The following is a 143,633-nucleotide window of genomic DNA, read 5'->3' as shown; positions in this document are numbered from 1 at the left end:
ATATATAAGGACCATTCCTTTTAGAGCGCATATTTGCTATAGGCATGTAGGGATTTGTATCGTTATTGAGACTTGACGTTTGATTTCTTACTTATTTTAGATTGCATTTTTGCTATCAGGCACATAGGGATTTGTCTCTGTATTGAGACATAAGGTTTGATTCTTACTTGCTATTGTATGAGTTTGATTAGGGTAATGGGCAAGTTATTGATTTTTGTACAAGATCACTAAGCTACTCTTTTGATGATTGTTCATCTTCTTGATTTTTATATGGGGTGAGGTCCATTTCATTAGCCATGCACAAATTTGAGTAAAAGTGTCTTGAAACCTTGGATTGTTAACAATGTTGGGATTCTTTTTGCTCTCTGTTTTTTTAATCCCTGCATCTTTAAGTATTCTTGCCATATTTTTCTTTCACATTAAACCCTGCCGTTGTCTTCTGATTTCATTCAACTTCAAAATTTATTTGATCTTTCTGGCATTCTTTTTCTTTTGTGATCATTTTTTAAAAGTGGACATAAATTTGTGAATTATAAGAATCCTTGAAAAACAATTAGAAGCTGTCTATTATTTGTAAAAGCTGGCTCTTCTTTCGGCAAATGAATAAAGAAATTTTCCTTGCTTGGAGCGCTTTCTTTTCTTATCAACCGTAAACTGTAATTTTAATTATTGTTACTGGTTCATTCTTTTATATCTCTTTGCTTAAGACTTTGTTTCATTTTTTTTCTGAGTCTAATAAATTTTTATTGGCCCTATTGAAAAGCAATATAGACAAGAGTAATGTTTAGGAACTAAAGCAACTTGACTATGTCCAACCACACAAGATATAGTGATAGTGTTGTGCCATTTATTATGAAGCTTGTTGGAATGTAAACTTGTGAACTCAGCAATACCTAATTGGAGTTCTTATGCATCTTATTGCAGGCATTGTTCAAGGCAAGGTTTGAGCAGGCTCTTGAATCGCAGAAGTTAAACATCAAGAAAATAGAACAGCAGCTACGTCGCAAGGGTGTCAACCCTGAGGACCCAGTTGCTATGGCCAGCATCCAGAGAGTGGCTTCCACCTTCTTCCGAGCTATTGATGAGAAGCAAGGAACTCCCTATGTCTTTCATGGGGACAGGCAGCCAACTTCCGAGACTATTGACATGCCAGAGGATGCTCCTGACCTACCTTCTGAAGACAGTGACCAAGAGGAGCTTGACCGCTTCATTGCAGAAATAGAGGATGCGGCAGACCAGGAGTGGGCGGCAGAGGAAGCAGCAGAAAAAGAAGAGTCAACACGAATAAGGTACTGGGGGACAGATGATACGGGGATGCAAGGTAGGAGTCCAAAATGGAGAGGTGATTCAGAAGATGTGGATGGGGACCATGGAAGACGTTGGAATAGTGTTAGTAGCAGGCAAAGAAACACAGCTGTAAGAAAATGGGATAGTGGTGACGAGATCTCTGATGCATCAGAAGGTGAGGATTGGGACTCGGATGATGAAGTGGGTGAGGGGGTAGCTAATATTGATAGTGACACAGATAGGGAAGATTATACACACAGAAGTCTGGCCAGCAAAAGAGAGAAGAGCAGCAGTCTTGGGCGGGAAGAAGCTCTTCTTACAAGGACAGGTAGCAGAAGTTTGAGAGAAAGAGCTAATGAAGTGGATGCAGAGTCAGATGGTGATATGCTTGGGGATGCAGATGATGGGTTGTGGGAAACAGATGATGAGGAGAAACATGGTTCACCAGCTTTTAGAGGCAATATATATGATTACCACAGTGGCAGTGATGAAGAAGACGGTAACAGCTATGGTAGAGAAAATGCTGGGATAGGTGAATCGAAAAAAAGAATTGATGATAGTTGGGACAGTGACTAAATCATGAAAATGAGGAATTTAAAGAATTTAAGGCCATGAGACAGGCTGGATGCTGAATGCTGTATGGCTGCAAAATACCAATGTCGCAAGTCACATATGAAGGTATTTCTTGGTCACTCTAGCCTTAAAATGGATGGATGAGAAGTTTTCTGATATTTTGATTCGGGGATAACGTATGATTCACTTTATGATGATTAATACTGGAACATTGAAGTTCTTTGGTGTCCCAATTAATTTAAGGGTAAAAAGATTATTGACTGCATGATGACTGGTATTGGAGGTAAGAAGGTTTAGAAAAATGAAGATTAGGGGGCACTGGTTTTGTTCACATTTGAATGGATGCTTGTTTGGCCAGCCTCTATATTGGCAATTGTTGTTTCAGGCATTAACTAATGCTGTCCCTTGCTTCAACGAGTTTAACATTGTGAGGCAAAGCATGATATTGTCCAAATTTTAAATTCATGTGCCATTTGGTACATTAATAATAAAAAATATAATATAAAACGATAAAAGTTGAGGATTTGGTGAGATAAAAGTATAACAATCTGTTCTTGCTGGGAAATTTTTTTTACTGATAATGAAAAAAATTCTTGGAGAGAATAAATTTCTTTCATTTTCATGGTTATCAAATAGAACACAGCATCTTTTTCTGGAATGTTTGTTGTCCTATAGCCAATTTGATGCCTTTTTTTTTCCGAAAAAGTTAGATGCATCGGTTGAGGTATAATAGAATCAGTAATTTTATATGAACAATTGTTGTTGTTATTTGAAAATACAATATTCAGAACAAGCTAAGCAGCTATGGATACATTAAATAATGTAGCAAGCTTATGTTAGAGAAGGATACAAAAAGTGCATTATTTAGAGACTCTTTGGTATTGGTTTTGTTTTTTGTTTTTGTATTCAAAATCCCAAGAAGAAAAACGAAGTGGATTGTTCTCGTATGATAAAAACTCTTTATGTTTGTTTAAATTGCGTTTTCAGTCTTTAGATCTTTTGGAAACAAAGCTTAATTGCTTAGGAAAAAGTGAAAATAGAAGCAAGGAATGACAGAAGTTTTCTGCAAATTCTATCTGCAACATCAATCTCGATGCGGTATTTCACAAATTTGGAGACAAATAAAAGCACAAAAGCAACAATATTTCCAAAGAGGGCCTTAGTTTGCTGTTTGATATGATCACCTACAAGCATAGAAAAGCAAAAAAAAAAATCTGCTTATTATGGATGAAACCTTTATGGTGTTTTCAGCTAAACATGTTAATAATAATTAGACCTTCAAAATGAAATGTGTGGTTTGGCTATTAAAATATAAAATATATTATCAATAGATATGATCATCTCTCACAATAATGAAACTTTCAGGAGACAGTAATGAATCCTGCCATGGCAAAGCATAGTAGGTGCATACGTCAAAAAAAAATAAAAAAAGACTAAAATACTACCTTTTAGTAACACATTAAACTTTAGGCTGATTGTATGTAAGGAAAAATAATAATAATGGACAATAAATTGAAAGAGATAGAACTTGATATAACTTATATTTTATGCTATTGAAATAGTTTACTCGCGTAATCTTATGTTTTTCAAACTTTGCATGTAAAAATTTTATATCAAAATTGATGCTTCAATCTGAGAAGTATTACTTTATTAAAAGCAATAAGCACTATTTTTACAGCCATACTCATTTCGAGGCGGCCGTGTCATCTGAACATCTTCGCAAGGAAAACTAGTTTCCAACTGAGTTTTCCTTAATATTAAACTATAGCGCTGCGGAATCATGTTTATACTTTTTGATCATAGAGAGTACCAAAACTTCAAGACTATTGCATGCATGCAGAAGAGTAGATCACAAATTACAGATAATTTTATTCAGAGTAACAGTATTAGTTTGAATGTTTTTGTATAACTACTGATCTCATACAATACTGAGCATGAATATGTTTTTTTCCCCTCCTTTCCAAGTCATTCATTTTCTTTTCATGTAGAAGAAAATTGTACTTGCATGGCTTCAATTGTTGTCTGAAAATTCATTTTCAGATTGCTTTGTGAGTAAATGAAGGGTTCCTTCAATTGTCAAAGTGGAGCTCAACTTTAGTTTGCATTGCTTTAGAACTTTTGCCCTCTGTCTCTCATGAAGAACTAAAGAAGCTGTATTCGGAGTGATCAGCATGTTCACTTGGTTTGGCAGTGAAGCAACCTTGTAGAGCTGAAGCATTGTATAGTATGCATCTCCACCGCAGAGACCAGCTTGGAATCTCAGGCTTCTCCACTTTCACTCCCAATTGGATTCTGAACAATAACCGGCTAGTGTTTCCTGTTTCTTTTTTTCTTATATAACTGATTGCAAGTACTTCTCCTGCACTTCTATTCAGAGCTGCAAGTTTCTCTGCACCTGAGAGGACCAATTTAATTTCTTCCATCAGAGAAGCTTTAGTTTAAATAGGGGATCCATGTATCATGTGGTGTCACCTTCCTCAATTTGTTCCTGTAATTTCCTCCGGACCTCAATTTGCATGCGCAAAATAGTACTGGGAAATGAGTTATCGTTTAATGTGGAACTAGTATTATGAGCAAACATTAAAGAAAGAACCCAGTTGCGATCTTATTCATCATACTCCTTGAACTGAGATTGTGTTTTCTCCTCACCAATATATGCAGCTTTGTTCTCCATGGTCATATTATTAGCTGCCTTGCAATCTGCTGTCGAAGAATATTATAGTCCATGCAAGAAAATTTGTAAATACTGAAAGTATCTCACCTTGATTTCTACTCTCAACCAGTTTGCTTGTATCTGCACTCCTTGTGAGCCTATATAAATTTTCCTTTTAAGATGTAATGAGAGAGAGAGAGAGAGAGAGTTTGGAGGACTCTTTAGAATGGAGCTTGCCATACTAATCGGTACCGTACCTTATCAAACATATTGTACCATATCGATATGTCATTTAATATTGCATGACACTTAGTGTATTTTGCTGTCTTATATCGTATTGCATGTTGATACTGTAATAGAATAGTATGCATGTTGATACTGTAATAAAATAGTATCAAGATGTAAGGAATTTGGTATGGAGACAACGAATCTTTTTTCAAATTTTATGGAGATAAGTCTAGAGCGCTTGTTACATTAGTGCTTTATAGCTTTGGTGGTTGAATAACAGGAGCAGGAACTTCAGGAGGAGTAAATTAACAAATTCAATGTGAGGAGGAGCTATTGGCTCCACCAAGCACAAGAACTTCAAGGTACGGAGTAAATTATTAATTTCAATGCAACAAGAAATATATGTAGTTTACCGAGTTGATTGACAGAGAGTTGAGACTTTGAGGGGATATTTAAGTAAGGCTTTAGAGAATGTGGAGGGTGAATTTTTGTTTGGCCTAGGCTTTGGTTTATCATGGATGAACTTCTAATTTTGTAAGATTGACAAACATGATAATTTATCATAATTAATGTAGTGGAAATCATAATTTAAGATCAGGTGGGGCAATTGCCCTCCATTGCCCCTAGCTCCCTCACGATGAAATATTTCTTTGCTTTTATTTTGGTAAAATATTTCTTTGTTTCAATGAAATCATGTTCTTAGTAAAAAAGAATATTTCAAAGACTAAGCTCTCTCTCTCTTTTTTTTTTCCTTTTTTTGATTAAACGGTTTGGGACCTAAGTATTTACATCTTAAAGAAGAATAGTCTATAGTGTACCCAATGAGTCGGTAAAACTCAATCCAATAAGCATATAAAACAAGCTCAATTGTACATGCTACCCCACTAACTTTTTTTTAGCAATATTCTGATTTTAAACCCTAGTCTCTTTCAAGGTCAAGCCTTTAAGGAAGAAGTGCCAACTGAATTAACAGTTGTCGGTAGATCTTGATTCCAACATGTATGTGCGCATATAAATATACATACATGTGTGTGTCTCTCTCTATATAAATGTAATCCATGTATCCTTTCCCCCCCTTTTGCCTTTTTTTTTTTTTGACTTGGTTACTACTAAAATTCCTTAATTTTAATTAAACTCAAACTTCAAAAGAATCCTCTCCCGTTTCTCATCTAAAAAAACATAAAAAATTCGACATTGCCTATAATTTACAAGAGGATTCCAATGGTTATTAGAACTAAAAATTAATGCATTCCCTTTAGTTACTTCTCTTCCTTAAATAGAAAGATAATAATTAAATCTTTACTCAAAAATCAATTGTTCGAAAATAAAGGAAACTAGCAATAAAAGAAAAGAGAGAAGATGGAAGAATATAAAAAAGATCGAAAAAAGGGAAGAGTAAAAAAAAGTATAATAGACTCTAATAGACTCCTCTTAGAACCATGATAAGAAAACAAAGCATAAAAAAGTCCAATGATCCTCTTAGAACTAAATTTATTAAAAAGAAGGCCAATCTAAAAATAGGTTGTTCATGGTTACATTGCCTTATAAAAAAGCCTCATGTGTGTGTAAATATAGAAGAAAAATAAAATAAAAGAGAACCTTTCTCTCCCCATCTATCATTTATCTAGGTCTTTGGCATCCCAACCAACAACAGAAGCATATGTTTTGTTGTCACCTCCATAAAAACCTCTTCCTATATCTCCTCCAATTCTTCTTTAGTCTTTTATAGTCTTTTTCCAAGCTAAAAAAAGGACATGATGAGATTTTGGTCTCCTACCTTGTTGTTATTCTATGTACCAAGCAAGGAGAAAAGAACATTACAATCAAGTTTTCTAGTACTTATTATTGTGCAATTTCTTTTATGTCCTTTATAAAATGAATCTCCTCCACCTGTAGAGTTTACCTTCTTTATCGTTTTGGTGGTAGATGAACAATTTTATTCTATTACTATTGTTATTCATTTTAGTGTAAAAGTTGAGGATGCAAATTTGATATAATAGTATGCATCATTGGAATTGGTTATTATGGAGAGCATATGCATTGAAAATATCATAACATATAGAATAAGGGTTGGGGTGAAATTCATTGTGTAAAACTTGGATCCATAATATACTTCTCATTTCTTTTTTTATACTTTTGTTGAGAACTATAAGTCTATTTCAGTAGTTCTTTAATAAGAAAAAAATTATTATTTTAATTTACATAATACCAGGATTTTATACATGCATAACACATGTTATGAAGATGCAAAAAAGATTGGAGACTCATGCACTACTAGATAGAAGAATAGATATTCTTATTTCTTTTTGCATGATAAATTATTTTTCTATTATTTGTTTAGTATTCAATTTTATAATATACTATTATTTCATCTATAGTCTGCTATGTATCCACATAAATACAATATTATGAACATCAATTAATGCTTGTGGTTGGTTTTGACTTTGGGTTGAGTATGATCTATGCTTCGTCAGCTAAATCCAAACTTGAAATAATCTTTTGTTTGCTTCACTTTAAGTTAAAGCTAAATTTATTAATATGCATGTGGTGCTTTGGTTAGTTTTTATTAGATATAATCAAATTTGATTTAGTTTATTTGGGTTGTCTTTGCTTGTTATCAATACTTGATCGAGAATCTAACTCAAACCAAAAGTCTGAGCTTCGAGTATCGGCCAAATATAGCTTCAATCCATAAGAAACTCTAACTTTTGACCTATTAGTTAATAAGTTTAGTCATCTCAACTCTACTTTAAAGTTTGATTAGACCACAACCAAGGTAGGTTAACATTTCTTAACAAATTTTTATTGTACCAAATTATGCTATTGAGAACCAATTAGGTTAATTCTTATTTGATGAGATACTTAACTTATATTGATGAGGTTGAGTCTTAATTGAGACCTATGCTTTATCCATAAGTTTATCTTAAATGGTGATATAAGTCTAATAAAGTTAGGACTAGACTTGGAGTTATTTTTATATTTTATATTTTTAAATGTTATAAATTTTATTTTATAATTTAATATTAAAGTTTTCTTTATGCTCATCCTAGGATATTTTATTGGTATTAAGTAGATTTTCACTATAGCCAATATCCATTAACCATTTGTAAATCTCCTTCTAACTATCCATAACTAGTTTTACATTTGCTATTTTCGGTCCTTCTCATGTTGCCACCAATTTAATGAAGTACTGAATGAGAAGATTGAGATTAGGTTCATGCATAACCACCAAAATTGATACTTCGGCCACTATATTTTTTTTTTATAACAAAAAAGGAGGAGTTGTCTTCCATTCGCATGTATGTATGTGAGCCTCAAATAAAGATTGTTGGCACCAAGAGCTTAAGAACTAAATATTTCCAAGTACAACAGCAAGTAGAGGCCAGCATTTGCCTAAAGATCTATTTTTTTTTTTAATAAGGAAAAATATTTTAATTAAAAATATGGGGGTGGGGCTGAACCGAGTAAAAACTTGATCGAACCGGCCTGACCCGTCCGGCCATTTCCAAACCAAAGCGGATTTCATGATGAGACCCGGCCGAACCATTTTGAACACCTCCCCCACGTGTAACCTCCAACCAAAGGCCAGAAATCACCTCTTCTCGAGAGATGACGAAATCTAGCCGTCGATTTCTGGGAGCACCGGCGGTTGTTGGGGCGGTATATATATCCAAGGATTCTTACCGAATCGATCGGGAATGAAAAGAACCTCCATTTTTCTCTGCCCCAGAATTCGCCAAGGACGAGCGCTCGAGAGATCTTTGAGGTCCGATCAAAGGATTTCTAGGGTTTCTTCCGTGATTCTTAGGGTTTCCATCGTTTGGAAATCGGACCCAGGCTTCGGATTTCGAGGTATTTCTCCCAGCGTGTTCCTTCCCTTTGTTGGATTTCTATTTTATTACGTAGCTTTGGATCTATGAATCAGACTAGGGTAGGTTTCCGATAGGAGAGTTTAGTTTTCCTTGACATTACGATTTCTAGGGTTAGGGTTTCCTTGTTTTGTTGACTTCTTCGGAGGCTAGGGTTAGGATTTCCGTTTGTTTTTGGCGGTTCGCTGGGGGAATTAGGGTTTCGAGGCCTGCAGTGTACCGATGTTGATTCGGAGCTCCTAAGGGATTCCAAATTTGGGATTTTATTGAAAAGATTTGGTGGGCTTGAGATTGTCGGGCTCTTCGATTGAAATTTTACGGTTTCTAAGTTCACGAATTAGGTTTTTTTCTGGGGCTCGGTTTAGCTTCTTTTGTTTTAGAAGAAGAAGTTAAAACTTCTTGATATATTGCTTTAAATTATATTTGAAGAAGGGAGCAAGGTGTTATTTTTGGCTTTTCATAACTCCAAACACAATATTTAGGTTGCAAATTACTGAATCTGTAATAAAAAAGGTATCTTTTAGGGATTTTGCGCTACAATTTGCTGTAAAGGGAGACTGCTCTAGAGGCTACTCGGTCCCGGGTTTCTGTCTTTTATGGCCCTGGAATGCCAGGAGGTTGGAGAGGCATCACCAAAGAATTCTTTCAGTAATCCGTGGGGCAAAGAAATCACTCGACCCAGCACCAGAGACTATTTTCCTTCCGCCAGTTCAAACCCCAATTCCAATAAGAAATCCCCGAACAAATCTGTCATACCAAAACTTGTTTGTGGTTTACCTTCGAAGAAAGCTGAAACGAAGTCTGGAAGCAAAGGAACTGATCATGCGAGTCCTAATGGAGACCATCGGTCTTTCACCGATCTTCCTTCTGCTTTGGTGTCCGAGATCCTCCGGCGTCTTGATGCCAAAGAGCTTGGAATTGTCTCCTGTGTCTCTCCCCTTCTCCACAGCTTAGCATCGGATCATCAGGGCTGGAGGGATTTCTATTGCAACAGGTGGGGCCCACCTCTGGATTTGAATGCTCCTCCAGTGTCAGGCTCTCCGAACCAGAAATCTTGGAAAGAGCTCTTTGTAGAGAGGGAGTTCAGGAGCAAGTCGTTCATGGGGCGTTTCAGCATTGATGCGCTCCATGGTCACACAGAGGCTGTTCGTGCTGTATTTCTTCTGCGGTCGGCAAAGCTCATATTCACTGGAGGGTATGACTCTGTGATTCGTATGTGGGACATGGAAGAAGGCTTCTCCATTGCAGTGTCTCGTCCCCTTGGTTGTACCATCCGAGCTATTGCAGCTGATTCTGGGCTTTTGGTAGCTGGGGGAACAGATGCTTTTCTCCAGTGCTGGAGGGCAATTGAAGGGAATCCCCATCTGTTTAACATCACAGGTTCCACCATGAACCAGAATTATGACTTCCGTCTTTGGGGGCATGAAGGTCCTGTAACTTGCCTCGCGTTGGATTCTGCCAGAATTTACAGTGGCTCATGGGATATGAGTGTTCGTGTATGGGACCGGGCTCGATTGAAATGCTTGAGGACATTGAGGCATGGAGACTGGGTGTGGGCTCTTGCTCCTCGTGGAGGCACTATTGCTAGCACAGCTGGTAAAGATGTCTATGTTTGGGACATTGAGCATGGAGACCCGATAACTGTAATCAGTAATGCTCATGTGGGCAATGCACATTGTTTAGCCCGGAGCCACTTGGGGGATCTTTTGTTCACAGGAGGGGAAGATGGTGTCGTTCACATGTTTGAGATCACCGAAAACTGTGATGATGAAGACATCGGGCCAGCTGCTACTTGGATTCCCCATACTGGTCCTGTACATTCTCTTGCTTTCGAGTTTCCTTGGCTCGTGTCCTCTTCAAGTGATGGTAGACTTGCACTGATTGATGTGAGGAAACTGTTGAAGTCAAGCCAGTGTTCCTTATCAAGGCAATGCGTCAGGGTCAAGCAGTCTGCTCCAGATGTGGTGGAACCTCCCCAGAGAATGCTGCACGGATTTGGGTGCAATCTTTTCTCCGTGGATATTGGTGCTGATAGGATCGTATGTGGTGGTGAGGAAGGTGTGGTTAGGGTCTGGAACTTCTCGCAGGCACTGGAGATTGAGAGAAGGGTTCAAGCTCTGCGAAGCATCAGGCAGGAGAACCGGATGAGGCGGCGCAAGGCTCAGATTGAAATGAATGGCAACACTGGGCGAACTGATCAGTGTTCGGTTGCAGCTAAGAGGAATCAGTTGAACGGGGACCGGAACGGTATTTGGCATAGTAAGCGTGGCGTGAGCGGGAAACTCAAGGCCTAGAGATAGGGATTTCAACCTCTCACTTCAATTTCAAAAAACACTCATTTCACTGAAAGTTGTAGAATGATACTTAAGTCTTTTAGTTTCAGCTTAGCATGTAGTGCTTTCTTTAACTTGAATCTCTTCTTTCTAGTTTGCTGCTGTAATTTGATGTTGCCTTTACTTAATACAGATCGTCAATAGCCCTTTCTTTTTGTTACAAGCTTTTCTTACTGTTTTCTCCTGGCAGTCTGAGAAATCCTCGTAATGGTCTAAATGTAGTGCAAAGTAGTTGGTGAACTGAGTCATTAGTTTGTCTGGGATTACCTTCTGTTTCTGAGATTTGGTTTTTGGCACACTTTCATCAGTTTCGGGGAATGGTTCGAAGGTTGTGGTGTCGGACGTCTGTTTTTGGTTTATGACTGCTACCACAAACCTGCAGCAAGGTCATTTGGGCTTCTGGACTGGTGGGTTTGGGTTGCAGCACGAATCCTCTGCCCGAATCTTGCGCATTTCCACCGTAGAGTTCTGGCCACCGAGAACCTGCAGTTCATTGGTGATATTGGTGTCTTTGCTGGGTGGATTCATTGTTTTTGTTGTGACGGACTGGTTTTTGGAGCCAGTTTTGATGGTTCTGCTGCAAGGTACGCAGCCTTCAGAGGGTTCAAGAAGGTGAACTCTGGTCGGCTATCCTCAATTTCCTTGGCTAGATTAGGAATGAATTCTGCATTCCTAGTAATCTTGGCTGGTGTTTTGTAAGCACCTAATTGAGCCTCATTATTGTTAGATTTTCTCCCACTTACTGCTATGCATCCGAGTCTTTTGATTCGATACTTCCAGGGCTTCGGATGCTGTCTTTAATGGTGTTCCAAGAAGTTGGCATATAATTCATGGATAAGATTTTGGCCTTGGATAGCCGGGGATTGTTGACAGAATGCGTAATATCCAAGGTCACCAATGGGTTATAATCCGACTGGTTTGAGCTCTAAAAAGCAGAAGATTAGATTCTTTTAGATATCAAAAAAAACACAATGATGTGGCATTTGAGATTTGTGAAATCTGAGATCTAATGATTGTAATGGTGGCATTTAAGAATGGTCGGGAAGCAATGATTTCCTCTTTCTTCTGGTGGCAGCTTGCAGCTTAATGTCCCAACAATACAAGGACTCAACCCCAACCTCTAGGGTATGGCAGCCTTCATGCAGAGAGAACCAGTTCCAAGCAAGAACATGTAGAGATCCATACAAATAAAATGCTAATCCGAGACATGAAAATTTTTTCTGTATATCTCGCAGTTGGGCAGAGTTTCTCACGATTAATCACTTGGGCATGCTCCGATGCATATATATTAATTTGAAGCTGGCCAAGGCACTGGCAAAAGATGCATCAGAGAAGAGGAGTGGCAGCTGAACCAGTTTATTAGTTTGTCAGATGGCCGCTGATCACTTGTTTGTCAAAATGTATATGACTCCTACTGTAGGCTCGAATCTTTATCGCCCCTTAGTCAGATTTCGCCCTCGATCAAAGTGATGACTCGATTTCCGTTGCACAAATTGGAATAATTTGGCCTCGGAAATGAAGAATAAGTAATAAAAAAATATTGGCCACCACGATCTTAGCCAGACCGATTTTCTTGATCTCAAACATAAACCAAGAAGAATAATTTCGATCCCGACCAAAAAGACGATCGGTTGAGGAGCACCCAGCCGAAGAGCCGACCAGTAAGAGCCACCAGTTGAGAAGTCAATTAGTCGAGGAGAACATTCAGCATATATCGACGAGGACCGAAAATTCTAACAATTGAGAACTTCGACAATCTATAGTCGTGGTAGCACCACAGTCTGTGTCTGACCATTATTACACATAATATGGTCAATGCAGGCCAACTTAACAATAATTTTCAGCCCGGGGTAGTTGTTGCTTGAGCACCTTGTGAGACACTTTCCGCAAGCAGTAAATTTATTTAAAAAGAATTTTCCATCCCAAATTATGGAAGTTGCACTATCTTGTAGATTTTTATTTTTAACAAGGATATTTCCCAGTTTTTTATGTTACACCCAGGACCATGGTGCTGTAGACACAGCCTGTAGACACAGGCATCTGCCACTCTAGTCACATCATACTTTTCTGTATTTTTTTATTTCGCTTTCAGTGTCTTTCACATACGATTTGATAACTTTAAGGAGTAAAATATTCTTGGGAAAAATATTAAATGTTGCTGCTGGGTTCACTTCATTGCTATCGGACGTTGACATGGTTGGACACATGAATTGCTGCCACCTGATGTTACCTACCGCTCAGTTTGCAGGAAGAAATTCAAGTTTCATTTCTAAAGCAAAAGTTTTGGTCGTATTTTATATGTTAAAATTATTTAATTATAATTAATATTAATAAAATAATAAAAATAATTACTATCAAAAAAAATATAATCAGCCAAAGAACACCATATATTGATGAACCACTATAAGACCTTTTATTATAGTCGGTATGGGCATATTTTTTCTTCCTTAACTCATTATTTCATAAATTTCAAAAAACTAAGTCCATCAAAATAAAAAAATTAATAAAATAACTATTAAAAAAATCTCCAAAGATAGGGCAAATTATACCCTGTACTGCACCATAACATTGGTAGATCAAGCCCATCAAATTTCTATTTTTGTGAGCTTAATTCATCGTTCGGCTCTTCTCATTTTGTCATCTCACTAAGCTTATTTTGGATTGCTCCTATGGATATAGAGTATAATTTCTTCCAAAGGAGGGTTTAACAGAGCAGACCATGGTGAGTCCAAGTCCTCTCAAGTTTATAAATGAATTTGACAGCCCAGATCTGCAAATCTTGATCGTCCATGTACTATAGAATGGCCTGTGATGCACTGGAGTCCATGCTATATATTTTATAGGCCCCTACAATATATAGGGCTGGATGTATCATAAGCTATCCTGCAATATATATTGCCGACTTTGACTGCAACTCAAGATCCAAAATTAAGTGGATCCAAATTCAATTGCAGCAATAATCTTTCAAACCGATAGAATATAGTTCCATCCAAACTTTTAATCATATGTTTTCTGCAACTAGACACTTCACATGCTCATCTGCACATTATACCAATAAAAATGCAAGCTATAAAGATTCTGTCTCATGAGTTAGTGCATGATTAGTCATCTCGTTGTCATGTGCAAACATAAAAAATCAAGTGGCATTACCAAAAACAGAGTATTGTAATCTTAAATCTACTCTTCCAACAATCCATATAGCAATTGTCTCCTCACCATACTACAAACCATTGTCCCCTTTCTATTATTAGCAATTTACATGTTGAGTGTAAGTATTAGCAACCACCATTTTTATTTTATTTTGGCAAAAGGGAACTACATTGGCTTCCCCTCTGTTGCCTACCTTGCAAGTTTGTAGTGTCCTGGACTCCAAAATGACATCAAATTATTTCAAAATATACAAAGTTTGATTCTTCCAAATGAATCCTTTAAAATGATGCGCCGCAAAAAAGGTCACTCAGTCAGCCGCACTGTTCGTCTCTCGATAAATATGAATTGTCTGGAAGGAGCCACATCCTCTCGCAAGTCTTCGGATGTCGTGGAGTAATGCTGCCCACCCGTCACGCTATGTCGTTTTCAAACTCATTCGATCACCATAGCCGAGTTTCTTTTAAGATGGATGCAGGCTGCACCCAGAGTGTGCCTCGTATAGGAGATGTCCTCTCACGCTGTTCTCAGCGCAGTTCCAATAATAGAAGTATCAAAGATCCGCTAGCCCAAAATATACTAGGTTCAATAGTATAACGTTGTTGGACTTTTTTTTTTTTGGTTCACTTTTAACTCATTTTGGATATGCATTTTGTTCACTTTTAACTCATCAATCAAAAGACAAGGGCCCAGCCCATTCCTACCTCATGCTACTAACATTAAATCAACGTACCCAAGCATGCACATGCTACAACCACACGTCAGCTATCACTTTTGGCCCCTTCAAGCCATCCGCGTCTAATAATTTTTCTAAGTAAACCGGAAAGCATCACAATATCTTCTATTTTATTTACAAGAATTCCAATTCCCATATATTAAATGGTCTTTGGTGCGGCTAAAAATATGCATAAATATATTACAATTATTACTCTTTCATGGTGGGAAGAAAGGGAATAATTAATTACATCATGGGCATTGGTTGGTACTTTGTTGAAGGTTGGAGCAGTGGTGCTTGGTGAAGGGGAAAGGTATTTCACCAAAAAAAAAGAGAAAAGGAAAAGGTAGGGGTAGGTAGTTTTCACTTTCTCCCATGAGGTAAAATCCTGCAAAAATATACACAAAGGAGATAAGTCTTGTGATCTAATCTGAGTATCTAACCCATAGACAACAGCATGTGCCTACCATCCATGTATTGGATTCTCCATCATTCACAAATGTCGACCACCACACTCTCCATTCAGAAATAATAGTATATTAAAAACAGAGAGAGACCATAAACAAAAAGTACAGACAAAGTGATTGCCAAGCTCCTTTTTTTTTTTTGTTTGGTGCTCTTGAGGCCAAATGCTCCACTCGAGAACTCAACTCCATTGTTTCTGGCCAAGCTCCTTGTCTCTCCTGTCCTAGAAAGACCTACCCTTCTGCTAAAGCTCCAAGCAGTGCTCTATATTTGAAGGGCATTTCTTCATCGCCAAGTAAGTTGAGATGGAGGGGGAAAAATTCGTTCTTTTCAGCAAAGATCTATTCTTTTTGCAGTTTTTGCTGTGATTTTACTTGTTTTTCGGAACATTGTCACCTGCTAGATCTGTAAGTTTTGCTTGGGATTCCGAAATGAACTGCTTTCTAGAGCTTTGGAATGTGCTTTTGTGATTGTTGGGCTTTTCTTTGTGTTGCTCTTGTGCCTTGTTCAGTGGCCATAAGAGAGAAGGGGAATCCGTAAGGATATACGTCCCTAAAAGGTGGAATTTTGTTCAAGGTTGTGGTGGAAAGGGTTTTCATCTTCTTAGATCTTGTTTACATTCCAGACCTCGATCTCTTTTGTTGTTTAAAAATTCCTCATTTTTTTTTTTGCATGGGTGTTGCTGTTTGGGTTGGCTTTGTTTTGAACAACAGCAGAACTGATGAACTACTGGGAGGTAATTCAGGGGTTTTCCTTTCCTTTCTATTGCTGCATTGTTCAGCTCTGAAAGCTTTGTGGAAAAGTTGAAGTTCGGAAGAGTAGGGTCCTTGTTTTTCTGGTTTAATGGTGCTTCTTTGAAGAATTCTGGAGACATTTTAAAGGGCCTTAGAAGCTTGCTTGCTAATTATAGTGGGAAATTCCTGTGGATGCCGAGTGACAGCTAAAATTGTATTCCTTGAAGATGAAGTTTCTCAGGCTGCTTCTTATGGGACTTGCATCTACTTTGCTACAAATCGCACAAGCTCAGGCGAAGCCGTTTCTGATTAACTGCGGTTATAATTCTAGCACAGATGTCGACAATAGGAATTGGGTTGGAGACTTGACCTTTGGTAATAATTTCACGCTGAGTTTTCCTGGAATTATTGCATCAACTACCACAGTCAATGAGGAATCTGGCTACCAATCTTTGTATAGAACTGCCAGGATATTTAACATGACATCGTACTACAACTTCAGTGTATTTTCAGGGAATTATTGCATAAGGCTTCATTTCTATCCCTTCTCATTTGAAAATTTTAATGTCAATGAGTCAGTATTTGATGTAACAGCTAATGAGCTGAAGTTGGTTTCCAAGTTCAATGTCCCTGGAGAGATCTCTTGGAAGAACATGAAGAGCAATTTGGTGGTCGCTTCTCTAGTTAAAGAGTATTTTCTTAATGTCAGTTCGAATGAGCTGAATATTGAGTTTGTTCCCAACTCTGGATCGTTTGCCTTTGTGAATGCAATCGAGGTCATCCCGGTTGGTGGTAACTTGTTTGTTGACTTGGTGAACAAAGTAGGAAGCAATGGTTTAAAGACCTCTCTGAGTATGAACGACCGAGGAATTGAGACTATGTATAGGTTGAATGTGGGGGGACATGGACTTAATTCAAGCGAAGACCAAGGCTTGTGGAGAAAGTGGGAGTCTGATGAGAAATTTGTGTTTTCTTTGAACGCGGCAACCACAATCAGTAATGCTTCAAATATAAGCTATGTCTCGAGCAATGATTCTCTCATTGCACCCCTCATGGTTTATGAAACAGCAAGGATGATGACCAATAGTGAAGTTGTTGAGAAAAGATTCAATGTATCATGGAGATTCGATGTGGACCCCAACTTTGACTACCTTGTCCGGCTACACTTCTGCGAGCTGTTATATGATAGAGCAAATGAGAGAGTTTTTAGAATCTACATTAATAACAAGACAGCAGCTGAGAACTATGATGTCTTTCTGAGGGCAGGGGGGACGAACAAAGCTTACCATGAAGACTATGCTGATCTGGTTCCACAACAGGTAGACACTCTTTGGCTTCAGCTTGGTCCTGATTTGTCGACTACTGCTTCAGGTACTGATGCACTTTTGAATGGAGTGGAGATCTTCAAGCTGAGCAGGAATTGGAATTTGGCTCATGCTTCAGAAAGGATCACCGGTGAGGAAGGTTTGTCTGATAAGCAGCCAGAGAAAGGTCTTTGGGAAGCCATCGGTGTCGGTGGCGTCTCTGTTGTTACCATCTCTATAGTGTGTACACTTTTCTTTTTCTGCATTCAGAAGAAGAAAGCAACTTCTGTTAAGGAGAATCCTCCCGGGTGGCACCCACTTTTCCTTCATGAGACTATGGGAAGCACCACTGATGCCCGGGTATCTAAATTGCCTGTAACCAATATTGTTCCATCAGCTTCTAATAGAATTGGAAGAAGATTTGCATTGTCAGAGATTAGAGCAGCGACGAGGAACTTTGATGAGTCCTTGGTCATTGGAACTGGAGGTTTTGGCAAGGTCTACAAGGGTGAGATTGAGGAGGGGAATATGGTAGCAATCAAGCGGGCCCATCCACAATCTGAGCAGGGCCTAGCAGAATTTGAAACAGAAATTGAAATGCTTTCAAAGCTCCGGCACCGACATCTTGTCTCAATGATTGGATATTGTGAAGAGCAACAAGAGATGATCTTGGTTTATGAGTATATGGCAAACGGCACACTAAGAAGCCATCTCTACGGAAGTGCTCTCTCAGCACTTACCTGGAAGCAGCGGGTAGAAGCATGCATTGGTGCTGCTCGTGGACTTCACTATCTTCACACTGGGGCAGAGAGAGGTATTATACACAGGGATGTTAAGACAACTAACATTTTATTGGATGAGAACTTTGTTGCAAAGATGGCAGACTTTGGGTTGTCTAAAGATGGTCCGGCATTTGACCATACCCATGTCAGTACTGCTGTGAAAGGAAGCTTTGGATACCTGGATCCTGAGTACTTTCGAAGGCAGCAGCTAACTCAAAAATCAGATGTCTATTCTTTTGGGGTGGTGTTATTTGAAGTTGTATGTGCAAGGCCTGTAATAAACCCAAGCTTGCCCAAGGATCAAATAAACTTAGCTGAATGGTCACTCCGATGGCAACGTCAGCGGTCGCTTGAGACGATTGTGGACCCCCGGTTGGAAGGAGCTTACTCATTGGAATCCCTGAAGAAGTTTGGGGAGATTGCGGAGAAATGCCTTGCTGATGAGGGGAAGAACCGGCCTACAATGGGCGAGGTATTGTGGCATCTAGAATATGTCTTGCAACTAAATGAAGCATACAAGCGAAGTGGAGATCAGGAGTCTTTTGGAAGCAGTGAGCTGGGATTTGCTGATTTGTCTTTCGGTCTCCCACATATTATAGAGCAAGTAGATGATGCTTGTTCAAAACCATTGAACATCAAAGAAAATGCTGTAGAGTCAATAGGAGAGGATCATTGTTTGGAAGACACCATTAGAGTTGTTGATTGCTCCCAGCTGGTTAACCCTCAGGGAAGGTGAGTGCTACAATATTCCTAATACTAGAAACGATCTGTGCCTGATATCCCATACTTGTAATTTCTTGTTACAAAGGTTTCATGTTCCATTGTGTTCGAGCAAAGTTACATTTTCGAAATCTCTTCTGCTTGATATAATCAACTGTGGGGATCTTTACATCTTTGAAATCTCTTCTGCTTGATATAATCAACTGTGGAATCATAAAGTTTATTTTCATTTTGGTGAATGTAATTATATTATGTGATTCATTCGTTTAGTGGTTTGAAAGGTATTGTATGTTTATTGGAGTCACGTGCAAAGGATGCTAATAACATACATTATTTATTTCTCTTGAACTAGTATTTCGTGTACTCAACAAATGCATGCTAACTTCTGACCCAGATAATGGTCTCTAAATAGAATTCAGCTGTTTTCAATAGTTTTTCTTCTCCTTTCTGAATTTGGTCCGCTGAGTTATTTATGCTCCTGCTTATTGCTAGAATTGCCATGATAACTCTAGAAAGTAAACAATTTTAGTACCAGATGTTTATTTTCAGATTGTTTAGACAGAATATTCTTCCGATCATTGGAATGGGATTTTTGCCTTTAGAAAGAATGGATTGGATGTTCAATTAATAAGACCAAGGTCCATAATCTGGAAAAACACTCAGAAGACCTCCAATTCCAACTAAAGCTTAATCCCATGGAACCACCATCCTTTTGATGAAAACCAAAACCACATTCTCAGTATTCTTCCTTTTCAGAGATGCAATGTTTCTTTCCTCAAGAAGGGAAGAATATTATTTCTTTATCTGATCATGTTCCCAAGCACAAAGGGGGCAAACTTTGTTTCAACTGCTGAATCAGAGTCATGATTTATAAGGCCAGCCAACCAGTCTTGCTGTGGCATCATCCTTAGAAACTAATTATTACTTTCGGAAGTAAGCAGGTTAAAAAGCGAGATGGAAGAATGATTACAATGTTTCCTGAAAGAATGATGACTAACGAATGCCCCTTGCTTGATGATTGACTGAAAAAGTGCCAAAATTCTTTGATTATCATGCAAGACACTTTTTGGTTATAATTTCTACAATGCATATCATTTTGCTTCCTACCCTCGGTAAAATTCGACTTATTTATCAACATGTTTTGGTCTGTGGTTTTACATTGTTGTAAACTCATTACAGGTTAAAAAGCTATAATTTTATATGCATTTACATACTTGGGTTCAGTTGCATCCCAATGTTTACAAGAGTCTTCATGGCTTAACTCTATAAATATATGTTTCTGCATTTGTCCATCTTTTTTTTTTTTTTAATTCGAGAAATTTTTATCTAACCTTTTATAATCACGGAATGTTAAACAGTTATCTACAGCAATATTTTTTTCATCCTTTGCTTCTAGTTTTGTGCAGTTTATTCAATTAATCGGACTACGTACACCTGTGTTTGCGATGTAAAGGATATGCTTTTGGTGACAAGAAAATGTAAAATTACCATGATAGAGACAGAGCAAAAAGAGCACCTAATCATCATCCCTCTCCAGATAGGATAATACAATGTGGTCTCGGCTCATTGTGAATTATTTTGAATTTCAAACCAACGCAAATTTGGAAAGCGGTCATCCTTACCACTTCATAATTTATCTGGCAATAGGAAGACTTGTCTGCTTGCATGAGCACATAAATTTTATTAGTGGCATTGCTGATGCCAACTTCAGTGATGATTTCCACTTATTTTTCATGTCTATACATATCAAAGCACTCTAAGACTACTATTTGATGGAGTTGATGTCATGGAAATAAGTAAAAATTTCACAGTACAATTGCTGAACTTCATCGATTTCTGAGCTTTATATAAAATTTTATAGTGACAAACTCTCCATAACTAAGTTGTGCTTAGATGGTGGCTTTCAATTACTCTTATTTTCTTGCTTGAGAGGGAGGGGACATGAGAATTATTTAGTATAAAGGTACTATGTATAATGTGGAACAATTAGAATTTTGAGTTCATTCAAATGCTTGTTGATGCATGTGATTAGGGTTTGGATAGGGTGGGTTTGGATAAATCCCACCCCATCTATGCCCCATGCCATCTTCTCATTAGTCCTACTGTGGTCAGAATTGAAACCTTAACTGCTTAGAAAGAATTTTCTGAATCTAATGAACTGGACACATGGCGATTATGAAGGCGCATTCATAGAAATATGGCAGAGATGGAAACTGACACAAAGATACAGTTAATTCCTCGATGTCTATTTAATTAAAACTAAGATAAAAGCATATAATGAGAAGGATGGATATACCAGTTCCACCACTGGGAACAGCATTTCAACAGTATGTCAGCTTCGTGTTTTTGTGACTTTACTATTTTTGATTAAAATCATCCAAAGTTTCTCTCTCATGATTTGGATTTAGTATTTATCCCTATTCTTTGTACCAGTTATCATTCTGTGTCTTCTATAAATAACATATACTATATTTTTATCCATGGCATGCTCAAGGAGATAATCTTACGAAGCTCATGACTCGTTCTTGCTCTTTTTACATATTCCTAATCATCAAAAAATAATTTTTCAGTGCACCTTTCTTCTCTAACAAACCAAATTCTCTCTATGCTTCCATATTGTATCATTTCATCATCAATAATAGCCATGTATGATTTTATTTTGGGATTTTGACATATTTTGCCTTGAATACCAAGATATTCCCTCTTTTCAGAATTAATACAACTAAATCCTATAATCTGGTTTAATTGGACCCTTAGGTTATGATTCCATCAAGCATAAAATAGTAAATACCTCATGTACAAGTTGAGGCTTTCAAGGAGCAAGTTGCAACTTCATGTATTCTTCCTCCTCACCTCTCTGTTGACCTGATCCGGCACTGCTCGTTCCCCCCTACCCCTAATTGTGCTGCTGGGTAAGAAAGCAATGCGAACCTTCACTAGCCCTCTTCAAAAAGAGATATGGTTGGAATTAGACCTTGCTCCTCAAGGTTCTGCTGTTGCATACTTAACAGAAGAATAGATCAGCAGATGCGAGAAGAAATAGCTGGTTGTTTAAGAAAATCTTTGGAATAGATGAGTTGAGAATAATCAATTATTCTTGACGAACAAATTGATGTCATTTTGTTAAGCTTTCCCATCCATGTATTCCAACCTTGGGATATGTGAATTATACCTCTGTTATACTTTCATTTACTTTGTTTGGGGCCACTTTTTTTTTTTTGTCTCCTCGTGTTCTGGTGCTTCTTTGGGATATCCTAATTAACTGGTAATACCATATGGGAAACAAGAATTAGCAACATTGCACTATTAGCATATTATGCACTGGTGCTATTTAACTAACATAATAGATTGCATGTTTTGTCGAGTGCTCGGTGCTAACTAAACCAAATTACATTAGATATGTTAATCAAAATCTATTATGAATACTGGTATGTACTTTGACAGCAAGCACAACCGGCATGCAATGATATAGTGTGTGTTTTTTTTCCTTTTCTTTTTAATTCATTAGAGAAGGGGGGAGAACCCCAATTCCAAATATATGAAAGCCTGCCTGGAGGCAAGCAGAAACAAACAACATGAGATGGGGAAAATCAAGTTCCACTATGTAGGAGCAGCAGCAAGGGAGGTGGTATATTTTGCAAGGAAGTCAGCTGGTTGATTTACTTTGCCATGGATGTGCATGACCTTGAAGGCAGCAAAAGATGTGCAGAAGTTATTTGAAAGGTGCAGTGCTTCTGTTGAAGGAAATTATACTGCTTCTGTTTCAGTTCCAAATACCACAGTAGAATCAGAGCTACTTTTCTTTTCCAATAAAACAGTGGATATATTAATATTATTTCATGAAGAATATGTACCATGGCCAAAATGGCCCTACAAGATGTCAACGAAAAAGTTCAAGATAGCTTTTGAGCATCAAAATGTGACAATGGGATCATTTATTGATATTGAAGAGTATAGGAACAATGACAGTTTATCAGAGTTGCTTTGTTGTGTCTGATTTAGGAGACAATCAATTTAATGTGACATATTTGGTAGTTCTCCTTGATCTTTCAAGGCATTCAGCATCTACAGTTCCTCCTTTGCCTTCTGAATGACTTCTTTCTGAGTAATGGCTCTGTTACCATCAGCATATGCCATATCTACGTCGGGCTCATGGTAGAACAAGGTGTCACTGAGTACATCCATAAAAGAATCATTGAACCATTTAGCTGTTGCAGCCTTTTGTCCGAGCTCCGTAAAACTGCTAACCATGCACTGCACTAATATATAGTTACTAAGCAAGCATAAATCCTTCAAAGTTGGACAAATCACTCGTCAAAATTTGAACAAAAAAAAAAGAATAAAATTCATGAGTCATGATGGAATGAAGAGGTTAAGTTTACCACCTTAATTCTGGAAAGATGGATACTGCCATGATTCTTAATTTATTGCTAACGGTTTGCAGATTGGTTAAAATCAAAAGAAAAGATTCAGGACCAGAAATAAAATTCCAGAGAGAAGAAAATATTGCAACAGGCTGCCATGCGAGGACTAAATGGAAGAAAAGAACAGAGACCACATGGAAGAAAATATCAGGAAGCCAAATGAAACTGATGAAGGTGCATTTGAGTGAGAAGGAGGGAGGGAATGAGAAGAAGAGAGACCTCTTTTCCTTTTGCAATTTTGCTACTCAGTGAAGCTTTATGCTGCTTTAACACCCAGCAAGTGGTGGCCGAGGGAGGCAATGCTGGATGGGTCGAGGGTGAGTTGGGAAGAGAAAAAGAAAAAAAAAGTTCCACAGCAATAGCATCTTGTTCCTTACAAACTAAGGGCTCATTTGGTTCGCGGGAAAAGAAAGGGGGAAAGTATGGTCAACGGGAAAGTAATGAGATGACTCTTGTTTGTTTGGAGTTTTCAAAGGAGAGAGACAGAAAAGTTGTAGTCTCATGGAAATATGATTCTCACATTTCATGGAAAAGTCTTTCCCATGAGGCGGAAATCACTCCATTTTTACTTTTTTTCCAAAAGACCCTTCAACATTAAAGAAGCATTAAAGAGACATTAAAGACCTAATTTTTATTAAGAGCATAATAGGAATTATACATAACTTTTCTAGGAAAGTGGATGGTTAACCAAACATAAGCACTTTGAAAATTTGTCACTTTTCCATGGTCAATCAAATATGCCAAAAGTACTTTTCTAGGTATCCTCTTCCTAGGAATTTGTTTCTCAGGAATCATATTCCTAGAAGGAAAAATGCTTCCCGCGAACCAAACGAGCCCTAAGGGATATGTTGGGTATTCACTATTTTTTGACATAGTTGGAAGGCAGACATTTGGGACTTGTCTGTCCACTAAGCTAAATTGTAGGACTTTTTTTGTATTCATTACAAAAAGAAGGACCATTATGTCAAAACCTCTACTCTTTTCACAACAAGCTTCTGATAGTTTCTTTATGGAAGAATGGTGGATAGCCATTTTTGTTTGTAAAAATTCTTGTTACTTTTTATATTCTTCTCCACCACTTTTTTGTAGCTTGGTTGCGTGGCTCATATTCTTGTTAATTGCTGCAATTCTACATATAACTTTTGCTCGTATAAGTGGTAAAAAAGCTCTTATCATTTGACATAATAATTTAGCTAAGTCAAAATATAAGGCCTTTCACCTTCCTCTCATTTTGCTAATTTAGTGATCATTTGAAAGTACAACACCACATGCTTTACTACGGCCGATTAAAGTATACAAATACAATGGAAACACCAAAGTCGCAACTAATGCAATCAAATGCTCCAGTTTATTTTACCACACTTTTGATTTGCTAATTACATTGAGGTCTGTGGTTTGATCATACATTTGCAGGATTTTGCATAATGCCAGTTAATCAAAGTGTATGGGCATTTATGCACTGACTGATACTCTTAAATCTATGTGAAAGAAGGGCTGTGAATGACAACCTCCATTCATATCAGATCTTCTTTAGTGTCTCCATTGCCATAAAATGCTTCAAGCTTGGCTTTTGTTAAAGCTCTTTTAGGAGACAGGGACCTGCTGCTATACAGATACAGAGTCTTTCGATGAACACATAAGCTGTGATCTCTATTATAATGTGTATGTATTAGGTTTCTATGGAAGCTCCCAGTTTGGGACTTAATTAATTCCATCCATTTCAATAGGTGGAAGTAACTGGAGGACGGGTCATTATATGAGGGAGATTAAACACTAATGCAATTAACTACAGAAGTCAGTACACTTTAAAATTTATCTATTTCACACATAGTTTATGGTTCTGAATCAACTTGATCTTGGAAGAATGTTTATCATATACAATTTCACCCTCGATTATATTCAATTGAAGAATGCCAAATGAAACAAAGGCAATATTCTTATGTGCCAGGGTCTTTATGTTTAGTATTGGAGCAAAGTTGCATGGGATGGTAAGTGAGGGCTTCATCAGCAAAGGAAAAAGAAAACAGGAAAAGTGGGTGTCAGTGAAGAGGTTTACAAGAGAGTTGACAAGAGAAAATCTTTGTTCACTTGTGCAAATGGATGATGCAGTGTACTTACTGAGAACGAAGGGAATGATAAGTCCTAGCCTTACTTAAGTAGGACTTTCTTGATGGAGTTGAATATTTTTAAATTAATTAATTTTTTGACAGACGACTAAATATTCTTTTTGAGTGTGGATACCAAATTCAAGTTTAGTAAAATTAAAAAGACGAGCCGAATCAATCTTATATTTGACCTTGTCTCAAGTTACACTCTAATTGCTCACCTATCATCAATCATAAATTTAAAATTAATAATGTGATATTAGATGCGTTGTAATCTATATCCTAATTAATTCATTGATACAGTGTAAGATGTCGGTGCACGGGATGTAAATGGGATAGATCAAGCTTTTAATTTTCTGGTCCACAATTACTTTGGTCCGAAGTTAAAATTAGATTTCTCAAGGATCATGTCAAAGCAATAATATTTATGAGTAACCCAAGCCACTTTTGCTTATAAATAAAATTAACATAATATTTAAGTAGGTTTGGTTTAGGTTGGATGCCTAAAAAACCAGGACAACTGGCTAGCTCAAAATGAACCGTACTTGTTCCAAATTTGACAAATCATTGATCGAGTTGGATTTGTGGTAAGATTCACTCAAATTAATTTTGAATACATAAACTATTTGTGAATTCGACCTTGTGTCTTATTCCAAGAAAAATTTAGGTTTAGTTTCTTGCAAGCTAGTGGAGCATAGAGATCTGTCCTGATCTCAAGAAAAAATCTAATTAAAACCATTAAGTAAGGTTGGACCATGCTCTTCACTCTCTCTTGGCAATTTGATACTTAATCTATCTAAATAGTAAATGCAATTAAAAATAAAGGGACATAATCTCTATTGGAGTCTGTTATCATATACAAAGAGGGGACAAGATAAATATATTTATCTAATATTTTAGCTTCCCTTTGACTTATAATCTTTTAACTACTTTAAAACCCATTCATAATTCATCTCTTTCATGAAAGAGGTAAATACTAAATAGCCTCTAAATCTTGATAAATCCATTATAAGCTACAGGAAGATGCATGCATTTTAGGCAGGAATTAGGAGGAGGTTTAGACCAATGTATTTCAAACATAATGACTTAATCGTTTTAGGATGGGTTATGTTCCACATGCACATCAAAGCCACCTACATTTTATCTCCCTGGCTCCTCGATCGTATTCATTGAAGATATTCACTTTTTTAGGTTTGATACATGGCAAAATTCTTATTAGAACTTCATCGTTGATCATATCATATTATAGTGTACTATATTATATTATATAGTATTATATTGTATTGTATTTTATCAAGTTGTACTCTATATGTATGCCCTATCAATGATGTACAAAAATTGTAATGTTTGCAATTGACGCTTTACATCAACTCTAGTAGAATCACTATTACATTTTAATATTCACAAAAAAGAGTTTTTGGTATTAATATTGCTTACTTAATAAATTATTGATCAATTAAATGATATTATACATAGATCGTATATGTAGTTCATTTTACTTTTGTGTTGGAATTTTTAAGGTTTAATATAATTCGAGCCAACAAAGCTTCATTTTCTTTTCTTTGGTAGTTGATGACTATATCTTGATCAAAATAAGCATGCCTAAGTAGAAATTTTAACAAGATTTCAGTTGATATAATCAATTTAAAGTGGCATCTAATCGAAGATTGAAAAATAAATAATAGGGAATCATGTTATTTAAGTTTTGTAGGTATAGTGATCACTACACGATGGCTAAATATCTTCTAAGGGCAAGAAAAATTTATTTCATTAACTAGGTCTCAAGAGAGCTAAGCATGTCATAAATTGAAGTCCGGTGAGATACAAGATTTGCTCCAGTCATATTTAGCCATTTTAACTCCATAATTTTTTACAAAATTTTATACTATGCAGTATATTTTTGACAATTTTTATTTTTTTATATATTATATTTTCTCATGTATCGTACTTGCATATACTAGTAATACCATAGATGAATGTAAAGAGTAAGGGAAAAAAAAAGAAAGCAAATGATGAGTTGAATTGAGAAGGATGATTAAATGACATGATGAGAAATGAATGCTTTGAAGCACTTATTCACTGAGAAAAATTGGAATAGGGATTGTTACGGGGGAACTAAGCCGCCATGCCCCACGTGACCGGCACGCGCGCCCAGGAAGACTACGGCTGCCCTTTGATCCAGCGCTCCGACCCCGAGTCGGACATCCTCGGCTCCGCAGCCCGACCCCGAGTCGGCTGCCCTTTGATCCAGCGCTCCGACCCCGAGTCGGACATCCTCGGCTCCGCAGCCCGACCCCGAGTCGGCTGCCCCTTGATCCAGCGCTCCGACCCCGAGTCGGAGATCTCTTGATAACGACAGGCTATTCCCCAGAGGCACGCCGCGGCCTCCTGCTCCACTACTCCCTGCAACGGCTGTATCCGATGCTGCTCCACGATCTCCTGCATCAGCCGTACAAAGCGGAGCCCCACTATGCCCTGACGTGGCCGTACCCGGCGCTGCTCCACGACGCCCTGTAACGGCCGTGTCAGTGGCCACACCATCGTGCCCCACGATAACGAACCCCCCTGAGAGACCCCCCAGCCAGGTATATATGCGGCTGGGGGGAGAAAGGGGGGAGGTGAGCAATATCTCCCAGAGCACTCTCTAACTTGCGATTATTACCTCTCCTCCTCCTCCAATCTCCTCTGACTTGACCGTCGGAGGGCCATCACCACCCTGGTGGTGGTGCAAGGCTTGTTTGCAGGTTTCTTGGCGGAAGGTGGAGCGCAACCAACACCAACCAAGACAACTCAGACGGAACTCCGTTCACACCGCAGTGCCAATCGTTCTCGGTTTGGACCACCAGCAACAGTTGGCGCTAGAGGAAGGGCCGAATCTTAGAACGATCGTAATGGCACGGCGAGGTGGTCGTGGAGCTTCCAATGCTTCCGGTCGCGGAGCCTCTCGCGCCTCCGGCCGGGAGGCTGCTGCGTCCCCAACGCACTCTCAGCAGCACTCCACCGCCCCTTCTCCCATTCAGACGGTCGAAGCTGCTCAGTTCGACCAGCTAGCCCAGCAGGTTCGCACCCTCGCGGAGGCAGTGCAGAATCTGCAGGGCGTGATCTCTCGGGTGCCGCAACGGGCTCAGGAGCCGCTGCCCCCCGAGCACTCGCCTCTTCCTCACAACCCGCGCTCCTTCCTCTCCCATGGAGAGGAGCGCCGGCGCGAGGAGGATTCTCGAGTGCGGTCCATTCTGCCAGGACCTTCTCATCGGAGCTGTGCGGGGTACGAGAGGCGGACCCGGGCGCGTTCTCAGACACCCCAGTCCTCGAGGGGCCCGCACTCCAGTCGGTCCCCCTCGCGCCGCTCCTTGTCCCCCACCCACCGGTCGCGCTCCCTGGACCGGCGGGTGGACGATCTCCACAGACAACTCCAGGTCCTGAAGGGCCACTCCAAAGATCCCTTCGCTGACTTGGAGATCTCCTCCCAGCCGGCGCTTGCCTCGAGGATCCTGCGGACCCCGAACCCGCCGGGGTTCAAAATGCCAGCGATCGAACCCTACGACGGGGCGGCGGACCCGCGGGACCACGTGGAGAGTTTCAGGACTCTTATGCTCCTCCATGGAGCATCGGATCCGCTCCTCTGCAAGGCCTTCCCGGCGACCCTCCGTGGCCCGGCAAGGGCATGGTTCGCCGGCCTGGAGGCTAACTCCATCCAGTCCTTCGACTAGTTCACCCGCTTCTTCATCAGCCATTTCGCCGTCAGTAGCAGGCGGCGACTGGTCTCCGACTCCCTCTTTGATGTCCGGCAAAACGAGGGAGAAAGCCTGCGGGATTATCTCACCCGCTTCAACAAGGCTACACTGGAGGTCCGGAACCTGAGCCAGGAAGTGGCTCTCTCAGCCCTGAAGCGTGGCTTCCGGAAGGGCAGACTCACCTTCTCCCTGGACAAACGCCTGCCGCGGAGCTTCCCGGAGCTGTTATCTCGGGCAAACCAGTATGCAGACGCCGAGGAGGCAGCATCCCACCGGAACAAGGAGGCCGCCGAGGCCCCTCTAAAGCCCGGGAAGAAAAGGCGAAAAGAGGCACCCCAGAGGAGGAGCCCGACGCCTCAACGCCGGCGCAGAAGCCCGTCACCAGCAAGGAACCACGGCGCCACACGCCCTCGTTCTCCGCACCGACGCTTCAACCGGTACACCCCACTCCTGGCCCCCCGGGCCCAGATCCTCATGGAGGTCAAGGGGCGGGAGGACCTCCCGGTCCCGAGGCAGATGAAGAAGATCCCTGGGAGGAGGCCTTCTCGGGCGTACTGTGAGTACCACCGAGACCACGGCCACGATACCGAAGACTGCTTCCAGCTTCGGGACGAGATCGAGGCTCTCATTCGCCGAGGGCGTCTCGGTCGATATGTAAACGACCGACGTCCCCCGGCAGACCCGCGTCCGGCCGACCCGGCCCCTCAGGAGCCTCGGGAATAGAATCGACCCGTTGCGGGAGTGATCCACACCATCACTGGGGGCTGCTCTCGGCCCGTGAGGAACGCAGGGGGCTCGGCGGGAGCATCAGGAGTGGCCGTCGCGAAGAGGCAGCGGGTCGGAAATGTAATCACTTTTTGTGATGAAGATGTAAAGGGGGTTCAGACTCCCCACGATGACGCCATGGTGATCTCTCTCACTATGGCGAACTATGATGTAAGGCGTGTTCTTGTGGATAGTGGAAGCTCAGCTGATATTTTGTATTACGAGGCCTTCCAAAAGATGAGCTTGTCCCGACAATTGTTGCACAAAACATCCACCCCCCTCATAGGATTCACTGGAGACGCTATCTCGGCCGAAGGTGTCATTGAGCTGCCTGTGACTGCGGGCGTTGCACCCGCAGAAGCCACGGTGCGACTCGGGTTCTTGGTCGTCCGTGTCCCCTCGGCCTACAACGCTATCCTCGGACGACCCGGACTGAACGCCCTTCGCGCGGTGGTTTCTACCTACCATTTGCTCATGCGGTTCCCCACGGCGGCCGGGATTGGAGAGGTCCGAGGTGACCAATCAACCGCACGGCAGTGTTTCCTAGCAACTCTCAAAGGGAAGAAGCCCATGGAGGCCCTAAGCGTCGAGTCCCTTGACGCCAGAGACGAAGTGGCCTTGCGGCACGGGGAGCCGGCCGAGGGCGTAATCGAGGTTCCCCTCGAAGAAGGCCGCCCGGACCGCACGGTCCGGGTCGGTGCCAACCTCGACTTGGAAGCTCGGCTCCGGTTAGTGGAATTCCTCCGAGCCAATACTGATGTGTTTGCCTGGTCGGCGGCCGATGTACCTGGGATCGACCCGGAGGTCATTTCTCACGCCCTCAGCGTCGACCCGACCCACCGACCAGTAAAGCAAAAGAAGAGACACTGTGCCCCGGATCGGATCCGGGTGGTCGACCAGGAGGTAGACAAACTCTTGGAGGCAGGTTTCATAAGGGAAGTGAGCTACCCCGAGTGGCTGGCAAACGTCGTACTTGTCCGGAAGGCGAGCGGGAAGTGGAGGATGTGCGTCGACTACACCGACCTGAACAAGGCGTGCCCCAAGGATAGCTTTCCGCTTCCGCGAATAGACCAACTGGTCGACGCGACTTCCGGATATCAGCTGCTGTCTTTCATGGACGCCTTCTCCGGCTACAACCAAATAATGATGGCTCCACAGGACGAGGAGAAAACGGCCTTCATAACAGACAGGGGGCTGTACTGTTACAAGGTAATGCCCTTCGGTCTGAAGAACGCTGGCGCTACTTACCAGCGCCTCGTCAATAAAATCTTCAAGGAGCAGATCGGCCGGAACATGGAGGTGTACGTGGACGATATGCTGGTAAAGAGCCGCCATGCGGATCAGCACATTGCGGATCTGGAGGAGACCTTCGCCACCTTGCGGAAGTTTCGTATGAAGCTAAACCCAGCGAAGTGCGCCTTTGGTGCTTCGGCCGGGAGGTTCCTCGGCTTCATTGTCAACCAGCGGGGGATCGAGGCCAACCCGGACAAAATCAAGGCCATCCAAGATATGTCCCCTCCGACCAAAGTGAAGGAGGCTCAGGAGCTCGCTGGAAGGGTCGCCGCGCTCGGACGATTTGTGGCAAAATCGGCCGAACGCTGCCAACCGTTCTTCAAGGTGTTGAAGCGCCCGAAAGACTTCCTCTGGACGGCTGAATGTCAAGTGGCGTTCGACCAGCTCAAGGAGTACATGGCGTCTCCTCCCCTGCTGTCCAAGCCGCAAGAGGGGGAGATGCTCTACCTTTACCTGGCGGTCTCCCCAACCGCAGTCAGCGCAGTACTGGTTCGGGAAGAGGCAAAACTTCAGAAGCCCGTGTACTACACCAGCCGAGTCCTCCGGGATGCCGAGACGCGGTACACGAAGGCTGAAAAGATCGCCTTCGCGCTGCTGACTGCGACCAGGAGGCTTCGCCCCTATTTCCAGGCTCATTCTGTCACCCTTTTGACCGATCAACCACTGCGGCAGATCCTCAGCAATCCTGAGAATGCGGGACGGCTGGTGAAGTGGGCAGTAGAACTTGGTGAGTTCGACATCCGCTACCAGCCCCGGCCCGCCATCAAGGCCCAGGTGCTCGCGGACTTTCTCGCTGAGTGCACTGTGCAGGAGGCGGAACCTAGGCCGCCGGAAACACCCAGCCTCGATCTCCCGATCTGGACGCTCCACATTGACGGGTCGTCGAACCCTGAAGGTGGAGGGGCTGGGCTGGTCCTTACCAATCCCGATGGAGTGATAGCCGAGTATGCCTTGAGGTTCGGATTTCCAGTGACCAACAATGAGGCGGAGTACGAGGCCCTAGTCACGGGACTCAAACTCGCCAAGGAGCTCGGCATCCGGCGTCTGAAGGTCTTCACCGACTCCCAGCTGGTGGTCGGGCAGGTTCGAGGGGAGTTCAAGGCACGGAGCCCGACCATGCAGAGCTACGTCCGGAAGGTGCAAGCACTCATTCCCGACCTCGGCAGTATTGACATTCAGCAGGTCCCAAGGAGCGAAAATGCTAGGGCCGACAGGTTGTCCCGCTTGGTGGGCGCTGAGGCACACAACTTGTCAAGGGCGATATACCTGGAGACCCTAGATGCCCCGAGCATCGGCGAGGCTGAAGCGGTAATGGCAATTGATCCGGAACCATCTTGGATGGACCCGCTTGTAGCTTACCTCGCCGAAGGGATCCTCCCCGAAGATGAAGATCAAGCTCGGCGACTTGTTATGAAGTCCGCCCACTACGTACTCTACGAAGGGAGGCTGTATCGGACCTCGTTCACCGCCCCCCTCTTAAGGTGCCTCCGCCCTTCGGAAGCGGCTTACGCCCTCAGCGAAGTCCACGAAGGCATCTGCGGATCGCACCTGGGGGCTAGGTCCCTGGCACATAAGATCATGAGGCAAGGCTACTATTGGCCGACCTTATTGGAAGACTCAAAGGATCACGTACGGAAATGCGACGCCTGCCAGCGCCACGCCAACATCCAGAGAGTCCCCTCTGTTCCCTTGGCGCCAATCACCGCCCCCTGGCCCTTTGCACAGTGGGGAATGGATATCCTCGGACCATTCCCCATCGCTTCGGCCCAGCGGAAATTTTTGATTGTCGCCATCGACTACTTCACCAAGTGGGTGGAGGCAGAGCCACTGGCCACCATCACGGAGGCGCAAGTCCGGAAGTTCGTAAAGAAGAACATCATTGTCCGATTTGGGGTACCTCGGGTCCTCATCTCGGATAACGGTCGACAGTTTGATAACAAGCATTTCCGAGACTTCTGCGAGGAGTTCGGGATCGAACATCGGTTCACGTCCGTGTCGCATCCCCAAACCAACGGCGAGGCCGAGGTCACAAATCGGACAATCCTCCAAGGTATCAAAGCGCGGATCGGACGGACGGGGCAAGCTTGGGTCGAGGAACTCGAGAATGTCCTTTGGGCATATCGGACCACGCATCGGACTCCTACCGGGGAGACGCCTTTCAGCCTAACCTATGGCACGGAAGCCGTTGTCCCCGTAGAGCTCGGACTTCCCTCACCTCGGGTAGCCGCACACCGACCCGAGGCCAACTCGGAGCAACTCCGAGGGAACCTGGATCTTTTGGAAGAAGCAAGGGAAATGGCGCAGGTTCGGATGGCAATGTATCAGCGGAGGGTGGCCCGATATTACAACTCCAAAGTCCGACCGAAGCTTTTCAGAATTGGAGATCTGGTGCTGAGGCGAGCTAAGGCATCTCAACCTACGGAAGGTGGGAAGCTAGCGCCGAATTGGGAAGGCCCGTATAAAGTTCGTTGGGTAAACCGACCTGGCTCCTACCAGTTGGAAGCCCTAGATGGCCGAGAAATTCCAAGGGGCTGGAATTCCGCTAACCTGCGGATGTATTACCAGTAGAACAACAAGGCCAGAAAGACAATTTGAAAAGGTGCAACACTTTTCATTTCAATAATTTCTGGTTACAATGGCGTGCTCGTGTGATTACAAGGAATTCCCAGAGGGGAATTAGGGAGTAAAGAAAGCAAAGAAGAGGTGGAGAATCCGTGGAGCTGAGGACCGAGGATCCCAAACCCTCAATCCAAAGCAGCTGCAATCCCACCGGAAGTGGGTGCTTCTAACCGGAGGCGCCATCCAGCACCTCACCAAAAAGACGAGGAGCCGCCGCAGAAGAAGCTCCCGCTGCCCCCAGGGGAACGCCGCCTCCAAAGGATATTCCCATCCTCCCTAGTGATAGGAAAGAGAAGGAATTCGAGGGGGAAGAGCATATGGAGGCGCGGCCCCGGACTGAGCGTCTGGTGCAGAGCTCAATCGGGAGGCTGAACTTCAAGGAGGGGAGATGTGATCCCGGATGAAACGCCTAGAGCGGAGTTCCGCCGGGAAGACCCTCCTTGTTGATCCCAGATGAAACGGCTAGTTGGCTGAAGTCGCAAGGGGAGCGCCTCCCCTTTCCTTCAACAGGAGTCTCTCAGTCATATGCCAAGGAGGAGGTCCGCGGTCCATGGCAACCTGAACAGCTCCGGCTTGGCAAACTCCATCGTACCTGCACCTGTATTTATAGCCAAACTGCGGCCCCCTGGTCGTTTCGATGCGGGTGGCTCCAATAAATGCAGGCGCATTGAAACCGGAGCCGTTCCGGCTCCCGAGGCGTGTCTCCCCGCGATTTCCTAAGCGTCATTCTCCTTAAACCGCATTCTTTGTGCAGGACAATCCGGGTGTCATGTACCCCTAGGTCCACATATCTCCGCTCGCGCCCAGGCCGTATCCTCCTCGAAGAACCCGCGTATCGCGGCCGCTCAACTAACACTCCTCGCAAGCAGCAGCTGGCGATCCGATTTCCCAGGTAACGCATTAACTAGCGTTTAATGCCCTTCTCGTGTTCCCCCAGGCAACGCTTAGAGAAAAGGAGAAACATGATCGCGGCTGGCCACGGAGAAACCCCGTCGGGCAGCGAGCGACAAGCGCACGACCAGCGAGCGGAATTTCCCGAGGCTCGGCCCTCGGATGCCTGGCTAGCCCGATGATCATCCCGGGAGCAGACTAGCCGGAAGCCCCGACCGGTCGCCTCGGCTTGCGCCAGCCTTGGCCGACCAACGAGCGGAATGTCCCAAGGCTCGGCCCCCGGATGCCAGGCTAACCCGATGATCATCCCGGGAGCAGACTAGCCTGAAGCCCCGACCGGTCGCCTCGGCTCGCGCCAGCCTTGGCCGACCAACGAGTGGAATTTCCTGAGGCTTGACAACCCTCGGATGCCAGGCTAACCCGACGATCATCCCGGGAGCAGACTAGCCTGAAGCCCCGACCGGTCGCCTCGGCTTGCGCCAGCCTTGGCCGACCAACGAGCGGAATTTCCTGAGGCTTGACGGCCCTCGGATGCCAGGCTAACCCGATGACCATCCCGGGAGTAGACTAGCCTGAAGCCCCGACCGGTCGCCTCGGCTTGCGCCAGCCTTGGCCGACCAACGAGTGGAAGGTCCCGAGGCTCGGCCCTTGGATGCCAGGCTAACCCGACGATCATCCCGGGAGCAGACTAGCCTGAAGCCCCGACCGGTCGCCTCGGCTCGCGCCAGCCTTGGCCGACCAACGAGTTGAATTTCCTGAGGCTTGACAACCCTCGGATGCCAGGCTAACCCGACGATCATCCCGGGAGCAGACTAGCCTGAAGCCCCGACCGGTCGCCTCGGCTTGCGCCAGCCTTGGCCGACCAACGAGCGGAATTTTCTGAGGCTTGACGGCCCTCGGATGCCAGGCTAACCCGACGATCATCCCGGGAGCAGACTAGCCTGAAGCCCCGACCGGTCGCCTCGGCTTGCGCCAGCCTTGGCCGACCAACGAGCGGAATTTTCCGAGGCTCGGCCCTCGGATGCCTGGCTAGCCCGATGATCATCCCGGGAGCAGACTAGCCGGAAGCCCCGACCGGTCGCCTCGGCTTGCGCCAGCCTTGGACGACCAGCGAGCGGAATTTCCCGAGGCTCGGCCCTCGGATGCCTGGCTAGCCCGATGATCATCCCGGGAGCAGACTAGCCGGAAGCCCCGACCGGTCGCCTCGGCTTGCGCCAGCCTTGGACGACCAGCGAGCGGAATTTCCCGAGGCTCGGCCCTCGGATGCCTGGCTAGCCCGATGACCATCCCGGGAGCAGACTAGCCTGAAGCCCCGACCAGTTGCCTCGGCATGCGCCAGCCTTGGTCGACCAACGAGTGGAATTTCCTGAGGCCTAACCCTCGGATGCCTGGCTTAGCGCCGGAAGAGTTTCCTGGGGCCTAACCCTCGGATGCCTGGCTTAGCGCCGGAAGAATTTCCTGAGGCCTAACCCTCGGATGCCAGGCTTGGCGCCGGAAGAATTTCCTGAGGCCTAACCCTCGGATGCCTGGCTTGGCGCCGGAAGAATTTCCTGAGGCCTAACCCTCGGATGCCTGGCTTAGCGCCGGAAGAATTTCCCGAGGCCTAACCCTCGGATGCCTGGCCTAGCGCCGGAAGAATTTCGGGAGCCAGGAGTCAGCAAGACGCTACCGAGAGTTAAAAGAAAAAGAAGGACGAAGGCGAGATGAAGAAACATTCAACTTGCATTAATTTTCATTGTTTCAGGGCCGAGGCCCATACAATTTGGCAAAACCCCGGTATACAAAAAAAAAAAAAGAGAAGACAACGAAAGGTACAAGAGGTCAGCTTGGAGGAACTCCCGGGTCGGGAACGTCGGGCTCGTCCGCAGGAGGTAGGGAAGCAGCAGGAGAACCAGCAGGCAATGGCGCCGGAGAGGAGTCGAGAAGGGAAATCTCGCTCAGGTCAACTTCGGGGTACTTAGCCGACACCCTTGCCAGGCCCTCCTCGAAGCCTAAGATAAAGGCTTCGGCCCCCGCGTCCGACGCGTCACGGACAAACTCGTCGGACTGACGATAGGTCTGTACTGCCTCCGACATATCATGAGCGAACTCGGCGGACTGGCGATAAGCCTCTACCGCCTGACGCCCGATTTCCGCACTCCTCTCGGCCAGCGCCGCCTCTGCCCGCTCCATAATCTGGGCTTTCACCTCCAAGACCTTCGCCACAATCCGGCCTTCCGCCTCGGTGGAGACCCTCAGCAGCTCAGCCCGAGCCTCCTTGTGCTTCGCTTCGGCAGCAATGCGAGCAGCCTCAGCCTCCGTCAGGCGCGAATGAAGCTCCTGATCGCTCGCACGGGACTTCTCCAAGGCCGACTCCAATTCGCCCAGCTTAGCTTCAAGAGACCGGATTCGGTTGCGGGCGTTGTCGGCTGACCGCTGGGCCTTCTCCCACCTCTCCCGGTAGTCGGCAGCCTTCCGGGACTGCTTCTCGGCCCGCTCATCCGCCTTCTTGACCTCGCCCTCGAGACCCGAGGCAACCTTGAGCTGCTCCTGAGCCTCCAACAGTTGCTTCTCGAGGGCAGCAAAGCCGAGTGCCCGCTCTTCGGCCTCCCGGAGCCTCGCCTCGAAGTCCCCGGTCGTCCTGCCTGCCACAGCCTGGCCTCCCTTTTCCACTGCTTTCAGCCGGTCCTCGGCCTTCGCCAGAAGCCCCGCCTGTTCCTTGTAGCACTCCTCCAGACGGATCATATACTGGGCGAGCTAAGAAATAGGAAAAATAAGGGAGTCAGGCGGAGAACAACAGAGCCAACAAATGGTGAAAAGCGGCCAGAAGAACACTCACCGACATGAGACAGACACAGCTGGCAGCCCCAACGTCAGAGACCTTCAACTCCCGGACCCGCCGACGGTCCTTCTCCAGCAGCACTGTTTCGATGAGATTTCGGGCGCCATCGGTAGTGAAGGCAGACCCCGATTTCTCCCCAGAGCCGGACGGTGGTTCTGCAGCCTTACCCCTATCCATCGCCTGGGGAAGAGTCCGGCCGATCGCGCTCGGGGCGGGGGTCACCCCAGGAATTGATAGGGTCCCGCTCGGTCGGGGCCTCGGCGCGTCCCTCCTCGAGTCATCAGGAGCCGACCGAGTCGAAGGCCGGGTCGGGGACCGATCACGTCCGACCCGTCCGTCTCGGGCAGGCTCGGATGATACCTCCGGAGTAGCGGCAATCTTACCACCGGAGGGCTGATACAGCGTCAGCTGCCGGTCCGTGCCCACGACGTCTCCCTGATCGGTGGGCCCGGACTCGTCGGTCGGCGTCGGAGGCACCTCCTTACGGGACTTCTTCGCCGGTGGGGCCCCGCTCGGAAGAGCTCGTTTCCTCCTCTGGGCTGCTTCCAGCAGGGACGCCCTACCAACAGCCTTTGTCTTCACCGACCGCATGACGTCGTCGATCTCTGCAAAAAGGACGGGATAGTCGGAGACGGAGAAACCAAAGGAAAGAACGGGACGAAAGAAGGGAAAAAGTCAAGAAAGAATCGGTGGCGGACTCACGGTCGGTGGGGACCGAGCTCAGACCGACATTCACCAAAGTATCCTCGGAAATAAGGCGGGCCACGGGGGGAGCTGGCCCTCGGCAACCAACCCCTTCAAGGCGGCCAAGCCATCGGACTCCTCCCTTGACAGTCTCGATAGGCCGATTGGAGACTTCATCGGGGTCTCCCAGGTCGCCCTGATTTCCCAAGAGGGATCTGCATCAACAAAAAAGAAGCGCTCCTTCCATTTGTGAATGGAGGTAGGAGCCTCCTTGACAAGGCCGCATCCTCGCCGCGCTGCGAAGCACCACCACCCTTTGTCCTGGGGGTGGCCGCTCAGGCTGTAGAACTCCCAAAAAACATTCAGGGTGGCGGGGATCTCGTGCATACGGCAGAGAACCTGGAAGACTGTCAGGGCCCGCCACGAGTTCGGCACCAGTTGCGTCGGTGCCACTCTTAAACCCCGTAGCACCTGCATGACCAAGTCCGAAGGGGGAAAGCGGAACCCGGCCTGGAGAATGCCCTCATTGATGGCGATCTTCCCTGGAGGAGGATGGGACATCCTCTCCTCAGGCCCCGGGAGCGTGGCGTTGCAGGCCTCGGGAAGGTGGTACCGAGCCACGAGTCTGTCTAAGTCTGTGGCGACCAGCTCCGACTTAATTTGGTCTGCCCTCACTTCGCCCATTCCTAATGGCCAATAAACCTACGGTCAGGACGGGGACAGGAAGGGGGGAAAGACCGGAGCGACTGGAGTACACTAGTATAAGAGGGGAAAGTATGGAGAGCCCTAAGTAGAAGAATGGGGAAAACTCACCGGAAAAGAGGTAAGAACGGCTCCGAGAGCGCCAAAGGAGAAACAAGTGAACAGTCCGACGGCAGCAACAGCAGCGCAAAGGGGAAACTTGAAAATATCTGTAAAGAAGAAGACGGACGGGGAAAGGCCCCCGATTAAATAGGCGGAAAGGCAAGTGACGCCTCGATGACGCCAGAGGACGCCTGGCTGCCGAAGGGTCGCTCGCGCCCCAAAGGCGAATCGACACCATTAGGGAAGGATGTCCGCCGAAATCCTCAGACTGCCAGGTTAGCAATAACCGCCATACGCCATAAAAAGGGCGGGGAGCTCGAAGCGCGCGCGCCTCTCCGAGGAACGGCGGCAATCCCGAAACATCACTCCCTTCACCTGTTCCCCTTCTGGTTCCAGGCTCGGAAGTGGGGGGCTACTGTTACGGGGGAACTAAGCCGCCATGCCCCACGTGACCGGCACGCGCGCCCAGGAAGACTACGGCTGCCCTTTGATCCAGCGCTCCGACCCCGAGTCGGACATCCTCGGCTCCGCAGCCCGACCCCGAGTCGGCTGCCCTTTGATCCAGCGCTCCGACCCCGAGTCGGACATCCTCGGCTCCGCAGCCCGACCCCGAGTCGGCTGCCCTTTGATCCAGCGCTCCGACCCCGAGTCGGACATCCTCGGCTCCGCAGCCCGACCCCGAGTCGGCTGCCCTTTGATCCAGCAATCCGACCCCGAGTCGGATATCCTCGGCTCCGCAGCCCGACCCCGAGTCGGCTGCCCCTTGATCCACTACTCCCTGCAACGGCTGTATCCGATGCTGCTCCACGATCTCCTGCATCAGCCGTACAAAGCGGAGCCCCACTATGCCCTGACGTGGCCGTACCCGGCGCTGCTCCACGACGCCCTGTAACGGCCGTGTCAGTGGCCACACCATCGTGCCCCACGATAACGAACCCCCCTGAGAGACCCCCCAGCCAGGTATATATGCGGCTGGGGGGAGAAAGGGGGGGAGGTGAGCAATATCTCCCAGAGCACTCTCTAACTTGCGATTATTACCTCTCCTCCTCCTCCAATCTCCTCTGACTTGACCGTCGGAGGGCCATCACCACCCTGGTGGTGGTGCAAGGCTTGTTTGCAGGTTTCTTGGCGGAAGGTGGAGCGCAACCAACACCAACCAAGACAACTCAGACGGAACCCCGTTCACACCGCAGTGCCAATCGTTCTCGGTTTGGACCACCAGCAACAGGGATAAACACACTTCTAGTCATAGATACTAAGATTATTATTTTTGTAACCTTATGGATGCTATATTTTTATATTCTTACCTTGCTTGCAGGACTTTATGGAGGTGCTTTTCCCCCCCTTAAATTTATCTATATAAATGCAAAACTTGATGGCATATCATAACAAACATGCGAATCATGGATTAGCCTCATCTACCAAGACTTGTATTTCAACATCTTCAGCATCACTAGTAGGTAATTTGATTTTTTGGTTATCAATTTGGTTGTCTAAGCTTAAGATCGTGGGATCTCCTCATATTACCTAATTGGAGACCCAGATAGGAAGGTGGGAAGAAAAGAGGGGAGAAAGAAGATACCGGACAGAAACAAAGTGGAGCTAAGTTTTTTCCATACCTCTTTTGTCTCTCCATATCTTGTTCAATTTCTCACCATCTAATTTTAATGGGGGATGAGATGCACCCTTGATGGTTGGAGACATTCATAAGATTGATTATATATATATATATATATAGATATATATATATATATTATTTTCAATCCCCAAACACAAGAGGTTCCATCAAATAGAGGCACAACCATCCATCTTCTTTAAGGTCCATAAAAATTGGTCAATTTTTCCATTGATCAACTTACCCATATTCTTATGCTTATGTAAATAGGTAAGTTATTTTTTCATAGATAGTATTTACCTATACAATGGAAGTTTTAGTCACCTAGAAAATGGATGAGTCATTTTAAAAAAAATATTTTTTATTATATTTATAAAATACCATTAACTCTATAATAATAATATAATAATATAATATTTTATTATATTATAGAATAATATATAATATAATATAATATACAATATATTATAATATAATAATATAATAATGATATTATTACAATATATAATAATATATCGTAAGATATATTATGTTATATATTATATTATTTATTATTATATATTATATTGTATATAATATAATATTATTATATATAATGGTATTCATATAATAAAGAATACTATTGGAAATTAGGATACATCTTGGCAATTTACCGGAAAAATAATGCAGACGAATATAGATAATAGGTTTCCGAACTATTTTCAATACATAAAAATATATAAATAAATCATTTTTTATTTAAATATTAACTAAAAAAATATACTTTTTTGGATAATCTTTTTACCCTCCAATGACCGGACCTTCAATGAATCAGGGCATAGGAAACACAAGAGCCGCCGCATTCTTGCAATCGTAAGACGGCAGTGAGAGTGAACAGTACGCCAATTCCAATTCTAGGGTTAGCTATAAATAAAAGTTTCCCTTTCTTTGTCCTCTCTGGCTCTCCCTTACCAAGGCGCAATCTTGGGACGAAATAGAACCGTTACAACCCTAGACAGAGGAGAGAGCCTCCGAGTTCCAAAACCCTAGAAAAATCTCGGAGGAGCTCCTCGCAAGAATTCCAGGGATGCCTCCAAAGGCTGCCAAATCGAAGGACGCCGCCCCCGAGCGGCCGATTCTGGGTCGGTTCTCGTCCCATTTGAAGATTGGAATCGTAAGCTTCGAATCCACATCTCTCACTCGAAATTTCCGGCTAAGATTTGCCTGTCGAGTTGGTTTCCATCATCTGTGGTCGCAAAGCAGCCCATAGTAGTGTGGATTCTGTTTTAATTTGGCACCTTGCGCTGGTTTTCTTCTCCTGATGAGCACATGGCATGCTATATTGGTAATTCCAGTTGATTTTACAAAGAAAATTACGATTTTGGGAGGTATCGTATGCTTCATTTTTAAGTTTTCACTATTCGGTTTTGATTTAAGCTGCACAAAATATCTGCTTACGTAACGTATTACTGGTAAACAATTAAAAATTTAAAACATTTTCAGATTCCATTTTGTGTTTGCGTTCTGTTGCCGTATGATTTAGTTGCACAGCTGTTGCTTGTTTGATTCCTTTTTACTGTTTGGTTTTGCTCAAAATCAGGTCAAGTTAGATCCATCGAATATTTTATAAAATTTGTTAGCAGCATGTAGTTGTTTATTATGTTGTTGTTGGATGACTAGGAATCTATATTTTCGCACTTTGTAATATTTAATTCCACAACTTTTTCACTAAGTGAAATGCTACAGGCCATAAGAATGAATCTGAAATATTCAATCTGTAACTCCATGGGCAAGTTTATCCCCTTCATTGTTCAATTGAAAAATCTTAACGTGTTCTGCTTTTTCATATCTTGATACCTTCTGAAGTACAGAGTTTTTGTACGGTTACTTCTTTTTGGCTTCTCTAATTTTATTTTTATTATAATTAATAATGTGAAGATTGATTCAGAAATTATCATGCTTAACCAGTCACTGACATAGGTCATTATTTTGAGTCACAGGTTGGGTTACCAAATGTTGGGAAGTCAACCCTTTTCAACACGCTTACAAAGTTGTCAATCCCAGCAGAGAATTTCCCTTTCTGTACCATAGAACCCAATGAGGCACGGACTAATGTCCCTGATGAGCGGTTTGATTGGCTTTGTCAATTATACAAGCCAAAGAGCGAGGTTCATAACAAGACTCTCCAAGCTTAATTTTTCTTGTCATTCCTATAAACAGTTTCCTTATATCTTGATATATTTCCGCTTATGCTTCTCAAAAAATAAAGACTCCATAGTTGGAGTTTATTCTTTTTCTCTCTTTTGAATCTACTATCTGGAGATGGTGGTATTAGGAAGTGCAGTTGGACATTTCTTGAGATTGATACATTTATGAATTTTAGCTTTGTGCAACGTTATACTGCATGGTTTGTAACTTAAGGAAAGATAGCAAGTCCTTTATGTATAAGCAATATAAACTCACATTAGATGTTTGATCATTGTCTTCTCCTTGCATTATGTATAATTGAAGAAAGTTGCAGGATTTAGTTCCTTGTAAATTCTAATACCAGATGAAGTGAATGCCTGATTTCTAAAACTAGATCAGTTAGCCTATTTATGTTCAGTGTCTTTTGATTCAAAGGTGCTTCCTTACAGGTTGAACAAAAACATGGTCTAGTATGTACATTTTTTACTTGAGTATGGATTGCTGCTATTGTACTTTTGGCATTTAGAAATATTTCTAGATTTAATATTTGTGCTTTTGTCAATGGAACAGTTCGAGCATCAGATATTCACTACTTTTTCACATATGAATATGGCACGAAAAAGTTACCATGGTGTAAACATGATAATGCAAAGAATCTAATCAATGACCTGCTCTACTTTTGCAGCTAAATATAGAATGCTTAAACCTTAACTCTGGAGATTTTTTTCTGGGGAGAATGCAAACGTGGATATATAACAAAGAATGGCAATGGATATAACTTTCTTATACCACGTAATGGTTTGTTGGTTCTAGCATTAATAAGAAGAAGTGGGAGAACCATAAAGGGTGAATAAGAAAAATTTTTTTTTTGGGGGGGGGGAGAGTAGTGGGTATAATATGTTCCATATGAGTAGACCATTCCTAGTGGCACCTTTAATGGCAGATGTCCGAAACAAAGGGACTGACTCCTATAGTATAGGACTACAATATAAGTGTAGTAAAGTTTTTTTTTTGGGGGGGGAGAGTAGTGGGTATAATATGTTCCATATGAGTAGACCATTCCTAGTGGCACCTTTAATGGCAGTTGTCCGAAACAAAGGGACTGACTCCTATAGTATAGGACTACAATAACGAGTAACTACCCTTATATTGTAGTTCTCGTCCATGGTTATCTAATGATAGTGCTATATTACTGAAGCTACAATGATCTTGCATGCTTGTTTAATAGTTTTTCCTTGTTACTATTAGTGTAACCTTCGTGGAGTCTTTGACCATTGGTAAGAATTTCAATCTAGGAGACACATTTATGAGAGTATATTTTTGCAGAACAACGTGCAAGTTATAAAAACCCATGTCATTTTTTAATGTTGCACTGTCTGTGGATTATTTCTAATACATGTTTATTCTATAGATATTTTTATTCAATCCATATATTCTAAGTAAGAGCCATACTGAATGGTGTTCCATGCAGGTATCAGCTTTTTTAGAAATTCATGACATAGCTGGACTTGTAAGAGGGGCTCATGAGGGACAGGGTCTGGGAAACAACTTTCTATCCCACATACGTGCAGTTGATGGCATCTTTCATGTATTGAGTAAGCTTCTTTTGTCTTTCTGCTAGTAGGACAAGAGACGTCCATGTTTATTGTGTTTATTATGTTTATATATATGTGTGTGCGTGTATATATATAATATCAAACCTTACATGGTTACCATTTTAAGTTTTTTGAAGGTTGCCAGGTCACATTCTTTCATTCACCTTGACATTTGTGCGATATATCTATGTATTCTTGGCTTTTCATTAGCTTCATAGGTTTATCATTCAACAATTGTAGTAAAAACATGCAACAAATTTATGCCATTATGTTATTGTTGCTTATTTTCATTTATTATGTACAGTAAGAAGAGTTTATTAGGTTTCAGTCCCTTTTTTTCTCTTTTTGATATTGTCATTTATAGATAGTAGCTAAGACACCTATGTTATGTTCTTTTGTAGGAGCATTTGAAGATCCAGAAATAATTCATGTCGATGACTCTGTGGATCCTGTTAGGGACTTGGAGACCATAAGCGAGGAACTACGACTTAAGGTATTGCTGACTTTTATCCTTAAGAAATATGTTGCTTGCTTTAGGTTTGGTAGATATAGATTATTTCCAGATTATTAGATACATTCAAAGTGCTTTCATTGTCTTGACCTGTCAGGTAACTTCAGTTTCACCTCCTCTTGACTCTACCAAACTATTGTTTAACTGCACATGCAATCAATACATGTCATCTATAATTATTAATTTTGTGTGGCTTATATCTGTAGTGGAGCATTTATTTTCTCAAATAAAATCATAAGAATGCTTGGACATTGCACTGTATGGACTATGGACTAGTACTATGTTCTGAGAAATTATTGAGATGGAGTTTAAAGCATAAATATCATATGTATTCATATTATGTCTCGAATAGAATCTCTCTGATTGTCCAAAGTTGTCTATGGGTTTCATTCTGCAGGATTTAATCATGGTTTATAATAACTTGGGTTTAATGGTGGAACAGCTTAAACACCATGTAATTGCATGGATGGATGATGCAGTATCATATCCTTTATGCTAGATGCTTTATTTTTTCAAATTTCATATGTTATTCTCATAAGAAGCATTTGGTGGCCCCGCAAGAAAATAATATGTTATTTTGCTAGTCTTCATTAATTCTTTATCTGCAGGTCGAGCTAAATGTCTATTGGGAGAATATTTTGGGTTGAAGCCTTTTCTCGTTGTTTTCTTCTTACGGATCTAGAGTTTAAAATCATCTTAAATTGAAAGATTAGTTTACTTTCAACTTAAAATTTGTTTTGATGCGAAAATATTTTGTTATCCATGTTTCCTAACAGACCAAGGTTCTTGTTTTAGATTCTCTGGATCCCTCAGCCATTTTGAGCTTTTATAAATATGGAAAAACTGGCTGTTTTATATGGCTACTGTTTTTGTTTTCTATTTTTTTTGTAGTGATCTCATCAGCTTATTTATCGCCTTGATAATGAAATAGGTAATCTATTTGCTTTCTACCTATTTGCTATGAGGTTAATTTCGAAATATAGCAAGACAATGTGACAAATACGGGACATATATTTAGAGCCCCGTGTTTCTCTTACCCTTTTTTGTTGTTGCTGTTATTTTTAATTTCACGTTTGGGTTTTACTTTCAATTTCCACAGTTATGCACTCTAATTTATCTTTTATTACCAATTTCCTAGGTTGTGTATTTATTATAATTTATTTTGTTATTGATACTGCCTCAGAATACTTAAGATTTTGTTTTATAGAACTAGAAGCATAAGTGTATTTAACCTCTTATCTATTGCATCTGTTCTTCATAGGATGTAGAATTTCTTGAGAGAAGGTTGGAGGATCTTCAAAAGAGCATGAAAAGGAGCAATGACAAGCAGCTCAAAATAGAACATGAATTATGTGAGAAGGTTGGCACAATATATTTCTGAAAATTAATCAATCAGATGCATAAATTTCTTTATACTACATTACTATGTTCTTTTTGCATGATGCCAATTACAATTAGTTCATATATTTGATTTTCTTGTTTAAGATATTTCATGTTGCTTTTTACTCATGAATTTTGTAGATTGATATCTGTATATTGTAAAAGGTGGTTAATAGACATGCACTTTTATTAGGTCAGGGTTTAGATCTAGTTTATCTATGGAGTTCAGTGAAGGAGGGAGAACTAGATGTTGTAATAATGCTTTTAGGATAAACTAAGTGGTGTTTATACTGCTATTTGTTTGTAGACTTTTATGCATGGAAAATTTTTGTAACTGAGTTTATTATTGCTCACCTATTTATCAGTGGAAATGACCAAATCAGTTTGATGTGTAGCTCATCACTTTATCATGCATTCGATGTCACCAATATAAGGCATCCAACTTCTCCCTTATGTTCCACATAGAAGTATAACTATTCATTGGAAATAACTAAATCAATTTGTTAAGTAGCTCTTCATTTTATTATGTACTTGATGCCACTAATATGGGGAATCCAGGTTTCTTTTACATGCTATATAGAAGCTTTGAATTCTATGACATCATATTTTTGAACTATAAGATAACATCGGCTGTAGTATAATTGGAAAGAGGTGTTGGAGAATGGAGAACAGAGAGATCGCATTGGTTGGAGATTTTGTGATGTCTGTATACATTATGTAAACTTAGAAATTTCATGCGATATCCTGTATATGGAAGTGGTTCAAGATTCTACTTCAATTAGTTGACTTATAATGTTCTAGCAGCTAGTTGGAGCATGCTGTCTTTACAGGAGCATGATGGGTTGTTTATATTCCTCTATCTTTGACAAAAAAGGAAGAACATCGATTTTCATTTTATCCATCTTTCTTAATCTAAGCAAAATGAAACTAGGCAATATTCTTCTCAGTTAGTGGGATTCGAAAAACCTGAAAGCTTTATGCAGATTTTCTGTATTAGTTAATTCGTTATATTTTTTCGGTACAGTGTCTGGCTTATTTGTCCTCATAATTTTTTGTTTATCCTATCTTACTTGGATCAAGGTAGGCTGAATTGGATCGAATCGTCCGGTTTGGCCTGCACCGAGCCGACTCGGTGGAAAATCGGATCGATTTGCCTATTAGAATCGGTTCCAGCCCTGAACCGGCCGAAATGGGTTCCGAATCGATTGGAATCGGCTAAAAAAAGCCCGAATAGGATCAAACAGGCCAGAACTAGCCGGTTCCGTTCGAATTCGGTGCGAACCATCTGATTCGCACCGAGAACGGTGGATGGTTCGCATCGAGGACGGTTCACACCGAGTCGACCTGGTTCGGAATCGGGCCCCCTCCCCCTCTTCTTATTTTGTTAAAAAGAAGTGTTGGGAAGGCCGAAGGACATCTACAATGAGCTTTTTGATAATAATAAGGAGCTAGAGAAATAGATTGCCTCATATAAGAGCAAATAGCCCATATATGAACTGACGGTGATGTGTGATGGTTGGACCGGTCCAACTAGGCGGAACATTATCAACTTCTTGACATATTGTGATACGAAGATTTTGTTCCACAAGTCGGTTGATGCTTTTGATTAGGTGCATGATGCCACGTACATCCTCAAATTGATGGCAAAAGAAAGGAAAGGAGAATGTCGTGTAGGTCATCACTGATAATGGGCCACAATATAAGGCCACCGGAGGGATCTTGATGGAGCGACGACCACATTTTCTGGACCCCATATGCTACACATCGTATCAACTTTATGTTGATGGACATTGTGAAGATGCGTAGGGTGCAGCAGATAGTGGAGACAGCCCAAACCATTGCCAGATATATTTATAACCATGTATGGGTCCTTTCATTCCTGAGGAGGTATGCAGAGGGAGAGATCTTGAGATCAGGAGTCACAAGGTTTGCTACCAACTATGTTGTATGTGATAGCATTCTTAAGAAGAAAGCAGTCCTACGTCAGATGTTTCTCAGTCTCGAGTAGTGGAAAAGTAGATATGCGATGGCCGACATTGAAGGGAGCATTGTCTGAGACTTGGTGACAAGGCAGACATTCTGGTAGTGGATCAATACGATAGTGAAGGCTATCAGACCATTGTATGAAGTGCTTCAAGCCGTAGACAGGAAGAGGTACCCCTAAATGGGCTTCTTGTATTATATGATGGAGAAGGCAAAGATTCAGATCAAAGAGGTAGATCCGACGTATGCCTAGGAGTACATCGTCATCATTGAGCGGCGGTGGGACTATCAGATGGGTAGGGACTTGCATCTAGCAAGCAAGATCATTGAAAATTAGATTACTCTGCACTTGTACAATTTTACTAACACAATAACAAACTCTATCTGCAGCATACTATCTAAAACCTTGGTTTTAATACTCCATAGCTAGAATCGATATGGATGACGAATTGCTGGCCGCTCTGCATAATGTAATTTAAAAGATGGAGCCTGATTCAGAAGTCGCGGCCCTATGTTTAGAAGAGATAAGTTAACTTAAGTGACATGTGTAAGTTAATTGGTATTTTCAATTAACACGATTTTTTTTCATAGACTAAAATATTTAGCGAGGGCACTAATAGCTTTGGAGTTTCGACAGCTATTATAAGTAAGAAAAGTATGAATCCAAATATATTACACATCAGGAGGATATTTATCTGGTGTTAGATGGTTACTAATATGATAGTATCTTATATATAATTTTCTTCAATATTTTTGTAGGTGAATGGTGGATTCATTTTGGTTTGTCCGCAAAAAATCTTAAGCGGCTAGCTATCCAGATCTTTTTTCAGACGGTCTCATCGAGTATCTGTGAGCGTAACTGGTCCACCTTCGCCCTCATCCACAGCAAGTAGAGGAATTGTCTGACATAGAAACGCCTCAACGAGTTTTTATATGTTCACTACAATTTGAGGTTGAGGCTAAAGTGTATCAAGAGAAAGTGGAACTAAAGTACACAGATCCGATTTATAGTGCTTTCGTTAATGATGAGGATGATCTTATGATCGGATGGCTTGTAGGCCAGCAGCAGAAGCCAGAGCCTGATGAACGAGGATCGCCTTCATGACCGACCAATTTCGTAGCTAACGAGGCTAGGGTAGATACAAGGTCATAGCCAGATCCGATCTATAGTGCTTTCATTAATGATGAGGATGATCTTATGATCGGATGGCTTATGGGCCAGCAGTAGGAGGTGGAGCTTGATGAGCGAGGATCGCCTCCATGACCGATGAATTTTGTAGCCAGCAAGGCTAGGATCGATGCAGGGCAATGAGCAGAGAGCGATATCCACACATTCTTTCAGTTGATCAACTACAGCCACAGAAGATCGGTCACCATATGATCTCTTGTTCGAGACATCCTCTAAAAGATATGATCGAGAGATATTTAGACGAGGCCACTATACTCTCCGATTGACTCGGTCAGGAGGGTGACATACATCATCCCAACATAGCCAGACAGAGAGGGGCACGAAGCGTAAGCAGACAAAAAGTGGCATAAAAGATAAGCAGGCAAAAAGTAGCACGAAGGGTAAGCAGGTAGCGAGTGACACGAAGGATAAGAAGATAGCTGTTCAGCACGCCAAAAAAGAAAAACAAAAGGCACCTGCAACTCCAATGGAGAGTGTAGAGGATGAGCCAGTTCACTCAGATTCGGAGACCAAGAACAATAGTTCTGGTGGTCATGGATCAGCTGGCTAGAAAGGGAGTGAAGGACATGAGATTATTGTTTATGAGACACAACCGCAAGATGATCTTCGATTCACCGGTGAGTCTCAGTTTATGCATACTACACATGATAGGAACCATGATGTATAATTTGGTGAAACTCGCGAGGATTCGATTGCATATAGGAGACATGCTTCTCGAGGTCATTTAGAAGGATATGATGCAGCTGCTGATGACCTCGCATGGAGAGAGGATCCATAGATATATCAGATTTCGAGTTGTATACTAGATCCTATTACCTCCAGCCACAGGTAGTCTATGATCCATATGGATATGGTGCATCCGAGGCATCTTTCGGTGGCTACTATCCAACGTAGTCTGGAGCATCATACGAGTTGGATTTTACTGCCGATTTAATTGGATGGGTTCCTTTACAGTCGTTTTATCAGCCACTTTATCAACCAGAGGACACCTCTCGGAGCCAGAGTTTCAGCGAGAGATCCGAGAGTGCTTATAATCCGAAGTGCGTTTCTTATGTGATGAACATACAAGACTACGTCGCTTGGTTAGAGAGATGGGCTGATGTGTCTTCTGACTATGCTAATAATTTGGATATCTACGGGAGGCATCACCACTCGACGAGAATTTAGATATCGGTATGTATGTTGTACTTTAAATATATGTAATTGATTGTATTATTTTATATTTTTTACCTCACTACTTGATTTGAGGATATTTCATGTTGCTTCTTGTAGCATGTAACATTTCACTAATCATTTCATATTTTATATCATTTTAAAACAACAAGATGCATATTTAGGTTAAACTGGGATCATAGAAGCATCAAAAAAACATCAAATTAGATTTAAAATCATTGAAAAAGTTTAAAAAGATTGATTACCAATTAAATCAACTTGAAAAACTCCAAAACAAATTAGGTGTGCCAGTATGAAATATGGAACCGGCACGCCCAAGTGTACCATATGTCGGCATGATACTGAACTGGTACCGTTCCGACCCATTTGCCGACCGCTATAGGTCTCGGTACCAATTCGGCAAACCTTGACCTGGATCCTTTAATTTGGCTTGAGATAGCCACACCCGACACTTAAACATGATATTGGTATGACAAGTTGACATGGCTTCATAAGAAATTCTTGGATACTGAAATGATCCAAAACTTAAATTCATATTGATACTTGACACACAAATTTGAGTTCATGTAACATAGTTTTTTGACAGTAGTTTGAGCCTATAAAATTTTTAATAGTCTGGCATTACTCTTCCACACTGCAGGTTAAAGCATGGCTAAAGGATGGGAAAGATGCTCGTGGAGGTGATTGGAAAGCTGCTGATGTTGAGATCTTGAACACTCTTCAGTTACTTACTGCTAAACCTGTTGTCTATTTGGTATGATTATTTTTTAAAATTTAATTATTTACTAGTATATGATCATGCATTTGTTGTCTTCCAAAGTAATTTTCTTAATATGAGAAACCATTTTTATTCTTCTTAACATCGTAGAGAAAAAGTTGAGTTATTAGTATATAAACAACTGGAAACATCAAACATGTCCTAACTTGACCATATGATGTGGTATGATCATCTTTTACATAACTACTTCTATATAACTAGTAATTCAGCTCGTGCATTCCACTTTTACATTACTAAAACATTTTTTTCAACTATTGCATATATTTTTAGATTGCAAGAGGAGCACAAATACTTGCACCAAGGTTCACCGTCGCGGTATTGAACCCCATATCGATACTATTCTATTACAGCATTGGTACACAGTACGATACGAGATGACGAGGTGTACTGAGTGTCGGTACGGTACGAGATAGCATGTCGGTTTGGTACCGGTATGGTACGGTATACTAGTACCAAGTGTCGGCATGGTACGAGACTACGTACTGGTTCGGTACCGGTATGGTATGGTATGGTACCGACTGGTACGAAAACTCTTGACCTACACAAATGCTCATTATTAAACCATTTGACTCAACTATTGCATATATTTTTTCGATTGCAAGAAGAGCACAAATATCAGAATGAAAGGCTGTTGGATGCCTTGTTGATAGGCAAGGATTAGCCTATCTGATTGATATTGAACTTTCTTATTTTTCATTTGCAATTTCTAGAAAAATAATGCATCCAAAATTAATTGCAAAAGTTATCTATTTATTGTTTTTGGTTAACCCAATAAGTTGCACAAAAGCTTGACTCAAACTCAGTTTGGTTTCAGAATTTATTCTAAGAGGTTTTTTATTTGTAGTTACTGGCAGCTAGATATTATTATATTCTAGCTCATGCATTTAGCTTACAATTTGATGGTAAGAAAGTATCACTATAAGTAATGGGATAGAAAGAACGTAATGGTTGGCAATCAAATTTTTATGTTTATAAAATAATGTAACATGAAAAGGGATGGAAGTAAACAGTAATACCTCTCCTTCACAGCCTTCAATGGGGCAAACTGTTGGAGATCAAGGGAGAGGATCCTAAAAACCCCATCCTTCTCTTCCCATCTCTATGTATCAAAGTAAGAAACTACTGAAACAAATCTTAGAACAATAACCTAACAATTATTTCTTGCATCTTGAAAGGGATGGGACCTACCATAGTCTCATATCCATCCATTTGAAAGGACGAAAAATTCACCAAAAATTCGTTTTAAAAAAAAAAAGAATCCCCAAAATGAACCTGACTTCCAATTTAATTAATAAGATTTTGGATAGCCAAGAATCTATAAGCTTTTAGATAAGCAAAATCCAGCTTATATGATGCATGGTCTACCCCAATAAGATGAAGTATATTGAAAAACAAAATGAAGAACAAAAAAAAAATATTCCAAATATCAACCAACTCCTGTAATTTTCAGCATAAAACAAATCCTTTTTTCATCAAAATTTCACAGATTATGCTCCAAACTCCTAATGTTTGTAGAGGAAGAGTATAAAATAAAGGTAAGATAAATAACATACTATTGCAAAAGTAACCCTTGTATATAAGAAAATTAAAGAAACAAAAACTTATAATTTGCCGATTTCGCTAATAAACATAGAACCCTAGGCTTAATATCAAATCCTAGTCCTAGAAATAGAAAATCTTAGTTAAATAAATAAATGAAGGGGGAAAAGATAGAACAAAGAAAGAGGGGGAAGAGGCTCAGACTCTTCTTTCATCAATCAAATCATATGGAAAAATGATCTTGTACCTGTTATAGAATTCCTCTCCCCTTTGCCTGCTTCCAAACCCTCCTAAGGGATGACTGCAGCAGCTGCCTTGGCAGCCATTCAAGCTACCCCACCATCAAGCCATCAGGATGGAAAATAAGAAATGAGGATAGAGGTTTTAGGGTTTCATAAATCCAAGAATCTCACGATTAAAGGTATGCATCACCAAGAACATGAACATTTAGGGTTGGGGATTAGAGTTCATCCACCAATAATTGGACATTTTCCATCGCCTACATTAGTGGCTCAAAAGCTCGAATCCAGTAGCATGGTGCTGGAGATAATCATCATCGCCTCAAACATGTGACTGTATAGATAGAGAGATAGAGAGAGAGCGGAGAGAGAGGAGAAAGAGTAGAGAGAGCAATCTTACCTCACCAGCCTCAATCAAAGCACCAGTGGATTTCCTTTGGAGATTAGAAGTGGATCATGGGAAGGTGAGGTGGTGGAGTAGTGAGGCGTGGTGAAGTGAAGAGCATTGAGAAGCTAGAAGAACAATTAGTATCTAATTCGACCCAACCATCTTAACCACTCGAACTCGATGCATCCCAAATGCACCCAACCAGCAGAGCCAACTTAGGCGAGGGCGAGAATCATTTGACCAAGGTACGCCGAACCAGTACCGGTCGCCTACCGGATCGGTTCGAGACCGGTTCGTACCGGAACCGGTCCGTTACAAACTGGTCTTTTGTTTATATATATATATATATTGATTCATGGATGCGGGCGGAAAAAGAATTTTTTTTTGGTTCGCATCCGCCGGAGCTGGCCATAGGGTGGCATTTATGCCCTGTGCAGATGAACTGGCGCTCGCACACCACAGTGCACGCGCGCTGTGGTTTAAAATCCACAGCGCGTGCGCTGTAGCTAAAAAAAAATGGTACCGATGCGAATACGGGCCAATACGAGACCGGAACACAACCGGTATGCATGCGTACCAGTTGGTACCAGCCCGTACCGGTCGGTACCAGCCCGAAAATAGCTGGAACCGACATCCACGTTGTCCGGGTACCGGTTCCAGGCTGGACCGGTCGATACCGGACCGAACCGGCTGGTACGGACCGGTTCGATAGACCATGCATTTCACCCTTTGACCATATACCTTTTATGTAGTGTATAGATGTGACATTCTTCTTACAAGTTTTGGTTGAACTACTATAACACTTCTAGCTGTGCTCATGCAATCGTATTCAAATATGAGACACCTTTATATCCCTATATAGAAGTGTGAGACTAACAATGCTGCCAATTACATTTGCTTGAATGGTGTGATAAAATACTTGAAGTGGAATATGTAAGTCCAATCTTGCTAATCTCTTTATATAAGGATGATAATGACGGGTTCCTCTAATCAAGAGGAAAGAATCAAATGCTGTTTGTCCAAGGGTGTTGATTAGCACTTTGCTTGATCAAATTCTATCAAAATCTTTCTTATAAGTTGGAAACAACTTGATCCTGGCCATTAGGAGCTTCTGAAAAGTTGGGTGCACACCGATCAGGATATACGTGCATAATTCATGCTCTTGTGCTCCCATATCATGTTTATTTAGAAACAAAATCTTTGGTCATAATGCTAATCTTCCAAAATGTATTATTTGTAGGCCTTATATTACAATACGTATAGTGTTGTTAGTGTAATATGTTCTATTGGTGGTGGAAAGCCTAACAAGAATAAGGGAGGGACTTGGGAACCATTTGGACTCATATGATGCATGAACTGGCCTATCACTTGTTTGGAACTAAAGATGCTCTCAAATCTATGCTTATGTTTAATAGCCTTAAAACTATATTCTACTTTTTTCTTGCATATGTAGTTAGACCCTCTAGGAAGCATGGGTGTTTCAAATCGCATGCCATGTCTGTATCATATCCCTATCAGATACCGATAGTCATCAAGTACTTTTTGGACAATACTTATGTTAAGTATCTTAGAAAAACAGTGGCCTGATGCACAAGTCTCCTACTGCTGTAGGATCTGGGGAGAATCAGATATATGCAGTGTTATCCCGTATGTGGAGAGGCTGTTTCCGTGTTTCAGACCTGTGATGTCTAAGTCACAATGGAGTAACCTTGAGATTGCGCCAAGGCTCACCTTCTATGTTATGCATCCTATTCTTAGAATTAAAACAACACTCTGTATACTTCCTAGATACACTTTAGATACTTCTTGGTACTTCAAAAACGTGGAGAAGGTTCGATTTTTTAGTCTATGTTAAAAAATGAAGTATGGATTATGGTCCATGGAATAACAACTAAATGATAAGCTTGTAAAAATTAATGCTACCACAAAAAGTATGGACTAGGTTATTTTGATAGCCTACTATGCTTTATGAATGCTTATTTTATATACATACGTATGTATTTATGTGTGTGTATGTATGTGTATAACTTATAAATGCATACATGCGCACACACACATATACATATGTACATATATGCGCACATATATATACAATAATACATATATATTTCCTTGATGTATCCTAGCCATATCATGTCTTTGACCTATCGGCTTATCCATATCATGTCTTATCTGTATCCTGCATCTATATCTGTGCTTCATAACAGACCCTTCAAGCATTCCCAGAATTTATCTATTTAAAATTCTGTATTAAAATAAATATCAACTTACATCATTTGTCATATACTAAAGCTTGTACTTTTGTTCTTTCTTCCCCTCATTCTTCATCTTGCACTTTTCCATATTATATATGGAAACAATATTTACTCCTCTGTTGCTGTATTTTGTTTGCAGGTGAATATGAATGAGAAGGACTATCAAAGAAAGAAGAACAAGTTTCTACCGAAGATACATGCATGGTATATCTCCCTCCAGTGGTACTGTATAGTAACAGTAGCATCTGGCCATGGCTTGATGCGGATTTAATGCTCTTCCACCCTCTACTACCCTTGTGTTTGGCCTACCTTTTTCTTTTGCAACACAAAATTCGTAAGAAATCAGTGTTTCAGAGTTGGAGATTTAATAAATTGATCACCATTATGTCACGAGTCTCTTGGACAGTTCCTTGCTTTATCATTTTACAGCTATTGTGATAAAATTGGCAGTCCAGTCTTGTGCCCTTATGTTTATTTGAGACCAAGGATATTTAGGTAATTTCATTCATTTTGTCTTAAAATATCAAGGATATTACTGTTTGATATTTTATTAGTCATATTTTTCAGGGTGCAGGATCATGGTGGTGAGCCTATTATTCCTTTCAGCTGTGTTCTGGAAAAGAATCTTGTAGATATGCCAGAGGATGAAGCTGCTAAATACTGTGAGGAAAACAAAGTACAGAGGCAAGTTTTCATGGACTGCGTTCTTGGTCTCTTTCTTAAATGATTACTGACAATAAACGGCATTGGATCTATATGCACATATATAGGGAAATTTGTTGCATAGCTTGAACATGATGATCAGAACTGATTGGTTTATGCCCTAATATGTGATTTTAATTGGTTTTGATCGTTCCCATGCAGTCCCCTAACCCTGGTAAATCAGTATACATGTATATATTATATTCCTTTACATTATGTTTGGATTATACTATCTGAAAATTGTCTTGATTATGCACAAAATGTGGTTTCTTTCTCTTTCTTATGCATAAAACATGATTCTCTCTTTGGTCAAGAAAACATGTCATGTTCCAGGATGTGTTTGTGCTACCATGTTTGCTTTCTTTGTGCTGAGTTTTGATTGAACTAATCAACGAGTAATTTAGACCTTCATTTGATTTTTTTTTTTTTTTTGTTGGAAAAAATGTAATCTTTTTAATTAAAATAAAAGTATTCTGTTATTGAATATCACCAATGCATGCCTATGTACTAGCAGAAGAAGCAAGAATGTTATTAAATAAACATATTTTCTAGACATTTTGTTATTTTTCTGCTTTTTATTAGATGAAGATAAAAAGATACATCAGTTGCTGGGAATAGAGTTATCGAAAACTGAATTAATTTGATGGTTTGGGACTAGATGAAGTTAGGTAGACAAAATTTTTTATATAGTTACTTATATCACCTAAATTCATTTTTCTTTAAGTACATCCACATAATATATAATATTACAACTCTAGAGACTGGCAGAGCTAATATACAGGCCTATTGGCTAAAACCTTTTTTCCAGGAAAATGAGAGAGATGTTACGCCCATTAAATTTTTACAGTTTGATAGGAGGTTACTATTTCTTGTTTGCTTTTATCATTTGATGATTTGGTCCAATCATAGAATTTGAGGATGTGATTTTATTTTAGAACATATCTCATATCATAAACCTGTCATCCTAAACTTCCGATCTAGATGTTCTAAAAGATAGGGTTAAAAAAATTTGCTTGACAAAATGATTAGTGTTATATGTTCTTAACCCCAAAATGTTACACTTACTTGATAAATTTTTATGAGAAGCTTTCTGTGTTTGTGTTTATGCAAGAAACCAATGATTTGGATATACGAGTGGGCATTCTTAACATTGCATGCACATGCATTCTCAATAAAAGTTCATGTACAGGTTTAAGAGGCAGTTTTCTGAAATAATTCGCTTTATGTTGCTGCAGTGCCATCCCTAAAATCATAAAGACTGGTTTTGCTGCAATCAATCTTATATACTTTTTCACTGCTGGACCAGATGAGGTATTATATTTTTCCCAACAGGCATACCACCATATTTTACTTATTTGATCACGTGGTTTATGTAACATGATGTCAAGGTTTTTGATCTTCGCATGCATTTTCAATCAAATCTCGCTGATTGTGGAGGTTTCTTATTATCTGCTCATTTGTATCCAACTTGAGATGATTTGTGTTTCTTAGCAGTTGGTACCTGTAACTGTGTCCTTTCTGATTAAAAATACTTTGTGATGTTAAGTTATTCTGCATGCTACATTCATAGTTTCATTCAATATAATATTTATTATCGATAATGCGATCTCTTACCCAGTGATTTGCATGACACCTGGAAGACTAGAACAGTAGAATTTCATATATTTATTGGCTGGATGTGCTCTGTTGTGACAAATTTTTGGCTGTCATTAGGTGAAATGTTGGCAGATCAGACGGCAAACCAAAGCCCCTCAAGCTGCGGGTACCATCCATTCTGATTTTGAAAAAGGTTTTATATGTGCTGAGGTATGTCTGCTTTCTTTGATTGAGTAGACATGTACTTTTATTGATTTATTTTTGTTGAGTAAAAATTCACATTATCAGATAGGTGCAGTTTAGAGATCATACGTGTTGTCTGAGATTTGTAGACCAAGGTAGGCCGAACCAAACCGAACCGCTCAGTTCGGCCCGTACCGAGCCGACTTGGTGGAAAAGAGAGAGAGAGAGAGAGAGAGAGAGAGAGGAGGGAGAGAGGGAGGGAGAGAGAGAGAGGACGGTGGAGGACCGGAGGAGGCCGGTGAGCATGCAGGGGGCCGCGAAGGAGGGGCTTCGCCTCTGACCCCTATTTCATTCGAAACAGGGGCCCAAGAAGGGGGCTCTTTTTAAATTTGCGATTTTTAAGTGAAGTTAGTGTTGCAAATTTAAAAAGGGCCCTGCTTCGAGGCTCCTATTTCAAACAAAACAAGAGATTGAAGGTGGAGCCCCTCCTCCGCAAGCCTCCGCACACTCGCCGGCCTCTGCTCTTCCTCTCCCTCTCCCACCCTCCCCTGCTCGTTCTCTCTTTTCCTCTCTTTCCTTCTCCTTCTCCCCCTCCCCCCACCCCGCTCTCTCTCTCTCTCTCTCTCTCTCTCTCTCTCTCTCTCTCTCTCTTCCTCTTTCCTTCTTCTTCTCCCCCTCCGCCGGATGCTTTTCATTTTGGTTGCCGGAACCATCCCGGTCTACCGCTGATACGGCTCGGTACTCTCCAAACCATCCGGTTCAGGACAGTTCCGCCGACCTTGATAATATCGTATTTTGAGTCCACCCTCCTTTTGCAATTTATGCTGATGAGAATATGGGTTGCTATTTTTTTCCACTATCTGGTTCCAATATCTTGTGTATCTGCTGTTGCTCCCAATATATATTGACTCCATATTCAAGAGGTGTTGGCTCCATTTTCTGCTTCACATTTCAAGCAACAGAAGCAGATATCTGTCATTCCTCTATGTCAATGTATATATGTTGAAGCGTCTTTATGTTTTAGTTAAGGTGCAGTAGCTGTGATTCACTTTTGTTGCATAGAGAAAGATGTTTAGCTTGAACATAGCTTGAATCAAAATATTTGGAAATAGTAGGATCTAGGATGTGTTTTTTACTTATCATGCAATGCTTGCTTATTTGGTAATTTGTGTTGTTTTCAGGTAATGAAGTTTGAAGAGCTAAAAGAACTGGGCAGTGAAGCTGCAGTCAAGGTACAGAACCATACCTGCACTTTATTGTGCATGCCTTTTCCACCTATTTATCTAGTTAGTCATGTCTATGCATGGTCTTTTCTCGTTCTTTACATTTTATTCTTCAAAATTATGAAAATATAATTCCCTTTATCTTTTCTCTTGGTTCTCAGGCTGCTGGGAAGTACCGGCAAGAAGGAAAGACCTATGTTGTTCAGGATGGTGACATTATCTTCTTCAAATTCAATGTTTCTGGTGGTGGGAAAAAGTGAAAACTTTTTTTTGAAGGTGATTAACCCTCTCTAAGATGCTTCTTAGTTGTGCTTTTGCTGTCATGCATTTGGATTGCGTTTTCATGTATTCTGCTTCACTAGATGGAGGCCATTTATGTTCTTAGGTGGGTCAAAATGAAGTTGTACTTCCTGAGGCAAATTCAAAATTTCTTCCAGAAAAAATTGTAAGGATGCTGATTAATATCATATATAATATTTTTGTGTGCAGCCTTGCAGATCCTTGTATGCACATCAAGTACTGACAGAATGCAGAGAACTATATTTCTATTGTCTGGTTAAGTAAATTTTTAGTAACCAAGTCCATAACTGAAAATATCTGGATGCTGATGATCACTTTAAAAATCTCCACTGATTTTTGTAGATTTTTTTTAAAAAAAATTCCCTTTATGATGACAGTACATTGTCTTCCCTCATATTGTACTTTGCATAACCGCTTCCTGAATTGAGCTGCTTTCATAAATGAAGCTGTTTGCACTCCTATGGAAGTTTTCTTTTTTGAAACAAAACAACATCAGTTATGTACTTACCAGAAATTTGAATGCCTGGCATTGTCTGCATATTTAAGGAACTACAAATTAGGTTACCATTTCCCCGTGTTATTGGCTATAGTGTTTATGAGGAGAGGCTTATGTTGTTTGATGCCGCTTATACATTTTATTGTTAAACGTTACTGATTATGTTAATGTCTCTTTCACTATATTATGTATATATGGTTATTGATCTGCTGATTACTTTGTTATATACCAATCATTCATGGATGACATAATGATCAAGATGATAGTAACTTCAATATTCAATAGGTCCAAAGGAGGGATAAGCTCATTCCATATATGTGGTTCCTTTTATCTGCTATGCTAGCATCTCACTTACATTTGCTGAAGATCAGATTCCTAGGTTGTCATCATTAATTTTATTATAGAATGCTTGATTATCTGTTACTTGTCTGACCAACTTCTTGTCAGAGCGCTTTTGGAGTGCATATTTTTAGATTGAAGACCCAGTTGCTTATGAAGCAGTGTGACCTTATAACCAGTGAAGATGGGAAAAAGTTAGATTTTAAGTACTTTTCCTGACTGACTGATACTAAGCTTTAAGTAAGCAGTCCGAGTCTTCTTAGTGTTGTTTGTTGATGGTAGCAATTTGTTGCCATTAAGATTCCTGTCTTTGTTCGCACTCCAGCTCCTGCCCTCATGTTTCCTATTCCAACTAAGAATGTATGGAATATTAAACTTCTATTAATTTCAATTGCATCTCGTTCTTGTGCTACTAACACGTTCTTTGAACATACTATATGAATTGATGGATTTAGAGGAGGATAATTGGAAATTGAACTTGAGAGTTTTGGAATAGATCCACCTTTCGGGAGTCTTTTTCCCTTTTTAAGATTTCAGTGAGAGTTTTGGAATATGTTTGTAAATAAAAAGCCGTCTCTTATACATAGGAGTCCTGTAAAAGTACTCCAGAATCTATTAAATAATAATTATCACAATCTAAGAGATTTGGGATTAAGTTGAGGTAAATGGTTTATGATTTTTTTTTTTGATTTAGGATTTTCCCCCTCAGAAAAGAGATTTGGGATTTTTCAAGGTGGTTCAGTTTCAAGACTTTGCAGGATTTTTTTTTTTTTAACCCTGTAGGTTGTGAGATGGTTTAATGTCTAATCCTTGGCAATGGTCAATTATGGCCAGCGTTTGCTTTATATATAGTATGAGATGTTATGTTTGAGGACAACCTTGTTAACTCCTAGTCTATGCAATGTTGTTGCTGTAGATAGTGAATACTATCTCACTGACAGAAGTGTAGTTTAGCATTCAGAAATGAGATCCTTACGGTTATTGACTAAGGAAATATTAGTTTGCATTATAGCAAAACAATGATATAGGAGAGTATCAACAACAAGTTCTCTCTGAGAGAAATAGTAGGCTAGATTACATTATCATTGTGATAACATTCTACGGAGCCAGAGCACTTGTGTTGTACACAAGAAGAGCACCACCCAGTAGAAGTCCAGCCAGGGTTACAGCCCATATCAAAAGCCCTGTGGTTCCTGCATGACCCACATTTATCCCAATATTAGTTCAAGGAAAATGTGACTCAAAACTAAGGTTTCTGATGAGTAGATATTATGCTGCTCCTGCACCAATTTAGATTTGATATCATATGTTTTTGTTTGCTGGTCTAACCTCCAACATAGACGTCTCCACCTGGGGACCACTCTTCAGGTGCGTAAATTGGGCTGCAAGTAGAAGTATCCAAATTATAATCTTCGCGTGATGATAAATAAATCATTACTGCCACAACAATTTCATGATCAATTTGCAATTATTTTCTTGAGAATGCTATAGGTGAAGTTTAACATTCATAGGCGCATAGCCCTTGCTGCATACTGCATTTAGTTCTTCGCCCTCCTTGCTTTGGGTAATAATAGATGAAGTAATGATAACAGAAAGCAAAGAAATTGTCGAATGCCTACCTGTAGCCATCGACATTTGCACCATATTTGTCCACAAACTGATAGACACCCTTCCCCTGTATCCATTATAGGCAACACAAAGTAGAGATGGAAGCTTCTATCAGAAACAGTAGTGGAGGCTGCAACTGTTACTTGAAACCCAAAAGACACCTCTAATGGTTTCCAATATAACCATATAGTTAGTTAATTATGAGAGGAATTAGGGGGAAAGAAATCCGACCTTAGGCTTCCTTCCAGATGCATCGACGCCATTTCTCAGATCCATACCTCCTCCAGTCCCTACAAGTTTTTTAATTTTTAATCACTGGAAAAGAAAATTTGGTCTATGCATAGATAAGAGGTTGACATGAACAAAACCAGAAATTCAGTTCCTGTGAAAGGAAGTTCTAGACTATGGAGATATGTTAAATGCCATAAAATAATAAATATATAGGTTGATTTTATTTTTATTGATTGACAGATGGAAAAGTTAAAATCAGCCTCGTGATGTAATCACATTGCCATAGAAGAATCTGGCTTTAGAGCGGATGCAGTACCTCATAGCAATGATAATTGATCTTTCCGGTTTAGCGATCTACTAAACAAGCCAGAATTTTTCCCTGACATTTTCGTTGCCGTCTCTAAAAACTGATCTTGAATCGTTGATGCTAAGGAGGGTATGAAAGTATTGCTATGTTGGTCAGGAGCTATCCATATTATATAAACTTGCACACTTTCTGATGGTGGTGGTGGTGGTGATAATCTGTTCGTCATGCATGCAACTACGTGCTTGCTCAATTCTATAGCAGATGAAGCTTCGAGTCGGGAGTTGCTGTTGAATACTAACCATAGTCTGGGGCAGTCTTTGATCTTCTTGGTATGAAAGTATTACTATATTGATCAGGAGCTATACATATTATATAAACCTGCATGCTTCCTGACGATGGTGGTGGTGGTGGTGATAATATGGGTTTGTCATGCATGGAACTGCGTGCTTGCTCAATTCTAGAGCAGATGAAACTTCTGAGTTGGAGTTGCTGTTGAATACTAACCATAGTCTCTGGCAGTCTTTGATCTTCTTGTTATGAACATACTACCATGTTGATCAGGAGCTATACATATTATACAAACCTGCATGCTTTCTGATGGTGGTGGTGGAGGTGATGGTGGTGATGATATGGGTTTGTCATGCATGCAACTACATGCTTGCTAAATTCGAGAGCAGATGAAGCTTTGAGTCAGAGTTGCTGTTGAATACTAACCATAGGGTGTGGCAGTCTTGATCTTCTTGCCACCACTAGCCTGAACCTTGAGAGAAGAAGGGTTTCTGGCCAAGGAGGGGAGGCCCTTAGCCTGTGACCTCTCAAGGAATGGAGAAGGCTTCAGGGCCAAGGAAGACATGACGCAGGTTGCCATCTCGGGGTTCCTGAAACTGCCCTTGGCTCTTCTGCTCTCTCCTTCCTTTCTAATAGCTTAACTTAATATGCAGAGATTGGAATGACACCAAGTGAGTGAGTGATTGTTTTTGTTGATACGTGGCATTTTCTCTGTGCCTTGATCCTGATATTGGTGTTGCAAACATTATCTTTACTGAAGGGTGAGGAGAGAATTAGAGAGGTAGGATATTTTTTTTCTTTTATGGATGAAAATTTTCTAGGGACCAGGGTTCCTCTATGTGTGCACCACACGTGAGAATCACGTGTATTTGCTATTACAGCCACCCAGTTGTTGATTCCCCGTGATCCTCTGTGTGTTCATTGAGCTATGTGTGGTTGTTTGGAAAATAACTATGATCAGTTTTTTTTCTTTGTGTGGTTGATTTATATTTGTAATATCATATCAGTTTTTTTTCTTTGTGTGGTTGATTTATATTTTCATGCCCAAAGAGGAAATGGAAAATGATCTGAATGGGATGCGAATGGAAGGCTGCGTGATTTTGATTCCGCTATATGGGCATGAAAAATGAATGCATGGAAGAGGAAATAACGATTTGATTCTGAAATTTAATTTAGCTAGTTATATATATCAAAATATAATCAATTTTATATCGATTTTCTAAGACATAGTTATCTAAGAAATGAAATTAATTTTATAATAAAATCATTATAATCCTTTATGAGGCCTTCCATTATATTATACATCTATATGATAAATTTGTAAGTAACAACCAATTTTCTCTTGAAAAAGAAAAAAAATTAAGCAACATCCGTTATAATGCTAACATGACCCTTAATTTTCATTTTTATATTTTATCTTTTTTATTTTATATTTATTTTTTCACTTTATGTTTTTCATGTTTTTATCTTTTTCATCGGTAGAATTTTATTTATTTTTTATATTTATTTGATATATATATATATATCTATTTTTATTTAACTTTTTAATATTTTTATTTTTCTTTGATTAGCTTTTCCTTTAAGATGCAGTGCGCAATGCTCATTTGCTAGTATATCATACACAATGAGCCTTTAAGAAAAAAACTGATATCATATTACAATACATGCTTGTTGATTTATGTCTATGCTTTCATGGAAATAACTATTTCTCCCATTTAAGAGTGAAAACATCATAGTTTTATTTAAAGAAATTCTGATTCCAAAAGACATGATTCCACCAACGAGCATTTACTCGATGGCTTGGGCAAGGAGATGGAGGTTCGATTTTCATCAAAATCAGCCTTTGAGAGTAGGATGGATATACGGTAGAAAAGGTAGGGATCAGCTCCTTCTAAAAGAAATATAATTCCGTTGCTTATCATCATATCAAACATGGAATTGGGTTCAAAATCGAAATTTTCATTTTATTCCGTATTCATCCTAAAATGTAGCATAAAAAATTTTCGACCCAAACCCAATCTGAATCTTATTCCCGTGCTCATTCTAGTGGAATTAAATCGTAGCATAAAAAGTTTTCGACCCAAACCCAACATGAATCCACGTGATTCTAATAACTCAATTCTTCTCATTACCACCTGCACCCTTTCTCATAAAAAATCGTTCATTAGGTCAAAAGCTGATTGTCCTCACGAGAAATTATATGCACCACACCAATCACATAGGCATGTTCCTATGGACCAATCACTGAGATGAGCACACGATGTATGAAGTCCACAGAAACATGCGTATATGATTGGTGTGGTGCACCATCGCATAGTGCACGTGGTGCAGGATATAATTTCTTCGTTGCTTGCAACAGGGTAAACATCCAATGTTCAAAGGCCCGAGAAATTGTTGGATTGTACGGATGCAGCTGTAGCGGCATAGAGTCCAGTTTCCTGCAACTCTGGTTCTATATAAACTACATGGATTTTGTTCTGGTGAGAGATATTTACCCGTGAGTTTGAAGTCCGAACCAACCTGCCCTAAATCAGTTGTCATCCCTGTCACAAGATATACAGCTCAAGGCGGAGGGAGATTCTGAGTTCGAAGTTGAAGTTAGTTTGAAGTTCTAGGCTTCTGAACAAGATATACAGCTCAAGGTGGAGGAAGATTGCCTTTGAATATCCATTCTAGGGTGGCTTTTGCCATGTACTCTAATAACACCTCTCTCTCTCTCTCTCTCTCTCTCTCTCTCTCTCTCTCTGATCAGAAGGGGTTAATCACTATAATCCCCATCTCTTTCAACCCTACACCTATTTTACCTGTCAAGAGCCGACTCCAACCGAAATCGATCCATGCTGACATGTCCAAGTGATGAGGAATGATACCATCGGAGCAAGCACAGGTGGTGCCAACTTTTGCATTTAGATATGCTGAATTGGTGAATTAGCTTCAATCACTTAATCATCATTCCTGAGCTTGATGAGAGACGCAGCAGTGATAGAATATGATGTATAGTAAACTTTCAGTTGAGATTTTCTACATCATGAGCTTTATTTCTCCAGTTAAGTATGAATTATGTAATTCATACCTATTGATACCTTTGCATTTAGATATGATATATCAGTGAATTAGCTCCAATCAATTATCACACCTGCGCTTCATGAAAGGCAAAATAGAGATCTACCGTAATGAATAGCAAATTTTACATTAGGGTTTTCATTGACACGAGCTTTTTTTCTTAAGTTTTGATGAGCTTTGAATTATATTGCAATTAATATATAACAATGTAAAGGGAGGCATGCGAGAAAGTAAGATCCCTGCTAGGAATAATATTGCTGCCTTGATCCCTCTTCATAATGGAAGTTCCTGAGTTTCGTAATGTCGGATGCAAAATTTCTTGAGGCAGCTGTATGTTGCCAAGGGAGGTCAAGCTTAATTGAGCCTCATGTCAAATGAGGCCAGGCTCAAAGTGTTTCTCATCTAACTTACATGATTCTTTTTCTTTCTTTTAGGCAAAAACTACATCACTACAATTCATAGTTTATGAGTCACTATGAAATAATAAGAATGGGAAAGTTGAAAAACATTAAGACAAATAATAGCTATTTTAAATAACCAACTTGGATTTATACCTGAAATATCAACAAGGGAAGCCATCTTTTTGTTTACATAATTGATAGAAAAATATAGAGAAAGGGAACAAGTCTGCATATGATCTTTATTGATTTACAGAAAATTGATGATAGGATGACAAGATAAGAGATTACACGAACTCTAGGAAGGAAAGGTATTATATATAAATGATATATTGAAATAACTGAGTACATGCATGCTGAGCATTAACAAGTACTAGGAGTTGTGGCACATGTAAGTTTTTTTTCAGTCACAGTAGTCTTACATCAAGGATTAGTACTAAAACCATATCTTTTTATATTAATTATGAGCGAACTCATATCTAATATCCAGAAAGATGCACATTACAAGTAACCTGCAGATAATATAGTACTGATTGATGAAAAGAAAACTAGGTTGAATATTAAATTTAAAAACTGGTAGAATCAAGAAAAAGTATATGGAATGCAATAAATGAGAATAAAAATAAAGTTATTATATCAATTAAGATCAATGGACAAATGATACTATAGTAACTCATTTCATTATTTAGGATCTATTATACAAAATAATAAGAAGATAGACGAACATACGTGTAATAGAATTAGAGCTGATTGGATGAAATAGAGAGATACATCTGGAATATTATGTCATAGGCGCATATTTTGGAGACTTGAAGGAAAATTTTATAGAACAATAGCAAGGCCGACAACATCATATGGTTCAAAGTGCTGAATAATTAAGAAAGTACATGAAAAAAATTGAATGTGATAGAGATAAGAATACTGAGATGAATGTATGGTAAAAGTAGGAAGAATAGATTTAAAAAAAAAATACTAGAGGAGCTGTAGGAGTTGGACGACTTAAGAATAAAGTGATAGAAAACTGATTGAGATTGTATGGTTTTATACAACAAACATCTGAGAAGGCTCATATAAGGAGAGGTACTTTAGTTTACATTGAAGATTGTAAAAAAGAGGAAGTCATAACTTAATATAGATGGAGATTATAAGGAACAATATGAAGAAATTTGGAATGACATCAGAGGTGATCCTAAATATGAATACTTGCGAATGAGAATCCATAAAATCAATCTCAAATAATCAGGAAAAAAGAAGGCTAGAAAAGATTATGATTATGAGAAACTACTTGGATACAATTTAACATTCACTCCTTACATATCCATTTTTGATCCTATACAAAGCATGTTTGATGAACTAGTGCACAGTGATGACCACAGATCTACCTAGCTCTCATCCTTACCGGAGTAAAAATGGCGGAAGACACAGGAGAAGTCCTTAGAGTCATAGCCCTTCGCACACAATTCCATGTAACTGCAATCAGAAATTTGTTTATAGAAGCAGTGTTAAAACCAAAATTAAATGTAAAATATCGAAGATTACAAGGAGGTCTTTTTTTCTCAAAACACTTAAATTTACTCTGAGGGTAACTCACATATCACGTGCTTCAGAAGTAAGGGGGCACTTGAGACCGATCTCTCCTGCAGATGTCATGGCCAATGTCAAGTCTTTAGCCTGTATGAAAATTATTCTTGTATCATGATCGGCTGATTGATTTCAACATGCATCTAGCCTGGAACTATACCCTTGGTGCAACTATAAGCTTCTTTCTAGGGGAAAAATGATGAATCAGGGGGATCAAAATATGCAATACTATCAGAGAAAGTAAGAGAGAAACTAGAATTTATTATATCACATCAATGCATCATCAGAACTGAAGTTTACATAGAACGGAGTATTCCCATCAATATTGCAAAGGCCTTTTCATATTTCAAAAATTCAATGATGGTTAAACATCATCTGGGAATGAGAAATGGAGACACCACAAGGTGTGTTGAATGTTAAGTTTCGTATGGAGCAGTCTTTTCAATGTAAGATTGAAATTGAGCACTAAAAATTGCAATCTAATAGGAAGATGGGTTCTCTGAGTAGAATTAAACACATGGAGCAACCTCATAGTAAATTAAACATACATAAATTACTTGATAACAAGAAATGCCTAGTTGGATGTTAGTAATGACAATCAATGTGAGGATACATATAATTATAATCATCAGCTGAGGGTATTGCCCGTTCTTTGTTATGAAATTTTTGAGAGATCAGACCAATATTATCAATTAAAACTTTGTATAAAGCCAGCATATACACATATTGCATACCATTAGTTTAGATGCGAATCCGCCATCATAATTCCTTGATGAAGGCACCCCTTCCATTACTCCAGGGACTGGGTTGTAACTGTCACTATCAAATGTTGTGAAAATTAGACAACAGTTCAAGATCTACTTCGCCAGGGTTAATCAATGTCAATAAATTCATAGAAAGGACAGAACACTTAAGATCTCATTCTTTTTGGTAATAACATCTGAGTATTTTATGGACAAGGGTATTATAGGATGTTCTAACTGAACGCACCTAACATAATGAACATGAATGAGCATAATTTTGGTCAAGTCTTTGCTATGTGGGAAGCCTGGTTGGTAACCTTGTAAGCCAATGACAAAGCATATCACAAGGACTGAAATTGTCAGCTTTTGTTGTTACTATATCAATCTCAAGATCTCAAAGCAAGCAATGTAACAAAAGGATAAGGCTTGAGGTAACTATTTTGGGTTGGCACCACCTGATACATCAAATTTTTATAAAAGTAGTGAAACTCTAGGATACCTACGTTTAACCAATTTCCTAGAAATTAAGTAATAATAACGTTTCCTGAAACTCTTGTGAAGATAAGAAACTTCACAAAGAAAGTTTTCCATGATTAACAAGAGAAAGTTGTTGATCATCAGCAAGAACCATTCCTATGAAGGATGAAAAGATCAAGTTGGCAGAAGATGATATCATGGCCAAGAAGGAAGAAAATACTTGTTTATGGGAATTAAGAGAAAATGGTTCAGACAACCAGCTGAACTCTCTCAATATTGCAATAAACCAGTCATCCAAGTGTTCACATGTACAATTAATGGGAAGGATTGTTTGTTTGTCCAAAGGCATATTGGCATTACGCAAAGTAGGTTGAGAGGCATTTTAGTTAACATCAAGAGAAAGTCAAAGGCATATCAGCATTATACAAAATAGATTTGAGAGACAAATTTAGGCTTCATTAGGAGAGACTTTTGTACCATATGCTTCTCTAAATATTGAACAAATACATTTAGGACATAAGATGAGGGTACACTACCTACTCCAACAGCGAGCACTTGATGAATTGAAAATTTTTGTTAACGTGCTAGCTGTAATCCCTAGATGCTGACCAAGAACAAATGCTTCAGAGACCCCAAGCATGCTAACAGCCATTGCCAAATTATTGCAAATTTTTGCTGCCTGAGACCAAAAACCACACTCAAGGTGAACTCAGGGTCAGTTCCAAAGCTGATAGAATTATGAACATCATCTTGTGAATTGTGATGGAACTGCACATATTTACAACAGCTCTGTTCATCCTCCTTGCCATCACAGCTGGAATACTAATTCTCACTTGAATCAAACATATTTACACTTAACTAAATAGAAATGGGATGGACATGCTATCATGACCAAGCAATTAACAGGAAAATGACATGCCATTAGACCAAAGAAAATATTGCAATTATTCTAGCTGCTTACTCATATGATATAGGGGATACTTAAAAGTTCTAGTTTATGAATACAAAAGCACCAGTTGGGGCTTCCAAAATTTATGCATGTTCCGTGAAGTTAAGCTCGGTTTTCTATGTTTCAATTGCCCCTTTTTTTCAAAAATCAATTTCCTCACATGTGGGACACAAACTTTCACATTTCCAGTATTTCAAACCAGAGTAATGCTGAACCAGTACCGGAAGCCATACCGATCAGCGACCAGACCGGTTCAGCTCGTTCGGTACCGTCCTGGTATCGGGCCCGTACGGGCAGAGCCCAGCCGGAGCCGGGGAAGGAGAAGAGAAACAACGAGCGAGCAGAGGAGAGAGGGAGAAGGAGAGCCACGGAGGGGCGGGGGGGGGGGGGGGCTGCGCAAAAAAATTTAGAAATTTTTAAATGAAGTCGGTAAGTGGTTTGCCGACTTCACTTAAAAATTTCCAAATTTTTTTCCGCGGCCATAGCCTCCGCCACGCCCCCACGGCCCTCCACAGGCGTCCGCGGTGGCTGCTTCTCCTTCCCGCTCCCGCTCGCTCACTGTTTCTCCCTTTCTTCCTCGGCTCCAGTGCGTACCGGTTTTCATGGCGGAACCGTACCGGTTCAGTAAGGGCTGAACCGGCCCATACCATACTTCAAACCAAAATAATTAACTCATAGTTGGAGTTATACTAACACCACTTTCAAGTTTTTCCATAGCTAAATTAATTGTCAAGGAATTTGGCTTTGAAAAGAAAATTTTAATCATCTGTGCAGGTGGAGAATGTAAGATTGTTCTCTTGAATGAAATAAGATAGTGCTCCTCATTCTTAACACATATTTCAGTCACTACAACAAAGTTGTACGATGAGTAGGATGCCTCTTTGAGATTGTTCTTAAATTAGTTTTCAACCCAGTACAAACATTCTATTTTTTGCATACAAGTAGAGATAGGCATGGGCATTCAGCAGAAAGGAATTTAGGAAATTAGAAAGAGAAGTAAACTTACAGCACCATTGCCAGAACTGCCACAGTAGATTGTCTGTTTACCCATTGAGAGAAACAAGGGCTTTGCAGCCAGATATGCCTCCTCTAAGCCACCAACCTATACAACACAAAATTGGATTTGTTTACAGGTCAGGACATAATCATGTATCTACGTGTCAATAAAATATATACAGGTATATGTGTGAGAGAGGATCCTCAACTGGATTTCCCCACCGTTCAAACTAATGGTCCTCCAAATTATCATTATGTGACTCCCAAATAATTATTGTAATTAATGAGGAGCACAAGGCAGTACCATAAAAGTAAGGGTCCCTGCTTCTGCGGCAGGAACGCCTCCAGATACAGGAGCATCCAACATGAGTGGATTGTCTGCAAACCCTGAACAATAACATCAGGTTAATGTCTAGTAATAATAAAGAAATGAAAAAAGTATTTTTGACTGAATAGAATATATAACCAGATTGACTTAAAAATTGCCTATATGGCCTTTTAGGTTAGCCATGCTTTTCATGAAAGATCATTCCATTTATCCATCCAACATGTGATTCCGGATTTCATCTCAGATCCAACCATACATCTTCACAACCTCGTGAAGTAAGAGCAACATGATAATAGTCATTCCTGGCATTTTTTAGCTGAGTGTTAAAGTATTTTCTGAAACCAGAAGCTCTCTAGTTGCTCAAGTGCTGAAGCCATAACAAGTGACAATAATTTAATACCACTGTCTTACTTGAATCAATTTAAAAATCACTCGATTTAGATAATTGAATCAAGTGACAAGTTGGTTTGACTACCTAGATATTGGGGCTCATCTAGCTTGCTAATTGTATCCATGTTTTTCCTTTAGGTGCACCTAAAAGCTTGTACATGACTATCAACATTATTACAACAACTCATTTTGGACTCGACCAAAATCACTATGCGTTGATGGTAATATTGGCAATCTTTAGAAGATCACCACCCTACCACCAGTGTTTCTTGTTCATTCATATACTACCTAGATTTACATATGATAAGCGATAAACAGTGTGCCCAACTCATCATGGTATGATTGTTAGCCATATGGTAGGGGCATCAAGCCCAACATAATGGAGGAATAACATAATGATTGTTTCGCATCTACTAGCACATCAAACTCAATATAATGAAGGAATAGCAGCACTAATTAGCTAGAAATATGTGATTTCTTGAGCAATATACCAAATTTTGTAAGCCAATAAGTTGGCAAAAACTAAAAGCATTAGTGAATTATTTTTCATTTTAGATTGTGTCGCTGCTCAACAAAACATAAGATCCATTGCTTAGGTCTTCCAAAAGAAAACACAGACTATTACATGACCGAAATATTATTTTCATTCTAAGAAAGATCATTGTTATCCCAGAATTTTCTTCTCTTATGGTGTATTTTTGATTTCTGATAATACGGGATTTCAGTAGGATGTTCCATAAAGTTGTGATATGGATAGATAGGATTCCATATGCTTGAAATATGGTTTGTGCAAATTGTCTAGGATGTCATATCTCTAGTTTCTATATTTAGAAGGGTCAAGAATCTCTATCTAAAAGAACTATCTAGCCTTTTTTGGAGAAAAAATAAAGAAATATATGTATTAATGGGAAATAACAATCCTTAAAGTGGTTATTAGGAGGTCCAGATCCTCTTGAAGTGGTCCATCTTCTCTTTCCTTTCCTCACTTTTCACATTTCTTTTATTAAGATACAATGTGATTTCATCATCGTCATATCATCAAATTTATCTATTTAAATAACAGAGTTTTGTAAGAATGGGTCCTCAAAGAATATCCTGCAGATATGTTAGATCTGAGTCCTAACATCCATCTCCATGTAACAATTCTCATCTACTTCTAATGTACAGAATTGCAAGAGTTACCATATAAAGGCAGGCTTAGTTGGCATTCAGGAAAGCTATCATATTCTTCAGAGCATGATATGTTCAGTTAAGTCGGAGGACCGTAATATGATTGTCAAACAACACAGCTGTCAAAGGAAAGAGTCTTTTTTTTTGCACACCCAATGTTAATGCTTCTAATTCAATTCAAAGAGATGATGGTACAGATCAGATTCCAAGAATCATGTATGGATGAAATTAAAAGACAGATAAACAAAATCACTCAAAGAGATGATGGCAGAGCCGTATAGGTCAGATATCCAAGAATCATGTATGCATGAAATTAAAAGACTTCAGCTTGAACAGAACCTTTCTTTTCTTTTAGAAGACATTTTGAGATGTTTGTGGAAAGAATTCTTGAAGTTTGTGGATCAATTGTTGAAGAGTCTATAAACAACCATGGGCTTAGATGACTCCTGCAATGTAGCAAGCCATTTTGTCCGGTATAGACATCCAAAACCTGCAAAATGGTTCCAGAATGTCAAAGCTACTTCCATTGAACACTACAGTGAAGAAACCCACATAACATTAGTCAAAGAACTGAATCAACTAGAGGTTAATGTAGCGACTTATATCTCTATGCAATCAGCTATCTAGAAATCTGTCTGGATGCAAATTCCAGACAGCATTAAGTATCAGAAAAGCCACATATTATCTTGACAAAACATTTTCTTAAACATTATGTTATTAAATAAGGTCTTTTAATCCTTGCCATGCCTGTGATTTATGCCATTTGTGAAGGAGTGCAATGACGCCAAGCTAGTAAAACAAGAAAATCTGCAGATATACAATCATAGTAAAGAAAATAAATTCAAACTTAAAGAAAACATCACATCTCGTCTTCTTGTACTCTGACTGGTTTCTGTTAACATGTAGGAAGTCCTTTTCAATCTACAATAACAATCTTCTTCTTCTTCTTCTTCTTACTCCAAAATGGATAATAACACGAAATGGAATATCAATTCTGTAATCCCTACGTAATGATGCCAACAGTTATGATACTGAACAAATATCAATTCTCACAGTCCAAAGGTACAGGAAATGTGAATAGGTGCAGAAACTGGATAATGGTTCTGGAATGTTTTCAAAACTATAATTCAGTAATCCCTACATAATGATAACTATTACCAAGTACCTTGCTTAATATCCAAATGCACACGAAATGTGAATAAGTGCAGAAACTGGATTAAGGTTCTGGAATGTGTTCAAAACCATAAATCAATAATTCCTACACAATGATAACTAAGACCAAATACCTCGCTTAATATCCAAATGCACATGAACGATGCTTTGAATAGCAAACTTTGGTTACACTTATCCAACTGTACTCTTATTATAAATAATAGAGCTCTCCAGATACTTAAAATTCAAAGGAGATTTATGGAGAAGGGAAGGTAGCTCCAATAGAGTGGTATAAATATCTATATAGACTGTAGTCCAACATAGAAGTACAAGATGCCAATGTATCAGCAGGGAAGTCTTTTTAGTCAGCACAAGAAAGACACGAAAAAGCTTCAACAAAATGGGGAATTGAGAAGGCAAATGGGTACAGAGGAACATGCAATCACTGTGTCAGAGACAATATACCAAAGCATGAAATCGAAGTACTTCTGACAGAACTATCACCATCCTACATGATAAAATTCAGAGAGCCCTTAATTTTCATGCCATTGGCTTCTTTAAAGGTATATAATCAGTGTATGAGTGGCAACCTAAAATATTCCCCTGTACATTATGTTTGATGAATTCCTCAGTTATAATAATATTAATATGAGCAAATGACTCCTGCTTATGCAACAGGTAAGTTCTCAAATTTGGCATGCAAAAAACTCATTGGGTGGTTTTAACAAAGTAAAAGTAATTAGCATCCATGCTAAGATGCAGTGCAAGTGGAATTTTGGCTTTCTTTGCAGGCCTTGCGTATTTCATCTAGCAAAATAGGCAAACTAAAAGGCAATAAGCCAAAAAATGGATGTGCATAGAGTTGATTCGATAATGAGATTAAGAATTTTAAAGGTTAAAACACAATATTAAGAAAAGATAGAAAAATATGTGAACAGAATGGAACATTAATGACTTACATTGGAGGAAGAAGGTAGCATTGTAATTATGACATCACTTGACTCTGCAACTTCACAAGGAGTTTCTTTTGTAGGAATTCCTTTATCCGAGAACTTTTTCAGGGCATCATAATTACTAGAAATCATCCAATGTCTCAGATTTTGTATGATCCAATAAACTCAAAAAGTAATAAATGAAAATTCACAGACTAAACTAGGCTAATAATAATCATACAACTATAGAGTCATTAATAGTAAAATTAGAATTATGAACACGAGAGTCAGCTCAATTAAGAGAGTTTTGATTCTCTGTACAATTTTAGTTCCTAGTTGGAAACCAGAAACAAACATAAAACTAAAGATTATAAAGAAACAGAAAATGCTACAGTATATTGCGTACAACTTAACAAATAAATGAAATAATATCAGAAGTAAAAAAGAAATAATCATGAATATAGAATAGAATAGAATAGAACAAGAGAGATTTACATGTCATGAACAGTGATTTTGTATCCAGCAGTTATCAGATTACTTGCCATATGGAAACCCATATTTCCAAGTCCAATGAATCCAACCCTCTGCAACATATCAATAGGTAATAGAAAGACAAGAAAAAAGTAATCCAAATATTGTTCAATGGAAAATAATCATATCTCTAAAATAAATAAAGAAAGTAGTAAGGTCCGCCGTACCGGTACCGGTCGGCGTACCGGTGGCGGCCCGGACCGGTCCGTACCGGTCTGAACCGGTCCCGTACCGGTTCTCCAACAATAAACTACTGGTACCGGATTCCACGTTGATCCGGTACCGGTCCCAGGCCGGACCAGTACGTACCAGCCCGTACCGACAGGTACGGACCGGTGCTACAGACCATGAAAAGTACCTTTTAGAATAACTAAGATTAAATACTCGCTAACTTTAAGAAAAAAAATCGTTGTGTTTTAGTTTAGTTTATATTTGATGGTTGTAGATTCATTACTAAACTACAGTGCAGACAAATAACCTATTCGTTCACATAATACTCTCCATGGAAATCATATAAGTGGCAATGCACTGAGTAGACTACCCAAAGGAAAAATGTAATGAGGGTGAGAGCTTTTCATACTTAGTCACACTAATTTAGAGCTTTTCATACTTAGTCACACTAATTTGGTTTTCACCTCATCCGTGTCCTTGCAGTATACTCTCCCACAAGATCAAAAACTCATACTGGATGGTAAGAGAACTACATAAACAGCAATTTTACATTTTCAACTTCGATTTAGGCTTTAATAGTTCACATATTAAGCCTAATGCTCAATCTATACTATCATCATCAAAACCACCAGCTTTGACTCGCACAATGATCAGCTTTATTTACTGATAAATAGATTATCCAGAAAATTCAATAATCTTTTCAAATTAGCTGCTTAATTTCCTCAAAGGAACTATTTTTCTCAGATTCTTCGATTCATCATCCTAAACTTTCAATCTATATTTCCACTTCCACTTCGATTCGGACATAGATGGTTTATGAAACTGATCAAACCCACTAAAAATTAACTATTTTCTGTCAAATTAACATTTTTTTGTTAAAAAAAAAAAGTCAGGTATGTACTCTTATTGCAAGATGTTATCATATAAATTTCAACCAATTCAAGCATCAACCAAATTTTTACAGACTTTGATCCGTTAAAAGCAGAACACAAATTAAGAATAATACAGGAAACAAGAAAAGATCACTCGCCTCTAGGTGGAAAGGAATGGAACTCGAGGAGAACCCTCGATTCAAAAAGGGCCAAAGTAGAGATCGAAGATTACTCGACTCGCATCTTGAAAGAACTCCGCGAGCTCGTAATCTGCTCGCGATCGCCATCTCTCTCTCTCTCTCTCTCTCTCTCTCTCGGAAATGCAGACGGCTTTTAACGCAACTATCAGGTTATAATCACCCCCGGTGAGAATGTACGTGGTGTGGTTAACTGGGATCCAACTTGATTTGGACCCAACCCTGACCTGGAATTTGAGCCAGTCTTTGTGCATGGATTTTAAACCAAGGCTTAACTTTTATCCTCAAATTAAATTATTAAAAGTAAGGATATGTTTAGCTATCCCTGGAAAATAAATCTATTATAAATTGAATGGAGGAATCACATTGACTCATGCATCAACTCATGTGCATTGCACATGCCAAGAAATCACATATGCCTCATTTTTGCCATTAAGATGTCATGACCTATATTTGTTGAAAACAATATACTTGTACTTTATTTATTTTAACTTGAATAAACATCTTCGGCTGATAATTGTAAGTGCTTAGTTGGAAGTCCTCCATTTTTCATGTATTATACTATCAACCCATTTTTCTCATGCAGTTCTCTTTACTTTTAGTGTCTAATTATTGTTGAGAATGCGAAAGAAAAATAATTTAGTTCCTCATAACAAAAGAAGAAAGGGAAACAAAAAAGAAGACAAGACCCGGAATTTATTGTTGTTTAGCTGATATAACTTTTAGTTATCTATGAGGGATTTTTTGTTGTTGTTGCTGTTGTTGGGGTTGGGGATGGTCTTTGATCGATCACTCTCTCTCTCTCTCTCTCTCTCTCGGAAGGAAAAATGTTAGTGGTCAAAAAAAATTATGGCACCAAATTTTCTCTCCAAAAATTCTTTGAAATTTCTTTTTAGTTATCAAATATTTGAAACAAAATTTGCCTATTAATTATTTTTTTGATAGTTAATTAGTCTATTAAATTTGAGAAATATTTGGAACCAAGCAAATATTAGACGAAACTTGCATTGGGCTCAACCAAAACTCCTTGTCCAACCTGCTCATTAAGAACAGTCGGGTTGGATCGGTTAGACTGGGGCTTAAAAATCCTACTCCAACCAAACCCAATTTTTATCTAGCTTAAGATCAGTCTGTTGAATTAGAAAAATCTCAACCCAGGGCGAGATTAGCTTTAGGTCAAAGAAGATAGAAATGTTGGTTTAGGTTAAGGTTTAACCTTAACCATCATTAATTTACTATATTGTTGGCAACTGATATAATAATGTCCATTTTAACCAGTACAACATTTCCAAACAACACCAATCCTGAAAACCCTTTTACTCAATGCACATATTCATCAGGTATCGGACACATTTTTTTTACATTGAATGGTTGGAGCATTTTCATGCACAGAAGTATGAGGTGTCAAAAAATTCTGAAATTTGATTTTTTAAAAAAAACAATAGCCTGAATTAGCAAAAAGAAAAATAAAGAGAGCATTTTTTGCAAAATTCTCATATAATATTTATCATTACACATGCTAGACATACCTTGTAGAGGGAAGCAGCTCACAATATAGTTCTAGTTGATAAAATTTCTTAACCATAAGCCAAAATTATGACACTCCTAGAAAACTCCTACTGGAAATTTGTTGAACTGCAATTTCAAAAACAACATTATATAAAGAAACTGAAGCAGATGACAGCTTGAAAAGGATGACAATACTTGCATTCTGAGCACTACACAAGCCGATTGGAAAGCAAAATAAAAAGTTGGCCCTTTTACAACAAAAGATATTCCTCTTTAATTGCATATATAGATATTATCAACAACAGATTATTCACTCTCATCTTATGGTTGCCTTTTTCTGTTCTTGCAGTCCAACCATGATGAAAATTTGCATTTGGTGCCAGTGCGCCGGTCGGCCATTCACCTATCACTGCATCCATGTACCCCTTGCGCCTGGTACTGAAAGAAAAAGAAAAGAAAAACTTCTTTTAAGATTCAAAAAATCAAACTGATCGAACCAAGTGACTTTAACAAATGCAAAGACATCACAAGGTATATATATATTTTTTGCTCGGCTGGCCATATACTTAAATAAATGTTAGTCCAATTCTTTTGTCCATGTAGATGCAGCACCAGTTATCTATTGTGCAATCATATAATGTGGAAACTGGAAAAGCCAGCAAGCATGCAAACAGTTTTAAGGTGAGAATGAGCTTCATTTAGAGTTTTGTTAATACTTGTTCCTCCTCTCTTTTCCTCCCTTTATCAACGTCTCTACCTAAGTCAGTCTTTCTGGCTCCTACCTCCTCTGCATATAAAACTCTCTGCTGCTATGTATCAAAATTTTCAAAATGAAGATAAAGAATAAAATCAGATACAGATCAGATATCATTTAACTTCTGGCAATACAAACACTAAGCTGCATTTTTTCTTCAATTTGGATGGCATCACCAGCTCAGTTTAACTAAATTTATAAGATTTCATTATGCAGAACAATGTTAGATACTGCAAAAGTAGTCAAATTCTAATAATGGTATTTGGACTTCACTTTTAGTTCTACTTTTCTAGTAATAAAACAAAAAAGAAAAAAAATAAAACTACAAGAAACCTGAAATCTACTAGTCTTGCTGAGGAATTATGACTCCCATTTGTCTTCATACCTGAAGTTAGAATTTAGCACATAAATACATAAATACTATAAGGAGGTTTTCAAGAATAATCTTGCTGCTTTCAATTTCCTCCGAGTCACAATTGTATACCCCTAACTGTAGCTATACTGATGTTTCCTTCCGTAGTAAATAATGTGGATGGGAAAAAAAGATCTTGTTGCTTCCAATTTCCTCTATGAGTCGGTTGGAGACCCACAACTGTAGCTATACTGACACTGATTCCATCGTCGGAAATGTAGATCATAGCAATAGATGAGTCCCAATATGTATTAGGGTGAAATTAATTTTTATAAGATATGGTCATAAATATCTGATGCCAAACTAACACGAGGAAAAAGCTTATCAGCCACAATGAGAACTGAAACAGATTTCTTAATGGATCTAGGAAGGGGATATGCCAAATAAATCATAATAGTCAATTTTACGAAACATTAGTCTACTTAGGTAGAAGCACGAATACAATGACACAAAGTATGACATGACTTAGGGCATCTCTCAATCAACACACTCCTCTGCTTAGTAACCATAGGTTCTGACTTCGAATCTTGGATGGTACATTCTAAGTATTTGGATGAGTGGGTCTCCCCCACATTCTCTCAAAGAGAGAGGATTTGAAGAATGATATATGTGGAAATGTTACAGCTTGAATCGATTATATTTGGTTGAGACAGCTATAACCATTAAAATCCAACCCTGCCCAAACAAATTGAGGAAGCTGTATGGATCCTCATTTATTAAACATTCCCTAGTTAGAGCCACCTATGATGTTTTTTCATGTTTTTCTTTATCTTTTTGGACCACCTCCATCCATGTTACCTTAGGCCTTCACCTCCTTTTACCTCATCCTTCAGCATAAATTAAAGAATCTCTGCTTATTGGAGCCCCCTTAGATCTTCATTTTACATGTTGCTACTGTCTCAAATTCTCAATCAATTTTCCACTACTTCAACTTATGCAACTCCAGCAGCTTTGCCAATATACTAATTTCTCAACCTATCTTTCCTAGTTTTACCCTACATCCATCTAATGTTCTTATTTTCTGCTACACTTAAATTATTTTATTGAACCCTATACCCCCAATATTCTAAGCTACAATATTATAGCCTTATTTTTGCTCTACAAAATGTCACTTTAAGTTGCGAAGATTGACCTCCATTATGTAATACCAACCTCTCTACTTCATCCAATCAGCTCTAATTTTAGTAAATATTTCTTCATCTCTCTCTAATGTCGAGTATAATAGGTTTTACCCTACATCCATCTAATGTGCGTATTTCTGCTACACTTAAATTATTTTATTAAACCCTATACCCCCAATATTCTAAACTACAATATTATAGCCTCATTTTTGCTCCACAAAATATCACTTTAAGCTGCTAAGATTGACCTCCATTATGTAATACCAACCTCTCTACTTCATCCAATCAGCTCTAATTTTAGTAAATATTTCTTCATCTCTCTCTAATGTTGAGTATAATAGGTCCCAGATAATGAATCCCATTACTTTGTGGTATCTCTTGTCTATCAATCTCAATTGGGACATCATCTTCATTTCCATTTTCACTAAAACTGCTTTCTACATAGTTGGATAAGTAAAATCCAAGCAATGGTGTTGCGCATTGGATAGAAGATTGTTATGTTACACAAGGTAATGATGTTGATTTCTCCTAGGCAAAAGACAAAATAATTCAAATTTAATCTTTTTGAGCCATCGATGAATCTTGATTAAACAATTCAGATTTAATCTTGTGGCCGGTCAATATCTCATATTCTTTGGAAGTACCGGTCATAAGCACCAATTGAATTGTTATTTGTTTAAAAGTGAGTGCCTTTTTTTATGCTACCCATGTTTTCAAAATAGAGTGAGAATACCAAGCTTCAAAAAAAAACCCTCCTCCTTTATCCATAATATATTTTTCAACAAGATCATCATTTGATCCATTCTTATAATAAATGGCATCCAACTCCTTACACCTCTATGCTTTGCCCAGTCCTTGGCCAAGTTCATTGAATAGCCTCTTTAATATATTGATCGTATATGCTTTTCACGTGTTCTTTTATAAAAACTTGACGACTCTTATGTTTTTGCCAAAATGACTTCGTGGTCTGATAGTTTGTTACATCACAAATGCTACATAGAAGCTTTGCTAAGATTAGTGACTCTATACAAAAAAAAGAATAAATTATAAGCAACATATTATATTGGTGGGAGGAATGAGGAAACAAATGAGGGGAGAAGAAAAAAAAGGACAACATGGTCTGCCGAACCAATACCAGTAGGCGTACCGGCCGCCTATCGGACCAGTTCGTACCGGTGGAACCGGTCTGCATAGTATTGCGCGCCGCACGTGCTGCCCACAGTGCGTGGGCATGCTACCCAGCGCCGCTGCAAACACGTACCAGTGCGAACCAATCTGGTTCACATCAGTACGCCCTCCATCCCGCTCAGTTCTGACCCGCGGTATCATACCAATCAGGGACCGGACTATTCTGGTATGTACTGAACCGGCCGGTATGGGCCGGTTCTGCATACCATGATGGACAAGATAAAGGGCAGTTCATTTAGTATTGCATAGCAGCATACATGGCTTGCTTAGTATCATATGGCTGCATCAAGATTTACCAAATTGGTACCGGAGGTCGTATTAGCCAATAATCGTTCTGTTAAGGAACGAATCGAGAGAAGGTGGCACGCGGGTGGGGGGTGGGGGGCTGGGGAGGAGGGGGGAAAGCTGAGGGTTAAACCCTAACCCAAGCGAAGCTAGTGAGAGCGAGAGGGGGGAGAGGGAGGAAGGGAGGAAGGAAGAGCCAAGAGAAACCCTAACCCTAAGCCCCTAGTGGAGCGAGAGGGAGAGGGGGGATGATTACCGATGATGCCCGGGAGGGGGGGGGGTTCCTTTTGCCAAGCCAGCGTTGGGCCGGGGGGGGGGGTTGGTTCATCAAACTATGCTTCTTCGAGCCGCGGATGGGGGGTGTGTTTAATCAAATGGTGGAGTCGGTTCGGGCTAGTTACCAAGCCAACAAGGCAATACTTCCTAATTCTCCATTGGTTCAGTTTGATACATCCTAAACCGGGGGGGGGGGGTCGTGGTGGTACAGCCAATCATGGCAGCATATATCAACCCACGTAACATTCTAAAACTACATATATACAATCGACTTTGGGCCTAGATAAATGAAACAGGTTCAATTTGATGGTTAAGTTTGATATGGTTTAGATAGGTCTGGCATGGGTATAAATAGTGCTAAAATGTTGACTGTGTTATAATTTTTATTATTGGGTTAGTTGCTATTGTTATTAATATTGCTATTTTTCATCCACGAAAGAATACTATCATTATTATTGAATTTAGTGAAAATAGTAACTCCATATGCACCAACTTATGTGGCCTGCATACTTCATATGCACTATGTGGTCCCTTGACTGCCTGCATGCCTCAATCGCTTTCTAACCAATGTGGAGTAGCGCGATGGAAAAAAAAAGTTACAGGCCCAAATAGTAAATAACAGATTTTGAATTTTACCCTTCTGCGAAATAAGGGCTATGATCTAGTTTTAAGAATAAACATAATTTTCTTTGAAGGTCCCAAAGCAATGCCCTATAAAAAGATTGTTTTATTGGAAAAAAAGGGATGGTTTCTTTGGCCAAAACTCAAGAGTAACAATATTTGTTCTTTCCACATTTTTTGGTCTGTCACTTATAACAAACATAGTAGATATTTATAATAAGAAAAATAAATAATCAATAGTCTAGTGAATTCAAAACACTTCAAAAATAGAAAACTGGCAGTCTAAAACCTAGTCTATGTGGAATTAGATAGATTAGTTTGAGAGTTCTCTTATTTATGCATATATATATTTCTAAGAAACCCAAAAAAAATTAATGGTTACTGATCTGCTTCTTTACCTGATTCGCCTGTCTCCTAGAAAGTTACAGAAAGAAATTAAATCATTTCAAGGAAAAACACTAAGATGTTACGTCTCAAAGAAACCAAAATTTGGGCACCTTTAAAAGTCAATTACATGATTTGATCAAAAGTATTGTGCAGGAAAAGTATATTGAAAATGGACTAAAAAATTGATGAAAGAATTATGGATTAGAACAGATAAACTAAGATAATCCAACAACATCCTATTAAGAAAAAACAAGTTCATTAACTATCATCTTTTCCATTTTAAAACTACAACATAATTGTATTTTAAACCATACTAGCTAAATTGTTAGTAACCAAAATGGTTATATTGGTGAGATATTAGTTCCTAGCCAAATTAGCTAAAAGAAAAAAAATTTGCAGAAGCTCAATTCCTGAAGTTGTTCCTTCAAAGTCACCGAAAATGTGGAAATCTCAAGCTTCTCGAGAAGAAAGAAAGGTGTAAATTAGCTGAAGGCTGTTATCCAGACCCTCATGAACAAGATTATAATGAAATGTATCTTCTATCAATGACATGACAAATCCATGAAGAAATTCTCAAGGAATGGTTCCAGGAATAAGGAACAAAAGAAGATCTCCTACACTGAATCCATGAAAAATATAGTTACCTGTGAGCTGCACCAGAAACAATTTCATCCATGTTGTGAAGAACTAGTGTTCTGGATCTGGCTTTGAGCTTCTTGCTGCCCAGCATCATCCCCAAATTCAGCTACAGGGTTGTCTCGTGATTCTTGCTGCTGTCTGCCATCATGTTGTTGCTGCTGTTGCTGCTGCTGCTGCCGCCGCTGCTGATGTGCCAGTTGCCGATTTCTCCTACTTCTCCATCTTAAATACTCTCCAAGCAAAGAATTTGTACTGATTGCAATCCCAAACCCGGTGAATGAGGAAAGCAAGACTGAGAGGACAGCAGCAACCCTGAGCTGTAACTTTCATGAAGAAAAGACTTGAATATTTATTGCAAGTGAAGAAAATTAATGCAAAAAATATGAGCAAACAGGATTACAATTGCAAACTGGAATATCATGGAGAAAGAACTACGTACCACATTATAAAAAATATGAGCAAACAGGATTACAATTGCAAACTGGAAGGAAGCATAAGCCCAGATGTAACTTTTTCTCACTGTGAACAGGATCATCACATGCAAAAGTACAGAAGATCAGGTGTTCAGTGATGAAAAAGGAAAAACCCATAAGAAAGGGCAAGATTATGTAAAGATTATAATTAAATTTCTTAGAACATCTGTATGTAAATTGCCTAACATAAAGAAACAAAACTATTAGAGATATTTTAAAAAATCAAGTCATACTGTTTCTCTTTTATTTTGTTAAGTAAGCTGTGCTAAGCACGCCCATGCAACAGTAAGAGTTTCATGGTACATATGTAGAGAATCTACACATTATACACTATCTGATAGTATGTAGAATAGCACAATCAATTGTGGAATAACAACAGCCAGCCTACAATCACCAAGAATAAAAACCAACCAAAAAAATTTAAGAGAAGGAAAAATATTGCTAGAGAGAATAAGTAAATTTTATTAAATAATAAAGGTATACAAGATAAAATATGATTCTTTTCTCTCTGAGAATACGACTCCATACTAAAGCACATCCAGTTTCTACCCAAAGCTACTGCTAGGTGAACCAAGTAATAAAACAAGGATGCATACCAAAAAGGAATGCCTCACTACCCTCACGACTAGCCAAGAGATTTTGGAACACCTTTTTCGCATCTCCTATAGCACCACATTTCACATCCTTTATATAATAGAGAAGGCATGGCCTCTTTTGAGTAGGACTAAGTCAAAGAGTCTAAAGACTCTTTCCTTCTCCAATTCCAATTCAAGAGACAACTTGTTCTGGTTGGATTCAACTCAAGTATAAAGGACGCTTATACTTTTTTGACTGGAACTCAAGAGTGGATGATTACTATAACTCCAATCATGACCTACTACTATTTTTAGGATACACTATGACTATTTACTTAACATGCTCCCATGTTGAGGACAATTCTTGAATCTAAATTATACTACCATCCAACACCTCCTTTAGGCTCTCCTAAGCCCAGTTGAATCTTTATATAAATTAAACTCCAATGGTCACTAAAATACAAAACATTCAATGGGATAATACTAGAGTAACTCTGAGATAACTATAGCATAACTAACTAAGATATAAATCCAGCAAGACTAAGACAAGTAACGACTCTTAACACTCCCCCTCATTGTGTAGTCCATATTGATGACTCCATGCAAGCAACTTCTCATCAAGTAGCCCCTCACGAGCCTATTCCCTCTGGTGTTCATGCCAAAGACAACAAGGACTTCAAGACTCCCCCACAGCCTTGGCTTTGTCATCACTATGCTGAGATTTCATTGAACATCCAACTGACACCAACGAATATCTAGTGGCCATGGCTTCGAATCCTTGCTTAAAGCAACACTTGTACCTACAAATTAAGTAGCCATTGTTGCATGTACCAGCAACCATGAACCTGTATTTGATTGTATCCTATGCACATCCACGATCTTGAACCAATAGGGTCCATGCACACTTGCACAACCTCATAATTGTGCCACATGCAAATTAGTGGCCCTGTACCCATGCAATCTATGTATGCCCACACAGTCCCATCATTATGCCATGTGCATACTTTATTCTCTTCAAGTGCAACTCCATGTCCTCATCTGGAACGTTAGAGGGATGAACAATATTGAGAAGCAGAGGAAAAGACAGGAGCTTATCAAGAAGAACAAACCTATCAATTCCCATGTTTGTAACTTGGTTAAGATTGTGACTAGCACTGCATCACTTATATCATCTTTTGACTCTTCCTAAGTAGCTTCAAAACTAACTGGCTTTTCCACCTTGCCGAATACCAACTTATTATATGCATCTACACCAAGCATGTCTTTTGCTTGATCTCTGGAGCCACTTCAAAATTGGTCAGCTCTTTCATGTCGTTGAAAACTAAATCATGTCCTATACCATTACTACATAAGCCTCATCTACATGCTCTGGCTCTTCAACCTTATGACCACAAGAAAAGTCTGGATCTTGGATAGCTTAGCATCAGGTTCATCTACATGATTTCGCTCCTCAATAATCTCTATAACTATATCAGCCATAACATCCATCGTCTCTGTAGCCGCCTCAATATCTGGCTCTGAGTCCCAACTGACTAGCTCTTCAAACGAGAGAGCTGAGAAAACACTAGTTCACGTTTCTTGCTCAAAGACTCAAGTTGCAACATGCTGAAACTTGATGCGGCTATCAGGAAGAACATCCCAATCTTTATTTGGCTCTTCTATACCTTGAATATGCATAAAGTTCTCATCCACCAAAACTAGAGGACAAAACATCACTCTACAGATTTGGTTCTTCACTTTCTTCTTGTATTCATATTGACGAGTACATCCGGTGGCATCACCATGTCTGACCCACTAAAACACTCCCACAAATCTTGCTCAATCAAAAACTAAGAGTGTAGTGTAGAAGACCTAGCCGAAAAGGTATGCCTGCTCAAGAGCACAACGAACCACAGATAGAGTCCAAATACTGACACATAGGCACAACAAACTACAAGAAGCTCAAGAACACAACCAAGTTACAAACGCAATAAACCATCACAACACTTAAAACACCCATCGAAAAAGTCCCTGCTCTGATACCATGCAGAAAATTTACACATTATCTGATAATATGTAGAACTTAAGATCGGCCAGCCCAAGATCACCAAGAACAAACACAAAACACAAAAATATTTACTAGAAGAAAAAAAAGTACTTGAGAGAATAAGCAACTTTTATTCAATAATAAAATTATATACTGAAGCACATCCACCTCCCACCCAAAACTACTACTAGGTGAACCTAGCAATAAAACAAGGAGGAATACGAAAAAGGAATGCCTTGCTATTCTCACGACTAGCAAGTAGACTTCGAAACACTTTTTTCGCATCTTCTATAACACCACATCTCGCATCCTCTATATAATAGAGAGGTCATGCCGGCATGGCCTCTTTTGAGTAGGACTAAGTCAAAGACTCAACAGACCAATGTCGGCAGAACCGTCTCGAACTGCCCGATTCGGCGAGTCCCAAGCCGTATTGGCTGCGAACCAGGACGGTTCCGATGACGAAAACGAGACCGGCACTGGAGGGGGAGAAGACGAAGAAAAAAAAGAAAAACAGAGAGAGGAGAAGGGAGGGAGAGGAAGAGGAAGGAAGTGAGAGGAAGGTCGAGGCCGGCCGGCGGAGGCCAGGGAGCCGTCGTGCAGAGGAAGGAGCCGCAGAAGAGGGGCTCATTTAGTCTCCTGTTTAGTTCGAAACAGGGGTCAGAGAGGGCTCTTTTATTTTTAAGGTTTTTAAGTGAAAGTCGGCAATGGGGCCCTTCTTTTACGGCTTTCCGGCTGCTCTCCGGCCTCCACCTCCTCCGCGCGGCAACTCCCCAGCCCTCCACCAACCTCCCTCGGCTTCTCCCTTCTCTCTCTTTTCCTCTCTCGTTCTCCTTCTCCTCTGCCTCTTCTACTGTGTCGGTACAGGCTTGGCACAACATGACACAGGCCCGTACCGACTTGTCTTGCCGGGCGACTAGTACGGTGCCCGGTACCAATTCCGCCGACCCTGCAACAGACTCTTTCCTTCTCCAATTCCAATTCAAGAGGCCCCTTCTCTTGTTGGATTCACATGGAAATGAAATCAAATATATAGGACTCCTGTCCTTTTGTGATTAGAACTCAAGAGTGGACAGTGACTGCGACTCTAAATGTCCCCTACTATTTTTAGGAGACCACATCACTACTTAACATGTTCCCATGTTGAGGACAAATCTTGAATCTAACTCATACTACTATCCAACGCCTCTCTGAGACTTTCATAAGCCCACTGGAATACTTTATATAAACTAAACTTCAATGGTCGTTAAAAGACAAAACATCTATTCCAGATGGGATAATACTAGAATAATTCTATTATAACTACGGAATAACTAACCAGGATAAACCTGGTAAGACTAGGATAAGCACTAACTCACAACAACATACTGTCTTGTGTAAACATAGAAATATATAAAATGAGTTCATTATTGAAGTATAATTGCAGGGTAATAATCTTGATCTAATGTAAGAATGGAGGAGGTTAAAGAAAAAGAAAGGAATGGTTTAGGATCCCTTAGAGGAAGAAGATAACACCTGAACCATGAAAAATTTAATAATTCATCTGCTTAGAGCCTTAGATAACCACTACCTTGTGAATTTTTAGCTTTTTCAGTCACAATGAAGATGTAGAAGAAGGTGGAAGTACAAGGTCTCTTTTAAATCATTAACCATGGACTAACATGCCAGTCAGCATGCACGATATAAAGAACACACATCGTTCCAGTGCCTGACCGTTATGTAGTACTGGCACAATACCACCATGTTGATACTAGGCTGCCACATCACTAGCATGCAATAGCTCAATCCATGTCATTGACTGTAAAGGAGTTGAAGGACATTGGCTTAGTAACAAGACCTTGCTACTGAAGTTAGACTGATTTATGCAATTCATCATGACAATCATCTTCTTGACACGCTTCTACTAATCAATAAGTTTTGAATAGCCTTTAGATCTTCCTGCAGATTGCAAGAGTTCATAAAGGTCATTGAGGCATTAGATATGCATCCCTTGTGATAGTTCAATCGTTTCATTCTGATAGCAAATAATGTAGTCCGCTACTAGAGAAACCTGAATGGTCAAAAGCAACTAAAGAAGTCAAGAGGACTTATCCCCTTCATATGCAGTTCGATCTACTTAGATGCTACAAAATACAAAATTAAGCCTTTTGTTTTGATTAAACTAATCCTAGGCTTCTAGAGAACAAGGAACAACTTAAAAGCAGTCCTATTATGAGTCAGAAGTCACAAATGTAATGTTTCAATCAAGGATTGCCAAACCGGGCCGTACCGCCCAGTTATGGTCAAACCGAGCCGACTCGATCTCAGACCGGGTTGGTTCGCTATAGGAAAACGGTTCCAGCCTCCAGCCCCTTCAAGGCTGGAACCTCAATAATACCGTCCGGTTCGACTCGAACTCAGTGCGAACCAGTCGGCTCACATTGAGTTAGGTACTATTGCCATGCCATAGCACCGGTTGTAGCTGTGGCCTTAAAGCCGAACGCAACTGAAGGGGAAGGTCGAAGAAGGCCTTCCCAAACTTATGCAGCTAAGTTTCCATTCGAAAACATCCATAAACAACATTAATTCAGGCTATCAGAAGGAAGAGTCAAAGCTAAATAAAGTGTACTTTCTTTTTTCTATCTTCTTCCTTCTTTTTTTTAAGGACTTTAAAAAAGAATAGCTCAAAAATTGCAAAATAAGAGATCATGCCAAAATAAGAGACCTTAAAAAATAGATCAGGAGGACACGATGCAGATAAACTCACACGTGGAGTAAAATTCATAAATATCAAGTTTAGATTCGTATATTGAATCCTATTATTCGCAACTATAGACAACGTATGACCTATACGGATACGGATATAAATATGATGCGTTTGAAGCATCTTCCGGTGACTATTATCCTATGCAGTCCAGAGCATCTTACAGGTCGAATTTTGCTACCGGCATATTCGGATGGGCCCCTCCGCAGCCGTATTATCAGCCAGAGGACCTCTCAGAGCCAGAGCTTCAGCGAGAGATCTGAGAATGCTTATAATCCGTCACACGTTCTTTATAGGATGAACATACAAGACTACGTCGCTGCTTGGATAGAGGGTTAGGTTGATATGCCGCCTGATTATGCTGATGATCCGAATATCTACGAAAGGCATCGCCACTCGACCTGATTTTGCATATCATTATGTATGTTTGTTGGACTTCAAAAGAATGTAATTGATTGTATCTTGATTTGAAGATATTTTATGTTGTTTATTTTATGATTTGTATCATTTTAAAGCAATAAGATGCATCATCTAGTTTAAACTGGAATCATAGAAACATCGGAAAATATAAAAAAAATCAAGAAAACAAAAAAAAAATCAAATTAGACTTAAATTCATAGAAAAAGTTCGAAAAGAGAGAACTCCCACAAAAAAAATAGGGCCAACCGGTTCGTACCGGTTTGGTTCGGTCCAAACTGGTACCGAACCATATTAGGCGCCGACTGGTACGGTACCCGGTACTGGTTCGGCGATTCTTGGTTTCAATTAAACTTTAAGCAATTTTTTCTATAAAATGAAACTTGTAACCGAAAAGTAGTGCCCTTGGAAGCTCTTCATTGTATTGTTCATGCCTTAAACACAATTATTTATTCTGTCATTTTTCCTAAAGGCAGCACATATAGGACCACCGCCGGACAAAGTTTTCGCATCCAAATCGATAGTCTCATGTAAACTAAATATCTGTACCCACTCAGTGTAACACACACTACAAAAATCTCCAACCTGAAGGTCTCAGCAACATAGTGTTAGAACTTAGAACTATATCTCTTGAATGTTGAATGCATGTTGTCTGGCTTTATGTTAAACTCAACCATAATAAGGCTAGAAAGAATATCTGCATCAAGCAATAATTAAAGTCTAGTGGATACTATTGCAAGAGTGGGAAACTCATAGCCCTAGAAAAATATTATCAAACATGTGGATGTGGTACCTAGAAACAGTTTTCTTAAGATGGTATAGTTACTTTCAGACCTCCTCAATTCCTGATCAGACAGAAGCTACAGAAGATGGTAAGAGATGGACCGTTCATTTTCAGCACCTGTAGCTGAGGATGTGCTGGTGTTTCCAACTGCCATTAATTCTTCTGAGATTCAGCATACAAATTAAAGAAATGTCAGAAATGGAATAGCTCAGTTATCTCTTCGTTGATATTTTTGTCATCTCATCTATGGAGGCAGTGAGGAGTGAGGACTTAACATTTGCCAAAGCTGTTTGGGGGCTGTCTGCTTCAAGTTCAAATCTTCATATGGCTTGCTACAAACATCAATATCTTAATAGAAGAAAACCATTGGAAAAAGAACTGGACTGCCCTCTCTGCATGCATTCCTGGTTCTCAACAAAATGAATTGAGCAACCATCTTATCTAAGGGTGTCATTTCCTCAAATCCATCTAGAAACACTTTGTCCACCTTCTGACATTGAAATCCCCTTCTAGTTGTCTCAAAAATTTCTAGATGACATGGAGAAACTCAAATCTTACTGGAATTCTGGGATTGAAAGACATCCTGCATCTTTTCTAATTCCAGTCTTCAATTGCTTTGGTAATGTCAGGTTTCTTCCAGCAGATTGGGCCAGGATGGCCTCACCTCAAACAAAATATATGGTATGGGGAGTGCTTCCGTGTTTCAGGTTGATCAACACAAACTATTTTCAAGTTGTTTTACCTTGTAGCTCCACTATCCTTGGTCCCTACTGGGTTGAGTTTCCATTTTGAGTTTATACTGCTTTTTATTGCCTTGCTGCAAAGTGGATTGCACGTTGCCCAACTCTTTCCTCCAGAAAAGATAAGGGACCTATGTTGATAAATAAGAGACCACATGTCCTAAGATCATGCATCTCCTATAAAATAGTTCTAATTTCTAAAGACAAAACATGCATATGAATTCACAGGTGCAACTAACATGTCTACTAACCCAGGTGATCAGACAGATCAAGAACAGAAATTGACAACCTAAGGTGAGGTCTATTCTCAACAAGATTATTCTATATGATATGATGAAATAATGAAATGTCGATTACAAAAATGTTGTGCTAATAATCCAATGGGAATGTTTTGGCACTCATGAGAAACAGGCATTACTTAAATGGTCAATAACAAGAATTTTGTTGTTAAAACCTACAACGCTGCAACTAGAATTAATATTGTGAAGATCAGAGACAAAACTTTGATAACTTAAAATTTTCATGTCATATTTCAGAACATTTAGCAAGACTTCTCCCTTAAATTCCCAAAATTATGTATGCTGCTTTTCTAAATTTCTCTTTACCAATTTTCACTTTATCATATTCTTTTCTATGGCTTTTTACTTTTTTCTTTTTAATTTATGATTACATTTCATTAATTGTGTCCCCCATAGTCCTTAGTGTTTTGACAAAACCAAATATCTAAGAACGTCAAAAGATGTATTTAAAGTCTTCGGACAAGATGGGACAATATTGTGGTAGAGAATAGTCAGCTTTTCTACTAAATAAGACATCACATGAAGATATAACATGTTTAGATGAATGTTGCCAAAATAAGAATATTAAGATAGATGTGTAGTCAAGGTACGCAGTACCGACTGTACCGACGTACCGGTGGGCATCGGTACCGGTACGGTACCGAACCAAACCAAGTCGAACCGGTACTGTACCGATGGGGCTAAAAGCCAAAAAAAAAAAATTGGAGCCGGTACGGACTGGTCGGTTCGGGCCGGTACCGAGTCGGTATGGGTCGGTACCGATCGGTACGGGCCGGTACGCATCGGTACCAGTCGGTACGGACCGGTACCGAAATATGTAGCTGTACCATACCGGTAGAATCCGGTACCGGCCCGTACCGACCGGTACGGCAGACCATGTGTGTAGTAATACAAAAAAAGATAGAATAATAAATGAAGTCATTCATAAAAAGGTAGAAGTAGCACCAATTAAGGACAAAATGAGAGAATGATGATTTAGATAGTTTGGACATATACAACATAAGCTGAGAGATGCACTGGTATGAAGGAGTGGTTTGATATATATAGAAAAAAAGAGGGACAGCGGTAGACCGGAAATCACATGGGATAAAATAGTAAGAAAGGACTTGATATCACTGCATGTTTCAAAAAGTGTAGCTCTAAACAGCACGGAATGGAGGAAAAGAATTCACACGGATTAAGGTTTAGCTGAGTTGAGTTAAGACATCTCATGAAGCTACATAAGAAAAGAATAAAAGTAGAAATGAAGTACATAGATTAAGAAAAATTGCCAAACCTAATGAGCAGAATCACCTAATCAGGAGATATTCCTCACAGCTGAGTCCATACAAGTTGCAACACTCTGTGACCCAATACACATATATTTTCGGTTTACCTGACCTGTATTCTACTAGTATCATTGTAGCATTTTAAATAGCTACTCATCTCTAAGCATATTGCTACCTTATAAAATTTCTCAACAGATCTGCTGAAAAAGGTCTAGTTAGATGCACTGTTCCTGGCTTATAAATCTTATAAGTTAGATACATTGCTTTTCTAACTATCAGTATTCCAGCTATCAGTGCTGGTAAGTTTGAAAGCCATGGAGTAAAAGCAACATATGTTTGTCTTAACAATGCATGATACATTAACTCTATACAATAGTCTGAAGATTAAAAGGAGATAAGTAAAGCTTCCTCCAGTTTAATTAAGTTGTGTGGGAGAGAGTAGAAGAGAGTAGACCCAAAACAACGATTACATACCCATTGTGGAAGCTATCATGGAAGAGAGTAGACCCAAAACACAAGAAAAAGGCAAAGATATGGAAAGCGCACGTGGACCCATATCAGTAACCTGTTCCAACAAATTTGTTAGTTGGAGTCATGTAACTTGGTAAAGTTTATAAAGCTAAAACTAAACATAACATGCTTATCCTCAAACTGATATGGTTTTTGCGCTGAAAAAGAAAACAAAAATTTTGTTATGTGTGCAGGAAGAAACTCACCAAAAGTTGCTCCAAGAAGCAGAAATAGGCAAGCATGCTTACCATGACTAGAACTGGGACATCCTGCCAGACCCTGCCAGAATGTAAAGACAACGTTTAATTACTCATAAGAACAAATCATCTGCCTCATAAGTCAAACTATAAAGTTAGGGAAATTGGATTTATATATACTACAGACATGCATATTTTCTCCTTTAAATCTACCAGATGTGTAAATGCTACAGGTCTAATAAACCTTGTTGTCTTATAGTTCTTGGGAATGACTTCTCTGTGAAAACTTGCAGAAATAAGCTGGCCCGAAGTCATGCTATCATCTTAAATCATGTCAAACTTTGATAACATCCAGTCAAATTCTTAGATTTTATTCTTCAAATGCACCTGCATTGTCTTTCTTCATGATTTTATATTGCCTTTGTCATCTTTCTTAATCATCATCTCCATCTCCATTGTTATGAGGCATTAGCTAAAGAACCTTTAAAAAACAGAATACTAAGATCTAGGAAATAGCATAGGAATAAACTATTGATAATTTAATATTAACTTGTGTTATTGTACCATGTTCATGAGTAATAAATATTAGAGACTGTTGTCTGAGAACATGAGAAAGCTTCACCTTCTAAATGGTTCAACACAAAGTATATTAATTTATCCAATTGGCATTTTTTCAAAAGGTCGTGTTTAGTCCAAGAGATAAAGCGCAGGAGTCAGTTTCAACTACAAAAAATAAATATCCAATAATGCACCTTTAGCTGCCATGAAGTTATTCCAAGAAGCCTCACCTGATACTCATTTACATTTGGGAACCCAGTAAGGTCGCAGGAACAAAGAGGACTTCTTGCCTCATTCTTTACTAGCAGAAGCCCCATGTTAGTGCTTTAGAAAATTAGTTAACAGACTAAAATCCTACTACTTACCAAATACAAAGGGAAACATGATCACTTGCCTATTCAAAGGGAACAAATAAAAACTGAAGAAAAATGAGGATGCTCGCTCCTGTATTCAAATATTCTGACATGCTGATAGCTATCTCTATTTTTTTTACAGGTTTTCAACATATCAGTCTACAAAATCTTCAAATTTGCATATTAATCCCTCCAATATTTTGATTTGCATATTCCCTGGTATTGTATCTCTTTGCATATAAGTCCCTCAGGTTTACTTAACCAGACATGAACTGAATATTCTTGGTTTATTATTCTAACAGTGTCCATTTACTAACAGTAACCATTACGTTTTTTTTCCAAACTTATAAAGAAGAACCCTCAACCATTGGATTGATGGTGCGATGGAGAGGAATGGGTACAATAAGAGGGAGAAGAAGAGATTTAGGAGAAAACCGAAGTCCCTATTCTCTCTTGAATTCAGCCCACTTGAAGGGCCTTTAGTCTTTTTCCAACTATAGTAACAGATAAACACAGTTTGGTTATACACAACTAGTGACAGGACTTCTATGCAAAAAGAAGCAGATCTCAGGAATTAATATGCAAATTTAAATATTGAATAATTAATACACAAATATGAAAAGCTTTAGAGACTGTTATGGAAAAAAAAACTATCTTATAAATCTTCAAATTCAATTGTACTGAGAATTTGATGTCTTTTCCTTTGTTTTTGTGGAATGCAACGACAGAAAATTTACCCAATGATTCAATGTCTTTGCAATGCAACTATTATTAGTGAAGGCATAAGGTGAGAAACCAACACCCAGTCAGAGAAAATATGAAATAAACTGAGAATTTGGTATATAATGACAGAAATCATGTGTTGCATGTCTCCACAATGCAATCAACTAGAGGCGAAAACCAATATCTACTCAGAAAGGAATCAGTTTTATCATTTTTAGCCTAATTAAGAACCTCTCTATGGACAAAAATATGACAGAGATTATATTATATCAAAATTCAAAGTTAATAGCACTCTTAATGGTCGAAAACCATTTAAGATTCTGCAATTTCCAAAGCTAACCTGTACCGAGCAACTTCTGTTTGCTGAAACCCATTCGGTGGCCGCCTATTTGCAGTCTGAGTATTCTGTATTCTCAATAATGTTACAGGTAGGTTTTTAACCTCCTGCTTGCAGACATCACATGTCTTATTCCCCTTAATGCTGAACCATTTCACAGCACATTCTTGGTGTGCAAGTGCAAGTTCCCCTTTGCAGCTACATTCCATTTTAAGAGTTTCTCCTCCTTCTGCTAGTTCAACCAAACATATCCTGCAAACCGCCTCTTCTTCAGGAATGTCTTCACCTTCATCTTCAGTTGCTGCAAGGATAAATAGGCACAGAGAAGTGTAGGGTTTCCTTGGTTAAAATTTCAAGCCGTCCATAGCAGAATATAACAAAAAGGAGAGTACATTATATGACAAGAGATCAAAATCAAATTTTACAGAAAATATACTTGTAAATTAATCATGCCAGCAGGACCTTGGAGACTGCTTGCTTCTGGCTAATAATGGAAACTGAAAAATCGATCTACAGTATGTGCATAACAACAGATTCAATGAAGTTTTTCAGAATGAAGAGTTTAAGAGACTAAACTCAGAGTTAATACCATTAACTGTCTCTATAGCATCACTTTGTGTGGCATTGTCAGCAGCAACAGGACGAGGGGTTGCTGAAATCACACGGACAAGAGCAACTGAATCCATCCGCCGTAAACTTCTGTTTTTGGTGAGTCCTGGCACTGATAATGAGCGTCTGATTTGTGCCCGAACTTCTTGGTTCTGCCAGGCACAAAAAATCTATATTAAACAGGGCTCTAACATAAATGCAAGAAATATTGATATACGCTCCAAAAAATCTCATTTTGAGAATGCAGATTACAAATATAAAAAGTCATGAAAAGATGTATATGAATTGATCTACAAGTGAAATGGGAAAGATGTGGAAACGACCATTGAGCAAAAAGCACTGGAGGTAGAAGCAAATATATGGTAATCATAAACAAGGGTTAGTACTTAGTACTGAGTACTACATTATTTAAGTGCAGAAATAAAGTTGTTTTTGCTTTATTCCTTATCTCTTGATTTCTTTGATGCATACACTCGAGCCTTTAGATCATTTGTGAATTCTGACATATGGTGGAAACTCTATAAAACCATCTTAACCCCAAAACAGAGAGGGATATAATGATCTACGCCTAATTCTAGTACCCATTTGAATTATTCAAATTCTGTCTCTCGGCACGCTCCTAATTTTGTTTTTCCACAGCACCAATGATTAACAAAAATGATGAATAGGCCATATGAAATCATGATAGTTAAGACTCTGATCTACAGGCATGATATTTCGTGTCCATTTATAACACATGCATCTAAAGATTGCAATATTTTTAAAAAAGATCTGACAATGAACGTCCTTTATTAAATTTTAATTTAAAGGATAAGATTTGCTAAGATAGTTATATACCTATTATTATACGAAACAATGTAGAAGACAACCAGAAGCATATCCATATATAGCAGAGAACATCAGAAACTTACATCCAATTTAGACAGGTCAACCACATGTCTTTCTTGGCCTGAATCTGGACCTGAACTTGCAACTGGTGTCACGGGTAAAGAATGTGTTTTTTTTGCTGATGCAGAGGAAAAAACCTTGGCAAGAGAGAATGGTTTTGATGTAGAAGGTTTATCTTGTCCTTCTGAAGATGGTGTTCCTGGAACGAGGAGGATTGTTCTATCACTGTCTGGAGTTGAACCTTTTATCTTAAAGCTCCTTTGCGGAAGCAGATTCCTGATAGTTGATTTTGTCCTTGCTGATGCAGGCCGGGGGGGCAAGCCCACTCTTGTTGAACTAGGACTTGGAGATATATTAATTCTTGTTGATGAAGGAAACTGATTTTCCAATGTTCTTGCAGGTATTTCTAAAGAGGAAAGGTTGGGCCGTCTACAATGCTGAGCTGGTGTAATTTCTCCTCCATTTTCTCTGTCCTGGTCAGATGCCTGCAAAGCCATTCAAGATTAACAATCACATATCTCTTCCATAAACTAGCATCTTGATGTATTGGAGAATGTGTTATATACCCCAAAAGAACTAACTGGCGTTTTTGATACAGTACTATTCTTAATGAGAGATGGCTGAATTCTAGAAGAATTGCACACTAATGACCACTCCTTCAAAGTTAATGCAAGGAATCTTCCTCTCATTTAACTGAAATTTTGTAACAATACTCATGATTTATCAATCAAATAAAAGCAAATTATTCCTCTAGCAATGCTTTGGAGGTCTATTTCATGACAAAGAAAGTTTGAAAGATCGAATTAGAAATGTGTAGTAGAATAAGTAACATGGTTCAAAGTTTCCCCAGAGCTCCTAAAGCAGAGCACAACTAGGGCCGTTTTTGGCCAAAACTAACTCATGGGGAAAAATCAAATGCATATATGGCAATCTATGAATTCTTTTCATTACTTTTTATTTATTTCTTCATATGTTTGTCAGGAAGATTTTTTTTTCTTTGCTAAACCTAGATTTCCCCCTTTTCTTTTGCTTATATGTGTATACCTGAACTTAGAATTAACAAATACTTAGAAGACCTGGAAGCATCGCAATGCTGGGTTTAGAAGAGAATTAGAGGATTTTTTTTTTTCCTTTTTAATGAAAATATGGTTATCCTACACATTTAGTCTTTTCTGTCCTAGATTGCTGTCAAATAGTAAACTGATACTGTAGACTCTAAATATGATTCTTATTAGCATCTCATATATACAGCACACTGTAAATATGATTCTTATTCGCATCTCATTTAAGGAAACAAATTCTTGATTGTTTCAAACTTTCAATGAATAACCACAAAAGTTGCATCCAACGGTCCAAAAACAATATAATACCTTTAGGAATTAGGATTGAACCTAATTATTTTATTCTTCATTGTTTTTATTCTCCCCAGCAAGTTTACATATTCTTTTTTAAATTCCCAACTGAAATTGCCGAAACCAGGGCAGAAACAACTAAAATCATCAAAAGAGCTGAAACCAAGCCCTGGCATGCAAGGTAAAACTGAATATCAACTTATATTTAATCCACGCACTGGACAGAAAGATAGTCGAATTTCCCATAACAATTTATCTGTTGTTTCTCTACATGAGAAAATCAACACAAATCACTAGCTTGCTGTTGCATCCAAAAATGTTGAGCAAACGAAGTAATCCAAAATGACATGGCCATGCTACCGAGAGGTACAACCCACGATAACATGAAGCCAACATTGCATTTAGCTTTCAAATCCATCTCAAATATAGTAGAATAAATAGGAATCCAATTTCATTACCCATTAAATACAACCAATTCTGGCTTAGAGCGTCTAAATTCAAACATAAATACCAAACCCATAATTCTTAATATTCAGAAAATCATCAACAACAAATTCATGGTCAATTTAAAATACTAAAATTCTTCCACAAAATCGCTAAGCTTGCTAGCGCGAGAAAAATAAAAATAGAGGTATATGAGAGACACAGCCTGATAAGTAAACCTTTCACTACCTTACCGAATCAAGCATAAGTTTTTCCATGTCAATGCATCATTTAAAAAAAATAACAGATATTCCGCAATAAGCATTTTATAGTAGAGTATATTAAAACAAGTCATAAAGCAAATCATTCATGAACAAAAAACTTATATCTTTTCTTAAAACATACACATAAATAGAAGAAAAATACTAAATGACAAGATCAGATACATATCTCACAAACAAAGCTATTTTCAAGAAAATATTCATGAAATTATCTTTTTATAATAAAGCATGATTTTCATAATATATATGTGGACCCACAATTTTAAGAAAAGCATGATATTTTTATAAGCAAATTTTATGCACGAAAAACATGATCATTTGAAAAATAAGAAGTATAACATCTACTTACCTCTTTTGTCTTAGATTGTCAGACTTTGCTAGGCGACTCCGCTAGATCAATTTAAAATATTAACAGCGAAATTAATTTATAATTGATGACTTTAATAAAATAATACGAGAAAACTTGACCGGGTGTACAGTGGTCTCAGGTAGGTCAAATATAGACGATTCGCTCAATAGAGGTTTCAAGGCATGGTATGCTGAATCGGCCTGTACCGGACCGATCCGGTACAGCTGTAAAAAATGATTCTGGTACCGAAGGCGCCGAAATCGAGCGGTACCAGCTGCGTACCGGTGCGAACCGGACGCGGGGCACTGCGCCTTGTGCCTTGGGTAGCGCGTCCGCATGCAGAGAAATGCGGAAAAACGTGACCACGCTTTGGGCAATGCACCCCACACTTTGGTTAGCGCGTCCGCGTGAGGGGCCGCATGCGAGGAAATGGGGAACCGCGCCTGCACAGGGGTAAATGCACGAAAATGTGACCACCCATGCGGCATTGCGCGGGGAGCGTCCCGCGTGGGGGGAAACGTGCTTGCATGCGCTGCATCCCGAAGGGCAGCACTTTGGGCAGCACGCCCGCGCGCGGGGGAAGGGAAACTCGCCCGCGTGAACGACATCGTGCAGGGAAGAACGCCCGCGTGCGCGTGGGGCAACGCGCAGGGAACTGCGCGGGCGCATGCCCACGTGCAGGAACTGTCCAAACCGGTTCGGTACAGCCCGAGGTAGTCCAAGTCTCTACCGGTACGCCAGTCGGTACCGATTCAGCGTACCTTGGTTCAAGGCCTCTTTCCAGAGGTCAACTCGGATTCGTAGATCAAGTCAATAGGACCGATACTGGGTTTCCTAGGTCTTCTAGAGAGAGAAAGCAAGAGAAAAAGAGAGGGATAGCTCTCTCTCTCCTCTTCTTCTTCTTTCTTTCTTTCTTCTATTGGTAAACAGGTAAAGAAAGAGGGGAAGACCAGGAGCTAACATGGTGGTCCGGCGAGGTGGCAGTCGGAGGTAGTGGCTGGCAGCGGCGGCCAGTCGGCCAAATTCAACCCAAAAATAGGGCCAAAAAAAAAAAATCTTGGCTCGGTATACTCGAATCTCAGCCCGCTCGCCAGCGGCTGGGGGTCCAACTTCGGCCAGGAACTAGTGCAAGAAAGAGGCCAATGGCTTCGACGATGAACGCCGACGACAGACATTGCCGAAAAATTGGAGAGAAGAGGAGATCAACGGCGGAATAGGGGAGAGGTTTCATAGTGATTTCCAATCAATTCCTTAGCAAAATCCGGCCAGCAACAGATCAATAGAAAAAAGGACAGACCAGAGAAGAAGGATTCGTGGTTCTTACCAGCTCGGTGAGCGTTGTGGCCCCGATTTCCGGCAGGTACGTGATGCCGTAATTTTGAAGGGAGAAAAGAGGGAGAAGGGAGCTCGATGATCGCCGATGGACGTCCATCGATGGGGGCTCTAAATAGGAGTGGAGGCTAGGCTTATCCTAGCCTCCGACGGAGTTCGTGGTGGACTCTTCCTCCTCCGCCGTGATCAACCATGGCTCTACCCTGTTTTTGACTAAAACATGCCTTTGGACCGTGATTGATGCTGGGCCGGGCCAACAGGCCAGCCCAATGAGGCTGGACCTCACACTCTAAATATGATTCTTATTAGCATATCATTTATACAGTACACTGTAAATATAATTCTTATTCGCATCTCATTTGAGGAAACAACTTCTTGATTGTTTCAATGCATAACCACCAAAAGTTGCATCCAAAGGTCCAAAAACAATATAGTAACTTTAGGATTGAACCTAATTTATTTTATTCTTCATTGTTTTTATTCTCCCCAGCAAGTTTACGGATTCTTTTTTAAATTTTCAACTGAAATTGCCAAAACCAGGGCAGAAACAACTGAAACCATCAAAAGAGCTGAAACCAAACCTTGGCATGCAAGGTATAACTGAATATCAACTTATATTTAATCCATGCACTGGACAGACAGATAGTTGAATTTCCCATAACAATATATCTGTTGTTTCTCTACATGAGAAAATCAACACAAATCAGTAGCTTGCTGTTGCATTCAAAAATGTTGAGCAAATGAGGTAATCCAAAATGAAAGCCACAAGATACTGGCATCCCATTTCTTATATGTCTGAGCACACTGAACAACGTGCCAATAGAATGTACCAGTTCAATTTTTTAGAGCAGTTCATGGTCTTCTGTCCCAACAAACAAATAATAAATAAACTAAATTAATTAAATTTAAAAACACATCATAGATCAGCATTTATTGATCACTGACAAGTACTGAACTTTTTTCTCACTAAGGCAGCAATATAGGCAGCAGAAAACAAACAAACAAGAAATCAAGAAATAACAATGTCATGGCAGCTGAAAAAAGGTGAATAAATAAATTAATCGGAAACCTCATTCTAAATAAAATCAGAGAAAAAAATATAACAATAGTGATAACAATAATAATAAATCGAATCTTCTAAATCTAATCCCTCAGCTTAAATCATTAAAGTAGCACTTACCATCAATAGACCACGTTCAAGAAGAAATCAAGTAATCTAACATGATTTTCCTTAAAAAGAGTAACTTAACACGACCAAAGACAATAAGTATGGCATCCATAACCGCACTAATATTCATATCTCTCCATTAACAACACTGAAGTGAACAAAAGGTGGCGACCTAAATTCCCGAAAAATACGAATAAAATCTATTGTCCGCAGGACCCTATCTAATTTCACCGCTTGCTAATCTGTTTCCCTTCCCTCGAACATCGACCAAAAAAATACTCTTCTGAATCAAATTACATAACAATTACCGATCAACAATAAAATTTGAACAAATTAAGAAACAATCATAGCCTGAAATTACATCCATAGACGTCAGGAATCTAAAACTATCCAAAAAACTCAAAATAAATCAAAGAAAGATCATTCATCAAGAGATTGTAACCAGAAGAATACCTGCCGATCGGGCACTGCCTCCTCGGCCGCCTGCGATGGAGCTCCGTACTTCTCCATAAATCTCCAGATTCGATATAAACGATGAAAAATTCCAAAATTTCGGAGCCAGAGAGAGAGAGAGCGCTCAGCGTCCTCTGTGGCTTCGGAGTACGGAAAAAAGCAGCACGAGCTTCCTCCGGACTTGAAATAATGAATTCAAGCGGATTTAAGAGTGAGTTTTTTATTATCTTAATGTTCTCCATTCCGTTCAAACTACGCCAACTTCGCTTGCAGGACGCTCAGTGGCCAGTTCCGGCGTACCGCCATCATCCGAAATTACGAAACTACCCTTATCCTGTACACTACAACGAGAATGATTTTATTAATTTTTGTTTGCTGATTTTATACTAGGAGATGCGGTTTGTTCTTCATCTTTAATGTTGCAAATAAAAATCTTAATTTTGATAATTTCATATACATCACAAGAAAATTCAAATGTCCCGCATGGAATCATGATTTAAATATTTTGTCGCTAACGTGATATATTTAAACAATAAGCTTCTAGCCGATATAGATGATTTTTATTTTTATAATATTTTTATTATTTTTCCCTCCAAGTTTGATCTGCATAAAATTTATTCGCTATCATGCATGGTTTGCTATATGACATATTATATACTTAGATCTATCAACTACTTTCACCTTAGCACTTCACAAACATATGATAAAAAAACAATGACCAAATGAGTAAAAAGATGTCAATGTTACAATTGAAACTTATGGGACTATCTATAGTGTTAATATTTAAATAGATTGTTATATAATTCTTGAATGTGTCCTAGATAAGTACATGATAAAAAGATAAATATATAATTAGTATAAAAATAAAATAAGAAAGCTTATCAATAATGACCTGCATCATAATATGATCGGATTGTATCATTCATACGAAAGAATGATTCTCCTTCGCATGGAATCACTATTAGATCACCTACTAAACATATTTTAAAGGGCTCCAAACTTCATCATTCATCCATCGGCATAAATTTCAAAGTGGACAGCTCATGATCCAACGATAATTTGTCCTAATAAGTACATGATAAAAGGCTAAATATATAATTAGTATAAAAATAAAACAAGAAAACTTACCAATAATGGCCTACATCATAACAGGATCGGATTGTATTATTCATACGAAAGAATAATTCTCCTTTCCATGAAATCATTATTCGATTCCTTACTAAACAAATTTTAAAGCGCTCCAAACTTCATCATTCATCCATCGACATAAATTTCAAAGCGGATAGCTAATGATCCAACGATGCATGTATAGAAATGTCAACTATTCTTTTGCACAAAAGATACAACCCTGTCTCCACCACATCACAGCTCAAAAATGGCAAGAAGTATTGGATGTAAAACATACCAATAAAGATTTTCAAGCATAGAAGACTTCAAACAGGTCCATAAGTTAGTAGCTGAACTCATGAGGCATGTTTTGGTTCTTAAAATAGCCCAGGGGTCCTAAGACCTTACCATGAGAGATTTTATTGACTCTCTAATTGAAAGATATTTGTTTTAAAAGTTCAACAGTGGCAAATGATATCAATACTTATAAAATAGAAGAATCTGATGCGTGCTCCTACCATCAATAATTAATTGGTGATGGGACAACCTGGAATCCAGGACAGGGGTATTTCAGTAATTTGGATAAAGAACATACCGCGGAACAAGGGTAGTTCTAAATACACCCCCCCGATTGCTCAGGACACCCCCCAAAAACCAAAAAAAAATACCCAAACTAACCTTTAGTGTAATTACCATATTGCCCTTGAAATTTTCTCAGTACACCCCCCTTCCTCCTCCTCCGTCTCCTCCTCCGTTTCGTTTTGAAAAGGAAAAAAAAAACCACCCCTCAAACCCCCCTTAAACCCCTCGATCCATTTACATCGTTTAGGCGATCTTTGAAGGAGATTTAAGCCCCATTCGAAGCATGGACAAGCAACTAGTGATTTGGGACGAAGAATCGGCCGCAAAGGTACGTGTTCCACCTTGTTTCGAAAGTTTTTTTTTTTCACGGTTCGTGCTCCGTTCGGCACTGGATCGCCGAACAAAAGGCTTCTGTTCGGCTGCATAGTGCCGAACAGAAGCCTTCTGTTCGGCAACGCTCTACCGAACAGAAGACTTCTGTTCGGCTGCACAGTGCCGAACATAAGGCTTCTGTCCGGCACACTGCAGCCGAACAGAAGCCTTCTGTTCGGCACTCTGCAGCCGAACAGAAGCCTTCTCGTGCCAAATCGCGTGCCGTGCTGAATTTTGTGCCGAACAGATCCTCTGATTCATTAATTCTTGGTGATAAATTATTTTATATGTAAGGCTATGCTACAACCGAATCGAGTATAATTGGATCAGAATTTGTACTGGATTACACAAGCGAATTTACAACTTACGAGGTATTATAATATATTGTGCAATTTTGTATTAGTTTAGCGAGCTATTTTTACAACTGTGTACTTACATAAATTGTTTAATGTATAGATCTTCAAGAGTAGAGAGGACTTGTGTAATTGGTGTCGTGAAGCTGGGAGGCGAAATGGTTTTGTTGTTGTAATCAAATCATCCGATGCAGGTACCATTTCTAAGAAACCCAGAATTACGTTAGGTTGTGAGAGGGGTGGGACATACCGAACCAAAAAAGAAAAGCGAATAAAGACTGCCTGTGGGACAAAGAAGTGTGGATGCCCTTTTGCATTAAGAGGAAAGAAATTGGATACTGCGGATGATTGGATATTACTGGTCGTATGTGGAGTGCACAATCATCCCGCTGCAGAGAATCTGGAGGGGCACTCATATGCAGGGAGATTATCTGAGCAGGAGACGGAATTGTTAGTGGATATGTCGAAGAGTTTGGTTCGTCCAAAGGACATATTATCCACATTGAAGGAAAGAGATGCCCTCAATGTTACGACTATCAAGACTATCTACAATGTACGTCAACGGTTTAAGGTTGCAGAGAAAGCCGGGAGGTCTGAAATGCAACATCTATTAGGTAAATTATCAGAGGCTAAATATATTGAGTGGCATAGGAATTGTACTAATACGGATGTTGTGCATGACTTATTTTGGGCACACCCTGGCAGCATTGATTTGTTCCGTGCATTTCCCCGTGTGTTGATAATGGATTGCACGTACAAGACGAATAGGTATCGTCTTCCGCTCTTAGAGATTGTGGGGGTGACATCTACTGACATGACATTTTCAGTTGCTTTTGTATACTTAAATTCTGAGGGGGAAGAAAGCTATACTTGGGCATTAGAGAGATTGCGCAGTGTCATAGCTGATGATGTTTTGCCTGAGTTGATTGTTACAGATAGAGACTTGGCTTTGATGAATGCAATTCATAGAGTATTTCCTACTGCTAGACATTTATTATGTAGATGGCATATTAGTAGGAATGTTTTGGCCAAGTGCAAAAAAATTTTCGAATTGAAGGAGAAATGGGATAAATTTATTATGAGGTGGAATGTACTAGTGCTGTCCTCCACGGAAGACGAGTATAATGATCGCTGGAGTGCACTGCAGAGAGAGTTCGGTACCTATCCAGATGCACTACAGTATGTGTCAGATACTTGGCTGAGCAAATACAAGGAAAGATTTGTTGCGGCGTGGACTGATACATGCAGGCACTACGGAAATGTGACGACAAATAGGTATCACAAATAAAGACTCATTTAAATTTAATTTGCCTCAATTCTTATATCTAACTTTCATTTGTTTACTAGGGTCGAGAGTGCACATGCAAAGCTCAAAAAGCAGCTTGGATCAAGCCAAGGAAGTTTCGAGTCATCTTGGACTAGAATACATGGATTGATTGAGTTGCAGCACAGCTCCGTTAAAGCCTCATTGGAGAAGAGTTTATTGGTAGTGCAGCACAACTTCAAGCCAGCTGAATTCAAAGAGTTGCGAGGTTTCATATCTATAAGTGCGTTAAATCATGTCCTCGCCCAATCGAAACGAGCCAATTCAGTTGAGTTTGATGATTCAAATTGTGGGTGCGCTATTCGACGCACACATGGTATACCATGTGCTCACCAGATTGCGCGGTACAGGGTGGAAGGTCGGCCCATTCCTCTCAACTGCATAGATCCTCATTGGAGGAAACTTGATATTCTGCCTACCCCCCCCGTGCAGCCAATTCAGTTGAGTTGTGATGCAGAGTTAGATTTGATTGCGCTACGATTCAAGAAGTTAGATGGGGCTTCTCAATTGCAGATGATCAAGAAGTTACGAGAGATTGCAAGTCCAGATAGTACACCTCTTTTAGAGCCTGCAAAACGGAAGACCGGTTCACGTGGGCGCGCTTCACTGAAGGTTGATACGTCTACTCGACGTGACCCGTCTGCGTTTGAGTTGGTTCTATCTGGACATGATAGTTATTCACCTGGTGTTGAGAAAGTTACCATCCGCAATCCATCTACTCAGATTCAAAAGAGACGGCCCAAGCAAAAGGTAAGTACCAAATATTTATTTCCTTACAATAGGTATCACAACGTCTACGGGACGGTCCGTGCCGTGCCGGTATGTCATGTGCCGATACGGGACATGTCGGGACGTGCCGTGCCGAGATGTGCCGATACGGGACATGTCGGGACGTGCCGTGCCGAGATGTGCCGATACGGGATGTGCCGTGCCGAGATGTGCCGATACGGGATGTGCCGTGCCGAGATGTGCCGATACGGGACATGTTCTGCCATTGTTACATATTTTCTATCATTTGATATTATTTGCAGATTTTTCGTACTAGAGCCCAGTCACATACGCCCATTATCTATATTGATGCTATTCCTTCTGCCTTGAGACCATACATCCAGCATATCAAGGATGTAAAAGCTGATGGGAATTGCGGATTTAGGGCAATAGCTGACTTACTGGGATTTGGAGAAGATGACTGGGTGCGTGTTAGGAAGGATTTATTGCAAGAGTTGCAATGTCATTCGGACCACTATCGCACATTATATGGTGTGGAAGGGACGATTGCTGAGATCACTCATGCATTATCATATTATGATGATTGTCCACCATATGACAGATGGATGACTATGCCGGACATGGGTCATCTTATAGCATCCTGCTATAATGTTGTCCTATACCATCTCTCGTTGCAACAATGTCTGACCTTCCTACCTCTCCGTTCTGTGCCAGTACCTCTTCTATCCCGCAAAGATATCGCTATCGGATTCGTAAATGGAAATCATTTTGTTGAGGTACTACGTTCACAACACTTGCGAATATTTAATTTTGCTTATTTAATCTTGCTTATTTATAATTTTGTAGCTATTAATATTTTCTTATTTCTAATTTTGAAGGTGTTCTTGTTGCCGGGACATCCCGTTCCGCCAGTAGCGACCAACTGGCGAAAATATCATCTTCCTTGTGCTACCGGATGGAAAAATTCATATGAAGCACGGATTCAACAGTTCAAAGAGAGCATCTCACCTAATGTTATAATTAGCGAGACAGTAGAGTTAGATTGATTATTTATATATGTACAATTTTTGAAAGTTGTAAATTTTTTGGGGCTCTTAGAGTCATGTACTGTGAAACTCCATCATCAGCTGGGAATACATATGACGACTGTTGTTTCCGTTGAGATTTCAGATGTAAACAGAAACATACTTAAGAGCTGGTGGGAGCAAACAAATCAAACAGGGGAACTAATAGACCTTTCTGATGTACAAGAACTTAACGGTGACAAGCTTGAGCAGATGATTAACACATTTGTTGGAAAAGAGGGCTCTATGATGTTCTTGGTTAAGAGGTTAATCGGCTGCCCTCTCCTTGCAAGGCCAGGTCTTGCCACTGGCACCCTCTTAGGCTTTGCTGCCTTTTTTGGAGGGGAACTTTGTCCAGGGTCAGCTTTGATTGGAACAACATTTGGAGGTACCTCAGGGGGAGGTGGAGGCAGAACATCAGTCGTATCAGATTCAGGGTCAAACCCCCCACGGGACTCCATCTCCTCAGGGGGAGGTGGAGGCAAGACAGTAGAGTTAGATTGATTATTTATATATGTACAATTTTTGAAACTCCATCATCAATATAAATCAAAAAATATCTGTCTTCGCATTGTTAGATTGATTGTTATGTGCACTGTTATATTTATGTAAAATAGAACGGGCCAGGATTTACAAAGATTACACGTAAATGTACCAAAAATATATATTTTTCATTAATATCAAAGGCTTTACAAAGATTACAAAGGCTCCATCATCAATCCCTATGACGCCATCGTCGACGCGTGTACTGCTGTACGTCCGAATGAGAGGGTCCTGGATCCAAATGAGAGGGTCCTGTACTCGGGCCAGGCTCATCACCCAGAAGTACCTGATGCATCTGAGAAATAGCATCATATAGGTGCCCGGCACCTAGTGACGTAGCCTCTGAGGGACCCATCCGTACAATGTCGGTACTGATACCGAGTGCAGCTGCATTACGCCGCCGGTGCATGTCAGCATCATCATGACCTCCCCTAGCTCCAGAATGAGTACTCGAGCGCAGATGAGGAGGCTGAACTGCAACGTGCGTGATACGGAGATACCACTCCATGTATCCCGGTACGCTGTCTGATGGCCGGGTAACTGGGTGGCTCCTGCTCGCCTGGCTCAGCACGTGGTCCTCCCACCGCTCCCAAAGCTGATCCATATAGGAGTAATGTATCCGGTACGAGCCTGCTGTGGAACCTCTGTTGGCTCGCGTAGGGGCTAGTGGCGCTCGAGGAATGGTCTGAATACGACCAAACTGTCTAAGAACCCTTTCTGGATGATAGGGTTCTACGATATCAAGGCACTTGATGGAGCCACTAAAAAATGCGACGGGTATATATGGGCGATCTCCCCGAAGCCGATGATGGGGATCCCAAATAACCTGTAAAACAAAAGGTCCATTTCAGTTTTATACTATATCGCATATTAAATGTACTGACAAACACAAGCAAATGGTAATATGATACGTACCTCATCGATGCTCAAAAGGTCCAATGACTCACGTAGAACCACTAAATGGTCCATCGTGGTACGGGATGGAGTACCGGGCATCCAGCGGTGCACGCGGGGACTGGCATCAGTATACTCGAGCGACGGGTGAGGACTGAGTGCTGGAAAATGCTTATAAATCCATGCCTGCAGAAGCGTCATATAACCACTGATCTGTCTCACTGATGACCTCGACGCAATCCCCAACTGCCGATACAAATATGCTAAGGCAGCTGTACCCCAGGCATATGTGCTCACCCTATCCAGATCCCGCAGTAAACACAGATACGCTACCCTGGTCCCACTCTTATCAGCAAAGAGTGTGCAGCCTAACAAAAATAACAAATAGGCTCGTGCTGCACACTCTATCCTCTGCTGCCTGTCTCTATCAGATACAGAGTGAAACTGAGTCCTCAGCCACTCCATCCTCACAGACTGACCGCGCGATGACAGTACCTCCTGACGCGCGTCTCCAGCTGACACCCCCAACAACTCCACAAGTAGCTCCTCAGCATCCCGATCACTCATCCTCTCAGGAGAAACTGATACTGAGGAACCTGCGACAGGAATCCCTAAAATGGCGGATACATCATCCAACGTGATAGTGATCTCGCCAAATGGTATATGGAAGGTGTTCGTCTCGGGCTGCCATCTCTCTACGAAGCCCGAAATCAGAATCTTATCGATGAATCGATAAGAGCACTGTACTAACTCTACGAGGCCCGACTGCCTCAATAGTGCTCTGAACCTGGTATTTGGTTGGTTTGAAGACCACCACTTCCATTCACCAACCTTGGCAGTATGGTTCATGCACTTTAGTGGAGCTCGTTCCTGTAATATAAATGTATAATTACTACTACTTTATAAAACATCAATAAACAAAATATAATGCTATAACAAATAAACAATACCTGTTGCCTCCAGATGGAAGCTGCTATATGCGTCCTGAAACTGATCAGGACGGACTCATCCTCTGGACCTCCTGGACATGGTCCAACGGACTCATCGTCTTCGCCCCTAGCGGGCATATCATCATGCTCTGACTCAGGAGAGTCCGATGGCATATGAGCAGGCTCGGGAGAAGCAATCCTAGCACGACGTCTCCTAGCTGACGCCGTAGGTCTAACTCTGGCGGGACGGGGATCCATGTCTGAAAATATAGAAATTCAATGTTAGGCTATATCAAAGAAAATAATTCAATTGCATACATAAATGTTCGGCACAAAATTCAGCACGGCACGCACCAGAAGCCTTCTGTTCGGCTGCACAGAGCCGAACAGAAGGCTTCTGTTCGGCTGCTCAGAGCCGGACAGAACCATTCTGTTCGGCACTGTGCAGCCGAACAGAAGGCTTCTGTTCGGCACCGTGCAGCCGAACAGAAGGCTTCTGTTCGGTTGAGTGTTGCCGAACAGAGGGCTTCTGTTCGGCACTGTTCAGCCGAACAGAACCCTTCTGTTCGGCGATCCAGTGCCGAACGGAGCACTGGAGGCGGGGGGGCGGGGAGCTACCTCGACGTGGTCGTGGAGGCGCCGGCGAGGTGCTCGTTGCTCGGGAGATGGCCGGGGAGGTGGTTCCGGGAGAATGCCGGCGACGAGAGGGAGAAGGGGAGAATGCCGGCGACGAGAGGGAGAAGGGGGAACGGGGGGGTTTTGGGCGAGGGAGAAGGGGGAGACGGAGGGGGTTTGGCCGCCGGCGAGGTGCTTGAGGTTCTTGAGGCGAAGTTTTTTGGGCGGAAGGGAGAAGCCGGCTGGAGTGGAGTTTTGGAGGGGAAGAGCGGGGTTGGGGGGGGGGGTTTGGGGGGTGTAGAGAGCAATTTAGGTGAGGGGGTGGGGAGGGTGAAGGGTAATTTAGGATTTTTTAATTTTTTAGGGGTGTCCTTAGCAAATGGGGGGGTGTAGAGAGTATTTAATTTTTTTTTAATTTTTGGGGGGTGTCCTGAGCAATCGGGGGGGTGTATTTAGAACTACCCGCGGAACAAGTAGCCACGTGGATGATGCAAGAAAGCAGGAAAAAGACTAAATTACCCTTTATCGCCTCGCAAATCGAGGCCATTATTGTAATTTCATTATTTCCAGACGGACACGTGTCAAACCGTTACGAAATTATTCCGTACTGTTTTCGTTCACGGCCACGGGAGAAACGAGCTCTATCATAAATACTTATAATTAAACAAAGATGCACAATAAAAGAAGCTCAAAGAAAAACCGAAAGCTTCTTCAGGTCCTCCACGTGTCATATACCAGCATTTATCTGTCCTCCAGTCTCGTCAAGAGGTTCTTTTTCAACGTCTTAAACAAGTAGCCGAATCTAATGATGTAAAATTTATGATGTCAGCGAGCTCATACCAGCCGCGTGATCCCAGCTGGATACCACGTCACTGTCGGACGCTGGCAGGTCGAATCGCAACCGTCCATCTAGCAAACTTCTTCCCCGGACGATCCAGATAGGAGAAATCCTGGCCGTTTGATGTGTGGAACACTCACTTGATCTTCGTTAGTCTGCTCTGTGTTGTTCCCTGGTCTTATTAGCTGTAATCTTGAACAGATTAAGGTACCAGAAGGACCATCAAACGGCTGTAAAGCGCCCAAAAATTGCAAGTAATGATGGGACCTTGGCCCACCATTGCACTCGTGATCATCCTTCTGGTCAAAAATCTTTTCTTCGGGGTGTATTCCACACGATATATCCAAAAAAAGTTCCACGGAACAGACGGTTGCTGATGAGTGATGGTAGACCACCGTCCGCTCCCCCACCCTCTCAAACGGTATACTCCTACGCTTGATATGCGTGCATACAAATTTCTATGCAAAACTATAATCGACCATCCGTGGATCTCGCACGGGAACCCCAGACGGCTGATTGAGTATCCGCATATAAAATATTATGGTCACCATCGCAATGGAACTTCAAGACCCCCTAACGGCTACTTACCTATTTCTATCGGCTCGTCGCTCTTTTTCCCCTCCTCTCTTCCTCTCTTAGAAAACATCCAACTCCTTTTGTACTCCGAGCTGGTTTTCGGCCGAGCACACGTGGTTCTCCGGCTGGGAAGAAAGGGCCCGGGAGGTTGTTTCCGGGGATTGGAGGTGATTTTCCGGCGAGCCTGGTTGTGGGCTCGCATCCAAGAAGATAATTTTCCATCCAACAGAAGCAGCTTTTCCTTTAAGAAAAGAGAGGGGTTTCAAGAAAAATACATCAGAAGGAAGTGCACTTCCGATACTTACTACTTTCTTGGCCACAGAACGGGGAGAGTCTAGAATTTTTCAGCAAGAGAAGGTGGTTTTCTTGCCACCGGAAGTGGTTTTACAGCAAGCAATTTGAAGGTGTTTGAGGCATTCGGAAGGGGTTTTCCGGTGGAGAGAATGTGGAGTGGAGGAGAGAAGTTTCCGGCGGGAGGGTCCCAGAAGATGGCAGCGTTGGAATCGTCTCCTTGCACTCCGGCTAAGGCGGCGACGTCGACCATCCATAAACATCCAAGCGACGGCACACCTTCAAAGCATGTACAGCCTAAGTTGCCGGCTGGAGATTCTCCGTACGTGCGAGCGAAGCATGTCCAGGCAAGAACTCTGTTCTTTCTGGTTTTCTTTAGCGCCTACTCCGTGATTTTTTTGTCACATTTAGATAATCTGTGATGTTAACCTCTTAAAGCGTTTGCTTGCTCTATATGGGTTATAGATTTATTTGGAGTTTTATGCCTTGTATTTATGCTTTCTTGTGGATTTTGGAGTTCTTGTAGTTGTTTTCTTTCTCTGTTTCTTGATATCTTGATGAAGTATCTGTTTCTTTCTTCTTCCTGCTCCTGTTTTTAATCTTTTTGCTGGCCCCAATGGATGGTGACTTTGACTTTGTCATAGTTTGCATTCATGCGAGTGATTACAAGGAACTTCGTTTCATTTAGAGGGATTTTCTTTTCTTTCATTCATTTTGAGGCCTTTATTTGGTTTCTTGAACCATATGGTGCATTTTTTGTCACCTGAGTTGATTTAGTTACTAAATAGATTTTCATGCGTTAATTCTTGTTGATCAAATTGGCATTCTTTTTCTTATTTGAAGAAAGAATTATTCAAGGTAGGACTAATCGTGGTTCGGGTATCAAGAGTTACAAAACCTTAATTCAGAATAAATCTTTTTCCCTCTTTTTATTTGATTGTCTGGGACATGGTCTATGTGATTCTTTAAGTATTTTTTTTTTCCTTTCACATTTGATTTTGTGGATCAGCTAATGCCTACACATGAAAAAATACCAGGCGTATTTGGTCCTTCATTGACAAAATGAGCAATACTTGACATATCTTTCCCCTAAAATAATGTCAGACACTCGCAAATATATGTATCCATTTGATTGAGCGCCTTGAATTGAGCACCTTGATTTGAGCATAGATTTTATGGCGCTTGATATTGCTCTACTAGCTAGGTCTTTCTTACAACTGTTTGTTTCCATGAAATGGTGAATTAGATTTTTCACTCATGGCCCTTCTCTTTCAATGTCCTAATAATTTCCTTCCTCTACTAGATGGTGCTCTTCTCTGAATTCTGCACTAAATTTTTGTAATTTTTCTAGTTTCGCTAGCAATCAGAAGAAAAAAAAATGCTAGTTGGATCCCTTCTGCATCCAAGCTCCGTTTTTTACTATCTATTTTTCTGGTTTGTTAGTTTACTTTGCGATCAGCATCTTTTTCAATGTTCTTGGTGAATCTTCTTTGTTTGTATGACTACCTGGAGTTTCCTTGATATCATGGTACTTTACTGTTTCTTTGTTATTGGGCAAATAAATGTTGGTTGCAAGATTACAATAGATATAATGACTATGAGCAAAAAGAATATTGTGTACTTAAATTTCACTTATTTAAACTAATGATCACTGGTGGTACTCATCTAATATGGATGATCATTAGTCAAGATGGCAGTCACTACAATCTAGTGTAGGTTGTATTGCTTGAAAGTTCCTATATGGTTTTACTTTGTTATCAAGACCTCGCTTAGATATCCTTTAGCTTAGCTGATTTTGAATACACTGCAGATATTATGCTCTCACTAGTTAATTAAAAATATTGCAAGTCCATTTCTGGGGTATAGAAAATAGAAACTTAGACTAATCATACAGCATTCTTCTTCTTAAGAGTCTTTAACTTCTTTACTGATCATCTTTTTATCTTTCAATAGAAGATCTATATAATATGATTCTTAATTCTCTTGAAGGCCACCTCATTCAAGAAGCAGCTTCCTTGAGTTATTTTGCTTTAGTTTTTAAGCTTGTCCATCCCCTATTAACCTTCTTTCAGGAATTTTATCAAATTATTTCCTAATGTAGCCATTTTCTGGATAAACAACAGTAATAATTATTGCTATAATGTGGTCTTTGCAGTTAGTAGAAAAGGATCCAAACAAGGCGATTCCACTGTTCTGGGCTGCTATAAACAGTGGAGACCGAGTTGACAGTGCATTGAAAGACATGGCTGTTGTAATGAAACAACTGAATCGAGCTGAAGAGGCCATTGAGGCAATAAAATCTTTCCGCTATTTATGCTCTATGCAAGCACAGGAGCCTCTTGATAATGTTCTTCTTGACCTATACAAGGTTAGAGGTTGATACACTCTGAGTATCTCTGCTATTACTTTCTGAGCATTGTTGTGTTGCTAAGAGTCAACAGCAATATTCTAGTTATATAGCATCACTCCTAATTCTTAAAATTTTAATTTTCTACAAGGTTCTGAAACTTCTTTAGGTCAGTTCCAGTTTTGGATATCTTTATTAGTTTTTGCTATGGTCTGTTAATAAATATTCAATTGCAAATACTTTGGTTCCCTGAACTTTGACATACCTGGCAAGTACACCTTAAGTGCCTATGGTTTTCTAAATACAAATCTTAACATCTGTTAACAGAAATGTGGTAGGATAGATGATCAAATTGAAATGCTGAACTTCAAGCTGAAGATGATTGATGATGGGCTAGCATTCGGCGGGAGGACAACAAAATTGGCAAGATCTCAAGGAAAAAAGATTCATGTTTCCCTTGTGCAGGAAAAATCCAGGTAGCTAGATTTTTATAGTTACTCCGCTTCTCCCTAGGTCTCTAACCTGTAATACTAACACATCTCCCCAGTTTTACTCTAAATAGATTAAACAGTCTCGTCGTTTCTAAATGGTGGTTTTTTGGATCCAAATGCAGGTTGCTAGGGAATCTTGCTTGGGCTTACATGAAATTAGATAGCTACATGGAAGCAGAATCACTTTACCGGTATGCTTCTGACATACAATTGTTATTTTGTGTAAAATGAATTGATGTTTCGATAAAGGTTAATGGTGATCAATTGGATATGATATATGCATGTATGTAAGTTCCTCATAGAAAAATGCTCTAGTATTCATCGTTCAAAATATGAAGTTTGTAGCTATTTTATAACAATGAAGTAGGGAAACAACCACTAGCTTACATTTATTTTTATAAGAAGGGACTTTATCTGTAACAACCCAGGACCTCACCCAACATAGCCAGCTGGACGGTATTTTTTGGGCTCGTTGATCCTGTATAAGTACCGAAGACCTACCCAGCGAATAATTGATGTGGGACTAAACATACGCCCGCACGGATCCTCACATACTCCCCTTATTCAAGCCCTAACGTCCTTGTCAGGCTAAGGGTTCAAATTTAATCACAAACACCACGATCGGCCTGTGGTCAGCCCCAATGAATTCGTATTGCAGTATCTCCTAATCCACATAGGTTATGAGTCAGGTCCGCTCTGATACCATTTGTAACAACCCAGGACCTCACCTAAAATGGCTAGCCGGAAGGTATTATTTGGTTTCCTTGATCCTGTATAAGTATCCAAGATCTACCCAGTGAATAACCGATGTGGGACTAAACACACGTCCGCACGAGTCCTCACATTATTAATCTTTTCACCAAAAAACATTGAAGGTATAGAAGAATATAAGAATAACAAAAGTGTAGACTTGTTGGCTTTCAGCTTGGTACAGCAGAAGAAGCTTACAAAACTGTAGGATTGGTTTTTATTAAGAATCCCCTCATCAGGAAGTCTTAAGTTTCTAATACTCAGATACTTTGACTAAGTGGCAAAAAAAAAGGAGCCATGATTTTGACTCAGTGCCTTGTCAAACTAGGTTTCTATTATTATGAGAAATCTATGATGAGATATCAACTTCTAAAAAAAAACAACAACTGATATCTAATCATTTACCATGGAGTGCAGGCAAGCACTGGCAATAGAACCAGATCATAACAAGCAGTGCAATTTATCTATCTGCTTGATGAAGACAGGAAGGATAGCAGAAGCCAAATCCCTACTACAAGACCTCAAAGAGCCATCTAGAGAAGTGCCATTCACCAACAGCAGTAATGAATCCTACCTTAAATCCTTCGAACGGGCTTCTGAGATGCTTGCGACACTTGAGTCGCAATCGGAACTCCATGCGAAGTTTGAAGGACTGCAACTTGAGGGGCATAATATAACTGCCACAGCTTCAAATCCTGCAAATGACAGAAAGAGTGAAGATTTCAATGACAAGAACTTGTTGAATGGGCTTTCTTCACCTTCATCAGTTAGGAAATGGCAGAGAGAACCTGTCGGTCAGGGAGTTCCCTCACTACGTTCCTGCAGTTGGAAATCTCCAAATTTTGTCACTCCTTCATCGGAGACAAGAAAGGGAAGGTGGGTCAAATGGCCAGGTTACGAAGAAGCATCTGCTGATATTTGCAAGCAAGGATGGAAATCCTCTTGTAACAAAGCATTGTTTTCACCAGCATCTGTGGATGGAAGCCCAAAATTGGAGCCCGAAGAATCATTGACCATTTCGAAAATGGTAGTCGATGAAGAGCATTCTGTAACATCCATCAAGAACCATGCTACAGCATTTGAGAAACCTTTAACAGTTCTTGAAACAAAGAAGTATCCAATTGAAGATAACAGTCCAAAGCCGGAGTTAACAAGAGAACCACCAACTCATATTGGAATTTTGCAACCCAAAGCACTAAAAGGACCGAGTAATGATGCTTTATCAGCTATGGCTGGTACGAATATGATCCCAAGATCTGAAAACCTGGTCATGGGAAGCAGGAGACAACTGGCAGATGCCGTCAAAGAGGAAGCTGATTGTCAAAGATGGAAGAAAGAACAATCTCATAGCTCAGATAATATATCAGCTACTGGCAGTAAAAACCTGAATCCACCAGCAAAAGATTGTTTGTTTACAAATGGAGAAAGAAGAACAAAGGCAAACCATGTGATGGATAAGTGTACAATTACATCTGATACTTTGGTTCCCAAACCACTGGTTCAGCCACTTACAGCCAATGGAAACATATCAGCAAATGCATCAAGCAAGGAAAGTGGTAGCAGCATGAAAGCTTCAGAAAATAAGAATCAGGAGTCACAAAGCTATGAAAAAGGCAGTCAGAGATGCAATGACATTGGTGAAGAAAAAGTTTTCTCTGGGATTATGAAAATGGGACATCCTCAGAACCTTGATTTGGATAATAATTCAGCATTGATAACTGAAAGCATGAAACCTGCTGAAGAAGATCCCTGTATCTTCACTAGTGGCAGAAAGCACTTTGGAGAGCCTGCAGCGCAGGGCTGCAGTGCTGATGTTCATATTCTAGAGCCAGAGATACCAATCCAATCACCCAACCAAGTAAGTTTTGGCAGCTTTCAGATTCGAGGATCTGATGTGTCCACATATACTGGGAGACAGATAGAAACCCTTGAGGAGAAGTTTCCCCAAGGAGTTTCAAAGAATGACAACTCACTGAATTCTGACAATGCTTCAGCCCCCATCGACAAAATTCCAAAGTTTAGAGGTGACAATCCACATTCATATGGTGGTAACAGAACATGGGCTGACATGGTAGAAGAAGAAAAAGAAGAAAACTTGGCCAATGAGAACTTAAGCATGGATACAGTAGCTGATCATGCAATTGGAAGCTGTGAAAATTCATCTGAAGGACATTTTAAGACACCTCCAGCCTCAAACAGCAGAAAATCTTGGGCTGACATGGTAGAGGAAGAAGAATACTTGGCTAATGAGATTCTAAATCATAGTGCTGCGATTGGTAGCCACAGCAGAAGCGTTAAACAAGCATCCACGGAGCAACCAGCATGCAAAGGATTCCCAGATGAAAATGTGAACTTTATCAATATTGTCAGATCCACTCCTCGCCAGCAGAACCATGCTGCAAGGTTCTGCCAAAAGCTTAGTATGGTGGATATGAAGGAAGGGTTAGAAAGTGGGAGCAAAACACCAAGAAAGAATTCGTTAGCTCGGCGATCTCTCTCATTTGATCAGCAGCCAATGTGGGATCTTTCTAAGGATTGCTTCCTAGAGGCTGGCCTCCAGGATTCTCTTCATATGGTGGCCATGGGAAGCTGGTCTAATTGTGAAATGAATTTGAAGCGAGCTAAGCGGCACAACAGACTTCGAGTTTTCCAGGAAATTACACTTGACAACAATGCAAGAGATTGAACATAGGTGGAATCAAATTCATTAGCAACAAGGGATTTGGTGACTTTGTATGTTCTGTCTTCACTATTGTTTCCTAAGTTTTTTCTTCTTTGATGCATGAACTGTGATACTTGAAGAACCTCCATTTTCTAATTCTTTATTTTACTCAATTGTGATTAGCTTGAATTTGAAACAATTTTAAATTATCTTTGTTTAGATATTGTCTACTAGCTGACTATGTTAATTTCTTTATTTGGAAATTTTCTAAATTTTATTTATTTGAATATTTTCTACTCCCCATAATTATTTGACCATGGTGGGATATTTTCAATAGTTACCAATTTTTCTTCTTTTTTTTGGGAATTCTGTACACGCTATGATTAACTTGAATTTGAAATAATTCAAATTTGATTTATTTGAATTTCTTTGCCCGTTTACTATATTAATTTTCTTCATTTGTGAATTTTATTTTTTTTATTTGCATAGTTAAATTTGATTTATTTGAATTTCTTTGCCCGTTTACTATATTTCTTTGCCCGTTTACTATATTTTCTACTCATCATAATCATATGAAAACCATGGGATGTTTATATATAATAATTTCTATAGTTTTAACTATGGTGGGACATTTTCTGTATTTTAGGATATGATGGGATTTTTTTTTATTTTAGGAAGAGAAAGGGTAAAAAAAATGATAGATGGAATCTGGGACAAATATTTTCAGAATTCAGCACTCGTATTTTCATATAGTAGAGAATACGTATAACTGTAACGAGTTCCAGACGATGAAAGCTCTTGTTTATGGGATTCACTTCTCATTCAATTGTTGGAATTCAAAGTGTATTCTGAAAGTTAATTGTAAGTTATTTCATTTTTATATATAGGTATGTCTTTTATTCTGGTTCTTCTATAGATGAAACATCCAAGAGAGTCAATGACATGCAGTAGCACTAATAATAACTTGGCAAACTAATAACTAGTTCTCAAAAATTATAAATTAATTATACCTTCTCCAATGGGGCTTCCTCTGATTCCAATATGCTTAGATTTTTTTTTTTGTTTTGAGTAACACAAATGTATCTCTTAAGGGGTGTGACAGGATCTTTTTGGTTTGAGTTGGCTACTTTGCAGCAAGGTGCAGCAGAGGTCATGAAGAGAGGCCGGAGAGAGGTGCTAATGAATTGGAAAACATCACAAAGATCTCATGGGAGGGTTAGTTACCATGCTTACCACAAGTAAAGCATGAATTGTCTTCACTATTTTCCTTGACATCCACAAAATGAAGCACTACTGATAGTCCTTCTATTCTCTGTATTTAATATATCTAATTAGAAGCATTGTTGATTTATTTCGAGATCAAATGAAAACTGATGGAGGATGTTGATATTAGGTTAAGCATCATTCACAGAATTCAAAGATCCTAAATCAGTTTTTATTTTTATTTCTATTAAAATGATGAGTTTGTGATTGACTGGATTTTTGATTTGTGGAATAGTTGCTCAATTGCATAGCTGAACATGATGGGGACGGACTTCATCATTATCATAGTAAAATCATTTACACTAAGAGCATGATTGATCAATGCATCCATAATTTATACTCAAAAGATATGTTACATCATGATATCGACTATATCTACCTTATGATCCAGTCTAGAATCACAACATTATCAACTTCGAAGCTCACCTAAGAACTTGCTTTGGCATGCATGTTTCCTGACTATTCAATGTATAGCCTCTTCGCTCCTCTGTTAATTATTCGGGGTCATCCTTTTGCTTTCAAATTAATTTGAGATTCTTTCTACAACTAGCTATGATTCTAATTTCATGCAGCTGTGTCGACTGATGGACTGGCATTCTTGAGCCATTGGCTCCTTATAAGACCACAGGAGGGTCTCTTCTATTTCGGCCTAATTCAGTGTCAAAAAATTTTCAGAAACACAAACTACAAACACTATATGCAAATATAGGTTTTCAGGTGCACTTTGGATACTTTTGAGAAAACTATCTGGCCTTCGACAGGCCAATGCCTACAATTATTTTTTGCCTACAGTCTCCAACATGCCACGACACACGGGTGGATCTTAGAAACATATAGCATCGTATATGACCTCATTATACATATTACCTTCTGTCGATGACAACTTGAGTAGATTGTTACACTTGTGCTTGAGAAAAGATCAACCTATGAGAATTTCTATATTTCCTCGAGGAAGTGAAGAACCCAATTAGCCTTGTTGATGAAAAATTTTATGGCAGCCCCAGATTTTCTCGATCCATCAGTCGTTCAAACTCTCGCTAGTCCTCTATTTTGGAAAGGGGAGATGGATGTAGATGGGAAGAAACATCTTGCCAATCTTAGGAAGGAGTCCTTTCGACTTTGTCTCTAAGAAACACAAAAGAAGAATGGTTAATATAGAGAGTCATGATGGAATCTTTAAATCAACAAATGATGAATGAGTTGCTGATTATCATGTCTAATGGATCAGAAGCAATAAACCATTTGGACCTTACAACACTTCAATTATATACTTGAATTGTAGTGGGCATTATGGAATAAGAAGCATATCTTATGATTTTGGAATTGGAATATGTGTCAAAAATTATTTGAAATCCTTTGAGAAACTGTTGAAATTTAGGTTCCTTGTGTTTATTTATTTTGTTTCATTTATTTAATCAAACTTTCTCACTCTCTTTTTTGTAAGCGTTTGCAGGCTTGTACTAGTTACACCATTATGCTAAAGATAAAGATTAACTTTCTCTGCTATTCCTACTACAACACTAAAAATTCCACATAAGTAATTTGAATGTAAATTTCAAGTTAATGATTAAATTGAGAGAAAATTGAAAATATATTGCGAGCTCACTAAAGATACAATACATGTTTCGCTGCTCTTCTATCAGAATCTATAGATAAATTGAAGTATGCAATATCCTGCTCTTTTTTTGTTCTCTTTAATGAAGCTGGTGGAACTATTCTCCTCTTTTTATTGAAAGAGGAACAAGAAATAAAAGCATGCTATACAACACAACCAGCTTCCAAACCTCTTGATGATCCAGGACAGTGTGAGCTTTTAGATCAATATATTCTGTGAGGTTCCATCTAAATGTGTGTTTAATCCTATATCAGCTATATACTGAGTAGATCTTGGATGTTTATTGAAAGCCAAGGAATCGAAGTAATATCTTCCGACTAATCTTTTTGAGGGAAGTCTCGAGTTTTTATAAATGGTATTAACGTGGACTAGAGGAAAGTTTACAACCATTTGGATTAACCATGGGTTGATTGTAATGTTTGTAATTAGATATATGATATTTAAAATTGGATTTGAATATGATACCAAAACTTAAATGAGTTAAGTATGTGAGGATTTGTTCAAGCATGTAGTTAGTTCCACATCAGCTATAGACTAAATAGAATTTGAGTACTCTTTTATGTTTAAAAAATCCAAATAATATCTTCAGCTAGCTTTTTAGGTAAGGTTTTGGATTGTTACATCAATGTGTGCAAAGCATAATTTTTGATCTTTTGATCATGTCTATCTTACATGGTTCACAATAATCCCATATCGGAAAGACTCGTTCCAGAGCCTGAGCATATGAGGCGAGTGTCTCCAAATCTTGCAGACGCGTTTTGGGAGGAAAACAAAGCCGGGGAGGGGTGAAGCCGTGAAGGACACTTGCGTGAAACCTCAGAACCGAACAATATCTAGCAGAAGAGCCCCGTGTTCCCCCCCATGTGGCTCCCACGTGGGTACTGGGTGCCTGTCACGCCCCGAAGCCGGGGCCCGAGGCGCGAGCAGACGCCGCGCACCTACAGGGCGGACCCCGCAGGCACGCAAGGCAGATACATCAGATCAACTATCAATAACTAATTAAAAATAACTTCCAGTTTTCAAATCAAATGTCCATATATACATAAGTCAAAAGAGAAAGTCAATATCCACTAGCTAAATACATCATGATCACTCCATCCCGTAATCCCCATATTCATATATCATCACCTGTAAAAATGTAAAAGTAGGAGTGAGCTAACAGCTCAGTAGGCAACATAATGCAGTAAAGTCATCATATAACATGTCGTCATGCATATAAAAAGCAACTAAACTCATGAATCCAAAAATCCACACGATAATCCGTAAATCCGATCCGAGACTCAAAATAACTTAACCGCATGACTACGGCCACATCACCCAGTGGCATGGTTACACCGAAGTGCCAATACAACTCTCCGAAGAGCCGCTCCACTGAGCCAACGCACCACTGTGCCGCACCCCCTGGTGCCAAACTCACGCTCCACTGAAACGCTCCGAAGAGCAAAATGCACCCCTGTGCCGCCACTATTCTATCACCGGTGGTCGCGGTGTCGGAACTAGTTCCTCAGTACAAGTCGACAGGGCCAACGTATCATCCCATTGGCGGGGCCTAGACTATAGTCACGCGGATTTTAAAAATCAACAAATCAACTTTCCAACTCAAGTCATGAACAAACTCCCAATAGTACAGTACATAACAGTTCATGAAATTAAATATTAATTTCTAATTCTAACACATAATGCTCATAATAATTTAATAGTTTATGAAATTAAATGCTTAATACTAATTCTAACAATAATGCCAATAATAAATCATAACATCAACATATGCAATGTACATGTTAAAATTCTACTTTAAAGCAATAGGTCACCTACCTGGGCTCGCTTAAAAATTTCTGCCACAGATATCACGAACCCCTGATTAAAACACAAACTTTAATTATTTAATTAACTAAGAAATATAATTTAAACTATTTCTAATCCCTTAAACCCTTAAGTTCATAGATCCAAGAATGGGACCCTAAGATCAGACATAGACCCTAAGAACAGGTAAACCAAAACCCCAAAATCAGAACCCTTTAAACCCACAGCCAATTGTGGCCCAAAACAGATTGGGCCCAATTGAACCAAACCAGATTACAGGTCCAGATCAGATCTCAGGCCCAAACCAAACTAGCCCACAGATCCAATCGGATTCAACTCAAACTCAATCCATCCTACTGATCACTGGTTCAATCAGACCATAACAAAACCCATTCATTCAACTCGGATCAAACCTCATTCACGGCATAGATGAAACCGGTTCACAGTTTGAACCCGGTCCAAGTCTGGTTCATAATTCAGGCACGGAATTCGATGCAAGGGGAAACACCCAAAGTTCATTTGTGTCTGGTTTGAGACAACAACAGGGCACGGAAAACGATGCAAGGAAAGCACCCAGCCGGAAGAAGAAGAAGAAGAAGAAGAAGAAGGAGAAGAAGAAGAAGAAAGGAAGAAGGGGGGGTGGCTGGTGGTTCCGGTCGGCCCTCGGCGGTCGACCGTGGCCCTCGGCAGCGGCGCTCGGCCAGCCGCCGTCGGCCATCCCACCTTCACAGGCGGCGCCGGACGGGAAGAAGAAGAGAAGAAGGAGAAGAAGAAAGGGAGGAAAGAGAGGGACCGGGGCTAGGAAGCCCGGCCCCCATTCGCCCACCTCCGGCCGAACCCGTTTCGGCCGAATTTGACCCCGGCCGGCCACCGTCGGCTGGCCAACTTCATAAAAAAAAATCTTCAAAAATAGGAGAAGGTAAACCGGTTGATATCCCTCATTTCTCCCCTTAAATCCATAAAAAGTGATGACAAAAAAATATCTTCCTCACCTCCGGTCGTCAACGGATGAATTCCAGGCGGCGTTGGCGGCTCCGGCGGCGGCGGTGGCTCCGGTAATCCTCTCAAGAAGAGGGAAGAAGATGAAGGAAGGGAAAAACCCAATTTTTTTTTTTTGAGGGGTGGGCTCTCAGGGAAGAGAGAAAGGGAGAGAGAGAGAGAGGGAGAGGGAGAGAGGGGAAGAGGGAAGAGGGGGGGGGTGTGCGGAGATCCCGCTGGCCGTTCGGCCGGCGGGTTCATCGTGGGAAGACCACGATGAATAGACTGAAGTCGGCATCCATTGCCGACTTCAGTTCATTGGGCCCAAGAACGGGCCCAATTTCTGGTCTTTACACTCTAACCAACTAAAAAAAAAATTTCGTCCTCGAAATTAAAACATACCTCAATCCGAGAACAAGGCAGGAAACTTCTCTCTCATCTCGTCCTCCAGCTCCCAAGTAGCTTCTCTCTCACTGTGATTGCTCCACTGCACCTTTACATAAGGAATCGTGCGCCTCCTCAAAACTTGGTCCTTCCTATCCACTATACGGATAGGCTGCTCAACATAAGAAAGATCTGCGCGGAGCTGCAAAGGTGCCACTTCAATCACATGACTGGGATCAGCAATGTACCTCCTCAACATAGAGACATGAAAAACAGAATGGACCCCCGATAAGGCAGGTGGAAGTGCCAGCTTATATGCAACAGCTCCAACTCTCTCGAGAATCTCGAATGGTCCCACATATCTCGGGCTGAGCTTACCCCGAACTCCAAATCGCATTACCCCTTTAGAAGGGGACACTCTGAGAAAAACATGATCTCCGATTTGGAATTCCAGATCCCGCCTCCTAATATCAGCATAACTCTTCTGTCTGCTTTGAGCTGCCCGAAGTCGCTCTCTGATCAGCTGAACCTTCTCCACTGTCTGCTGAATAATCTCTGGACCCAGAATTTTCCTCTCCCCCACATCATCCCAACAGATAGGTGATCTACACTTCCTACCATACAATGCCTCATAAGGAGCCATCTGAATACTTGCCTGGTAGCTATTATTATAAGCAAACTCTACCAACGACAAATGATGATCCCAAGAACCCCTCATATCAATAGAACAGGCTCTCAGCATATCCTCTAGAATCTGAATGGTCCTCTCGGACTGCCCATCTGTCTGTGGATGAAAAGCTGTACTGAAGCTAAGAGTGGTTCCCAAAGCTTTGTGCAAACTGCCCCAGAAATGAGCCACAAATTGGGAGTCTCTGTCAGACACTATGGATACTGGAACTCCATGCAGCCGCATGATCTGCTCAATGTACAACTCTGCAAATCTCTCTAGTGTCATCCCAGTCTTAAATGCTAGGAAATGTGCTGATTTGGTCAATCTGTCTACAATCACCCAGACTGAATCATTACCTCTGAGGGTACGAGGTAACACTGACACAAAATCCATAGTAATATGCTCCCACTTCCACTCTAGGATCGGCAGGGGCTGAAGCATACCAGCTGGTCTCTGATGCTCAATCTTAACTTGCTGACAAGTTAAGCATTGAGATACAAACTGGGCAATCTCTCTCTTCATATTGTTCCACCAGAATGCAACTTTCAGATCCCTATACATTTTTGTACTACCAGGATGCACTGTATATCCCGTACTGTGAGCCTCCTCCATAATTTCCTTCTTCAGACTAGGATCATCTGGAACACAAACTCTGCCAATGAACCTCAATGAGCCATCCTCATGTATATGAAAATCAGACTGAGATCCAGACTCAACATCTTTCTTGATCTTCTGAAGCCGAGAGTCATCCACTTGCGCTGCCTTAATTCTGTCAATGAGTGTAGGCTGGACTCGCAAGTTTGCCAACTTCAAGGTAGCATCCTGCAGATATACCTCTATTTCTGCCCTCCTCAGATCCTCCAGGATATTTCTCTGAGTAGTAATCGAGGCTGCAACATTTTCTGAAGATTTTCTACTTAGAGTATCTGCTACCACATTTGCCTTCCTAGGGTGATAATGTATAGATAAATCATAATCCTTCAGCAATTCCAGCCACCTTCTCTGTCTCATGTTCAGCTCTTTCTGAGTGAAGAGATATTTCAGACTTTTATGATCAGTGAATACCTGGCATGTCTCTCCATACAGATAATGTCTCCAGATCTTTAAGGCAAAAACCACAGCTGCAAGCTCAAGATCATGAGTGGGATAATTCTCTTCATAGAGCTTAAGCTGTCGGGAGGCATAAGCAATAACCTTCCCATTTTGCATTAACACACAACCCAAACCCTTCTTGAAAGCATCACTGTAAATGGTAAAATCAGTACCGGTAACTGGTAGGGTCAGAATAGGTGCTGATACTAAATGGTGTTTCAATTCCTTGAAGCTCTTCTCACACTGATCCGACCATTCAAACTTCACTCCTTTGCGAGTGAGTCGAGTCAAGGGTCCAGCAATACTAGAGAAGCCCTCCACAAACCTTCTGTAATAACCGGCTAGTCCAAGGAAGCTGCGAATCTCAGACACATTACTCGGTCTGCTCCAATCAACCACAGCTTCAATCTTCTTAGGGTCAACCATGATTCCTTCCTTAGAGATAACATGCCCCAAAAACATCACCTTGTCCAACCAAAATTCACATTTCTTTAATTTACCATACAACTGATTCTGCCTCAGAGTCTCCAAAACAATCTTCAAATGATGCTCATGCTCTGCCTGACTCCTTGAATATATCAGAATATCATCAATAAATACTATGACAAATTTATCCAGAACAGGCTTAAATACTCTGTTCATCAGGTCCATAAATGCTGCTGGTGCATTAGTCAAACCAAAAGACATCACAAGGAACTCATAGCGTCCATACCTGGTACGGAAAGCAGTCTTGGCTATGTCAGACTCCTTTATCCTCAGCTGATGATATCCAGATCGAAGATCAATCTTGGAAAATACCTGAGCACCCTGAAGCTGGTCAAATAAATCATCAATCCGGGGTAGAGGGTACCTATTCTTAATAGTCACTTTATTGATTTCCCGGTAATCAACACACAGTCTCATGCTACCATCTTTCTTTCTGACAAATAATACTGGAGCACCCCAAGGAGAGACACTAGGTCGAATGAAACCTAGATCCAATAGCTCCTGTAATTGGTCCTTCAGCTCCTTTAGTTCAGCAGGGGCCATTCTATAAGGAGCTTTAGACAAAGGTGCAGTACCAGGGATTATATCAATAGCAAACTCGACATCTCTATCCGGAGGTAAGCCAGGTAGATCATCAGAAAAGACATCAGGGTACTCACTGACTACTAGTATATCCTCAATTCTCTGTTCAGACTGTCCAGAATCTGCAATTGCGGCCATAAAGATGGGAAACTCCTTTTTAAGAGATCTTATGCCCTGCATAGCCGACACTACCTGAGAAGAGACACCCCAGTCATCACCCATAAAACTGAACTCATCAATACCCGGGATCCGAAAGGTCACCCTCTTCAGAAAACAGTCTATGGTAGCGTGGTATGCAGCCAACCAATCCATACCCAAGATTACATCAAAGTCATGCAGATTCATAACAATCAAATTAGCTCTCAAATCTCTACCCTCAACTAGTACTGGACAGGAAATGCAGATCTGACTAACTGTCATCGTACCCCCAGCTGGAGTACTAATGCATAATTCCCTCTCTAAGGAAGAGTAGTGTAAATCACACTTATGCACATATGAAGATGAGATAAAAGAATGCGTAGCACCAGAATCAAATAACACATAAGCATAAGTGGAAGATACCAACAGTGTACCTGTCACTACAGTGTTGGATGCCTGAGCATCCTGCTGGGTCAGTGCATAAACTCGTCCCTGGGTACGAGATCCTCCTCCCCTTTGCTGCCTGGGGACAGCTGACTGGGTAGCCTGTACTAGAGTGAAGGAAGTCTGCCGTTGAGGAGCTACAGAACTCGGTGGCCTCTGCGCAGATCTAGTACGAGGACAACTGGAAATCCTGTGACCCGGCTGACCACACCCGAAACAAACTCCAGAAACAGTCTGAGTCTGAGGGCACTCAGCTATCCGGTGGCCCTGCTGACCACACCTGAAACATGCTCCAATACCAGGCCGTGTCTGACGACACTCAACAACTCTATGTCCAGTCTGGCCACACCTGAAGCACACTCCTGATATCCCCCTGCGATCCAGTGCAGTCCTCCCATGTGGAACTCGCTGCCCTGCTCCTGGACGGAACTGCATAGGTCGGCGCAGATGCCGCTCACCGTCAGAATCAAAGTCCCTGGTCCTCTTCGACTTCCCTTTCTGAGCATCCTGTGTCTCCTTCCAGATGATCTCCATATTTTTAGCTCTGTCAACTAGGTCATCATAATCAGTCGAGTGAACAGCAGCTAAACCCTGACGCAGGCGAGGCCTCAGTCCTTCCTCAAATCTACTCATCCTAGATTTAGGGTCTTGGACAAGAGATGGTGCAAAATGGGACAACCGATCAAACTCAGCCTCATAGTCCTCCACAGTCATACTCCCCTGAGAGAGGCTCAGAAACTCCCTCTCCAGCTCCCTGATACGACTGGAAGGGAAATACTTGGAGTAGAAGGCCATGCGGAATTCCGGCCAGGTCACAGATCCTGCATCCTGCATCATGGTCCTCTCTACAGACTCCCACCAATGATGAGCCCGGTCCTGAAGCATATAGGTGGCAAATCTGATCTTCTCCTCCTCAGTACAACCCATGGCCCTGAAGGCCTTCTCCATCTCATCTATCCAACATTCGGCCTCTTGGGGATCGGTAGTTCCCTTGAAGGCCGGAGGAGCCAACTTCCTGAACTCTGCTATACTCCTCCCCTGATCTGAAGAACTAGCAGAGGAAAATAGCTGCTGTGGTCCCCTCTGCTGTCGAACTAACCCAACAACCTCTCTGATCAGCTCCATCACCTGGGTCGGTCCTCCTACCCTGCTCTCCTGGCCATGATCTGGTCCATCCAGTACTGTCTGATCAGTCTCGTCCTCCTGGACTCTCTCAGTCGGATGAGAAGTGGCTGGATTACTCCCGATAGTCTCGATCAGGCGGCGAGGTGCCACACGTGCACGGCGGGGCGGCATGCTGATACATACACAAATAACACAACATCAGGGTTAGATCCATCCACTGTAAAATTCTCTACCCCACTATCATTTCTTCACATGTGTCCCTATATTCTTTTTTTTTTTTTTCAAATAACACATCATTTGTGTTGGATCCACCCACCCATAAGATTTTCTACCCCACTCTCATTTCTTCACATGTGTCCCTATATTCCTAAGTTTTTTTTTAAATTATTATTATTTATTATTATATTTATTATGATTCTGTTTTAATGTCCCTAGTGATCTTTAACCTATGCTCTGATACCAATAAATCTGTCACGCCCCGAACCCGGGGCCCGAGGCGCGAGCAGACGCCGCGCACCTACAGGGCGGACCCCGCAGGCACGCAAGGCAGATACATCAGATCAACTATCAATAACTAATTAAAAATAACTTCCAGTTTTCAAATCAAATGTCCATATATACATAAGTCAAAAGAGAAAGTCAATATCCACTAGCTAAATACATCATGATCACTCCATCCCGTAATCCCCATATTCATATATCATCACCTGTAAAAATGTAAATAGTAGGAGTGAGCTAACAGCTCAGTAGGCAACATAATGCAGTAAAGTCATCATATAACATGTCGTCATGCATATAAAAAGCAACTAAACTCATGAATCCAAAAATCCACACGATAATCCATAAACCCGATCCGAGACTCAAAATAACTCAACCGCATGACTACGGCCACATCACCCAGTGGCATGGTTACACCGAAGTGCCAATACAACTCTCCGAAGAGCCGCTCCACTGAGCCAACGCACCACTGTGCCGCACCCCCTGGTGCCAAACTCACGCTCCACTGAGCCGCTCCGAAGAGCAAAATGCACCCCTGTGCCGCCACTATTCTATCACCGGTGGTCGCGATGTCGGAACTAGTTCCTCAGTACAAGTCGACAGGGCCAACGTATCATCCCATTGGCGGGGCCTAGACTATAGTCACGCGGATTTTAAAAATCAACAAATCAACTTTCCAACTCAAGTCATGAACAAACTCCCAATAGTACAGTACATAACAGTTCATGAAATTAAATATTAATTTCTAATTCTAACACATAATGCTTATAATAATTTAATAGTTTATGAAATTAAATGCTTAATACTAATTCTAACAATAATGCCAATAATAAATCATAACATCAACATATGCAATGTACATGTTAAAATTCTACTTTAAAGCAATAGGTCACCTACCTGGGCTCGCTTAAAAATTTCTGCCACAGATATCACGAACCCCTGATTAAAACACAAACTTTAATTATTTAATTAACTAAGAAATATAATTTAAACTATTTCTAATCCCTTAAACCCTTAAGTTCATAGATCCAAGAATGGGCCCCTAAGATCAGACATAGGCCCTAAGAACAGGTAAACCAAAACCCCAAAATCAGAACCCTTTAAACCCACAGCCAATTGTGGCCCAAAACAGATTGGGCCCAATTGAACCAAACCAGATTACAGGTCCAGATCAGATCTCAGGCCCAAACCAAACTAGCCCACAGATCCAATTGGATTCAACTCAAACTCAATCCATCCTACTGATCACTGGTTCAATCAGACCATAACAAAACCCATTCATTCAACTCGGATCAAACCTCATTCACGGCATAGATGAAACCGGTTCACAGTTTTAACCCGGTCCAAGTCCGGTTCACAATTCAGGCACGGAATTCGATACAAGGGGAAACACCCAAAGTTCATTTGTGTCTGGTTTGAGACAACAACAGGGCACGGAAAACGATGCAAGGAAAGCACCCAGCTGGAAGAAGAAGAAGAAGAAGAAGAAGAAAAAGAAGGAGAAGAGGAAGAAGAAGGAGAAGAAGAAGAAGAAAGGAAGAAAGGGGGGGTGGTGGTTCCGGTCGGCCCTCGGCGGTCGACCGTGGCCCTCGGCGGCAGCGCTCGGCCAGCCGCCGTCGACCATCCCACCTTCACAGGCGGCGCCGGACGGGAAGAAGAAGAGAAGAAGGAGAAGAAGAAAGGGAGGAAAGAGAGGGACCGGGGCTGGGAAGCCCGGCCCCCGTTCGCCGACCTCCGGCCGAACCCGTTTCGGCCGGATTTGACCCCGGCCGGCCACCGTCGGCCGGCCAACTTCATAAAAAAAAATCTTCAAAAACAGGGGAAGGTAAATTGGTTGATATCCCTCATTTCTCCCCTTAAATCCATAAAAAGTGATGACAAAAAAATATCTTCCTCACCTCCGGTCGTCAACGGATGAATTCCAGGCGGCGTTGGCGGCTCCGGCGGCAGCGGTGGCTCCGGTAATCCTCTCAAGAAGAGGGAAGAAGATGAAGGAAGGGAAAAACCCAATTTTTTTTTTTTTTGAGGGGTGGGCTCTCAGGGAAGAGAGAAAGGGGGAGAGAGAGAGAGAGGGAGAGGGAGAGAGGGGAAGAGGGAAGAGGGGGGGTGTGCGGAGATCCCGCTGGCCGTTCGGCCGGTGGGTTCATCGTGGGAAGACCACGATGAATAGACTGAAGTCGGCATCCATTGCCGACTTCAGTTCATTGGGCCCAAGAACGGGCCCAATTTCTGGTCTTTACAGTGCCTCACGTGCCCCGCGGAGGCGGGGGCGTGACATTTGGTATCAGAGCTAATGACGGCTCTTGTTTGATGGTGGGAAGGATATGAGGCCCAATAATTTCATATCGGAAAAACTCGTTCCAGAGCCTGGGCATATGATGCGGGTGTCTCCAAATACTACATGTGTTTTAGGAAGAAAACAAAACCAGGAAGGGGTGAAGGACGCTTGCGTGAAGCCCCGGAACCGAACAATATCTGGTAGGGAAGCTCCGTATTCCCCCCTCATGTGGCCCCTATATGGGCATTGGGTGCCTCACGTGCCCCGCGGAGGCGGGGGCATGACAGTTCAAGTGGCAAGAGGTATGAAGGTTTCGATTCTAATCCGATTCAATCTCAAAATAGGTGCAAGATAGAAAAGGAAGGGATTTGTATGTTTTTTATAAAAAAAAAACATGGACATCATGCATGACTTAAATTTTACATACATCTTTCTTCGGGATAGAAGTGCTCCAAAAATTCATCCAATTTGGTGTGGCCCCCACCAGAAATTGATGACACGTGTCACGTAATTATTTGCATTGCACAGCTGCATTGTGGACAATGCATTGCAGCCAGTACTTTTCAGAGGGTGGTGGACGGTGGAGGGTGGCGGTAGCTCCATTCATTACAGGGAAGCATGCCGGGCCAAAAATATCAGTCCCCAGCGAGAGATGGAGTGAAAAAGATCAAAGATGCCTATGATGGCATAAAAGATGCAGTGCACAGGGCCAAACAGCCATGTCCGTGGTCCTTTCAGAGCTTTTGTTTCCAGATAGCAGTGTCGGTGATATCCAGCTAGCTAGAGCCTTTAATGAATGATGAAAGGATCAGACCTTGTCATTGTTACTATACCTACAAATTTATTTCTCTCTGGAAAGCATAGGAGAAGTCAAAAAAAAAAAAAAAAAAAAAATGCCAGGTTCGCTTTATCGATTAAGATATGATCAATTCTAGTTTGGGAATCTTGTAGTACTTACTAGCTATTAATTTGACATCAATCTTCCATTCATTGATGCTGGTTTCTAGCCTAGCATGATTTCAAGGCCTATATTGCCACAACCGAGGACTTTATCCTAAGATCGTGTTTAGTGATCCAAATCGGATCACCAAGATGATCTTAGATTATGGATGATCCTTATTTTGAGATAATCTGATCCCCGATAATCTAAGATCACGTTTGGTGTGCTATATTCTAGTAATTAAAGTTCTCCGGATATTCACGAGTAACTTATTTGGTATTCCATGGAATCTAAGGTCACTGCCCATATAAATACCAAATCTACCCAAGATATATTCCATAAAATATATTTATTAATATATTACATAAAAATATAATTATTAATTCTATAAATTAATAATCCTACAAAATATATTAATTATATTATATAATTCATCCTTATGTTTATAATAATACGTTATTATTTTAAATAGAACTAATATATTAAATAAGTTCATAATATAGATATAAAGTACAATAGTATATTTTTATTATAATTTAAAATTATAATTGAATAATAATATGAAAAGAATAATATGGTATAATATATATACCATAAACACAACATATGTAATATCAATAAAATATAATATATATATATATATGTAATATTTATATATTATATTATGTATATTGATATATTAATTTTTTTATTGGATTCACGGGCATTTTTATCCCAAAACTTCAGCCCAAGATCACTGTCCGAGGGTGATCTTGGATATCTAACCTTATGGACAGATTTTTCATTACTAGGTTGGACGGTGCTTTGAGAAGTGGGAGTAATTTGCGATTATTGCTACATAAGATCATCATGGTACAACCAAGCACGGTAATTCTATCACCTCTAACCACGTCATCCTTAATTTTGGGATGATCACCTCATACCAAAGCTCTTTAGGCTAGCTGGAATGTATTATTTAAATCCTGTATAAGTACCAAAAGCTATCCAATATATATATAATATTTGATTGTTGTTCAAAGGCCACGAAAGGTACAAGCAAGATGTGTGACCTGCTCTAGATTTTACTGAACGAGACATGTCAAAAAGTATATATATTTATATTTGTTTCATCTCATAATTTACTTCTCTCATGTGTGATCAGGGCTCATAGATGTCATCCTATATTCAATATAAAAAAAAAATGTCGTCCTCAAGCAGAAGCTGTAAAGCTAGAAAATGACTCATGAAAGCTGTGCATCTACTGGATTTCAGAATATTCTCAATGTTTTGAAAGTCAAATCTTTATATTAGTTTATGTTGCTCATGTCTATGTGTAGTCCTCTATTCCTTTTATTTGCACATTGGGCATGAACACACTTGTTATATTTTTTATGATTGTAGATAAGTCAGTCAGTTGCAAGTGGGAACTATCTCCACGCCAAGTAGATGATATTCCAATGAGAAGATAAATGGCTAATGCTAGAAAATGACTCAAGTTGTCCAATCATCCTCCCGATCGTCGGCATGTAGTTATAGACTCATTTTAATAAATCGAAACGTTTCTTCCTCTGCGATGTTGACAACATTGATCTTGTGATAAATGATTCTTAGTTCTCATGAATTCTTTGAAGAGCAATTCTTTCATTATTGTGTATTTATCCTAGAGAGCAACTTGATTGTTGGAAGCAACTAAAAGAATTCCATCTCTGCCTCTTCAAGTTACCAATTAATTATCTCCATCAAGCATATATATTGTATGAGTATGCTAGTGGTGTATGCCGTGCCCCTAAAATTTTGAGATTTGCCTCTATGGGCTTGTTTGGTTCGCGGAAAATATTTTTCCTCCTAAAAATATGATTCCTGAGAAACAGATTCCTAGGAAGAGGATGCCTAGAAAAGTATTTTTGGCATATTTGATTGACTATGAGAAAGTGACAAATTTCCAAAGTGCTTATGTTTGGTTGACCATCCACTTTCTTAGAAAAGTTATGTATAATTCCTATTATGCCCTTAATAAAAATTAGGTTTTTAATGCCTCTTTAATATTTCTTTAATGCTGAAGGGCCTTTTTGGAAAAAAATAAAAATGGAGTGATGGGAAAGTCTTTCCTATGAGAATCATGGAAAAGACTTTCCCATAAAATGTAGGAATCATATTCCCATGGGAATACAACTTTTCTGTCTATCTCCTTTGAAAACTCCAACTAAACAAGAGGTATCTCATTACTTTCCCGTTGATCACACTTTTCTTCCTTTTTTCGCAAACCAAACGAGTCCTATATGAGTGGTTGTGGAGGCTATAGCATTATATATACCATAGTTTAGATTCACTCGAACAAATAAAGTCTAATTCAATCACTCATCATCGCCATCGTCATTTCTTCGATGAGAGATGATTGATTGAATATGGTGGATGTAGTTTGATGGTTAACTTTATTGTATGGGTCTCCCTTTTCCTAATTACCTTCCATTTATCAATCCATGGATATAAATGATTAAACTAGACTCACAAATTAGATAGGACCGAACTCTTGAGACTGCCCTATCATCAAGACATCTCAATTATGGTAACTCGGACTGGTGTATCTAAAATAAAGGTGAAAATAGATGATATACATATGTGATATGGATCTGTTTTTTCATGTATCTAAATACGCACAAATCTTAGCATCCAATTATAATATGTGCTCATATTTGCATATTTGAGCATTTAAATCTATTTTCTAAACATATTTACATGATATAGCTCCGATGTAAAGCCCAAAGAGAAACAAGTTACAGTATGAACATATCTTCGTCAGGCTAAGAGTTCAAATCGATTCAAATCTAATCACAGACACTGCGATCGGCTCATGATCAGTCTCAATGAGCCCATATTGGCAATGTTCTCTAGTCTACATGGGCAATAGACTGGGTCCACTTTAATACCATTTGTCACAACTTAGAATCTTATCCAAAAAAGCAAGTTGGAAAGTATTTTTTGAAGTTGTTTAGTCATATATGAATATTCAAGATCTTTTCAGCAGATAATCTATGTGGGACTAAACATATGTCTGCACATATTCTCACATAGTGACCTTTGTGGCTGTAGCAAAATTATGAGGGAGGCTGAAACAAGAATCACGACAAACATCTAGTTAGGTAAGGAACAGCACAGAAGGATTATAAACTAGTCATAGAATTTGTCCCCCGAGGGAAAAAAACATGTTCAATGGGATGCCATATGTCTCTCAAGTAAACGTAGATACTATTTAGACGTACAAATTGCTATGCCCGTGCCCTCAAGAACGGCCAAAAGAGAGGAAAAGAGTTGGCTGGCCCATGGCAGGGCATTAGCTTCGTATTTTTTATATTGGTCTTTGTCTGTGTACCAACCTTCAGCCATGAGACAAGTAAGCAAGAACTCTTACTTGGAGCCTTCCAAAGGCCTAGTTTATGTGCAAAAATTCTTTCCAAGTTGAATGATTAGAGCACAATCATGAGGATTAAAAAACTATTGCAATGTCGAAATAATTACACTTATTTGTATGGTTCTGAAGGTGAGCAATGGGTTAATGCACGGATCACACTATGTTGGGGGAGAAAAGGTTTGTAAGCATGAGATCAGCATAGCAGAAAGAGAACACTAGTGTGGTTGTGTGGACAAAGAGTATTATTTTAAAAATAGGCTTAGTATATAAAAATACAAAAATTGTGATGATAAAGGTATGATAATGTGAGAATTATTTGGATGATAGAAACAAATTAATAAATATAAAGTAGTTTTTTTTTCTGAATATGTTAAAATTCTATTATAGAAGGATGCAGGTTTTGTCCACAGTGGATGCTTTAGGCATTCACTTAATAATAGGAATGAATTGGGAGTGATTAAAGATGTAGCATCTTGTTGCTACCCAAGTTGATCCATAGTTTATTGTGAAGTCCAATTTTATGGTTAGTAAATCCAACATATTTTGAAAATTTCACCTATGTTGATCCATGTCACTATCAAAGATATCACAATGAAATTCTAGAAAATTTATCTCGTGTCGTGTAAACATTTTTCTAGACATAGCCTTCATTGATTGTAAATTAAACATTGAATGTTGATAGTAAGAGATAGCTACATGTAAATTCTTGGTGGTCGTACATGGGGTGAAATTTAAGCTCTCCGCTTTGTTAGGTTTTTGAAAAAAATTTCGTGATTACCTCAAATTATATAGTTCAAATTGCCATGAGCCTCGCCTTATGAACAAAATTTTTGTTAAAAATTATTGAAGCATGAATGTTGTCAATGATTATCTTCCAACAAAGCCATGAAAACTTCAGTGAAAAGTGGTGATCTAATAATCACGAATGAAAAGACTAGATCACAAAGAAAAGATAAACATCTTACAATCAAAATTTCTATATAAAGATGATGTCAAAGTAAAAATGCTCTAGCATGGTGAATTGCACTAACATATTTTCGTTTTATTATTTTTAGATTCTAGAGTGAGTTTAAAAGGCTACATTGTTATTTTATTGGTATAAAAATCATATATTATAACATAGTTACCTCTTAGCATACTTACATTAACATATCATTTCTCTTCACAACTCTATCTTAGAAAGTCAATCAAAATTTGATCATCTTTAAATTAGTTTTTTATGTTTGTTTTTTTTCATGCACTTGTGTTCTAGCAATAAGAATAAAGTTTAGAGCATAAGCTAAAAGGAGTTAATATAATAAGTCAAAAGAGCATAACATGCATAACGAGTGTCAAAAATAGAGCCTCAATGAATATAAAAGAAAATATTTGAGAAACACAAGTAACATCAATGAATCCATGCCATCAAAAGGGACTCAAAATCATTTATTAAGTCCATCAGTCTATATCTATGCAGTATCATCAATTGTATCCTACTCAAGAAAAAAAGAATTTCCAAATTAATTGCTTAAACTATGAACTTTCAATGGAAAGCAAGTGCTATAACACAGGTAATGAGTGACAAAAAATGAGACATAAAAAAAGGCGACATCAGTACATCTCACCTAAATGCATTAATAGTAATTAATATATGTCTATATCTAGACGATTGAATGGTTGTGAAAAAAAAATACATTGTCAAATTATACACGCACACATTCATATACATATACTTTTTTGTGTGCTTGTATGTTTATATGTATGTACGTATGTATGATTGAACAACAAACCTTGTCATAGTATTTACCTTCCAAGAAAGTTTCTAGATACATGGAATTGAGTAGAAATGCCTTGAAGACATTAATTTTAAGGAGAAGAATGATAAAAATTAGTCAAGATGGTTTAGCATGGTGGCTAGTAACAATAAATAATAATATATGTTTATATTCTATTAAAAAAATACTTGCTATTAGTCTATCATTTTTTTTTGAAATTACCTTTATATTTTGAATATTTTTTGAAATAAAGCTACACCCGTCAGATTATTAATGTAAAGACTAGAAAAATCATACCCAAAAACATATTACCTTTTCAATACTTATTTTAATATATTTTTTTGCTGTCCAACTCTATGCTAGAAAATCAATTTAAATTTTAGTAATCCCAAAATTGTTTTCTCCTAAATGTTCTTTTTGCTTATCCACATGTACCAAAAAAAGCTAACAATATAAGTCCCAATTAAGAAGCTTATCATGCTAGGAGGTGTCAAATTAATATATAGGCTCAACAATTATAAAGAAAATATTCTAGATAGCCAAGTGATATGGATGTATCCCAGCTACCATCACTGTCTCAATTCATTAATATGGATGTATCCAAGCCACCATCACTGACTCAATTTATTAAGTCTATTAATCCATATCTAATTAGGGTCACTTCTGACTTCCATGAAAACCAAGTGCCACAACATAACCCAATGTACCACAAAGCATCAGGAGGGTGGGGAATTAATTACGAAAAAAAAAAAAAAAAGTCTCTTCTCTCTATCTCTCTCTCTACATATAAATATAGTGCATTAACACTAATTAATGTATGTATTTTTTTTTAAGGCTGAAACGGGCATTTTATACATTATGGGTATGATTACACCCAATGGAATCAGAAAACAAAAGATCCTGAAGTACTCCGGACATTTCACCCTCCCCAGTTCATAGGATATCTTCTGAGTGGCTCGCTACATATGCGGCCGCTCAGTCGGCCTTCCCATTTGCTTCACAATATACATGCATAGCCTGAAATGTAACATCCTCTCTTATCATTGTCTAAATATCGCAGAGCAGGAGATGAACTCCTCTGTCACTGCTCGGGCTCTGTCGGACCCAGTTAATTACCGTAGCCGAGTCAGTCTCCAGCAATACTGAAGTCGCTTGAAGCACCTATCGTACGTAACACATACCCATCCAGGCCACCCACAGTTATGCGCTAGGAAGGCATATAAAAAGTTGTGGAAGTAGGGATAGAAAGTCTGAATCAGATATATGCAAAATTTTTATTAATGCAATATTTAGTCATAAACTCCAAGCCCAGAAAAATAGGTTTTCGCCCTGTTCATATTTATGTTAATTATTAATTAATGTATGGATTTCTTGTTTTGATGCTCCGACGGGGCGTGGTGGCGCAAATCTTTCGCCGACTCCCTGCCGTGATTCCATGTCGCTGACCCTCCAAATTTGGCCGTGTCTCCTCATCACCCGACACCTCTCTGATCCAATCTGCACCGTCGGATCCCCGTTCCCCCAACTACCGTTGCGGTCATGATGGGGGCGTCGGTGACCCGACTCCGGTTGACCACGTGTGCTTCGAGATTCCTAATTCGTCGTCAAAACCACGCCGATTTCTTCCTTTCCATACTTACCCTTCCACCCCGCCACACCAACTCAAATCGTATTTCAAATCCACACCGTTCACTTAAGATCAAAAGAATTACGTTGGAGTTGTTTATATGGCAATCGTGTAGTTGTGTTAATAAAGTATGGGCTTTTGCGTCGTAAGATGCTCCTCATACGGCTTCGGAGAAGCGAGCGGGAGGATGCCAGCTGCCGATTAATCGCCGGAGCGCACAAGCTGTAACTAACGTGCGCCGTGACCGCTATGCTAACTTGCGCTGGTGCTTCTCCTCTATAAATACCAAACGGAGGGTTCTCCGTTCTTCCCCGCCTCTCTCTCCGACCTCTAGAGTTAAGATTTAGAGTTACCATTTCGGGAATGGAGTCACCGGCGGCTTGGATGGATCCGAGCCTCGAGATTGACAAGCTGAGCTACGAGATCTTCTCCATTCTTGAGAACAAGTTCCTCTTCGGCTACGACGACCCTAAGCTCTTCCGGCCTGCCAGAAGCCCGCTGGGGACGCCCCTCAAGGCCTCCGCTGCGGCCGGGAGGGTCCGCATCCTCTCCATCGACGGCGGCGCCTCCGACGGCCTCCTCGCCGGTGTCGCCCTCGCCCGCCTCGAGGCCTCCCTCCGCAAGCTCTCCGGCGACCCCGCCGCCCGGATCGCCGACTTCTTCGACCTCGCCGCCGGATCCGGCGCCGGCGGCGTCCTCGCTTCCATGCTCTTCACCCGCGGCCCTGACGGCCACCCGCTCTTCTCTGCTGACGACGCCCTCCGCTTCCTCGCCAAGAACCGCTCCCGTCTCGCCGCCACCGGCGAGAAGGGGCTTCTGCACAAGATCTTCCGGCGATCGGGCGGCGGCGACGGGACATTCTTCCGGCGGATCTTCGGCGACGCCACTTTGCGGGATACCGTGAAACCGGTGCTGATCCCGTGCTACGATTTAGCTTCCGGGGCACCGTTCGTCTTCTCGCGGGTGGACGCGGTGGAGACGGACGGCTACGATTTCCTGATGCGCGAGGTGTGTGCCGCGACATGCGCCGCGACGGCGGCGGCGGAGATGCGGTCGGTGGACGGCCGGACGCGGATCCGGGCCGTCGGCGGGGGACTGGCGATGAGGAACCCCACGGCGGCGGCCGTGACGCACGTTCTAAACAACAAGCACGAGTTCCCCTTCGCCACCGGCGTGGAGGACCTCCTGGTGGTGTCTCTTGGTGCCGGGGAGACGGACATCGCCGGAAGATCGCCGGCGCCACCGTCCGCGGCTGAACTCGTCCGGATCGCTTGTATGGGCCAGGCCGACATGGTACGAACCCGCGGCCCTTTTCCAATTTTTTTATCACCTTTCTTCTAAGACAACTAAAATACCCTCCCTGTGAGCTGCAACTAGGGTAGATCATCTGATCTCCACCGTTGGTTAAATAGGTTTTTTGGTCATTTTGCAATTAGAAATTACTTCTCTAACTTAATTTTTCTTTTTGCAAATACCAGGTGGATCAAGCGGTGGCCATGGCCTTCGGAAAGAGCAGGACGACGAACTACGTCCGAATTCAGGTATTGCCGGGGAAAATTTCGCTCGTAAAATTTCCGTTCTATTCGTAAAATCACCAGAATACCCCTACTCGGGAGGGCATTTTGGGACATGAAGAGCTAAAGTTTGCGGGATATTTCAGGGACATGGGGTCAGTTTGGGAAGAGCTGATGATGGAGTGGAAGCGGCAGAGCAGACGATGGCGGAGAGAAACGTGGAGTCGGTTCTGTTCCGGGGGAGGAAGTTAACGGAGCGAACTAACGGCGAGAAGCTGGGGTGGGTAACGGAGCAACTGATCAAGGAGCACGAACGGAGGAGGAGCGGCAGCGTGCCGACGGTCCTGATCAAGCCGGTGATCACGCCGAGGACGTCCTGCTCGACCACCACCACTACGGTGTCCAGCCTGACCTCCTCTGGGTCTCCATGATTCTGACACGCGTCGCATCATTATGTTGTGGAAGGACTTTTTTTTTAGCTGATGATCGGTGTGCTCCCCCTGCCTGGAGCCGATGGACGGTCAGGATGGAAGAGGAGAGCCGAGAGATACCGTGGATGATGGTGTATCACGTGTACATTGCAGGATTGTAGGATTTTTCTTCTAAAATCTTTTTTTGGTTTTCTTTCATGCTGCATGGGGGCTTCAGGAGGGAAAGCTTTAGTCTTGTGTTGCACTTGGAAATGTCTATATTGAGGTGAAATTTGTTCACAAGATTGACATAGCAAACTTTGTTGCCTGAGATATGCTCCTTTGTCTTTAAATTTAAATTTTTTAAATATATATATACCCTCATAAAATTACTATATATATATATATATATATATTATATGTACCCGTATCATATAATATTATTAAAAAATAAAGCCTTCAAATTAAAATAACTAAAATATCTATATGAGTAGATATACAAAAAAAAGTTATAATGGTGTACACGTAAATAGCAACTTTACAAAGATATCATGTAATTTCTCATATTTAGAAGGGTATACATTCAAAAAATTATTAAAAAAATAATCAAAACTTGGTTGGAACTTGCTAAGTTTCTTATGATTCAGTTAGATCGACAAGTCTAAAAAGATCGAGCCACATTGTTCATTTTCTGTTTTAAAATTTTGACCCAGTCAAGTTGGAATATTAGGTGATCATTTTGGTAATGCTATTCTCTGTTTAATTTTGGTATAATTATCATTATTGAATCTATGACATCTATATATTATTTATTATTTTTTAAAGATTAAAGTATATCAAATATAAATTAATTATAGATGCTTAGATTAGTAAAATATTTTTTAAATGTTGAGTTGTTTGTTTTTTAGGCGAGAATTTCATAATGGTAACATAATTCGTTCTATAAACGTTGATATTAATTTAAGATTATGTGACATGATAATATTTTTTTTGCTACTTTTTTATTAAAAAACTAAATTATCTTTACTAAATTTTGATTATTTTTTATTATTTTTTAAGTGTATACCATCTTAAATATGTAAAATTGTATGAATACACTTGCAAAGTTGTTATTTGTATGTGTATCCTTATAAAGTTTTTGTT

At 40.3% G+C, this 143,633-nt stretch overlaps 9 protein-coding genes across 41 annotated transcripts in view; 6 read left to right on the top strand and 3 right to left on the bottom strand.

The window, feature by feature from the left end:
• The window catches only part of LOC103713829 (CRM-domain containing factor CFM9, mitochondrial), a 16,175-nt gene extending 11,091 nt beyond the window's left edge, over positions 1–5,084 (top strand). For 4 of the 6 annotated variants that reach the window (XM_008800865.4, XM_017844436.3, XM_039118297.1 and 1 more), the window contains exon 5: positions 925–2,493. In XM_008800865.4, coding sequence (XP_008799087.3) covers positions 925–1,863 — 939 coding nt within the window. In that variant the 3' untranslated portion in view covers positions 1,864–2,493. Of the gene's footprint in view, positions 1–924; positions 2,494–3,900; positions 4,473–5,021 lie in introns of those variants that run through there. The other 2 variants (XR_001879822.3, XR_001879821.3) reach the window with 2 other exon arrangements.
• Positions 5,085–8,291: 3,207 nt separating this feature from the next.
• LOC103713828 (F-box/WD-40 repeat-containing protein At5g21040) lies at positions 8,292–11,103 on the top strand. Of its 2 annotated transcripts, none has more exons than XM_039118298.1 (2): positions 8,292–8,593; positions 9,124–11,103. In XM_039118298.1, exon 2 carries the CDS (start codon positions 9,207–9,209, stop codon positions 10,902–10,904), a length of 1,698 nt encoding a protein of 565 aa, XP_038974226.1. In that variant the 5' UTR covers positions 8,292–8,593; positions 9,124–9,206; the 3' UTR covers positions 10,905–11,103. The 2 variants fall into 2 exon arrangements, with proteins under 2 accessions (XP_038974226.1, XP_026663023.2); XM_026807222.2 differs by having other exon boundaries at positions 8,299–8,593; positions 9,135–11,103.
• Positions 11,104–15,335: 4,232 nt separating this feature from the next.
• LOC103713827 (probable receptor-like protein kinase At1g30570) lies at positions 15,336–22,857 on the top strand. 9 transcript variants are annotated; one of them, XM_039118293.1, is made up of 4 exons: positions 15,337–15,565; positions 15,782–15,846; positions 15,987–18,822; positions 22,319–22,857. In XM_039118293.1, the coding sequence occupies exons 3-4, from the start codon at positions 16,232–16,234 to the stop codon at positions 22,350–22,352; spliced, it is 2,625 nt and encodes an 874-aa protein (XP_038974221.1). In that variant the 5' UTR covers positions 15,337–15,565; positions 15,782–15,846; positions 15,987–16,231; the 3' UTR covers positions 22,353–22,857. The 9 variants fall into 9 exon arrangements, with proteins under 9 accessions (XP_038974224.1, XP_038974221.1, XP_038974223.1 ...); XM_039118295.1 differs by having other exon boundaries at positions 15,984–18,822; XM_039118292.1 differs by having other exon boundaries at positions 15,337–15,677.
• An 18,518-nt stretch (positions 22,858–41,375) lies between these two features.
• On the top strand, positions 41,376–61,012 carry LOC103713824 (obg-like ATPase 1). Of its 6 annotated transcripts, XR_605113.3 has the most exons (14): positions 41,376–41,718; positions 42,545–42,712; positions 44,203–44,326; positions 44,728–44,819; positions 46,099–46,197; positions 51,203–51,316; positions 55,901–55,965; positions 56,329–56,445; positions 57,699–57,774; positions 58,177–58,269; positions 59,424–59,474; positions 59,627–59,741; positions 59,851–59,910; positions 60,709–61,012. XR_605113.3 is itself a non-coding variant. In XM_008800853.4 (13 exons), exons 1-12 carry the CDS (start codon positions 41,632–41,634, stop codon positions 59,723–59,725), a joined length of 1,185 nt encoding a protein of 394 aa, XP_008799075.2. In that variant the 5' UTR covers positions 41,376–41,631; the 3' UTR covers positions 59,726–59,741; positions 60,709–61,012. The 6 variants fall into 6 exon arrangements, 4 of the variants coding, with proteins under 4 accessions (XP_008799075.2, XP_008799076.2, XP_008799073.2 ...); XR_605112.3 differs by having other exon boundaries at positions 59,627–59,910; XM_008800853.4 differs by lacking the exon at positions 59,851–59,910.
• A 566-nt stretch (positions 61,013–61,578) lies between these two features.
• Positions 61,579–63,680, bottom strand: LOC103713825 (photosystem II 10 kDa polypeptide, chloroplastic-like). The gene is made up of 5 exons (XM_008800856.4): positions 63,461–63,680; positions 62,440–62,498; positions 62,220–62,275; positions 61,930–61,982; positions 61,579–61,793 (listed from the first exon to the last, which is right to left on the bottom strand). Exons 1-5 carry the CDS (start codon positions 63,612–63,614, stop codon positions 61,699–61,701), a joined length of 417 nt encoding a protein of 138 aa, XP_008799078.1. The 5' UTR covers positions 63,615–63,680; the 3' UTR covers positions 61,579–61,698.
• Positions 63,681–65,673: 1,993 nt separating this feature from the next.
• LOC103713826 (probable 3-hydroxyisobutyrate dehydrogenase, mitochondrial) lies at positions 65,674–77,101 on the bottom strand. 11 transcript variants are annotated; one of them, XM_039118281.1, is made up of 11 exons: positions 76,946–77,100; positions 75,709–75,797; positions 75,241–75,355; positions 73,469–73,619; positions 71,546–71,628; positions 71,252–71,347; positions 69,833–69,975; positions 68,811–68,889; positions 68,087–68,166; positions 67,895–67,965; positions 65,674–65,949 (listed from the first exon to the last, which is right to left on the bottom strand). In XM_039118281.1, exons 1-11 carry the CDS (start codon positions 77,072–77,074, stop codon positions 65,783–65,785), a joined length of 1,203 nt encoding a protein of 400 aa, XP_038974209.1. In that variant the 5' UTR covers positions 77,075–77,100; the 3' UTR covers positions 65,674–65,782. The 11 variants fall into 11 exon arrangements, with proteins under 11 accessions (XP_038974209.1, XP_038974208.1, XP_038974217.1 ...); XM_039118280.1 differs by having other exon boundaries at positions 68,811–68,895; positions 76,946–77,098; XM_039118287.1 differs by having other exon boundaries at positions 65,877–65,949; positions 68,087–68,132; positions 68,811–68,895; positions 76,946–77,098.
• Positions 77,102–78,451: 1,350 nt separating this feature from the next.
• Positions 78,452–103,235, bottom strand: LOC103719384. Of its 4 annotated transcripts, none has more exons than XM_039118278.1 (9): positions 103,035–103,235; positions 97,700–98,161; positions 96,769–96,940; positions 96,183–96,480; positions 94,260–94,290; positions 93,976–94,066; positions 84,616–84,695; positions 84,182–84,499; positions 78,452–78,931 (listed from the first exon to the last, which is right to left on the bottom strand). In XM_039118278.1, the coding sequence occupies exons 1-8, from the start codon at positions 103,089–103,091 to the stop codon at positions 84,206–84,208; spliced, it is 1,485 nt and encodes a 494-aa protein (XP_038974206.1). In that variant the 5' UTR covers positions 103,092–103,235; the 3' UTR covers positions 78,452–78,931; positions 84,182–84,205. The 4 variants fall into 4 exon arrangements, with proteins under 4 accessions (XP_038974206.1, XP_038974204.1, XP_038974205.1 ...); XM_039118276.1 differs by having other exon boundaries at positions 94,218–94,290; positions 103,035–103,234; XM_039118277.1 differs by having other exon boundaries at positions 84,182–84,493; positions 94,218–94,290; positions 103,035–103,234.
• A 12,141-nt stretch (positions 103,236–115,376) lies between these two features.
• Positions 115,377–119,714, top strand: LOC103719398. The gene is made up of 4 exons (XM_008808616.4): positions 115,377–115,619; positions 115,926–116,074; positions 116,212–116,280; positions 117,257–119,714. The coding sequence occupies exons 1-4, from the start codon at positions 115,392–115,394 to the stop codon at positions 119,523–119,525; spliced, it is 2,715 nt and encodes a 904-aa protein (XP_008806838.2). The 5' UTR covers positions 115,377–115,391; the 3' UTR covers positions 119,526–119,714.
• A 21,167-nt stretch (positions 119,715–140,881) lies between these two features.
• LOC103719385 (patatin-like protein 3) lies at positions 140,882–142,823 on the top strand. Its single transcript, XM_008808596.4, has 3 exons — positions 140,882–141,859; positions 142,045–142,107; positions 142,227–142,823. Exons 1-3 carry the CDS (start codon positions 140,930–140,932, stop codon positions 142,509–142,511), a joined length of 1,278 nt encoding a protein of 425 aa, XP_008806818.2. The 5' UTR covers positions 140,882–140,929; the 3' UTR covers positions 142,512–142,823.
• Positions 142,824–143,633: the final 810 nt, after the last annotated feature.

Source organism: Phoenix dactylifera, unplaced genomic scaffold, assembly GCF_009389715.1.
Source record: "Phoenix dactylifera cultivar Barhee BC4 unplaced genomic scaffold, palm_55x_up_171113_PBpolish2nd_filt_p 000331F, whole genome shotgun sequence".
Classification (NCBI taxonomy): Eukaryota; Viridiplantae; Streptophyta; class Magnoliopsida; order Arecales; family Arecaceae; genus Phoenix; species Phoenix dactylifera.
The sequence above is the reverse complement of the archived record's forward strand: the minus strand, read 5'-3'. Positions and strand labels throughout refer to the sequence as shown.

Excerpts from the sequence above, each read along its gene's own strand:
- LOC103713827 (XM_039118294.1), top strand. The coding sequence starts at position 16,232 with ATGAAGTTTCTCAGGCTGCTTCTTATGGGACTTGCATCTACTTTGCTA. Across the intron at positions 18,823-22,318 it reads CTGGTTAACCCTCAGGGAAG|AGAAGGGGGGAGAACCCCAA; the intron begins GTGAGTGCTACA and ends TTAATTCATTAG.
- LOC103719385 (XM_008808596.4), top strand. The coding sequence starts at position 140,930 with ATGGAGTCACCGGCGGCTTGGATGGATCCGAGCCTCGAGATTGACAAG. Across the intron at positions 141,860-142,044 it reads GTATGGGCCAGGCCGACATG|GTGGATCAAGCGGTGGCCAT; the intron begins GTACGAACCCGC and ends TGCAAATACCAG. Across the intron at positions 142,108-142,226 it reads CGAACTACGTCCGAATTCAG|GGACATGGGGTCAGTTTGGG; the intron begins GTATTGCCGGGG and ends GGGATATTTCAG.
- LOC103713825 (XM_008800856.4), bottom strand. The coding sequence starts at position 63,614 with ATGGCAACCTGCGTCATGTCTTCCTTGGCCCTGAAGCCTTCTCCATTC. Across the intron at positions 62,499-63,460 it reads CAAGACTGCCACACCCTATG|GGACTGGAGGAGGTATGGAT; the intron begins GTTAGTATTCAA and ends AAAAACTTGTAG. Across the intron at positions 61,794-61,929 it reads TGGAGACGTCTATGTTGGAG|GAACCACAGGGCTTTTGATA; the intron begins GTTAGACCAGCA and ends TGGGTCATGCAG.
- LOC103713824 (XM_008800853.4), top strand. The coding sequence starts at position 41,632 with ATGCCTCCAAAGGCTGCCAAATCGAAGGACGCCGCCCCCGAGCGGCCG. Across the intron at positions 51,317-55,900 it reads CTAAACCTGTTGTCTATTTG|GTGAATATGAATGAGAAGGA; the intron begins GTATGATTATTT and ends TTTTGTTTGCAG. Across the intron at positions 55,966-56,328 it reads CTACCGAAGATACATGCATG|GGTGCAGGATCATGGTGGTG; the intron begins GTATATCTCCCT and ends CATATTTTTCAG.
- LOC103719384 (XM_039118276.1), bottom strand. The coding sequence starts at position 103,091 with ATGGAGAAGTACGGAGCTCCATCGCAGGCGGCCGAGGAGGCAGTGCCC. Across the intron at positions 98,162-103,034 it reads AGGCAGTGCCCGATCGGCAG|GCATCTGACCAGGACAGAGA; the intron begins GTATTCTTCTGG and ends ATGGCTTTGCAG. Across the intron at positions 96,941-97,699 it reads TTGACCTGTCTAAATTGGAT|AACCAAGAAGTTCGGGCACA; the intron begins GTAAGTTTCTGA and ends TGTGCCTGGCAG.
- LOC103713828 (XM_039118298.1), top strand. The coding sequence starts at position 9,207 with ATGGCCCTGGAATGCCAGGAGGTTGGAGAGGCATCACCAAAGAATTCT.
- LOC103713826 (XM_039118280.1), bottom strand. The coding sequence starts at position 77,074 with ATGGCGATCGCGAGCAGATTACGAGCTCGCGGAGTTCTTTCAAGATGC. Across the intron at positions 68,896-69,832 it reads AGTGCTCGCTGTTGGAGTAG|TGACAGTTACAACCCAGTCC; the intron begins GTAGTGTACCCT and ends AACATTTGATAG. Across the intron at positions 65,950-67,894 it reads CTTCCGCCATTTTTACTCCG|CATATCTAAATGCAAAAGTT; the intron begins GTAAGGATGAGA and ends TCACCAATTCAG.
- LOC103719398 (XM_008808616.4), top strand. The coding sequence starts at position 115,392 with ATGTGGTCTTTGCAGTTAGTAGAAAAGGATCCAAACAAGGCGATTCCA. Across the intron at positions 115,620-115,925 it reads TTCTTCTTGACCTATACAAG|AAATGTGGTAGGATAGATGA; the intron begins GTTAGAGGTTGA and ends ATCTGTTAACAG. Across the intron at positions 116,075-116,211 it reads CTTGTGCAGGAAAAATCCAG|GTTGCTAGGGAATCTTGCTT; the intron begins GTAGCTAGATTT and ends ATCCAAATGCAG.